Raw genomic sequence first — 144,179 nt, forward strand, 5'->3', positions numbered from 1 at the left:
TATCATCTAGAAACCAGTAAATATTTTGGTTAAACCTAAAAATCCTTTCTATAATTTTATATTCAACATAATCAATCAGGCCTAGGCTCCTCACTTCCATTGAAATCACTGAAGACCAGAGCCTAAATACTTCTGTGGATCTGGGCCCAAGGCTGCCTCTGCTTCTACAACAACTTGAACACATGATTAACTTTGAAATCAGTGGGTTACTCATGTGCACAAAGTTAAGCAAATGTGTGTTTTCAGGAGGAAGGCCTAACAGTTTAGGGTGTCACAAGGAGAAGGAAGAAAACTTGTTCTTCCTGGCCTCTGAGGATAGAACAAGAGCAATAGGCTTAAACTACAGGAAGGGAGGTTTAGGTTTGACATTAGGAAAAAGTTCCTAACTGTCAGGGTGGTTAAACACTGGAATAAATTGCCCAGGGAGGTTGTGGAATCTCCATCTCTGGAGATATTTAAGAGTAGGTTAGATAAATGTCTATCAGGGATGGTCTAGACAGTACTGGGTCCTGCCATGAGGGCAGGGGACTGGACTCAATGATCTCTCAAGGTACCTTCCAGTCCTAGTATTCTATGAATCTATTTAAGGCAGGGGTGGGGAACCTCAGGCCCCAGGGGCTGGATGGGGCTTGCCTGGATCCAGCCCTACCCAGAGACTCAGAATTGGGGAGCCCACGTGGTGCTCCAGCCACCCACCTGCAGAGCTGATGTATACAAAATCTACTAGCCTGCCCCCAGGCCGTGGTGTGTGAGGGGAATTTGGGGAGTATCTTTCTCTCAGTCAGGAACTTTTCATTTTGCTTCTCACTTGTGTGCAGGCCTCCAACTGATTTTCCTGTAGGTCAGAGGCCCCTGACCCAGAAAATGTTCCCCGATTTAAGGTAATGTTAGGAATCTCACCTACCCACATATGCCAATGTCGCTATTGCACTACACACATACGCATACACAATGACAACCTTTTCCAGTACAAACCTGTCATCTGGTCCATGCTCCCTATTTTTTCAAAACCAGCATAGACAACTTTGGTTATCACCATCATATACTTTTTCTAAGTATAGATATTCTGACAATGTAGGATTTCCCAGTTTCTGAAATATATTCATATGCTTAGAACATCTATATAGTTTAATAACCTTTTTTGCATCATTTCACACATTCTCAAGGAACAAATTCTACTTTTGCTTAAAAAAACCACCCAAACATATTTGTGGCCTCTTCAAAACACCATTTACTCTTATCTGTATTTTTTAAAAAACTTGCATTTCTCAAAATCAGATTTACATGCTTCAAGAGCTGAATACTTCAGGTCTGAATTAAGGATGCACATTTAATGTACTTTTAAAAAATCACTGCAAACTGTGCAGAACATACGCTGGAAAATACGGGTTTTATTAAGAAGGCTCTCTTACATTAGCTTTCCTTGACATACATAATTCAAAGTAAAGCTGGGTTAAAAAAAATCAGATATATAGTTTGTTTCCTGAAAAATACAATTTTTACTGACCCAAATTTATTTGTAAATTTGATATGAATTTACCAAATAATTTTGGCAAAACAAGCAAAAAAATTAAAAATACAGCTAGGACTTAAGCACAATTCACAAAATGAGAAGGAGGAGCCTCCCTAATAATCTTTACCCCATTGTTTAGGGAACTCACATGAGATGTGGGAGACCCAGGATCCGTTCTGCCTTGTGTCTGCTGTGAAGCAGGGATTTTAATGGGGAACCTCACACATTGCAAAGAGTACTGTATCCATTACAGTATGGGATACTCGGACATGTACATTGAGGGATGGGAGGAAGGAGGTCTCAATCTTTTCTTGTGAAGATGTTCCACTATGTATACACTGTTATTGACAAAGGGATTTGAACTTGAATCACCTATATTGCCAGAGACCCCTAATCCCTGGGCTATTGTTCTCCTCCTCCCTGCTTTCTCTTGTTGAAGCTGTTCCACTTTATACAAAGGTTCTTAAATAGTCATTGGGCCAGAGTGAGCCTCACCATGACACTATAGCCTAGTGGTTAAGCCACTCAGTAGAGAAGGGCAAGTTTCAAGTTCATGTCTTTATTCCAAGATTTATTTAATTATGTACACACGGTGGAATTGCTTCAGCTGGAGATATGGAGAGAGCCACAGCACATTATCTCAGCACCTATTTAACTCTGTTCAGACGTAGTTTTAAACTTATGCATGGCCTGGCTAACTTTTAAAAGAAGTCTGCAGAGAAAAGACTGACTTAAATAAAAAATAACTGCAGTGTAGAGTCATGGGCACAACTGCAAATTGAGTGATTTTCATTGACTTAGTTATATAAACTGTGTGTGGCTACTGGCACTGTACCAATAACATCACCAGAAAAGAAAGCATTTTACTTCTGAATTATAGATAAGATACAAATGAACAGCTCCCATTTACTCTCCTTGCTTGTTTCTGTTTCTTTGATTAATAACTTCTAAAAATTGTCTTCTACTCCTGGAATAGGTTTCATGGGGCTGTATTGGTTGGAATACCTATATTTGCATGAATGCTCAGGATACAGATGCTTCAGGGGGTAGCCAAGTTAGTCTGTTACAGAAAAAAAAACAGCAAGCAAATGGTCTGGTAGCACTTTATAGACTAATAAAACATGTAGATGGTATCATGAGCTTTCGTGGGCACAGCCCACTTCTTCAGATGATCGGAGTTATGTCTAGAGGATAAGAAAACTCAAAATAAATAGGAGAAGGGAGGGGGAGGTGAGAGAAAGATTCTTTGTCACCCACCCCCCTACCTCTATACATAAAGTATCAGGAGAAAGGGTGCTAAACCTGAGTAGATAAAGATTCAAGTCAGTGGATGGATTGCTAAGGCAGGAAGGAACATGACAAGAGAGAGGACTATGACACACACACAGCATTATACATAAACCAATGCCTTATACTTTTACTATCAAGGGGCATAGATCAGTGTTTAAGTCATGCTCCCCATGAGTACCTGGCCTAGGCCAGGAAAGCTAATGATCCAATCAGTGGACCATATTTGGTGAGGAATCCTGGTTGCATGCCACCTGAGGCACATTGCACATATTCTGAGAAGACTGACTATCACTTTCCCATGTATACTCTGCTGGCTCTAAGGGAGCACTACAGAAGTAATATATTGGAATTTTAGTAAAGCACTGGATACTGTGTGTTTCAAGCACTCCCTTGATATATTAAGACATTTGACTTACATAAGCCCACTCTTGGGGTACAGGAAATTGTTAAATAACCATAAACCAGCGGGCAGGTATCAAGTATGGGAATGGCCAGGGTTAAATTTCATTTCAATTAAGGATGACTGGCAAAGTAGGAAAAAAAATTCTGCACTTTTTTTGCCATCTCTATAACCAATAGAAAAGGTATGAAAGAATTATCAGTCTTTTTAACCTTAAAAAAAAATCAAGTAATCATGAAGTCTTCTGAAATGTATAAGAATCTGAATGAAGTTCAGTCTTATTAAAAATAATTAAATACATTGTTAAAGGGAATATGCAAATATAAGAAAAAAAAACCCCAATTTGTGGCCCTTTTTCTTTGATGAATACAGGATGCTTCCATTGGTTTTTTTTCAAAACAATAAAAGTTCACATTACTGAACTGTATTGTTACAACATCCCAAATACCAAGAAAGATAAACATGATCAAGAGAGAAACTATTTTATACACTCTCGACAAGGAGTCCTGTAGCACCTTATAGACTAACAGATGTATTAGAGCATAAGTTTTCGTGGGCAAAGACCCACTTCATCTCATGCATCTGACGAAGTGGATCTTTGCCCACGAAAGCTTATGCTTCAATACATTTGTTAGTCTAGAAGGTGCTACAGAACTCTTTGTCGCTTTTGCAGATCCAGACTAACCCAGCTACCCCTCTGATACTTTATACAATCTGTTAAAGCTCTGAAGTGTTAGATTTTGTGTTATTTAATTAAAATGTTTCATAGACAGTTGAGAAAAAACATTTGTTAAAGATTCCACAACAATACTCCACTGCTGTGGAACCCTGCTTCTAGCACTGAGCAATTCTGAGCAGCAAATGCATGTAGTAGATAGATGGAATGAGCCAAAGCTATTCCAGACTTTGCAGTATGGGTTGCAGAAGGGAACCAAAACCACAAATCATATCCAGCAGCTATCTTCATCATTTCTTCCTTTCATAAAGTACTTGATCTTGTCAACAGTTATTGAAACAAATGGACCTATTGGTTTTCTTCAGATGTATAAGGTTACTGGCAGATAATAAAGTTTCTGATGTGCAGGACCAATCCCGTTAGTAGCAGAAGTAGTAATAGTAGCAGCAGTTAATGTTTACTTAGGTGTTGTTTCAGTAACAAGGTGACTGGAGTAAGTTTTACAACCAGTATTACACTCCGCTTTCCTGAACCTCAGCTTAATTCTTGTAGGGTTTTGAATACAAAACCCTAAATGCAAGTATTAGTAATGGCTTCAAAGAAAGAACATGACGTAATTGTTTAATTTCCAAATGTTGAATACAAAAATAAAAATTGTAAACTTTATTTAAATGCTTTTGAATAACTTTAAACAAAAGCTGTTAAATAGTTTCTCATGTAAACCTCTACCTCTTTGCTGCTGTTACATATGTTTCATTGTAACATTTCAGTATAACATTTAAACATTGGTAATTTAGCACACATCTTCTTTCTCTTTCACTTTCAGAGATTATTTCTCAGTCTCTAGGAGGCTGTCCTTAAAATGAGAGTTTGCCACTTACACGTCTTCAGATCTTGAGAAGAAATGGATCACGTTTTTCTCTTCCAGACACTTCAGTCTTGTCAGAAAAAATAGTTTTTTTTCCCCATTTAGCAGCATCTTGGGTTAATAGCTTATTGGTCTATTGGTGAGATAGGATAGTTGTAGCCCATATCCACAGTGCTACAGGTATTGAACTCAGCATCTAAAAATATCTATTCCCTAGATCTCTGTAAGTCTGTCACTCTCCCAGGCACCATTCTTCCCCCATGAATCCAGATAGTTTTGAAGATTTTCTAATTTATCACCTCATTGAACTCTGCTGATATTCTGTACTCAAATCTAAAAAAAAATCTAATTAATAGCTAAGTGTAAATTGTGTATCCAAAGAATGACAAATACATGCTTCTCCTTTAGCTCCAGAAAATAGATCACAGTGGCCTATGTGGACTAAAGTCTACTCTGAAGGTTTCCCTAAAAAGTAAATGCTGATTTGATACCCACCTGTAACTAACATAGTACAGATACTGGGATAAACACTGATAGATGCAGGTTGAAGAAATATGTCTGCTATCTGCCAGTGAGTTCACTAGGACCATGTCTATACTAGAGACTTTCCACCACTGAAAGATCTCTTGTGTAGCCACTCTATGCCAACAGGAGAGATCTCTTCCGTCAACATAATTAAACGATCCCTAACAAGCAGCAGTAGCAATTTCAGCAGGAGAAGCTCTATCACTGACATAACCCTATGCGCACAACCATTTATGCTGGCAAAAATTAGTTGCTCAAAATGTAAGTTTTGCCAACATAGGTGATACTGTATACATGACATAAAAACCCTCCTATGTAAAAGCACTGCTCTGATTGGAATATGCAAGACAGCTTGCTTTTAACAAACATTTTCTGTGTAGCATCAGAATTGTTTCTGAGAATGCTTAGTAATTGCCACAACCTGCTTTTGGACAGTTGAATGATTCTAGTTGGGTTGCACTCTTCTACTCTTTTCTAGTGTGCATAAACACAAAAGATACAAATACAAATTCACTGATCTTTTCTACTACTACTTTTCCTGTCTTTGGACCTAAAAAAAAAATCACATGCTGCAGTACAAAGCATGCAAGTTACATTAACTATTCTGGAAAGAAACCACGGGCGAATTCCTAGCCCCACTGAAGTAAATTGCAAAAATCCCATTTCCTCCACTGGTATGGGTGGGGCAGGATGTCTACTTCTCTTTTGGTAACGTTCCAAGCATAACTTTGATGTTATCAATAAATAAATACAATAAGAGGGAACAAGGAAGAGTTCAAAAGAAAATATAAGTAGTTCAGTTTTCAGTATATTTAATTTTAGAACAACAGTACATCCATGGAAGATATGTAAAAATCAGATAGATTGATGACAGATTTATTTTCCTAAAACAAATCAACTCAGTTTTCATTTTTTAAACAACATTCAGATGTTAGTTAATATAGATGCTAAATTGTTCTAAAAGTGCACGATAATAAACAATTTGTTTCATCATCAGGAATTCCACATATTTAATAAATTAAAAAGGGGAAATATCTGTTATAACTAAACAGTATTCAACACGGATAGCAACAGGAAACTAAACCTTTTAGGACCCTATCAAGCTATTCTACACTGATCAAAGGAAACAATTTGCACGGAATGATTAAAGCCGCTCTCAAAGGACAAGTATCTTCTAACAGAAGTGCCTCAGTCTTAGATCAATGTATAGAGGAGCTTTTTCTGTTTCTTCTTCTTGTTTAATATTCATGTTACAGTATCACACAGAGCCCCCCCAATCAGGGATCAGGCTCCCACTGTATTAGTCTATAACAGAAGTGGGCAATAATTTTTTGCCAGGGGCCACTTCAAAAAATGTCGTAAGTGGCCCCAGGCCACACCAGAAGGGGTAGGGCTGGGATACTTCCAGGTTCTCCACCCCTAGACCATGATCAGGCGAAGCCTTCTCCCACCCTGCCAGGAGCTTGTGGTGCTTTTAAGTGCCGTGCGCTGCTCGCAGAGTAGGGACAAAGCAGAGGAAACTTCACGTAATCCACAGGCCCTTATTAGCCTGGGGGTGGGGGAGCGCGCAAAGCCTTGTCCAGCCCTGTCAGGGGCATCTGGCACTCCAAGCGCTGAGTGCTCCTGGCAGGGTGGAGGAAACTTTGCGTGCTCTCCCCTCCCCCAGGTCCTAAATTAGCCTTAGGGTGGGGGAGCGGCAGGGCCTCCACGGGCCAGATCCACCTGCTTGGTGGGCTGGATTTGGCCTGCGGAGGCTCTTTTGCCGACCCCTGGTCTATAAACTAGGGATGTAATAGTGTAGTTGATTAACCGATAAGCAAAAGCTTATAGGTTAATGCTATAGACTACATGCATTCCTCCTGCCACTTGCCAGTAAACTTTTTAGCAGGCTGGCCAGCAGTCCGGCTCAGTCTTGGCTTGAAACGGGTCTGGGATCTACCCCTGCTGCACCTCTGCATTTAAAGTGTGTTAGGCAGCCTGGCTCAGTTCCAGATCGCACTGGTATTATTATTATTATATTATATGTAAGTTTTTTTTTTAAATATACATATAATCCAATAAACTGATGGATGACAAAGATTTCTAACAATGCAAATTAAATAGTCGATACAAATTTATGTTTGCACCTAAATACTCATAAAAACTAACTGAAGTATGTTGTAATTCCATAATCTAGGCATTTAGGCTATGTCTACACTGGCGGGTTCTTGTGCCAGAAATATGCAAATGAGGCTCAGCGTGGAATATCGCTGAGCTTCATTTGCATACCTAATGAACCACTGTTTTTTGCAGAAGAGGCTCTTGCACCAGAAGGAGCATCTACACTGCCCCTTCTTGTGCAAGAAAAACCTTCTTGCGCAATGCCGTTATTCCTGAAAATAATCAGCATAGCGGCATTGCTCAAGAGGGTTTTTCTTGTGCAAGAAGGGGCAGTGCAGACACTCCTTCTGGTGCAAGAACCTCTTCTGCAAAAAATGGTGGCTCATAGGTATGCAAATGAGGCTCAGCGATATTCCACACAGCCTCATTTGCATATTTCTGGCACAAGAACCCGCCAGTGTAGACATAGCCTTAGTGTCCTTGGAGTAGGACAGCAGATTAAAAAGGATCAAAATCAGAAAAAAAATGCTTCTGTTCTGTTTTTAAATAAATTAGTGAGATCCTGGCTATAGGAAGGAAAAGGATTATTTATGCAGAGATACAGTGGTAGTGAATGCTTATCAAGGATTAGAGACACAAGAAAAGGGAAATAAGATTGCTGAATCATGGCCATAGCATAGCTGAAGAAAGAGGACAAACTTAAATAGAAGGAAGGTAGCAATGTCACTGGACTTCTTTCATAGGAGCTCAGGAAAGGGTGAGAGAGGAAATCGGGAGTGCAGATAACAAAGGTGAGGAAAACACTATGTCTAGAATGTGTTGCACTGAAAAGCAACAATAGACTAATAAAGCAATAGGTGAAAGCAAGAAAATGGCTAAGTGTGAAAAGGGCAAGAGACTTATTATGGTGGTGACCCTAGAGACAAGAGTGAAGGGGGACCAGGGAAGGAACAAAGGAGCTGACTGCATCAGACTGATCAATGCAAGTCTTGGAAGGAGCATAGACAATGATGAAGGAGATAGAGGAGAATCACTGTACAAAATCATGGAAATTACTGAAAAGACTATTTTTCTCTCTGGTGGTCAAAATAGGTCCACAGCTGGAGGCCAAAATGGAATTGAGAAACAGGCACTGGGACTGTGTCTACAATACAAGGAAAAGTTGGAAAAAGATACGCAAATTGCGAACTGCAATTTGCGTATCTTTTTCTGCTTTTCTTTCAAAAGAAGCTTTCCCAACATTTGGCTTGTCTACACGGGGCCAAATGTCAGAAAAACACCCTCGTTCAGAACATCCCTTCTCCCCCTCCATCCTTACAGGATCCCAAAGAAATGCATCTGCTTTTCCAAAATTTGTTTTTGGAAAAGCAGACATGTTTCTTGGATGTGGCAGAGCTTTTCCGGTATCCCAGAAAAGCTCTGTAGTCTAGACGTATCCTAGGAGAAAACTGAACGTGATTCCTTCATCTGAAATTTGAAGTCATATAGAGGAATGAGAGAATTAGAGAAAACAAGGCACCACAACCTTACAGGAAAGTGGAACAGAGCTGGATTGGATGCATCTGGAAGGCAGCAAGAAAGACGCAAAATAACCTCCAAATTAGAGTTGGGTGAATAACTGAATATCATTGGGGTAGAGAAAAGAGTGAGACTGATGATAGAGCCTACAAATCAGGGAATACATCCAGTGTGTCATAGAGTTTAAAACCAGAAGGGACCATCAGATCACCTAGTTTGATCTCCGGTGCAATTTCCTACTGCAAAAGCTATTTAATTATTTATACAGCAAACTAAAAGAGTGGCACACCAGAATATCCAAAAGTGCAGTGACTTTTCCATAATACAGGAGACACACATTGACATTTGTTCTCCACAGCTGATAAAGGGGGAGTCTGAACCTGTTTCACATCATGGCAGAATGTCCTTAACCATTGGTCTCTAAAATTTACAAACAGGGCTCCACTTGCAGCTGTTTTGTAATCCCTGCTATTCCACCCCCCAGTAAACATCTTTCAGCAATGCCAAAATGAACTGTTTTATTTTGACATTACTAAAACATTTCAGTTTTCCAGTTCAATCAAAATGAATTGGCAAACGTAGCATGAATTTGTGTATTGTTTGGGGTTGACAAACTGCTTTTTCAGTGAATAAACTGAAAAAAACCCCAACAAACTAAACCAAATAAAAAACAAACACCCAGCTCTACTCCAAACCTTCCATTATAGTGGCCATTTTGATCCCAACATTTCTGAGTTTAGTACTGTTTTGCCTTTGATACAAGCAATTGTCTCGTTAGTTCCACTGTGAGTTAGATGTGCATATCCAGGCAAGAATAGAGCCCAGGGTGAAGATACATGTTTAATAATGGTTTCAGTATCAGATAAGTGACATAAATTATTCCCTTCCTGATGTATGAAATGTTATTTTTTCCATTTGCATGATATCAGATTTATCTAGATTAATTTAATATTTTCATCATTGTTATAACTAAGAGGCTTTAATTAAGTGAACTACTGCTAGCTTGTGCGCCAGACTCTCAACATTTGTTTAAAAACATGTTTAACTCTTCTGGCTGTGAAAAATACCTTGAAATTGTCAACCCAAGTATAAATGCAGTGATGTTTGCAGAGAATTGAAACAATACCCCGACAGGTGTGAACTGCCCCTGCTGACCTGCTTTATGGGCATATCTACACTGACAAACACATACCGCCCCCGTCCTCTCCCCCAAGCCATGTCAGCAAATGCCAGAGCCTGGGATCAACTGACTCGTGCTTGGAGGGCTAACGCTACAGTACTAAATATAGCAGTGTTGACTTCCCTGCTCCAGCTGGAGCCTAGGCTCTGAGATACACTTCTGCCATGTCTCAAAGCTCAAGTTCCAAGCCACGTCAAAACATCTATACTATAAGCTCTGTAGCATAAGCCCCACAGTCCTGAGTCAGTTAATCCAGGCTATGAGGCTCACACTGCAAAAGACACAAAGAAAAACTACAAAGACAGAAAAGGAACAAACAAAAAATACAACAGCATCTGTATTCTATGATATAAGCAATGGCAATTCTCATGATGATTATTTATCAACATTATTAACTATTTCACATCAAAGTGATACCAGTGAAACTCCACTTTGAAGTCCCCAGACTCCATTTTGTATCCCTGGTTTCCATTTTGAATCAGCAGGAGTCATTCATTAGATGGAAGCTGCAGGTCACTAATTATATAACTAACAGGAAAACCAAATTGGTGAGGAAAAAATGGTAATCAACGAGTCAGCATGTCAAATAACAACAAGCCTAAACAGAATTGACCATTAGAAGGAGCAGGTAAACAAGTTGAATGATGCCATGCATCTAAAGTTCTGCAGAAGGGTATGAAAGTCAGCTGGTAGTTGAGAGATGGACAGTTCTCATAGAGGGCAGAGACAATGTAGCGAGAAAGAGATGGCTGAGAGTAGAGACCCAAAGAGAGAAATAGGAACATGAGAAGCTGAGAAGAGAGAGAAGACTGAAAGTGTGAAGAGTAGAGAGAGTGTACATTCAGTGCAGTGTAGTCAATGGAATAAGTCTATGATACTCATTTATAGTACTAGCTATAGTATATAAAAATGTTAGTGTACATGTGTATGTTAATATATATGTGCATGTGTGTTAACTGTGAAAAAGAAGTTATATATGAAAGACCTAAACAACATTTAAGAACTGCTGTCAGTGACCTGTGAAGAACTGGCCATCTGACACAGGGCAAAGCCACTTAGCATCATTTCAAGTTATGAGACAATATGGTTTGGGGTGCTCTTTGACTCTTGCAAGGGATTAGTGTTTTAAATTGTTATTGTGCTCAGGATTTATTTGCACCAATAAAGGGGGCCTTGTTTTGGAATACTGCCCGTGTCCAGTCATTAATTGGAGGGCCGTCTATGTCCACTGGGGATAATAGGTCTGAGCTGTTCTATGGGGTTTCTGAAATTGGAACTCTTGGTAAGCCCAAGATATTCCTTAACCAACCTGGAGAGCCATACCTTAGGAGAGCAGATCGGTGAACAGGTGGACTGTTTTGAGGGAAGTCTTGATAAGCCTGGTAGGGGAAAATGGGTAAACTATTCTGGTGGTACCTAAATTATGTTTTGGGGAGTAACAAAAGGAAGTAAGAAAAGTCAACGTGACTCCTCATTTTGGTACCTCCAGTATGTAGCAAGTGGGAAGGCAACACCATTCTCTTCTCTCCTCTCTCTCCTACCTGTACAGTCAAAAAGCCCAGCAAACATCTGAGCCAAAGGGAACTCAGCAGACTCAATGGCTATGTCTACACTTGCAGCTTCTTGCGCGAGTAATATGCAAATGAGGCTAAGCATGGAATATCCCCGAGCCTCATTTGCATACCTAATGAGCCACCATTTTTTCAGAAGAGGCTCTTGCGCAAGAAGGGGCAGTGTAGACGCTCCTTCTTGCACAAGAGCCTCTTCTGAAAAAAATGGTGGCTCATTAGGTATGCAAATGAAGCTCAGCAATATTCCACACTTAGTCTCATTTGTATATTACTCACGCAAGAAGCTGCGAGTGTAGACATAGCCAATGTGTGTATCTCAATCCTGCTGAGGGTAAGCTAAGATCTTTGTTCCCAAGGAAATCAATGGGACCTGAAGGACACGTTGTCCCTCACAAGATACAACTCCTTATGAATTCTAGGCATCATATGGGACTCATTGAACCAAAACAGATATTTGCTAAATTAAATATAACCTAGATCAGGGCATGTGAGCATATATAGTGTCAGAGTGTATTTAAAGGTGAAAATTCTGGAAAAGGACAATAGAACCCAAGCAAAAATTGGCCTAGTTATAAAATAGAGTAAGGAATATACAATTTCATGCATTATCAGAGTTATGTTTTTGCATGAGAAAATGTGTTGCAGTTTTGTAAAAAACCCCATGGTTTTGTATCAGATTTGATTGGGTCCCTTCATATGACATTTATATTTAGTGGAAAATGCCTGAGACTGACATAAGAATAGCTACAAAGAGGTAGCCCTGTTAGTCTGATAGTGGTAAAACAAACAAAAAAAAGCAGTCATGTAGCACTTTAAAGACTAACAAGATGGTTTATTAGGTGATGAGCTTTCATGGGGCAGATCCACTTGATCTGAAGAAGTGGGTCTGCCCTACAAAAGCTCATCACCTAATAAACCATCTTGTTAGTCTTTAAAGTGCTACATGACCTTTTTTGTTTTGTAAGAATAGCTGTTTTGATATTTTCCAATACTAATGAAAACTGAAAACATTACATCCTGTTATTGAACCGTAATTAAAGGGCAAATCTTTCTCACCCTTTTTACTTAATTGCTGATTCAGCTGTCCATTTTTGCATGTATTCATGGTGCATAACATTGTGCTTTAATACGGCAGAAAATGTCTGTATAGTGTACCATGCTCCCTACATCTTTACCTCCTAAGATGAAGATTTTAAATGCTTATTTTAGAAATAAAGAACAATAAGGAACCTGATGTTTTACAATGATAGTGAAGAACCCAGTACTTTGCAAATGTGTTTTTTAATCAACAAAGGGCACATCCAAAGAATCACAGGAAAAATAATCAAACTGGCCCAATACAAGACTGGGCAAGGGGTTGGACTCCAGCAACCTCCTGAGGTGTCTTCCAACCCTATAATTCTAATACTGAACTTTCATTTATGAATTTGTACGAGCAATTAACATCCCTCTGATTTTACAGTTGCTGTATTTTGCCAGTTCATACTGTTACTCAAACCCAGGTTTCTGCTACAATGTTCCTTTGTTTAAAGAATTACTTTTACTCCCTGTGGCAGCTAGCGCGAAGCATCTTTTGCAACAGATTTTCCTCCCTGTTGTGCTCCTCAGTATCCAGTAGGCACCTCAGCCTCAAACGCTACCATGTTACGAGGCCATGGGAAAGCAACACTGTAGACTCCCTGCCACAGACTGTTACCAAGCCCACCGCCCGGGCGCAGCGCAGCCGGTAAAACAGCAGACTCGTGAATTGCATCAGACCTCTCCACAGCTCCACGTGGCAGGCTGCGCCTTAGGCTTGGCGAGCGCTCCCAGCCGCCCCTCCCGCCTGGCGGGCGGCTGAGTAGAGCTCTACTCCGGCGCGGGCGGGGCGGCGGCGCTGGCCAATGGGGCGGCGCGGCTGCCGCGGGGAGCTGAGGTCAGTTCCGCCGAGCGCTCGCTGGCTGGCGGCTGCCGCTGCTGCACTCGGCGCAGCCGCCGGGCGTGGAGCCGAGCAGGCGCGCGGGGCGCGAGCGCACCCGCGGAGGGTAAGTACCTGGCAGCGGGGATCGCTGCTGGCAGCCCCGCGGCAGGGAGGCGGCGTGTGAGCTGCTGGCCCAGCTGTGCGTGTTCAGGGTCCGCAACGGCCCCCCCCATTGTAACCCGGGGGCCGCCCCTTGACAAGGCCCCACGGGGCCCCCTCCTTGCCCGCCACGTGGGGGAGGCCCTCTCCATCTCGCCCAGCAGCGGGAGCTGGCGCGGCAGCCCCTTGTCCTGCTCTTCCCGCTCCCCCGCTTCCCGGAGCGGTGGGATGGGAGTCCCCCCTCACTGCGCTCCGGGCGGGGGCTGCAGTCTTCTCCCGGGTGGGGAGCGGTAGGGTTTGCAGCGGCCGCACGCCGTGCTGCCCTCCTTAGGTTGGTCGAGGCATTGCCGGGATTTGCCGGTAAAACCTATTCCTCCTACGCTCTTCCTTTTGCAGTTACAGACCGAGAGAAATGTCTCCTTTTCCGGAGGGAGGGATCAGAGACCCTGCTGTGAGCCTGGCAAAGTGCAGGGAGGGAGCAGGCTGTCTGCTGTAGACCGGCGCAGTAACATTGTTACTGGGCTGCATTTCCTTGGGCGCACGGTCCACTTAACTGCAACTTCTGTCTGTTCAGCTGTTTTGTACGGGGATAGGCTTTTACATGGCACGTCAGCCTTTCCATCCACACTTAACTTTGTTGCCCCAAGGTTACAACTGGGTCTTTAGTCCTGGTGTCGAGTAGGAACTTTGGATAGTGGTTTTGCTACTGAATACAGGTTAGCACAAGGTATTAATATACAAACCACCATTAAAATATTGTAGGGGAAGATCTGGAATAGGAAATACTTCATTTAGATAATCTATCTGTAATTTGTTTCAAAAGAAACTTCCCTAAAAATCAGTAAAATAAATATATTTATTCAAAGGATTTAAATACAAATAGTGATGTTTGTTTAATATGCTTTAGAGAATAATTTTGCATTATCTGAAATTTGGATAAACGACTTGCAGTATATTTTCAGTATCCCATGCTGTTACTATCAGTGGGACTACTCCTGATAGTCAGATTAGGCACATGCAATTTTCCAAGATCTGGGTCTAAGAAATATATGCTTTTAAAATTGGATACATTTTGTCATTTGGTGCTATGTTTTCTTCAGTGCTGTGTCTTATTACTGTATTCTTATTAGCCCTAAAATTGTAGAATAGTGTAATACTAAACCCTGCTTAACCAAGTTTAGAATATTGAGGGATTATTTTTAATGGATCTAAGCGTATGCAACAGAAAATTATCTAATTTTAAAGGTTAGCAATTGTACATCTAAGGATAAGCAAGTGTACTTGAGTACTGTTTACAAACATAACTAAAGATGCAGTAATTACGCAATAGGTCTTTTCTGTAGGTTTTCTGTTTTAGTTTGACAGCAGCATTTTATATATAAATAGAGGGCCCCAGTCCTTCACTGAGATATGTGGATAGTTGTCTGTAGTTCTCAGTGCAGATCAGGGCCCTAGAATACCATGTAGTGCATTGCTAATACATACTTGGTTTTCATGGGACAAAATAAATTTGAGTTGTGTGTTAATTTACAGTTTGTTTTTAACCTAATATTTTGTATAATTCACATTATACGAGATGGCAAATTGTTCTAGATATAATTCAAATGGAGATTTTTTTCTAATATGAGGGCCGGATGTGAAATAATATAATTGTATATGTTCTAATAAAGGCAAGCTTTAAAAATCGGTGCATGGTTTTTGCTTTTTAAAAATATGGTGTATTGATATTTCTACTTATTTTTAAAGAGAGAAGAACTTTGAACTCCACAGACTGTAAGTGTTTCATCTACATGACTAGAAGTTCATTTGGAAACAGAATATCTTTCTGAGAAGAAATAATGGTGTAGAAAGTTCCATTGGTATAATTTGGTGTCTCACTTGGTTTTTAATACCGTATAGGGCTTTTTTTCTTCAATTTATAAATACTTTTTTGACATCTATCGAAGATAGCAGTTAGAACTAAAAACAGTATTCCAGGAGATTTATATTATAACATAACATTTTCAGTATTTTCTTCTATTGCATTTTTATACATTTAAATATTTTGTTTGCTATATTGGCTGTGGCACAGATCCAAAATGATACTTTTGGATTTTATAGTGATACATAGTTTTTTCTGTGCTTGTTTGAGTTGTGCTGCACATTAAAGAAACAGTTTTTGTTACCCTTCCTTAGGGTATCTTTGTTAACAGTTTAAAGAATGTAAGTTACAGTGTGTCCAGTTTTTCTACATATTTTGTCATGCTGGTGCAGAGTAACTTGGCAGTGTGTTGCCTCATGAGCCTGTGTGGGTTTGCACAATTCATAGTCACTGTGTTCTGGAATATTCTCACATCTTAGTAAAACATCTATATTTGTTTTTTTTCTCACCTATGCTATCCCATGCAATGATAAAATGGAACCCTTCATAGCATAAAAAAAATCTTCTAGCTCAGACATTCAGCACTTGAGCAACCAGTGGTGAAGAAAATAGGGCATGGCATTAAGTCATCAGATTGTTGTTTAATGTCTCCCCCTCCTCCCAATCTGAATGATTAAATTTCTATTCATTCTCTGGATTCTGATACAAATTTAATTTGATCATTGGATTTTTTCATATGTTGCTGTGCAGTACGCCAGTGGGCGTCAAAGATGATGATTTTTTATATGCTTAAATATAGGATTTCTTATAAATATACGGCCTGATCAGTTAGCAGAGTTCAATAAGGGACTACTATCATCCAAAATATCCCAGTATAGGTTCTGCTGTTTCAAACTTTCTGTTTTTAATCTGGATATCCCAGTTGCATGTTTGATAGCTTAACACTTTCTTAAAATAAGAAACTTGCAAACTTCAAAATCTTTCTTGTGCTCTGCTAAGGCCTGCCTCTTTGATATACATTTGTTCATTATTTCCATGTTTTTTGAAATTTGCCTTACTGATTTTTAATGCATAAGAAGAACATTTGAGTTCTTATTTCTCATTTTTTTGTGATAAAATTATTGGCATCGGAAGCCTTTTGTGTTTTGTATTTGGATGGGTGCAGTTATATTGTGTATGGATGACTGTACACACTTTTAAAAAAAGTTCAGGATTATCAACGAGAACACTTATGTTCATTTCATCCTTCCTTCTGAGATGCAGTTTCCTTAATATCTCAGTTCTTCAACATCAAAACAATTGTGGGAATGAAACACTTAAGTTTTAAGAAAATGTGTTTTAGCTTAATAAAAAGAGCATTATAAACAAGCAAATAAAACTCGGTATCATCATCTTGACCTAAAACACAGCAGTAGGTCTGCCCAAAGGAAATAAAAATGGATGGAAAGTGGATTGCTCATCTTCAACCTGATGAGACAGAGGTGATACTAGTATGCAAAGAGAAGAACCTGGGTGTGATGAATAGGAATTTTCACTTAGTTCTCTGAGAGCATATACATGCCAATTGTCAGGATGGTCAAAGCATTGTAATCATAAAAATTATGCATAGACGTCCCAATGGCTTAACAATAACCTGACTTTGGCTGCATAGAAGTCTGCCATTGCTTCCAGATGTGGATTTAGCTACAGTTATTACCACACGAGACTGGGATTATTACAGTTCGGCTGCATCCATAAATCTGTCAGCAAACTACAGCACATACCAGCTCATCTAAGTGGTATGAACAAATAGAATTACATAACGCAGTCCTAACAATGGCTGCCATTTGATTTTGATAAAAATTGAGATACATCTCCAAACCTTGAATGGACTCAGAACCAAGACATTTTTGAGAATCAATCTCTTTCCATGGCAGTGTTTCCTAAGAACACTAATTGACGGAAGAAGATTCAAGACCATATGAGCTCTCAGCAGTGCATTCACAGGGAAGGTTTCTGGAACCGATTCCTACCAAAGTTCAGACTGACATAAAGACCTACTGTGTAAAAGTGTCCTCTTTCACATGGACATTGCCGTCATGTCACTAAGTAATTCTAGCATTGTGTACTTACCTACCTTTAAGTAAGCAAGGGGGTGGGGGCTGAGAGGGTTGTTCCTGGTGTACATGTTGCTATGCAAAATCATCTAGAAATGTCAGTTCTAGATATGGATTACATAGTGAAATCTACATATATAGAAATGCTTGCACAGGGAAGATGAGAATGGATTTTATATATCACTGCTTGGATAATCATTATACAGAAGGAAGATCTGTATCACTAATCTTTAACTTTTGTGTATGTTTTGAGGACAAAACTTACTATTTGATAACGTCAGTATTTTCACAATCTAGGCAACAGCTGTTGAGGATCAGATTCTGTTTACATGAAACCACAGGAAAATTCCATTGTTCTTTGTTCAAAGAATTTTGAAACTATCAGGCTGTGAAATACATTATGAATAGACTAATAGCTATACACAATGTATTTCACAGAATGATAGTCCCAAAATTCTTTGTTGTCCATCTTCTGTCCCACTCTTCGTTTTTGTGGTTTTTTTTCTTACTTGTTTCATCTTGTATATTCAAATTAGCCTGTAATCTTTTTCAAGGCAGGTATCATATGCCTATGAAGTAACGAGCACAGTGAGGATTTGGTCCTAACTGGGGGTCTTTGTGCACCACTGCAGTACAAATAATAAACATTTTTGTGCTTCACATAAATTGGTTTGTCCTGATCAATAATAGGATTGAAAAACTGTAAGCTACATGCTTTTTATGATTATCCAAATTTATTTTGTTCAGAACCATTGGCAATGTCTATAAGAGAACCTTGCTTTAGTGAGTTTGTATATTTCCAAATAGCTTAAAAATGCTCTTGGCATAGATGATCACATGGTAATAGGAATGTGACCGTAATGAACAACAAATACAAAAACTACTGAGAGAGATTTGAATGAGTAAGGGTAGAGAACTTTAGACCTATATCTCCGAGAATGAACAAGACACAGAGGTATATTCTAGTTTACCTGTGATAATTTGGCATTTGCCCTCAAATGACAGATTTCTCTTCTGCTTCAGTAACCTGTACAATTTCATTCATTTTTAAGTTTTTAAAAAAATACCTAAGGAAAAGAAAATATGACAGAATGCTAATTGTGTGAATTTTACATTCTGCAGCTCACAACTGCTGGATGTATGTGTAACCACCACCAGGTGGATTTGAACCTGGGATCTCTGGAGCTGAGTGTAGGAGCCTCTACCCTCTGAGCTAAAAGCCAGCTGGCTCCTAGCCCATGCTATAGAGGTCTCTTGACCTAAACTGTTGCTGTGGTCTAGGTACCACTTGCATTGCTCGGTAACCACGCTAGGTGTGTGGGTTATATATGCATCTATGAAATAATAAATTGAGTACACAAAAATGGTTATATATATATACAATATAAAAATAATTCAGAAAACAGATTTGCAAGCTGTATTTAAACAATCATCTATTTGTATTATGTCAAATATTTGATTACCGAGTTCCAACAATTTTTTTTCAGTAACTGACCTAGTCTTTCACTTTCATTTTTTTTTTAGTGCTGCAAGTTGAGAGAATCCAGTAGAGACCTGAAAATAGAGTTTTATGGATTCAGAAATTGAAGCAACACCTATTAGAAAGATAAAACACTTATTCTCCAGAGAAGTTGCCTGCATGATAGCTAAGCAACATATTTGAGAGACTTTCATTAAGAAAATTGTTTGTCCATTGCTGATATAGTTGACTAAACAGGCAAAAAGCCACTTGTTTTGAAATGCAGCTAAAGAAAATGAGGGACATCTTACCAAAACTGTATACAAGCCAACTTAATGACATAAATAATTCTTTGACTACATCTCCAAAGCAAACCAATGAGGATAAAGGAAATCAACCAAAAAGGATTGAAAACCAGAATTGTGTCTATCAAGGGACTGAAGGTGAGGATAAGCTGTCATTGGTCCATTGTATAAAGTGCAGAAGTGTGCAAAAACTTCCAGTTCATGCTATACAAAAGGATAGCACGCCCAGGAAGACTGAAGACACAAACTTCATTTGTAGCAGCTGCAATCAAAGTATACTACCAACTTTCCATTTTGTAGCAGACAGTGCCACTTCCATAGATTTAGAAAATCAAGAAAAAACATCTCTAAGTAAAACTCAGAAAACATTTAAGGTAAAAAACTTTCAACCAGACAAATATTACTGTGATAAATGTCGATTTTCAACGAAGGATCCTTTGCAGTATAAAAAGCATGTAGTTCAACATGAGGAGATTAAATTTGTTTGCTCACACTGTAATTATGTATCCTACACCAAAGGAGAATTCCAACGGCATTTGGTGAAACACACTGGAATTTTTCCATATCAGTGTGAATACTGTGATTATGGTGCTGTTAGACATGATTATATAGTAAAGCATACTAGAAGAGTACATGAAACTGTTACTGAGAAGGGACTGTTGAATATGGCTACCATACAAGAGCAAAATAGATCTTGCATGCGTAAGCAAAGCACTTTGTTTTCCAAAAAGCAGAAGTGTGATCAAAAAGTTCCTCCTCAGAATGAGCCTTCAGATTTATCAAGTACAGCTTGTAGCAGAATCGAAGATGAAATGAGCAAAACAGTTTGCTTGTCAGACAATGTAGAAGGTAGCCTAAGCACAGTATCAGTACAAGATAAAACTCTGGTGGAACCGGATGAAGAAAATATATATGAGAACCGAAATGTTGAAGTTGAAGTTTATTCTCCAGAAAAAGAGCCTGTGCAGCCTGGAATGCCACTAACAGTGATCGCCCCTTCAGAACTTGTAGTTCCTTCTAACTGTTTAGCTCAGTTATTGGAGATCAAAATTGTGAATGGCACGCAACAGTTGGTTCTTAAACTTATTCCTCTGAAAGAAAAAAGTAATAAACCTCTAAACAGTGAGGAAGAGGAACTCAGGAATCAAAGTACAGAACAGACAGACAAAGGGAAAGGAATAACTTCTGTTGCTCAAAGTGAATTAACCACAAAAGCAACTGTAGATAAATTATCAAGTGTTAGTAATATGTTTGCTTCCGATCATATATATGACAAGAACTCTGAATGTCTTAATTCTTCTAGTTCTCATACTTCAGACAGTAACTCAAATGTACCAAGTCAGGATAAGTCAAGAATAAATTGTCCTAAATCCTCAAATAAGGAAAAATACACAAACAATGATTTATGCTATTCTGAAGAGACTCTGGACATGTCCACATGTACATATGCTGCTTCCTCTGAAGATAATAGATCCCAGACTGTTTTGTTGCAGGTGACTCAGGAGAGCAACAGTTCCTCTTCATCTTACCTTGGAGAAAAGGATATAGTGTCTTTAAATGGTGATGACAAAGAAACCCGGAGCCAGATTTCTCTAGAAACACATTTATTTGATACCTGTTTGGTTAAAGAATCTTTTAAAACTTCTCTAGGAGTGCAAGAGTTCTCTTTAAATAAAAGTGGATCTTTAGAGGAAGCAAGCATTGGCTTAAATAAATTAAACAGAGAAAACTCTGATTGTCAAAATAATCATTTAGAAATTTTAGAATTGCAGAATGTAGAAAATAAGGACAGCCTTCCTGAGGGGCCTGTCATTTCATCTGTATTTTCCCTTAGCTCTGGTGCTGAAAACATTCCGGAGGGCATCAAGTGGGATAATACTGCACGCAATAAGAAGTCAACAGCAATGTTATGTAGAAAGATTGCTCAGTTGATGTCCATTGCTGAGTGTAATGTGAAATCTACATTGGCAGGTTCATCTATGCCTGCTAGATGCTGTGCTTCTAATAAGATGCCTTTGCCTCAGGGAACTTTAGCAAACTATGAAACAAATGTTCCTGCTACTGAATTGGAACAATCTGCATCTTCTCTTCAAACACCGCACAATGGTGGGATTAGTAATGAACTGTGTAATAAACAACAACCAGAATCACTGTCAGCTACAACAAAAACTAAAAGTAGAATGAGTAAAAACACTCACATGGCTACTCCAGTGTTTATTCCAAAAGGGACAGTGTTGAGAGTCTTGAATGTCACTAAGAGTGAGATCCCAAAAGAAACTGGAGATAAGAATGAAATATCAGGTGCTTCAACCTGTTGCAATGAAATGTTTCTACCGCGACCAGTTCCTTTCAGTATTTCTGAGAAACTAAGTGGTAATTTACCTATGCCAAATGAGAGTGAACTTTTTGAACAGCCTAAATATCAAAATATATCACTTAGGCAGAGACCAAAAAGAGAAGCTAATGCAAAAAGTAATAGCAAACAAAATTGTGTGCTGCTGCATCAAACAAGTGATGAGCCAAGTAAGCAGAGCAAACTTTCTTCAAAGGATCAACTTGTACCTAAAAATAAGATAAAACAATCAAGTTCTAGGGATTGTTTATTATCTAAGAAGAGAACAAAAATTCACTCAGATACCATTGGCGTTTCCGAGGTGACATCTCTTTTGAAAGCAAGACGTCTTAGGCTTGTACCTTTTAGAACACATCAATTGATAAAATGTCCTCGTCGTAACCAGCCTGTAGTTGTATTAAATCATCCTGATGTTGATTCAGCAGAGGTAATTAATGTAATGAAAATTATCAATAAGTATAAAGGCAATGTTGTGAAAGTAGTTTTATCAGAAAGAACAAGTAGTTTTCTTGGTGTGAAACGGCATAATAAACGGCTTACATTTCAAAACTCGGAAACAAGGCAAACGAAAAAGCAGAATTTGTTAAAAATGAAGCTAAAAAAGACCAATAAAAACAACTACCAAGTAGTGGAAACTTCACCAGCTAAAACATTGCAGTGTATGTTTAAGTGTTGGTTTTGTGGAAGGATATACGTAGACCAGGAAGAATGGATAAGTCATGGACAGAGACATTTGATAGAGGCAACCAAGGGCTGGGATGTTCTCTCTCTTCCTCTAGAGAGCCACAAGTGAGAAACTCTTCAGTTTACTGCTGTTAATGTAAAATGAGTGCTATTCATTTGTTTGGAAAAGGAGATCATAGTAAATATTTTACTGGAGAGTTTTTATTTTTAGCAGTCAGGAGAGTGATAATAGAGATTATAGACTGTATGAGAAGCCAATCTTGAGTGCTCAACAGTACATAGCACTCCAATGCCTGAATTAAGTGTTATGACCACCCCTTGTTTTTTTTGAGGAAAAACTTGGAAATGACTTGCTATGAAAATATTCTAGTATAGTTCTCTTCACTAGGACATTATATGCAGTAATGCAACTTTGCTAGGTCAGTAGGGATTAAAATGTCAAACTATATGACCTGCATGAAATTAATTGAATTCAGTCTGATTATACCGCTACAGTTTAGTTAAAGTTCAGGCATAAGTCTAATGGAGTGTATCTTTGACTCCTCCGTGAACAAAATAATGTGCATCTTAAGTTAGTAGTAATTTAAAAATGCTATATTGGGGGGAGGGAGGCAACCCTAGTACTGAAATATTAAATTCCTATTTTTTGGAACAGAAGTAACTCCATTGACTTCAGTGAGCTACACTAGTGTAAATGAGGAATTGGTGAAATTAGACCCACTATGAGGATTGACAGTGAAAGGTTAATTCTGTGTAGTACATATCAAAGGCTAAGTTGTGTCTTGTGCCACACAGATGTGAGAGGGGGAAGAAGACACAAGTGACTACATACATCTCCTTTATGCTGTGCGAGCAAGCAGGAGCTCGGCTTAGAATTTAGAGTTCGGGGGGTGAGGCCTGGTTCCTTTGCTCCTGGCATGACATGATTCTGATGGATTGTACTCTAATTGAACGAGTTAGGACCTGACCACAGCAATGACTTCTGTAGAGTGCAATGATCAGTGCTGTGTGTAATCTCATTAGAATTGTACACTTTCAGGAGAGAGCCTTTGACCAGGACCTCAGCCAATCTGACACTGTAGTGCTTAGCTAGGAAGAAGTAGCTGGAGAAGCAAATTGCTGTTTTGAAAGAGAGAGATTATGCTGTAGACCTCTATGTTGCCAGTACTATCCACATTTTGAGTATAATCTTTTTTTTGACATCCTAAAGTGGAAGAATTTGCATGCTAGAATCTGCATGTGAATACCTCAATTCAGCAAGCTACTTAACAATAATAAGCACAAGCTTAAGCATGTGCATACTTTCATTGATGGATTCCATTTAGTTTAGTAAGATGATTCATGTGCTAAGTGCCTTGCTGAATGAAGGTGACTTTTTAGGGGTAAGGAGGATGGATGACAATGAAGTTTAATAATTGGCCACTGTTTATGTATAGAATTTTCTTGGTTATTTTGTCACAAATTGTAAGCCATTTTTTTTTTTAAATTTCATTTACAGCAAGTGATGAATGAAGCACATATTTGCAGTCACATTTCTACAGGTAAAAAAAATCAATAATTGGATGCTGGAGATAGTATACCTTTGAACTTTGTATAAATGCCTGTAGATCCTAATTGTTTTTCACTGTTAACACATTTTGTTAAAAAAACAAAACAAAACCAACCCCCCTCCCGAAACCACAAAGAACAAAAACCTACTAGTTTGGAAGTATTTTTTGTTCTTTCTATATGTTAGAAAATTAAATATGGTTTTGATAATGTATGCACTATATCTGAATTGAAATATAAATACTTTGAAACTATAAAGCACATTTTATGACTTAGATCTAATGTACAAAAACAGTTATGTGAAACTTTTCTGTCAGATCATTTTGCAATACAATATTAAAATCTTTGAGGTATTTGGTGCTTTCAGAAATGAGATTCTATATTACTTTGCAATTTTTTTGTATTGTAGTGAAAGGCTAAATTGTTCTACAGAGTAAATTTTGTATTATCTCTGTTTTTTCAGTAATTAAATTACAGTTCTTATTTTATATTGAAACAAGAATTTATATTTTTTTAAATAAGTACAGTAGAGATTTTTTCACTTTGTTCTTTGAAGCCAAACATCATAATCTTGTCTCAGTTTTAAATTGTGAAAATAGGTTTCATTTCTAAATTCTTGCATATCAGATTAAAATAAATACCCTGAAACTAACAACATATGAAAAACCACATCTGGCCAAATTTTCTTTTCATGCACATCAACCTAGCTAGATGTTTGTCCACTTTAGTTCTGCAGAAGCTGTTAAGAAAATACTTTTGAATCTTCTACTTGTCTAAGGTATATATCATTGACAAAATGAATATCTTTAATCAACCTTGTAATGTTAAAAATAGTGCTGCACACAGGGTTATAAACAAATTGTAGATGGGTTTTCTAATGTTTTTGTCTCTGCCTATTTTAGTAAACAAGGAAAAGTCTTTGTATCTAAATTGTTTATCTGTGTGTAATTGTTCTCCCTGCATTAAATTTACAAAATAGAAGTGTTCTTTTAACATGATTCTTTTTTAGTGAATTGAATTGTGTGGTGGCTATAAAAATGTGAAGTAAGATTTCATGCCTTTTTCTCTTGCCAAGGACATCCAAACTCTGTCCAGAAGGGTGTATATCTAATTTTTTTTTGATGTATGTGGTTAGGTTTCCTTCTGGAACTTCAATAGTGTGGCTTGAGTTACTGAGTGTGACCCAGAAACACTCCCCTGCTGAGCTTCGTTTAACAGAGTATGCTCAAGTATGCTTATGGGAATTGAACTGTCTGATAGCTGGTTATGTCTTTCTGATTCTCAGAGTAGAGCTCCACCTTGATGAACCCAGTAGAAATTAGTTATTTGGTCTCTCTAACAATTTTTCCTGCATCCTGCCAGACACGATACTGTTTTTTGTTCCTGATTTCTTAAAGGACCCATGACTGATTCTCTTTTCTCGTATATTTTAATCATTTAACCAATCTAGTGGGAAACATGCTTGAGAGAAACACTGATGGTCTGAGGAATAGAAGCAACGTTTGCTCAATACAGTAGAGCTAAATGTAAACTACAGAAACTTTATAAATCTCTAGCAATATTGTTATCTTTCTCTCTTTTTCTGTGTGTGTGTGTGTGTGTGTGTGTGTGTGTGTGTGTGTGTGTGTGTGTGTGTGTGAATCTGTTCAAAAACTTCCACTAAATGGTTAGAGGTAGGGTCACCAAGTTTGGTATGCAGCTTTATCTTCTAACTTAAAGCAAGGTCAGGGTTTGGTTGTCCCAAGACAACTGGAAGCCCTGGGAAAATGACAGTTTTCCATAACATGCAAAGGGAGGGGCTGCTGTTTGGAGGGATCTGATATGAGAGTGGCCACTGGGGACAGAGAGCCCACAGGTTAGAGCTATCCTGCAGTGTGTCCACTGGGGGCAGCCAGAACACCAAGGGAATGGCCAGCAGGGCTGGTGTTTCTCTATCTTGACTGCCAGCACGCCAGGTAAGTAGCCCCTTACTCCAAACCATTTCCCCTCTCCTGGGTCTTGGCCACAGCGCTGGACAGGGAGGAGAAAAAGGGCCCTGGTGGCTGGGGGAGGGGAGATTTGTGGGAGAGAAAAGAGGCCCCAGGCAGGAGGAGGAACTTGGGGAGGGGACAGGAGAAAACATCCCTGGAGGCCGGGAGAGGACTGAGGGGGGAGAAAAGGCCCATGCTAGATGGGACACCCGTCCTGAGCCCCTCTTCAATGCCCTACCTCGCCCTCAGCCTCCTGCACACCCTACACCACCAGCCCCCTGCCTTGAAAGACCCCGAGCAGCGCTGGGTAAGTCTGCTAGTATACTGTGTACTACATTGTACAAACAGGTTTTTTTTAAAAATGTTTGTGTGTATCTGAAAGGAGCCAGAACATTCTCTATTGCCTCTAATAACTATAAAATCTTCTCAGTACCATTGAATTAATATCTCATGCAAACTTAATTGCATGAGTAATCTTGCCTGCATAAAGGAGTGAAGAATTGGGAATGAAATGCAAGACTGTTTTCAAAGAATGATTGCTGTTAATCATTACTAATAGTAGGACTACTGTCATGGAGACCTAAGGTGTGATCCCAGTGATAGTTGAAATGTTTTGAAAGACTCTAAGTGATTTAATGATGTTTGTTTACCCCCCCCCCCCATAGTCTGCACCAATAGTGAAGCTCTTAAATAATAAGTGCCAAGTTAGGTGCAACTTTTCTAATTTAAAATGCAGGATATTTTGTAATGCAATTCTAATATATTACATTGCTTTTGTTTCATGATTTTATTTTGTGTTCCTAGAGATTTTTCAAGAATGAAGAAGTTTTTGTAATAAAAAAAATCACTTCTGAGCAAAACAGGGAAAATATTGCTGAGAAGTTAGCTGCTGTTCATACCTTTTAGTGTAGCTGTACTATGACATTTATTTGCACTTGCAAGAATACCCTTGATTTGAAGTTTTATATTTAGAGGTTACGATTAAATTGTTCTCTTCTGAGCATGATTTAAATTATGTATTTCATAGATGAGAAATCACATTTTATACAAGTTTCCCTAGAATTAGAATTCTTCATTGTGTTCATATTGTACTCAGTCATATTGTACTCAAATGTCTGTACAGATTTTAAATATTAAAGTGTTCTTATTTTCATGTTTATACAGATTGAAATCATTCAGGGTAAGAAGCATCTTCTGTTCCATTTGAAAGGATGTCTTAGGTAGCATTTTTCTCTCTGGATTCCAGACTTATCTTTTCCATCAATAAGTGTAATGGGAGCACGTGTATAGAAGTCAATAATTTCTTGCACAGAATCAAACTTCTGTAAAACATTAAACAATTGAACATGTAAATTCTGAAAGTTCTTAACTTCTGAAATGAAGAATCAAAGCAGTGACCCACATATAAGAAATAACTCCCCTCCCTAGCTCTACTCCACATACTACCATCCATTTCATCCCGTTTGTGCTTCCTGTGGACTGTAGTTTTCTATGCTTCATATTATATTGAGACAAAGTATTTTTTTGGGGGAAGGGGGGAAGAGGAGCAGAGGATTTTAAACTCTTGAAATCAAGGTAAAATCCAGCAAACAGCTGTGTGTGTGTGTGTGTGTGTGTGTGTGTGTGTGTGTGTGTGTGTGTGTGTGTATGTATTTTAAAGTGTGGCATTGCCCATAAGGGATTAAAATAACTTTTAAATGCTGATGTCTCTTTATCTAAAACCTAAAAAAAACAAAACATTCAGGGCAGGCTGCTTGAACTGTTATATAATATGCTTCCTAGTCTTTACTGAAATTCACTTCTTCCAGTGAATATATTGAGCTCCTGGCTTTTTAACAGCATTTTCCTACCAGGTGTTTTGAGGAAAGTAAGATTAAAACATACCTTAAAAAAAAAAAAAACCTAACCAGTTGGGAATATATTTGTGCGGTCATCTCCCACCCTCATTAACTTTAATGAGATTTGAGAGTGCTTAGTAGCTCCCAGAAGATGCTTAGCTCGTTGTATGATCGGGTCCTCAGGGAGTTCAATTTAATATATAAAATATGCATGTAAACCTGTACAGCTGTGCCTTAATTGCCAGCAAAATGTAGCAACATTTATTTTAAATTTGGTGTATTTTTCTCTTACATGTGTTCATTAAGTTATGGCTTTGTACCAGTCTAAATGTCTGAGGTTTTAGACTAATGCTGTTGGTCACCATGCTGCAGATAGAGAGGTAACTATTTTTTAGGATTAATTCAGACTTCAGTTACTACAGTTTTTCTTTTTCATAAAGAGAGTAAGACCTAAATTTGTCCTTGGCTAGATACTTAAGTCAAGCAGTTAATTTTCAGAAAGCTTCCCAAAGAAAAGTATGGAAAAAAAAGATGATAAAATCTACAATCATTAGCCATCTGTTAGGAAAAATAAAAAACCAGAAAAAAGTAGCTGGATTAAACAAATTAAGTTTAAAAAATAGGAAAAAATTAATCCAGAAGTGGAAGTATGCTGCAGAAAATATTTCCATCTTTAAGTAAGTGAAGATAATACATTGGAGAGAGGGTAGCAAAGTACAGGTCTTGAATACATGGACTGTAGCTATATTTTTCTTTGTCTCCTAGATGCAAAGATGAAATTCACCTAATTTTTAAGTGTATTAATCGTTGCTAAATACCTCCTATACTTTTGAAAAGCATTTAAGCAGATAGGGAAATTGCAAACTGCCATTTTACTCTAATTGTTGAAGCCTCATCAATTGTTTACCCTTTGAGACAACCTGAGAAGAGAATAACCGAGAGAGCAGATTTATTCCATCTAACATGCAGAGGCAGCTCTGATGAATGGTACATGGTGCCTGTGATCCTTCACTGTACCTACACCCCTACCCTGTTCAGTGAATCTGTTCTCTAGGTGCTGGTGTGAAAGAAATAAATGCTTCTCTTGGAATTGTCTCTTCTCTGGAGTTTCCCAACACTGCACAGAATCTCTGTTCAGCAGGAGACATTAGCTAATCTCTATTGTTTGATTTCTGTGAAAGTTATTTTCTTACACACACACACACACACACTCACTCACTCATACCGTCAATATTAAAATAATGGAGGATTTAAGCCAGTTCTCGTAGTTGTAGATTTTTCTCAGCTGAAACCAACCAGTATTACAATAAGAACTGAGAGATACAATTAAGATGCTTATTTTTGAAAATAAAACAGCATTGTAATCTGAGTACTTTTGGTGCAGATCTGATGTCTAGGGTGTGAATGTGTCCTTTGGACAAATTAGAACCTACTTACAAATTCTGACTTTTGGGTCCTTCCCATCTGCTGAGATGCAAAGTTGGTGTATCTGCCCTTCTACTATTATCACATCATTGTAAGACACTTTTCCCCCCTCAAAGTTATTTGCATTTATAAGACCATAAAGATCTCCCCTCATCTCTTCCCCCCCCCCCCCAAGTGTGAAATGTCTGAAACTTGGCAGCATTCTGTGCCATTGTATGTGTCCTGAACTGTCAGTTTCATTCCATTTATGAGAGAGTTCTGTCTTCTGTTTTGGAGCCTTTTTTATTTTGACTGACTCCATTAAAACAATCTCAGCTGTGCATCTTGTGAATAGCAAGATGTCATTCACCAGCCTCCACTTCGGTGGTGTTGCTTGGAAGAGAGTCATCCAAAAATGTGATGCTCAGTTTATTGATTTCACTTAAATGTTCACAAGGAGTGACTGTGCATGGTTTTTTTTAAATAAAAGGTTTGGAAACTTAGGCAAAGTCTGGTCACAGTGTCAAGTGAAGACCAGTCCCTTCTCCCTTTTGAGAGAGCAGAGGTAATATGCAAGGAGCCCTTCGTGGCAAGAAGTTCCAAGAAGCCGCAACACTTGAAGAGTCAGACAAGCTTGAATGTATCTCCCTCTCTTAGTGAGATGGAAACAGCATCTCTATTTCTCGATCTTACTGTGATTCCAGGAAAAGGTCTAGCAGGCTCAGAGCTGACAAACAGTATTTCAGAGCATGTCACAGTCAATATTAGTAGACTCCAGCAACAACTTGTGGATGAGCCCTTTGAATCTAAGGGATAGAACATCTGTATTCTTGGTGTAGATGGCCCCTTTAACAGCTGAAGTTAACAGCTGGAATCTACACTGTGATTATTAAATTATTCTAACCACCTACTTCCAAATCTAACTCATTGTACCTGAGCTGGGGACCCTCCCTCATTGCTAAACCTGCCTTCACTGAAGGGAATCTGCCTTCAGAACTTAGGAGTGCTGTCAGGGGCATAAATTAAAAAATGGAAAAAATATTCAAAGAAAATTGTGAGTGTCATTTCAAATCTGTATAGGCCAGAACTGTTCTTACTCAGGCAAAATTCCTGCTAGCTTTAAATGGGAATTTGAGCATGTAAAATGAGGCCTTAAATTATTCCTGTGACTTAGCAATTGCTTGAAATGCTGACATATTTGAAATTAAGATTTTGAAGTGAAACTTTTAATGAAACACCTAACAAGTTAGTCTTTTTTATTCTAGGTGTTTTATAATTAATTCCCTATAGTATTTAGAGCTGTTAAGGGCAACAGGTAAACAATAAAGTAGAATATCAGATGGTATTTCACTCACATTGTCTCCTCTGAGCCCTGTTCCCAATGCATACTGCTGGCTGTCTTCCAGAAAACGTATTTTAATATTGTATATCTTGTTTCCATAATATATGACTAAAACATATGGTTCATCACTTGAATTTGTTGAACAATCTCTGACCAAGAATGTCTCATCCTGCATGACAAATGTATAACATTAGTTATACCTGTACATTCTAGTAATGTATTCACATAAACAGCCCAGAGGTTTTGAGTAAATTTCACAGGATTATTTAACGTGTGAACTATACAATGAATTACTATAATCAAAATATATTTTGTAACATGCTGTATTTGTTAAAGGGTGTCTTCTGACACTTTAACAGACTTATTAATGAAGTTAAGAGATTTAAGTAATGAATTTCATTTAAATATAATTGAATATACAAAATAGTGAGAAATATAAGGCAATGTATATTGTCCAATAGAATGTTTTAACATGGAAGTACCTTTTTCAGATTATGATGTTGAAAAAATTGATGCTAAAAAGAAAATATTGAATGTGAAGAAAGAAGAGTAAGAAGATAGGAGGTGGTAGGAGTATGATATCAAAGGTATTGTATCTAATAATATAGTTTTGGTTCATGCACCTCAGCTGCACCTGAATGTACAGTATAGGAAAGGAATGACATGGACTATCTGTAATAGAATCCATGACACAGCCACATATTCTGTATGTTATATATAGAACCTCTTAATTTATTTGTATGGATGTAGAAAGATGTACATTTCAAAATTTGAATTTTCACATCGAATTACTGTAGCTGCATTTGTAATATCTTTTAAATGTGCAAATATCTACCAGACTTAATTCTAAAAATAGAATTGCGCAGAAAATTATGTAGGCTCCATTTCTACGTATACAAACTTAACACTGCACACTTGTGTTGCCCTTTTTTGTCAAAAGGACTTCATGTGCATAAATGTGAACAAGTGCTTCAGGGACATTAACAGTTCCAGTGAAGTCAAGAAGGTTGTTCACATACATAAAGTGAATCATAAGCCTAAGCGTTTGCAAAATAATGGCCTCAGATTCTTGGGTTTTCAGGGCAGGAGCACTTCCTTTAGTGATTGATTGGAAAGTGCCTGTAACATTTTGTGTTATACTGTCATATAAATAATAGTAGCACTCTATTAAGAATTCACTCAGTTTTGCATTTAATTAGCCATAGGATTACTCACCCTCACAATAAAAGTGGTCTAGCAGGGAAAATAAAGTGCGTCCTTATTGACAACTACCATTTCACATATTTTATTTCTGGAATAGAGCATTAGTCCTGAGTGTGGATTATTTGCAACTTATTTTATGTGTGCAATATTTTTATACTTCACCAAGTGTAGTGACCACACTGAAAGTATGGTAAGAAAAAATATAAATGTATGTTGCTAAGTAGGTACTTATAGTAAGCCTAGATATCACACAATTTGTTTTGAGATACTGCTTGCTTGATCAATTAAGCTAATACCTTTAATAAAATACTTCAGCAATGCCTTAGTATTTGTTAGTCAGACTACATAACAATTATGTGTACCAGGTAACCTGAACTTCATTTTTCCTATTTAAGAAAGGTTATTAATCTTTATGGGTCTTAACCTGCACTTATTGAGGTCAACAGCAAAACTCTCCATGTCCTCTATGGTGCAAGATAAAATGCTTTTTTGGTGTCAAAATTAACCCGAGAGAGAATAAAGAAGTGAAGAAAGAGGGCTCTTTTATTATTGGAGGACATACACTGAAATGGATTTTGAAAATATATCTCTATATTAATGGAAGCTTTCTTTAGCCCTCACCACGAGAACATTAAAAGACAAAACAGGACTCTCTTTTTGTGCTGGAGTCTTAATGTCTTAGGATGAGTATGAGGTGGGATATTTGCAGGTGGCTAAGGGAGTTAGGTGCCCAACCCCTATTTGACTTTCCACTAATAGAAAATCGTGTGTACCTTTCCCTCTCACGACAGCAGGAATAAATACTTTGAATAATGTACTTTTTATATCGAAGACTGAACTATTCCGATAAGTACAATCCACAAATGTAGCTCTTCTTTGCTGAAGTTATCCTTCCCAACAGAAAGAGTAGTTTTGGCTGTGATCCAATTTACAATACTGGAAAGCCATGTTCTGGTGAGATCTCCTGCAGTCTGGTTGTGACTAATGACATGCTTTTGTTATCTGCTTTTCTTTTTCTACCACTCTGCTGTACTCAAACAAAAATCTCTCTTTTTTTTGTTTTGTTTTGTTTTTGTTTTCCAAGCCTACCATTGTGAGGATGGCCAGTACGGTTCAGTGCTGTCAAATATACCAGTGTAAAAGCCGTCAGCTCTTCTAGGCTGCTTCATGCTGATTGAAAGTTCTTTGGGGAAAATTGAGCCCTCTGGGGAAACCAGAATGTCTCCCACTTACCTTGGTTTAAAAATGTGAAAAAAATGACCTGAACAATGTTGTAAATTCCTTAATTTGCTTATTTAACAAGAAACCAATCTGCAATATTTAACTATAAATGAGGCTGATTTTAGGATGTTATTTATTTAGCAAGCAATAGCACAGTATTGATTCTGCTGTGATCTAGCATGGTTGGAGAAAGAAAATGTGAAAGAGGATCTTTTATTTGACCAACTTCTGTTGGTGAGAGACAAATTTTAAATATCCTGGGCTTCATTTGCATATTCCCGGGTGCCGCCATTTTAAAATCCCCTTTAGTCCAAACTCCATGCCCACGGCTACACGCAGCACGGAGTAGGTAGTTCAAATTAAAGATCCTAATTCTTGTGGAATGAGGAGTAATGGTAGTTCGAATTAGGATCTTTAATTCGAACTACCTACTCCATGCCGTGGGTACGGAGTTTGGACTAGGGGATTTTAAAATGGCAGCGCCTGGGAACATGCAAATGAAGCCTGGGATATTTAAATCCCGGGTTTCATTTGCAACTCCGCTTGCCCTAATTACCCTACCTAGCTTGAACTAACGAGCTAGTGTAGACGTACCCTCAGAATTAAACCCATTGGCTATATACACTACAAGGTTTTTGTGCAAAAACCCAGGGAGCGTCCACACCTCAAATGCGCTTTTGTGCAAGGAAATCAAGAGTAAAATGGCAGTACAGAGGTGTGTTTTCCTTTTTTTCCCCCTCCTTTTATGAGGCATAACTCCCTTTTGTGCAAGAGTTCTTGCGCAAAAGGGCAAGTGTGGATGCTCCAGAGAGATTTCTTGAACAAGAAACCCCTATGGGAAAAAGCACAGTTGATCTGATGGCATTCTGTGAATGGCCAGCAGAGCTTTCTTGTGCAAGAGCGTCCATGCAGAGTGGATGCTTTTGTGTAAAAGCACATCGCTTTTGCAATGTGGACGTGCTCTTGCGCAAGAAGTTTTTGCACAAAAACTCTTGTGCACAAGGCTTCTTGTGCAAGAAGCATGTAGTGTAGACATAGCCATTGCTTTAAAGATTAGTGATACTTACAGTGCTCTTCTGTAGCAAAGCCTCTTCTGCTTTCTGACGATCAAATTCTCTGATATACCAGTCATGTTTATTTAAATCCTGAAACGTGAGATGTTATGCTTAGTATATAGAAATGAAGTCATTTGCAGAAGCAAAAGCTAATGAAATAGATACAATTTGCATTTGAAGGACAATTGTATTCACACAAGTGATGATGATAATAATTACCTACTAGTATAATTATATTCAAATAAACCTTTTGTAAAAATCTGTGCTTAAGCAAGGTATGATAAATCCACAATTGGTCTGATTTTCAGAGTTACTGATTGTGACACTGACAAGTCAGATGCCAAAGTCTGCTGTCACAGTTGAGTGCTGACAAATATGTGTCTGGAATTGTTTGGCTCATCTCTGTATTAGTATTGTTAAAATCAGTAGTAAGAATATGTTTAGATCAGTAGTCTCCAACCTTTTAAACCACAAGATCACTTTTTCAATGTAATTGGAATATAAGATCTACCTCAAACCCAAATACCCATTTCCCACTTGCTTCCCTCCCCTTCTTCGAGGGCTTGCACCACCCCTTCTCTGAGGTCTCCCACTTCTCACTGCATTCCCCTTCATCCTTCCATCCTCACTCACTTTCAGTAGGCTGAGGTAGGTGGTAAGGGTGCAGGCTCTGGTCTTGGGCCAAGGGGGTCAGGGTGGGGGATTGGGGTCCAGGACAGGTTTCAGGGTGCAAGCTCTAGGAAGGAGTTAGGGTGCAGGGGGACTCATGTCTGGAGCAGGAGATTGAGTACAGGAGCAGGTTCAGGGATGGGACGGGTACAGGGTACACCATTTAATGGAGATGGCTTCTGGGTGGTGAGGCAGTGGAGTTAAGGCAGGCCTACTACTGCCCTGGTCCTTCACTACTCCTCAGAGCAGCTGGCATGTACAGCAATGGCACCATGTGGTGCCCCTCATCTACAGGCACGGAACCCACAGCTTCTACTGACCATGGTTCCCCATTATCAATCAATGGGAGCTGCAGGAGTGGTGTCTGCAGACAAGGACAGCATATACAGATCCCCTGCTCTGCCTTTTTCAGTGGCTGCAGGGACATACCAGCCATTTCCAGGAACAGCAGTTACCACAGGGATAATTACTCCAGCCATGACTGGTTAGGCATTTTAGAACTCACTACTCAAAGAATTACATTTAAGCGTAAGAGAGAAATGAAAATTATGAAATGAAAATTACACAGACCAGTCAAAACCCAAAACTAATACAATTTGAAAGCAGTAAAAGCAGCAAAAACAAGAACCCACATTTGTGGGTTGGGTTGGGTTGGGAGATGAGAGTGAAGGACAGTGTGTGTTTGTGAGTGACAGGAACACACACGTGTGTGTGTGTGTGTGTGTGTGAGAAAGAGAGAGAGAGATTTGCATTGCCAAACTCCCTCCATTCCCTTCTCTCTGTATGGAGATATGTGGTACAGGAGTGGGGCCAGGGGAAACACCCTGACATCAGTGCCCCCCCGTTTCCCTCCCACGCCCTGCACAGCAAGCAGGAGGCTCCTGGGGGGTAGGGAGGGGTCAGCTCCAAGGCAGAAAGCAGAAGCAGCAGGACAGTGGGAGGAGTGCAACTGAAGTGCTAACACTTGATAGTTTCCTGGCCAAACCAGTCAAGATCACCTGTCATAGGCTCCAAGATCTACCGGTAGATCCTGATCTACTGGTTGGTGATCACTGGTTTAGATTATTAAATGCTTGTGAGTTGCTCCATGAATTAATCTCACTTCTTCAATCTGTAACCTATTTTGTAAGGTAATATTTAAGTGGTTGTATTGTGAACCTCTGTTACTATGTAGATCACCAGGCAGAAAAGAAACCAAAGCAAGCGTGAAGTGCTGATCTTCAACAAAAGGGCTATGTCTACATTGGCATGATCTTGCGGAAGAGTTCTTGTGCAAAAACTTTTCCAGAAGAGAGCATTTACACTGGCATGTGCTTTTGCGCAAGAGCATCCATGCCAGTGTAGACGCTCTCTTGCGCAAGAAAGCTCTGATGGCCATTTTAATCATAGGGCTTTCTTGCTCAAGAAATTCATGTTGCCTGTCTACACTGGCCTCTTGTGCAAGAACAGATGTGCAAGAGGGCTTATTCCTGAGTGGGAGCACCAGAGTTCTTGTGCAAGAAGCACTAATTTCATACATTAGAACTTCAGTGTACTTGTGCAAGAACTCATGGCCAGTGTAGACAGGCAGGAAGTTTTTGCGCAAAGCAGCTGCTTTTGCGCAAGATCGCGTAAATGTAGACACAGCCAAGGTGTTATATCTTGCACAACAGGAAAAATCCATCAACACTTGATGGTCTATTTTGGAATGTTAAAGAGCACAAAGGACTTGCTGTGCCCTCTCCTTCCCTGTGAAGATCTCATGCAAATGGTTTCCTCTCGTCAACTGAGTTTGCAACTCATGAAAAAAAGAGAAAAGGCGATAAAACCCCCTAAGCAGTAACTGTAGCTTTGCACTGCTTAGACTCTGAGGAGAGGGGGCAAGGTTTTTTAGGCATAAGCAAGAGATCCCCAGCTGCTTATCCTGGGTTAGCCCTAAATGACAACACAGAATTGTGGTTCTCAATGGGGCTCTGTGTGCCCTCAACAAGTTTCAGGGGATCTGGGAAACAGGTCTGCCCAGAACCAAAGTCTGAGTCTTGCTGCGCAGGGCCAAAGTTGTAGGCCAAGCTCTGCTGGGCTTACACTGAGGACATGTCTACACTAGTGAGAAGATCAACGCTCTAGAGGTCACTCTTTTAGCATTCAGTTTAGGGAATGATGAGAGCAGCCCCTGCTGGCATCCAGTACTCTTCGTTCTGTGAGGAGTAGGGGAAACTGTGTGCTCCTGTTGGCCTCCTGCTGTGTGGATGCTGCCACAGCTCGGCTTAAGATTCCCTGGAATTGCATACCTTATGTTGACCTGCCTGCTCTAGTGTTGACTAGGCTTGCATAAGTTAAAAAAAATTAGTTTTGAATGTACCTTTCTTTTAGTTTTTTAAATTATACATCTTTGTGTGTTTAACTGTATAGCTATCAAATTAATACAACTTTTAATCTACAAAATATACTGAAAAATCAGTTGTGGCATGGGTGGATCTTGGAATTTTCATAGAATGTTCTGATGACCTCAGAAGGAAAAAGGTTGAAAACTCCTGAAATAGAGCTTGCTTATTATAGAAGTTTCAATTGCCTTTGGAAACTTAGCTATGCAATAAGTTAGTCTTTTATGTTTTCCTGCTGTAATGTTGTAAAAATAACTTATTTCCTTCTGCTATTTAATTGATTTTGATATAGTTTATTATAGGGATGTGAAAGTGTGAACGGTTAACTGAAAAGTCTGGGTTTATTGGTTAACGTTCATGGTTACACGCTAGCTCCTGTCTCATTCCTTGGGAGCCAATGGTAGCAGCACAGGGTGGCATTTATATCAAAGCTAGCTCCCCAGGAGTTGGTGTGTGTCAGGAGCTGGCTTAATAGCCTTCTCCCAGCGTGCACGGGCTCCTGGTAAGCTGGCTGCTGCCCCTCGTTGCTGTATCAGAGGCAGCAGCAGCGGAAACCGGTATGCGCTGGGAGCTGGCTCCCGACATGCACCAGCTGCCACCCTGGGCTGCATGTGTGGTGTGGGTAATCATGTACCCATGATATTTTCAGTAATTAAATGTTTAGCCAATTACTTGCTTTTTAACATCCATAATTTATTATAGGATTGGCTACAAACATTGTTTTTAGTGTGGATTTGTTACTGGTCTGGGGTAAATGACTCATTCTTTGGGACTGAGAGTAACCTGAATATTGCTGCGATTCTTGGTATAAGCCATCTGTTACAAACGCATTTTTAGTACCTGAGAAGATGCTCTGTGACTCTATATTTAGGCTGTTATAACACTTGAGTTTATACTTGATTATTGCTTGGTGAAATCTAAATATAGAATTCACAATCTATTTGTGGTGTATTCCCCGATTCTTAGCAGTCTGCCCTGAGGTTAATAATCATGCTTGAGTCACTATAAGCAGCATTGCCCTAATCACCCACAGTTTCTTGGGTGCCTAAATATATAGAGTTAGTATACAACTGTTGTGGATACACCAGTGTGTTCACATTCAGAATATACAATGATAATATATTAATGATAATATATTTTTGTGTGTTTGTTACAACCATCAGAAGTGCCACTGTCCATAACTGGGATCCATGGTAATACAAATAATATGTACTATTTCTACTACATATCTTCAGTAAGAAATTGATTCTTTAATGTATCTGAGGGTTGTTTACCTTTTCAAAAGGTTTTGTAGGATGTTGTGTTTGCAGATTTACATATATATGTTGTGATCTACATTCAGAAGGATTCTGCTTTTGTGGAGAGGATGATCCTTCAGTTGATCCATTTTTTATGTTTAGTCTGGATCCTATGAACATAAATTAATGAGAGAGAAACCATGTTATTCTGTACTTTGACAATCAACTAATTTTGCCAGTATATGTGCCTTATTGAAAATACCTTTTAAGCGTACTGTTTATTATTTGCAATGGTTACAACTAAAAATAAAGGGGCCCAATTCTAATCTGTGTTATATGGAAATAACTCCACTGATTTCAGACTCAGGCATTTAATTAATTACTGATTTTTTCCAATGATGCTTTTTTTTTTCATTCAAGGTTGATGCACAATAAAAATCACTTGCAAATATTAAATGTATATGGCTTGTTTACAGTTTATTTACAACAGAGTCTCTAAGAACTCCATGATAAAAATATTCAGCAGAAAATATTTATGGTTAGCTCTGTGCTATAAGGGAAACAAAACCTTTCACTGTATTTTATACCATTTAATTTCCATGGATCTATGTTTGTAGGCTTAGCAGTGCCTGGTCTGGGGTACATTAGAGCCACTCACAATCCCACCATTTGGGGATGCCACATATGTCCACCCATTCAGAGGAATCTCTAATTGTTCAAAAGCTCTGTTGCTCTACTAAATGTGGGTCTGCTCAATGAAGTCGATGGACTTTGGCTCAGGCCCTGTAGTCAGAGTTCAGAGAAGTGATATCCACTATTCATCGCTCGGCTGGAGGTGTGGAAAGCAATCATACATATCTACTTTTCTCTACTCAGTCAGCAGCTAATGTGTATATATAATATCAGAGTAAAAGAGGATTATTGGAACTATTTAAAATGTGCCATAAGCATGTCACTTATGTAACAAGATTTTGTTTGTTTTAGAAAAGGTTACAAAAATGGTAATAAGACAGGATATGCAAAATGTGAGTATCTAAATCGTCTATCTTTTCTGTCTGTCACACGGGCCTGCTCTTTTTAGGTAATTGTATTTCATTGTTTTATCTATATGTCTATCTTTTTTTATTGTTCTAACCATATTGCAGGGTATAATAATGAAGATACCCAATCTTGAAAATAAGCTATTTAAAAGAAAAGTAATAGTTTTCAAGTGCTTAGTATTAATGCATCTTTCTGGCACGTATGTACCACATTTCTAGTTTCTAACAGTATTAAATTTATTTTTAAAGACCTTAAACAATGCCCATTGAAATCAGTCAGAAATCTTCTATTGTCTTCACTGGGCGTTGGATCAGTTTCTAAATGAAGGCTCTGAGCCAAATGCTTTAAAGGTCTGGAACTAAGCTTCTAATTTTGTATCTGCAATCAATTTTGTATGTCAAATTCTGGTTATGTCTACACATCTACTTTGTAGCTGCAAATAAAATGCCAAAACTCTGTCATTTGCATCCACAGTTAATTGTAGGTGCAGAAGTAATTGCTGCTTTCTGGGGGAGGAGGGAAAGGCAGCCTTCTAAGCAAGATTTCATATGCTCTACGACAAGTCGGGCATAAAATCAGTGTAAAGTCCCCCGCTTTGTGTGGCACTGTGGTGCAACAGCCTGGAAATGCTGTTGCAGTCATGAGTAATATTTTTTAAAATTGAGATTCTGATTGATTTAAATATAACAATAGAACTAGTATTAAAATATTATTTTCTGAAAACTTTTAGTTTCATTTATTATTTCCCACAAGAAAATTTTGGTTTTTGACCAAAAAATACCTCCCAAAATCCTTGAAAAAAAGTTCTGTGTGACTATGAAGAGACTGCTCTTCACTGATGCAAAATGTGAGTATCTAAATCGTCTGCATTCAGTGCTGGTCATCAGAACCAGAAAGATGCAGACAAAATGAATAGAACTAAACAAACTCTCCTGGGTTTTGGGCCAGCCACACTCTAGACCACTATCCTTCTCATGAATACCCCTCAGGTGACACACCTGACTTTGTGCTACTCATTCAAATGATGCGGCCTCCCTGTTCCCAAGCCATGCTAGCTTGACAGGCACAAATGAGTTTGACCTTTTCCTTTAGAAGCTGGAGAGAGTAGCTGATTAATGACTCAAAACCAGCTTCAAAACAAAACATGATTTGTACTTGGATCCCACAGGTTACAATAAATAAGTTCTGTGTGCACATTTCTCCTTACCTATACTTTAATCTTTCAAATATCTAAAAGGGTGTCACAAGGAGGAAGGAGAAAATTTGTTCCTCTTGGTTTCTGAGGACAGGACAAGGAGTAATGGGCTTAAAGTGCAGCAAGGGAGGTTTAGATTGGACATTAGGAAAAAATTCCTAACTGTCAGGGTGGTCAAATATTGGAATAAATTGCCAAGGGAGGTGGTGGAATCTCCCTCTCTAAAGATATTTAAGAACAGGTTAGATAGACATCTGTCAGGGATGGTGTAGATGGAGCTTGGTCCTGCCTTGAGGGCGGGGGGCTGGACTCGATGACCTCTCAAGGTCCCTTCCAGTCCTATGATTCTATGATTCCCTAAAAGTATCTGTAAATTCCTCTCAGCCCAGCTAATCCATTTGTGACTAGGAGAAGTGGACTGTATTGTTGTCAACAAGCTCTCTCTATCTTTGAGTGTTGCCTTGTATGACTGTCATCTCACTGATGGTCCCTGGACAGCCTCAGTAAGTTTATCTGCATGGCTTCCTTTTGGTAGGCCTGAGCCTAGCCTGGGAAAGAATAAATTATTTTTAACCTACACAGAACTGTGTAAGGGGTATTCCCAAACAAACAGCTTTCCTAATGTTTCCCCAAGAATTCGTATGTCAGTTTTTCCTCTAATAACCCCTTTTGATCTAACTGCATAGCAAGTAACTCATCATAAACAGACACATAGGCACATATTGATCAAAATTAATGCAACTATTTTCCAGTTCATCATAGAAGTGTTTGTGCAGATACATATTGTGACACTAGGACTTATCCATTCCAGTTTTACAGGGAGTTGGTTTTGTGTGGAATCTTAGGATTCTTACCTGAGCCTTGAAAACTTTTAGTACTTGAAATACAAGGAGGGCTAGAAGAAAGTGGTAAATAATGTTAAGTATAAATGCTGAATCTGCTATTAATTATGATAAATGCAAAGAGAAAAATATGAAAAGTGTAAACTCCTTTGAGTTTCATCAGGGATGAATTTGGATCAGAATAACGAAGAGAAGGAAAACGTGGGATGAATGTAGCATGAAAAAAATTCTAGCTTAAGCTCTAATGACCACAGAGGGAAATAGTGTTAAGGGTTGGCTTTTTCCATATCTTTTCTGCACTGTGGCATTCAGAACTGGGGCTAGGAGCAATGAAGGCATGGGCAGGGAGTCTAGGGATACAAGGAGGGCGGGGGGTCGAAGAGGGGATTAAGGGATCAGAAGAGGCAGTGGGGCCAGGGGCAATTGGGAAAGGTGGAGGTCAGGAGAGACCTCAGGAGAGAAGGCAGCAGGGGCCAATGTACCCAAATACAAGTTTGTCCAGGCTGCCATTTTTCCTAAGGTTGACCCTGGCAGGAATGGCCTTAGGAGAGGGTGAAGAGTGTGACCGCTCCTTCTCAGCATCAAGTAGAGCAGAAGAATTAAGTTTTGTGTCTTGCTTACAACACTCTTGGTGATACATCCCAGAATGATGTTTGCTTTTTTGGTTAAAGTGTTACAGTGTTGACTCATACGTAACTTATGATCCACTTTCTGCAGAACTCTTTTAGGCAGTCATTTCCCATTTTGTATGTGTGCAATTGACTGAGTACTTTGCATTTTTTTTTCATATTGAATTTCCTCCTATTTACTTCAGACCATTTCTCTAGTTTGTCCCAATCATTTTTAATTTTGATCGTATCCTCCAAAAACCTGGTAACCCCTCCTAGCTTGATATCATCCTTAAACTTTGCAAGTGTGCTCTTTCTGCCGTTTATTTAAATCACATTTATCTAGACATTGCACAGAACAGGATCCGGGACAATTTCTATGGACTGTCATTCTGTATCTGGTTGACTCAACCACTGAGGATTACCCTCTAGGAATGTTTTTTTAACCAGTTATGTACCCACTTTATATCAGCTCCGTCTAGGTTACATTTCCCTAGTCAGTTTATGAAATGGGGTAAAAAATGTTATTAAAATCAAGATATCATATCTATTACTCGCCTCCCATCAACAAGTCTTGCTACTATGGCAATTAAAGCTATTACACTGGTTTGACATGATTTGTTTATGACAATTATTGTATGCTATGTAGTAGGGTATGTCTACTCTGCACGGTTATTTTGGGATACACAAGCTGCCCGTTATTTCAAAATATTTTCGAACTAACGGGCTTGCTATTTCGCCATTCCAATAAACCTTACTGCACAAGGGATAAAGGATGGCTCAAAATAGTGTGTTATTTTGAAATTTGGTGCCAAATTTCAAAATAAGCTATTTTGAAAGTACGTATCTTATTTCAAGTTTAGAGTGCTGTATAGATGCACCCTGAGAGACAGAGACAGACTGCTCAAAAATAAATGCCAAAAATAAATTCTGAAGCTTCAGAATTATTTAATAAAAAACAAATTAACCAAAGCAATAAAAATTATACTGTAGGGAACAATCCTGCAGTATAATTGGTAGGCAACAGGGCCTCATGCAAAGTCTGTTTAATTGGATCCTTTCCATTGGGTTTGTATCATATTTTAAATTTTGTAATAATATAGCATCATAGAAATGTAGGACTGGAAGGATTTTGCTAGGTCATCTAGATCTGTTCCCTGCACTAAGGCAGAACTAAGTGTTATCTGATCAATGGTTCACTACCTATTTACCATTGTGACCTGCTTTCTATGTGCTATGTGGGCTATATTCACACAAAATATACACTACCTATATGGTCCCAAGGATGTTACATAGGCCTGAGCTGGGTGCTGATTCCATAATCAACTTAGGTAACTTGTTCCAGTGATTAACTATCCTTACAGTAAGGAAGTTTTCTCCCATGTCTAGCCTAAATCTTGCTGGCTACAGTTTAAACCACTTATTAATTGTTTTGTCTTCAGTAGGTAAGAACAGTTTATCATCCTCTTTTCAAAATTTTATGTACTTAAAGACTGTTACCATGTACCACATCACTCTTCTCTTTTCCAGACTAAACAAACCCATATTTTAATCTTTCCTCATAGGCCATGTTTTCAAGTCCTTTAGTCATTTTTGTTGTTTGAGATTTAGAATGGTGAAAAATTATCACTGACCTCAGGGAGGCAGTGGGGAAACTAGAGGCTATTGGGGAGTAACAGTGAGTGATCTAGAGAAGGCCAATAAAGTGTCTGTTCTTATTATTAAAAATAACAAGGGTACAATTACTAAATGATAGTAGAAAATGAGCACTATCATGGCATTGAACTGTGCAGTCTTCCAGGTGCAGGAGTTTTGACTTCTTCTGAAGCACCCAGTATAAGCCCATGCAATTCCTATATTCCTACCTGGATTCAGGATTATATTTTGATTTTTGCTGCCGTGCTTGGAAAGATGATTCCAATTCCTTCCTGAAATCTGGAACTTAATAAATAAGAACATATTATTCCTTTTTACATGTAAATTGCACAGCACTACAGGCAGTCCCCGAGTTACGCGGATCCGACTGATGTCGGATCCGCAGTTACGAACGGGGATTTCTTGCCCCGGAGAACTAGAGCAGCGGGACGCCTGGTCCCGCTGCCCGCCTTCTCCGGGGCGAGAAAAGCTGCTCCCCATCTCCCTGGTCTGCTGGCGGAGCCAGCAGACCAGGGAGACTGGAGCAAAGCGGCGGAGCACCGGGGGCCAGACCCGCGGCCGCTTCCAGATCAGCTGGAAGCAGCGCGGGTCCGGCCGGGTGCTCCGCTGCTCTGCTCAGCGTCTCCCTGGTCTGCAGACCAGGGAGACGCTGAACAAAGCGGCGGAGCACCGGGGGCCGGACCCGCAGCCACTTCCAGATCAGCTGGAAGCGGCGCAGGTCCTGCCGGGTGCTCCGCCGCTTTGTTCAGCGTCTCCCTGGTCTGCAGACCAGGGAGACGCTGAACAAAGCGGCGGAGCACCCGGGGCCGGACCCGCGGCCACTTCCAGATCAGCTGGAAGCGGTGCGGGTCTGGCCGGGTGCTCCGCCGCTCTGCTCAGCGTCTCCCTGGTCTGCAGACCAGGGAGACGCTGAACAAAGCGGCGGAGCACCCGGGGCCGGACTCGCGCCGCTTCCAGCTGATCTGGAAGCGCCACGGTTCGGCCCGGGTCCTCCGCAGCTTTGCTCCACGTCTCCCTGGTCTGCTGGGGGGGGGGGGAAGCAGCTAGTGCCCCCCCAGCAGACCAGGGAGATGTGGAGCAAAGCCGGGGGTCTGTGGTAGAGCAGGTGGGGCACTGCCGGTTGGTCCCGCAGCACCGCTCCTTGGCGCTACTGGACCAACCCGGCAGCACCCCAGCTGCTCTGCCCCAGGCGTCCTGATTCAGCTGCTGATCAGTTTCAGCAGTGGCTGAATCAGGACGCCTGGGGCAGAGCAGCTGGGGTGCTGCTGGGTTGGTCCAGTAGCTCCGAGGAGCGGCCGCGCTACTGGACCAAGCCAGCAGCACCCGAGCTGCTCTGCCCCAGGCGTCCCAAAGTCAGCTGCTGCTGAAACTGACCAGCGGCTGACTACAGGAAGCCCGAGGCAGAGTTGCTCTGCCCTCGGCTTCCTGGAATCAGCTGCTGATCAGTTTCAGCAGCAGCTGACTTGGGGATGCCTGGTGTTCTTACCTTGAATCTGTATGTAAGTGGAACTGGTGTCCAGATTCAGCGGCTGTTGAAACTGATCAGTTTCAGCAGCGGCTGATGCCAGTTCCGACTTACATACAGTTTCAACTTAAGAACAAACCTACAGTCCCTATCTTGTACGTAACCCGGGGACTGCCTATAAATGCAAATAAGAATGTACCTAATCACAGTAATAGAAAGCAGGAAATTAATCTATATTCATGTATATTGCAAAGTGATTCTGTAAAAAAGCTAATGGGCCAAAATCAGACATGACATAAATGGGCTAAACTATCGATGTCAGTGGGAATAATTTATGCCAGATTGAATGTCATGTGGTGTATATTCTACAAGATAACATTTGGCCTCACAAGCTTTCCTGATACTGAACATGGAATAATATAAAACTAAAGCAGAATGCTTTCTAGAAGAATGCAAAAGATCCTTCTTTTCCTTTAATAGATGGGTAGAATTAGTCCTCATGTTAATGGGACCAATATTGTTTTCTATTGTAGTCAATGAGAATTAAGCCATTGACCAAAGTGAACACAATCAGGCCCCCAGAAGTCTGGAGCTTGGTCATATCATGGCGAAAATGGCAGGAAATTAATAATGTTACTTTGTTACTTTGACATATTTATGCTTTTTAGGAAGGAATTTCAAAGCATCCTAAATGAGAGGGAATCCAGATAAGTTTTACAGGCAGTCCCCGGGTTACGTACAAGATAGGGACTGTAGGTTTGTTCTTAAGTTGAATCTGTATGTAAGTTGGAACTGGCGTCCAGATTCAGCCGCTGCTGAAACTGACCGCCAGTTCTGACTTACATACAGAATCAACTTAAGAACCCCAAGCGTCCCCAAGTCAGCTGCTGCTGAAACTGATCAGCAGCTGATTCCAGGAAGCCCGGGGCAGAGCAACTCTGCCTCCGGCTTCCTGTAGTCAGCGCTGGTCAGTTTCAGCAGCGGCTAAATCAGGACGCCTGGGGCAGAGCAGCTGGGGTGCTGCTGGGTTGCTCCAGTAGCGCCGCTCCTCGGCACTACTGGACCAACCCAGCAGCACCCCATCTGCTCTGCCCCAGGCGTCCTGATTCAGCCGCTGCTGAAACTGACCAGCAGCGGCAGAATCAGGACCAGAGCAGCTGGGGTGCTCCTGGGTTGGACCAGTAGCGCCCAGAGCGGCGCTGCGGGACCAACCGGCAGCACCCCAGATACTCTGCCACAGGCGTCCGGAGAAAAGCCCAGTCTGCTGGGGGGGGGGGGGAGTGCTTAATAGCTGCGCCCCCCTACCCCAGCAGACCAGGAAGACACGGGCGGCGGACCGAGACGCACCGCGGTCCCGCCGCCTGGGTCCTCCGCGGCTTTGCTCCTAGTCTCCCTGGTCTGCTGGATACCAGCAGACCAGGGAGACGGAGAGCAAAGCCTCTGAGGACGCCGGCAGCGGGACAGGCGCGGGGCGTCTGGGCTGTCCTGCTGCCGGCTTCCCCCGCGGCTTTGCAAAGTCTCGGGGAAGCTGGCAGTGGAGCAGCCCAGGCGCGCCTGGGGTGCCCCGCTGCCCGAGCCCCCCCGCAGCTTTGCAAAGCCGCGGGGGGGGGGGGGGGCGGCTCGGGCAGCGAGGCAGCCCAGGCGCGCCTGGACTGCTCCACTGCCGGCTTCCCCGCGGCTTTGCAAAGCCGCGGGGGGGGGGGGGGGGGGGGACTCGGGCAGCCCAGGCGCCCCTGGGCTGCCCGAGCCCCTCCGCGGCTTTGCTCTGCGTCTTCCTGGTCTGCAGACCAGGGAGACGCAGAGAAAGCCCCAGAGTACACGGGCGGCAGGACCGTGAGGTCCCGCAGTCCGTGTACTCTGGGGCAGCCCCGTTCGTATCTGCGGATCCGATGTAAGTCGGATCCGCGTAAGTCGGGGACTGCCTGTAGTTGCCTAGGCACATCTGCAAATCCTATTATGTACCCTTCTGCATCTTTAGGCATCTAAGGTCATGTCTACACTAGGAAATTATTTAGAAATAACTAAATTCAAAATAATAATTCCGCAAATAACTATTTCAAAATACACTTATTCCCCTAGGAAAGCAGGAATACAGATTTTGAAATAACCAGCCTGTTATATTGAAATAATGGGCTTGGAAGTGTGGACACTTAGCTTTTTATTTTGAAATAACTCCTTAATGTAGACAAAAGCTAAATGTCTTTGAAAATCTGACCTTTGGCTCCTTCAGAAATCCAATCCTTACATTTGATTTACATGAGAAATAAGTGTGATACTGGTTTTTACACAGATTTAGCCAGTTCTAGTTTAGATTCCTTGTAAAGATAAGCTTTCCATTGCTTAGTAGGTATTCTAAACATCTCTCTTTTCAGCTGTTGCATACATAAAGACTGGAGTTTAATAGTATACTTCTTTTATGTCTCGTCCCCTCTGAAATTTTGGTCATCATTATTCTAAAAGAAGTAATCAGAATATAAGACCAGACCTTTTTCTTCTGGAGCCCAACACTGAATTAAAAAAAGTGATACCAGTTATATTATCTGAAAATTTGGCCCAAAATACTTTGCTCTTATAGTAAGAATATAAAAACAGGGAATCTGCAATGTACTAAGTACTAACCTCCTCCTTTTCCAGGTGCCTGCATAGAATGAGGAAAACAATAGATAGTGAATATTGGAAACTTTCAATGAGAATAATATACTATTTTTATATTTGTTTGCTTGTTACCACAGGATAGATATGATTTAGCAAAAGTGATTTAATACCTTGACTTGGGCCAAATATAATACTTGACGAGTCAGATACATGCATGGTGCAACTGCATTGGAGCCACATCAACCATGAATTTGATCCAATGATCCTCTATTAAATGAAGTGATTGTAGGATTTTGCCATTTCTTCAATGAGAGCAAGATCAGGCACAATATTTCAAATTGACTTAGGTAGGCAGTGATCCAAAGCCCATTGAAATAATGGAAGTCTTCTCACTGACTTCAACAGAGCTGGATTAGGCCCTTAGTATTAGTGACTACACAACCTGAATTTATCCATGTGATGAACTTCGTACTTAGAGATTCATTGATTATAAGGCCATAAAGGACAATTGCAATCATGTAGTGAGTCTGGCCTTTTGCATAACAGAGGCCACAGAACTTCCTGGATTCTTGTTTGAACTAGAGCAGATCTTTTAGAAAAACATATGATCTTGATTTAAACATTGGCAGTGATGGATGTGTGTTTGTGTGTAAACCTGTGTTTATTTTATTTGCTCACCTTCCTGTTGTATATCAGTAGTAGAGGATCGAATAGCAAAATTCTAGACAGGATATTCTCAAGGAATTTTTGTCTTGATTGGAAGTTGAAAATTTCAGCTCTCATACTGAAATTTATATTCTTGATTATTTCTAGCCAAATTTCTATATTTAAACATTATAAAAAGTTGATGATTGAACAATCAAGCCTTGAAATGACATTATTCTTATCTGATAAGGTTAATAAGGAAGTTTATTTTGCAAATTGGGATAATGGGGAATTCCAAGACTCTGTGGGAGGGGGCAATTTTAGAGTAGAAGTCTGCAAATGCTTCCAGGGCAGTATGAGCTGCAATTGTATCTCATTTTCCCCATGTTAAAAAAGATCATTATTAGACAGGTGTCTAGTTAGTTAGTCATAGGACAACTGAATGTTCTGAAAATGAACAACAAATTATATTTAAAATGTATTTTCTTTATGGAAAAACCATATAAATTGTAAGTTCATAGAAATGTAGCAGCATAATGTAGAAATTACTAAATTTTATAGTTTTTACAGTAAAGAATAATAACTTTTCTATATGGATTTGAACCATCCATAGAATTTTATAGAACTGTAGGTATTATATTTTCTATAAGGTAGTTACAAAAACCTTCCCAACTATAGAAAAGTTTTCATTTGCTATTTATTTTTATAACATGTATTAATGCAATTTTCTATTATTTTCAGTTTTATTAGCCCTGTCTTTTCAGTCTTTTGAAATATATGTTGGAAAAAAAGATAAGTTATATATTTTTTTGAAATGTACTGTCAAATCTTCATTGACATTTACAGCAGTTTGCATTTATGAGATGTATTCTTATCTAAGTGCTTGGGAAAGTAGATTATGTGTACAGATCTCATTTAAGTAAGTAACTTTACATTGATGTGTCATTGACAAAGTGGTATGTTGATAATGTATACAAAAATTACTTACTTCATGTAACTCCTTAACAGAGAGATGTCTAAAAAGAAAGAAATAGATGCAAAACATTTCATTATTGTAATATAACTAAGGGATTGTGCCCCCTGCTCACAATACTTGCCAACCCCCCTGTCTGGGGATAGGCAGCTCCGGCTCTCCTCCCAGCCTTTGAGGAGGGCTGGGGCTGCACCAGGCCCAGTCTTTTGCCTCCACCCAGCTGCCAGGGAGGGCTGGGGCCTTGGTCGCATCAGCCTTGGTCTCTCCGCATCCCCAAGCTGCTGGAGAGGGTTGGGGTGGAGGCTGCAGCAGCTACAATTCTCCCCCCAGCCACTGGAGAGGAGAGGGCTGGAACGGGGCTACAGTGTGGCAGCCCCCCTTCTCCACATGGATCCTAGGGAGGGCCAGGGTGGAAGTGGGTGGGCCTTGACTCCTATGGACACAGAGTGACATGATGACTCACTCTATTGTCCTGCAGGGAATTTTGTGTGTATGTGTATGTGTATGTGTATGTGTATGTGTAGAGAGAGAGAGAAAAATATGAATATTCTGACTATTTGAATAGTTTTATGACATTATCAATCCTCAATTAATAGACCATGGTATAGTGAGTTTATCACTACTTTATAAATTCAGAGGCTGAATTTATAAAGACATACATTTGTTGGAGAAAAAAGTTATGGTTTTCCATAAAACTGTAGCATAACTGGAATTAATCCTGGTAAATGAGAAATGTACATATGAGATGTTTAAATTTTGGAAATATGTATGTGTGTGTGGTGGTGGAAATTTGTATAAATATGAGATTTCTTCTCAATTTTTGTAGTATGTAAAAAAAAATCTCAAACTTTGATTACAACTCTAAATGTACGTTCTCTAAAGAATAAAAATCATTTTAAAAATGAAATGCTCAAAGTGGGTGGAATGAACAGTGTAAGGAGGAGAGATACAGAAAATACAAACAGGTATAGCGACGTGGATAATAATCAAGGAGGCCCCAATACAGCAGTGCAGTTAAACCTGATCTTAATTCCCCTTGGCAATGTCCTAGGGAAGTGCTTTGCTGAATAGCGATGGATTTATGCATGAGCTTGTAGTTCAGCCTTTTTGGATCATTGTTCCAGAACTTTAACTGGTGCAAACTGGAATAACTTCAGTGAATGATGTACCATTTGAAGAGCTGACCTATCATGTAGAGTTGGGAGGAGGAGTGAGTATACAAGATTTCTCATTTGAAGTGCATAAAAATTAATGTCATAGTTGGACTAGGTACAAAAACTGAATTGGTTTCCTGCTCTTCTGCTACTGACGAGTTTGTCTGCTTTTGATTACAAATACATTTTTATAAAAGTAAATTTTACAAAAATACCAAAGTAACTTGGCAGCCTAATCCCATTTTAAAAACAGATTTATAGCCATATTTGTAGAGGTACTTATGGACCTAAATATGCAGATAAGAGCCTTGTAAGATTTTCCAAAGCACCTGGTTCTTAACTCCCATTGCAATCATCTAGACATCTAGGCACCATTTACAAAAAGAGGTAAACATGTTCTTAAGCCCATTTTTGTGAAGTAATGCATTTCAGTATGGTCTTAACTTTAGGCACATGATTAAATTCCATTAATTGTAAGCTCAAGTACTATGCTGATGATGGACTATTGGATTGGGGCTGTAGTGACTTTTGTAAAATGAAGTGGCATTCTATGTCGCCTCCAAACTACACTAAAATTGGAAACTTCAGCAAGGATACCAAGAACTAACCGGAACTAGTCTATACACAGTAGGATCCTTAAGGCAAGGACTGTGTCTTTCTTTCTCTGTATTTGCATGCCACTGGGTTCCCAAGTACAATTATTTTTATTTAGAGATGGTTGGAACATTTCCAAATTTCAATGAAAAAATTGGGACAAATTTTATTAAAAAATCCATCTTTTTTAAGGGCTCTATTTTTAGTGTTAGCATTAGATTAAACTAAACACAAAAAACACAAGCTACTCTTTGGTGTGTGTGTGTGTGTGTGTGTGTGTGTGTGTGTGTGTGTGTGTGTGAAAGAGAGAGAGGGGCCGCGTTTTCTGTAATACAGTCAGGGTGCCATGTTTCATATTTTGGTCCATTTCAAACTTTCAGAGCTTTCTTACACAATATATCTGAGAGTCAACATTTTTAATTTGGCAAGGTGAACAGAAAATGAAACAAACATACTTGGTAACCATTACCTGATGTTCTTTGCTGACATTGGAAAGGTGTGAGTCTGACTAAATGTATTCCTTGTGTGTGAGAGCTGGCTGCTTACTTCTGGTTCTGGTGGAAGTGGCTGATATTTCTTTGGAAGTGTCTGAAGAGGCCTAAAGTAAAAAAAAATTGAATTTAAAGAAATATTAGGATGTATACAGGGCACAAAGTAGTCTTGTAATTGCAGGTTTCACACTGAGATTTTATTAGGACTAACTCCTCTTATATATTTGGATACCGCTTTGCTCAGTACGGCTCTGATCTTAGTAATGTCCTATAGATGCAACACTACCATTACATGCACAGGACACAATACAGGGCCTAGGACAGTGAGGTCCCACTCCATGATGGATTCTCAACACTACCACAGCACACACAGTAATAAATATACTCACCTTTAAACAGTTTTGAATGGTGAAATCACTACCTTTCTACAACTTTAACTTTGAGAGTATATAAATTTGTTGTAGTATTTATTGTATTCCCTTTAATTAAGGAAGATTATGAATACTGCAGAAATACAAATTGTTTGCAAACCTATTTTAATGACATTCACTATATGTGTAGTAAAATTAATTGGGTAGTCCTTGTAAAAGTATATTTTATTTATGAGAGTTGTTAATCTTAGATAAAGATAAAAGGATCAACAAGGGAAAGTAACAAGAGAACAAATTGTTTTATATTAGTGGAGTTCTTATGAAAGTAGGTACAAAATTCCCACTGAAGTTTCACGAGAGCAGGATTCAGGTTGGTAGTGGGTAAAGCAAATTAATATAAGGAAAATGTTAATCGTCATTAAAACATGATATTGTTACTAGGGGCATCATCCAGCAATTATGGAAGTCAACAGGAATCTTTCTATTGACTTAAGCTGGAGCTGGATCAGATCCCAGGTTTCCTGAGTAGGGGCCTTATACTGCTCGGGCTCGTCTACACTGGCCCCTTTTCCGGAAGGGGCATGTAAATTTCACCTATCGCCGTAGGGAAATCCGCGGGGGATTTAAATATCCCCCGCGGCATTTAAATAAAAATGTCCGCCGCTTTTTTCCGGCTTTTAAAAAAGCGGAAATAAGTAGGAATAAGAGCCTCCGGAAAAGGGTGCTTTTTCCGGAGGATCGGGGCCAGTGTAGATGCTCTTTTCCGGCTTTTTTAAAAGCCGGAAAAAAGCGGCGGACATTTTTATTTAAATGCCGCGGGGGATATTTAAATCCCCCGCGGATTTCCCTACGACGACTGGTGAAATTTACATGCCCCTTCCGGAAAAGGGGCCAGTGTAGACGAGCCCGAGCAGTATAAGGCCCCTACTCAGGAAACCTGGGATCTGATCCAGCTCCAGCTTAAGTCAATAGAAAGATTCCTGTTGACTTCCATAATTGCTGGATGATGCCCCTAGTAACAATATCATGTTTTAATGACGATTAACATTTTCCTTATATTAATTTGCTTTACCCACTACCAACTTCAAAGTAGGAATAAGAGCCTCCGGAAAAGGGTGCTTTTTCCGGAGGATCGGGGCCAGTGTAGATGCTCTTTTCCTGCTTTTTTAAAAGCCGGAAAAAAGCGGCGGACATTTTTATTTAAATGCCGCGGGGGATATTTAAATCCCCCGCGGATTTCCCTACTACGATAGGTGAAATTTACATGCCCCTTCCGGAAAAGGGGCCAGTGTAGACGAGCCCCTCATGTTGAAGTCAATGGCAAACATCCCATCAATTTCAATGATGCAGTACTGGGCTCTAGATACAAAGCTTCTATGCTTAATTCTTTGTCTGGCCTGGCACCCAATTTAGGTTTAGAATGTAGGACTGGTCAATGGTACCTGTAAATTCACTTCCAAACATCTTATTGACATGATTAATCAGGGTGGACTTGTAGACTGGTTTATTTATCATGCCTTTATTTAACCAACCCCAAATAAGCTATTTAGGAAATGCATGCAAGTTCTCTTAGAGTACACTTACCTTGGAGGGGGCAAAGGGTGCTGAAAGAGATGAAACATAAAACACATGACTTTTTCTTTATAGGAGGAGGAGGATAAATGAATTATGTTTAGGCTTCATAAGCACCAAACTTCACATTCAGTTCTTTAAGTCTTTATTTCTGCATAACACACGGAAAATATCTAGATACTACAAAAAGCCTGATTTTTTTAAAAAGGTTTTGAAGACAGCTTCTATTTTTTGGAATGCAAATATGTAAACCTGCTGTTAATTACTATGATGTCAGACAGTTCAAGCACATGACTAAATGTTTGCAGGTGTGATTTGCAGATGTAGTTGGATTGACAAAGGCATAATCTACAGGTGCAGCAATCATACTTACAGGTGCAGACATCAAAAAAGCAACATTTTTAGATATAATTATTTGTGGTGCACAAAGTGGTGCCTGCAAAAATTGACTCTACTTTTCAAAATCAAGCACCTAATACTGTGAATGTTTTTTCAATGAAAAATAAAGACTTGAAATAAAATTATTATTGAAATTATCCTTACCTGAGATTCAATTACTTTTTCTTTTTCTCCTAAATATAGAGATGATTAAAATAAATGTCAATGGAGTGCTGCCTATGTACTTAAGAAGCAAGCCTGTAGTTTGTTTGTTCAACACTACAAGCAAGAGAGAGAGGCTAGCCTTGGTCTTTGGACACAGTCCTGAAGTTGTAAAATGAGTTACTTCAGGAACAGCCTTGAAGGCATTTAGAACCTCAAGTATAGTTCCTATGCTTGCTTCAGGAGCTTAATGCTGTTGATGCTACAATATTCCTACTCTTATCAATGGATTGCAAGTTTGAGGCAGTAACGGGGAGGCACAGCACCCAAATGCAAGCTGCAGGTAGTACACAAAGGTTTAAGGGGTGGTTCTTATGCCCTGTCTGGACATAAAGGCAAATTCATAATCTACACAGAAGGCTAGACTGTTCAGTATCCTCTCAGGGTATGTCTACACTTGCTCCCTAGTTCAAGCTAGGGATGCAAATGTAGGCAACCGAAATTGCTAATGAAGCGGGGATTTAAATAATCCCCAGGGAGCCAAATCCTGCCCAATCTCAGTCCTGAAGCCCAATTGACAGCTGGGGTGTCTGGCTGCTGTGCTGTGGCCCTAGCCATCCCAGGTAGCCAGAGTACATAGTTTCTGGAAGGCACTGGCTTCCCTTGCCTCCATTACCCACCACCCATGCTTTCACCTTTGCATTGCACTTTGGGGCCAGAAAAGGATCATAGTGCACACTACTATATGGATTTCAAGCGCACCCTATATTTCCATTCTCAATCCTTAATGCTTATCTCCATATAAGAGACCAGCTATATAGAAGCAAATATAGTCAGGGAATTGCCATGCCAATAATTAGAACTGGGACATCATTTCTTTTTGCTGTGGTCTATGCTAGGGAGTTATTTTGAAATAACCTCCCTTATTTCAAAATAATAAATGGAGTGTCCAAACTTCCAAGCCTGTTATTTCAAAATAGTGAATTGGTTATTTCAAAATCTGTATTCCTGCTTTCCTCGAGGAATAAAGCTTATTTAAAAATAGTTATTTCAAAATAGCATTAGTGTGGATGCTCTGCTGCTGCTATTATTTCAAAATAACTAATTCGAAATAAGAGCTCCTCAGTGTTTCCTGGGGCTCTAACTCGAGGTAGCACGTCCACATTAATGGAGCCTGCCTCGGACTAATTTCAAGGCTTCCCCATAGTGGGGACATACTATTTCGATTTTGTTATTTCTGGAGTTATTACATTGATTTTTAGTTATTTCAAAATAGTTTCCTTGTATAGACATGCCCTTTTTGATTGGGTCCAGACCAATTCTCTTTAGCAACACTCACAAACAGCAGTTTATTACATGTACTAACTAAGGAAAAAACATAGTTAAGAAGAGGAAAAACTTTATTTTTTTGTCATCTCACAATTGTTTCATGAAAGTTGGTGTGACATTGGAACTAAAATTTGATTTAACTACACAAGCACTATATAAAATATTTTTTTCACAAAAAATTGGTGTGAGATTGGGACTAAAATGTGATTTAACTACACAGCTTTTATTTAAAATATTTAGCATTAATATTAGCATTTCGAAACCAGTTCATAGATTATATTTTGGTTATAGTCATGAAGTTGTCTGGCATTCATTTTGTGTGAAGTCAAATCCTGACTTCATTATTACAATGTTTTGCCTGTAATACGGTTTTTGCATTTTCTTCATTCTTTAATCAAGTTTTCTTCAAACATTTAAATAACTGTATTTAAATCAATGTTGCAGTTTTATCTCCTTTTAAAAATAAACATAGCATTGTTCCCCATAAAGCTCCATGAACCAAAATAAGTAAACAAAAATGAAACATAATAGATGTTAACTTATCTTGCAAGCAGTGAACCATAAGTTATTCTGAACTAAAGTAATTATAGGTTAAATATTTAACAGTTGTACAATGAAATTGACAAAATAATGGTGCAAGATTTGTGCAGATAAATCCCTTATGCCATCTTGTGGGCCACTGGTTTAATTGCATCAAGCAGAAATATGAATATCGAGAAGACAGTTTCTATAATTGTGCAGATACTATTGTTAATTAAAAATCATAATGTAGTCCTATATATGTGCCATACGTTTAGAAAGTGCTTTACAAATATGTTTTAAGACACCTGCTCTAATCCTAGTCTGTCCACACTAAGGGTACGTCTACACTAGCCCCCTAGATTGATCTAGGGAGGCTAATGAGGGCGACTGAAATTACAAATCAAGCCTGAGATTTAAATATTCTGCACTTGATTTGCATGTTCCTGGCCAGTCGCCATTTTAGAAACTGACTAGCCTGAAGTAACTGCCCACGTCTACACGTGGCAGTGAAACGGGATTCCGATTTAAAGCCCTAAATCGAATTAGCTCGTAAATCTCTTTGCAGGAGGAATACCAGCTAATTTGAATTAAGGCTTTAAATCGGAATCCCATTTCACTGCCGTGTGTAGATGCAGGCAGTTACTTCAGGCTAGTCAATTTCTAAAAATGGCGACCAGATGGGAACATGCAAATCAAGTGTGGGATATTTAAATCCCAGGCTTGATTTGTAATTTCGGTCGCCCTCATTAGCCTCCCTAGATCGATCTAGGGGGCTAGTGTAGACGTACCCTTTCTTATTTTATGTCATCATCACATATCTCATGGAAGCATTAGCTAAATACTTTTCTTGGCAAATGTGGGTTAACATTTTCAAAATACCTAGGAGACTTAGGAGCCTAAACATAATGGAATTTAGAAGGGATATATTTTCGACACTGTTTAGGTTTCTAAAGATGCAGGTAGGCACTCAGAGATCTTTAAAAAATATTTGCACCCACAAAGCCTGGGCTAGGCTCCTAGTTTCCCTATACAAGGAATACAGAGAACTAGGTGCCTTAGAATGTGATTCACAAAAGCCATCATACTAGGTGGGGAGCTGCCCAAGATAGCCAATGGAGATAATGTCAATAAGAGGGGTATATGCTAAGCCTCCCCTCCCCGAGATATGCATCCAAGTCCAGGTTGTAGGAAGGTGTCTCTCTCTGCTAGAGATCCACAACCGAGAATCCCCCCATTTCAGAGTCAGGAGGTGTAGGTGTTTATCTCCACACAAAATGGGCAGAGGAGAAATCCATCTTATATCTTTCCCATCCATATATGAAATATACTTTTTATGTGCACCAAGGCATATGTGAATGTGCACCACCAGTAGAAACAAAAAACTAGTTGTGGGTGCTCTGCTAATCAGCTGGTTGGCATTTGAATCTCAGTGAGTGGCTGCACAAGCGCCCAGCTTATGGGAAACACTGATGGGGAGTCTGTTCCAAAGCTGAGTGAAGTCAATGGGAGTTTCTCTCTCAACTTCAGTAAGTTTTGGATCAGGTCAATAGACAAGTTCCCTGACATAGCATTCATTTGATTTTCATTTGAGCTACATCAGTATTTGCTCTTAAAGGGTAGTTGATTTGTTTATTTTTCTCTTTTGTAAATTTTATTTTGTACACCTCTGGCTTACTTGTGACTTCAGCAGAAAGTACTTTTGGCTTAGTGCTCCGTTTTATAGCAGGACCTAAAAGAGAGAGAATACATTTTGTTTCAGCATTGATGATTTTTTTTCATTGTGTCTCCACTATTGTCTTAAGCTCAGTCTTTATACTTGTCAAGGCTGTTCCACCAGTGCAACAGATGGGGACCCACAAGAGAGCTTAAAAATACCTTGCCTCTATAGAATTCTGCTTAAAAGTTCCCCAAGGTCACAGATTCCCTCGCCTTAGGAGGTAGCTGCCACCACCAAATGAAAAAACCCTTTCTTTTTGAATCCAGGAAGAGGAGAAAAACTGCAATCTCTGATAGCTGACCTCTCAGTCTTAGGCATACATACACAGATCTTCTATTACCTTCCAGGACTTAAGAAATCAAATCATCATTTTGAAAAAGGTGATTTTATTAACAACAAAAAGATATACTTGGTTGCTAGGTGTTTTAAAGCAACTGAGCCAGGTGTTTTTAAATAATTTAAAAACACAGAGAAAATTACATCCCTAGGGGTATGTCTACACTACCCCGCTAGTTCAAACTAGCAGGGTAATGTATGCATACCGAATGTGCAAATGAAGCCCGGGATTTGAATTTCCCGGGCTTCATTTGCATAAGCCGGCCGGCGCCATTTTTAAATGCCGGCTTGTTCGAACCCCGTGCCGCGCGGCTACACGCGGCACGGGCTAGATAGTTCGGAATGGCTTGCTAGTTCGAACTATCTGTTCGGAACGAGACGTACAGATAGTTCGGAATGGCTTGCTAGTTCGAACTATCTAGCCCGTGCCGCGTGTAGCCGCGCGGCACGGGGTTCGAACAAGCCGGCATTTAAAAATGGCGCCGGCCGGCTTATGCAAATGAAGCCCGGGAAATTCAAATCCTGGGCTTCATTTGCACGTTCGGTATGCATACATTACCCCACTAGTTCGAACTAGCGGGGTACTGTAGACATACCCTGGGATACATCTTAAAGTACAGTGTGTGGTGTGGGGGGAGTACATGGACTTAATATGGATAAGTTTAACCAAACAGCAAAACAAAGAAAATAACCTGATCACATCTAAATAAACATTTCCCTATCTACTCACGATCTGTGCTTTAAGGTCCAGTCCATTTCCATTCCCAGTATTCTTTGTAGGCATTGTAATTCTGCCTGGTTAAATTAATCTCCCCCCCCCCAACTTCTGGCTTAAAACTCACACAAAAAACAACAGTAGGCAGGTATATCTTCCAATTCAAATCTCAATACCTTCTCCCATTGGCTCTCCTGGCTCCCTGCCAACATTTCCTAGCTACCTAAGTTTAACCCTTTAGTCACTGAATACTGGGATGTTCAGAAAAGGCCAGCACCCCCCTATTTATCACAATACTTAACAGAGAAAATGATCAAACTAGACTTTATTTTTAGTTCTGAAAGAGCATATTGTAGATAGTGTTTGTGTAATTATCAGCATTTACACAGTTAACAGATTTGTACTTTTTAAAAAAATTAAGGATGATTTAGCTAGAAATATCATTTCATCCTTGAAGAGCTTCAATAAGGTCACAATACTTCATTTGGAAATATTTTTTATTTTAAACAAATTAAATACAAATTTAATACTGTGACAGAGTAAAATTGCAAATTAAAGGCTCTAAGAGCTGGCCATTTCCTTAAATATATGTAAAATGATATAAGTGTCTGGTGATAATAACCTCTTAGGAAAGAAATCATCAGAGGATGCATTTACAAGTGTCTCAGAATTATGAAAATTTGCAATAAGATACAGAAAGTGTTAGTGTTAAACTGAAAGCCATTGAAATTTGTCAAGGATTGCCAGACCATTAGAACCGCTATTATATTCTAAACTGTGGAGATACTCTGATATCATCAGGCAGTAGTGCATGGTAAATATTGACAAATACTTAGTCTTTAATAGCAGCCTCTTCTGGTGACATTACACTTAAAGATCTGTGTATCTAGTAAAATGGATGTTGTTAGCTAGGTAGCCACACAAAGAACCAGATTCTGATCCCACTTGCTCTAGCTGAAATTGGGAGTGACTCCAGTGCACCTGTAATTGCTCAACAGCAGCCCTGCCACTTCTCTCTGTCTCTGAATCACTCTATCTCTCTATAAAATGATATAACAATTCCCCCTTACATTTCTTCTTCATAATTGAAGAGAGAGAATCTGATTTTTACAAAGGGTGGCCTATTCCTGAGGAATGTAGAGCTAAAAGGCATACCATATCCCCTCATGAAAATGATTACTTCAGCATTACTGAGTTGAAGTTGGATTCTCGGTTGTAATAAGGTGAATTTTAAAGTGACTTGATATTTTGAAAAAATATAGTTCTTTTATTTGTTCTTCCTTGATTTATTTTATTCTTTCCCATATTTTCAGAAAGTAAGAAATGGTATTTTTCATAATCTAATTGCAAAACAAGTTTTTTATTGTACCTTTAACATTAGGGACTCTGCTCTCCTCATATCTGCTTTCCTGTAAATAATATAAAATATTTAGCTGTGATATTGGTCAGTAATAATGAATATACAACTGATTAAAGTCTGCTGTTCCTGACACAACAAGATCGCATCTGGCAAGGTGAAGGAAAACCCAGACTAAAATATGGGACTTAACATTGAATCACACTGATTTAAAAATGATGCCCAAGGCTTTAGCTATGCAACTTCCATGGCTTTGTATAGCACTTAGTGGTACAGGAAAAGAGAAGGAAGTATATTTGTGAATGCTCTTTACTTACACCTAAGTCTCGAGGGGAGTGAGAGGACTTTTGCTGGATGGTAACAGAGGATTTAGTGTTTCTAGATATCTGAGTAGTCGCTGAATCTCCTAAATAACGTACATCTGTGAAAAAGGAAAAATACAGAGTACATAAGAGCTGCCATACTGAAATAAACCGTGGACCATGTTGTCCAGTATCCTCTGTCTAAGGGCATGTTTACACTGCACGCTTATTCCGAAATAAGCTATTTTGAAATGTTTATTTTGAAACAGCACATTTACACAACAAATGCCAATCAAAATAGCACTGAGCTATTTTGAAATAGAGCGTCTACACTCATTGGATGCTGATTAGTATTTAAGGCCTCCCAGAAGCACTTCAGGCAGGGCATCAGGACAGCAGTTACTTCCTGGAACTGCTGCCTGAGGCTTGTGCTTAAAGGCACCCCCCCGTACAGTCTTGTTTCAGGCTTTTCTTCTTTGCCTACTTCCTCAAGGGACAGCAAAGCCTTTTCTCTGCCTGCTGTGGATGCCCGTGCAGATACCTCACCTCTCTGGAGCTGGACCTGCTTCCTAACAGTCAACGGCTCTTATTTGTCTTGGTGCACCTCCTGCTGTAGTTTCTGTGGACTGCCTTCCTGGCCCTGCAGGAACAGGACCCCTGCTCCTTGTGGGGCAATTCCTTATCTCTCTCCACAAATTGCTCATACAGATCAACCCTACGTGCCCTCCCCTGCACATCGTGCACTGCCACTTCTAACTGCACACCAGCTCCGACTGGTAGGATTGGATTGTCCTAGAATGGTAGGACAACCAGCAGTGGCTCCAGAATTTCTGTATGTGGAAGAACACCTTTTCTGGAGCTATGTGAGTGGCTCGCCCCTGCCCTCTGGTGATAGAATACCCATATGAGACCTGCCATCCCACTCCAGAAGTGGGTCACCGTCGCTATCTCAAAGCTCGCTATGTTGGATGGCTACTGATCCATTGGGAATCAGTTAGGCATGGGGAGATCAACCGTCAGGACTGTGGTCATGCAGGTATGGTGCTCTCATTCTATTGTCCCAGGAGGTTGGTGAACTGAGCAGCTGGTGTGGGGTTCCCTAAGGATGGTGGTGGTAGCTCCCTCCCAGGGAGTTTTTTCAATCTCACATTCACAAAGCCCTGACAGAGGACGGGGCATGTCGGGGTTGATCCTGGTGTGTGTGTGTGGGGGGGGGGGGGGAAGGGAGGTGGGGCTTGGAAGCCTCCCGAGTGCCCTGGCACCCCTGCAATTCTCTGTCGCTATCTACAGGTGGTGAGGGCCATCAACACCATCCTGCTGCGCAGAGTCATCAACCTTGGTGATGTCGACCCCATAATCGCTGGTTTTGCTGGTATGGGCTTCCCCAACTGCGAGGTTGGGGGCTATTGATGGCACCCACATCCACAATTGGTCCCCCGGCCACCAGGAATCTGAGTACATCAATGGGAAGAGGTATTTTTTGATGGTCCTGCAGGCCCTCCTTGACCACCGTGGCCAGTTCACTGACATCTACGTTGGGTGATTGGTGAATTCGCATGACACACATGTCTGTTCCAGAAGCTGCATGCCAGCACCTTTTTCCCCGACTACCATCAGGGTCAGGGACATGGACATACTGGCTCATGAAACCCTACACCGGATGCCAAGGAAAATTTTAATGCCAAGCTCAACAGGTCCTGTATTGTGGTGGAGGGCACCTTCAGGCATCTCAAGGAGTTGTTCTGCTGCTACCTCACTCGGCTGGACTTCGGTAACCAGAATTTTCCCCAGGTGGCAGTGGCATGCCGTGTCTTCCACAACCTTTGTGAAAAGAAAGGGGAGACTTTCCTGCTAGGGTGGAGGGCCAAGGCTGACTGGATCAGCAGGGCCTATGAGCAGCCATAAATGGCTGCTATCTGGCAGGCCCATCAGGGGGCTGTGCAAATCCATGAGGTTCTTAGGGAGAGTTTCTTACAAGACTCCAGTGACACTCTCCCCTGGGAGGGGACCATGAGGGAGAGGGAAGGGGGAGGAGGCTCAGGACTGGGGCTGGGAGTGGTGCCTGCACCTCGTGTGCGGGGCCCTTGGTGACCATGGGCCCTTGGTTCCTTAAATAAATTTTACCTTGTCTTTCCCTATTTTCACTTCTGCTCCTACCTCATTTTCACTGATATTCATTAAATTAAATATCCAATTGCTACTAAACTTTTTGGTGAAAATTGAAACAAGAGTCAGTAAGCCCTTCTGCCATTTCCACAATTTGCATTATTGTTAATAGAATGGTGAAGCATGATTTCCCCTGATAAAAGTCACTCTGGGTACGTCTACACTTGCTCCGTAGTTCGAGCTACGGATGCAAATGTAGATGACCAAAATTGCTAATGAAGCGGGGATTTAAATATCCTGCGCTTCATTAGCGTGATCTCGCCTGTGTGTTACTTCGCTCAACAGCTGCTTCGTACCAGGAAGTGCGCGCCGGGATGTGTTAGTTCGAACCAAAGCCCTTGGTTTGAACTAATGTTACTCTAAGGGGTTTGGTTCAAAGTAACGTGTCCCGGCACGCACTTCCTGGTTCGAATCAGTTGTTGAGCGGAGTAACGCGCTGGCGAGATCATACTAATGAAGCACGGGATATTTAAATCCCTCCTCCATTAGCAATTTCGGTCACCTACATTTGCATCCCTAGCTCGAACTAGGGAGCAAGTGTAGAGGTACCCACAGACTCTTATCTTATAAATCACATTTGCCTGGCAACTCTATTCTTTACTATAATTTCTACCAGTTTTGCTGGTACTTAAGTTAAGTCCACTGGCTAGTAATTGCCAGGGTTGCTTCTGGAGTCCTTTTTAAAAATCAACACTACATAAGCAATTTAATGTTAGTATGCTTTGATAGGTGGGATAGATTCAGGTCAAGCTTTGTCAAGTCTTATATCCATCTATAGCGTACTACAACCTCATCATTCCAAAACATCACTGGTAATGTACTACCTACAACTGTTAAATAGCATGCGTTTGTTAACTACTTCATGATGGTTGCGTGCCTGGGTATATTTAGCAATATGTCTAAGGCATTTCACTGAATTCAGTGGAACAGTCATTTGAAACATCATTGGAGGACATGAGAGGACAGAAAAATGCTGGTTCAGGATCAATACATGATATGCAAATCCTACAGATTTCTCTGCTCATCTTACTCATGCAATTAGTTCCAACCCTGTCCTCCTATGACATTGGCACATGGAGGTGATCCCCTCAGGAATGGATCTGACTCCTCTTTATTGAAAATGGTGTCAGCTATTTCTACAACTCCCCACCCCACTTTCTAGGACTCTACAGTGTAACAATATGGTTTTTCTGCAGTCATATTGGAAGGCCTGTAGCCATAATGGAAGGCCTAAAGCCTTCCTCTGCAGCCAGACTGAAGAGCAGCAGCCATTAGCTGTAAAGCTTGAAGTCATATATTCACATTCCATCTAAATTGCATGAAAATAGTGTCACACCAGGCTGTTAGAAGGAGATCCTGTCCTAATGGCACCCACTGTCACCAGATAAAGAAATAGATATCAAGATAGGTAGAGAAACTTAGTATAACAGCATTTCATCTGGCAAGAAACTGTTGATCAATGGTTGAGGTTGTGGAATCCTCATTCTATGATTATTGCCCTGGCTTTCCTATTGTGTGTGCGTGTGTAATTTCTGCCTGGTTTGTAACTGTTTCTGTCTGCTGTATAATTAATTTTGCTAAGTGTAAATCAACTAAGGTGGGGTATGATTGGTTAGGTAATTATGTTACAGTATGTTATGATTGGTTAGTAAAATTTTGCTAAAATAATTAGTTAAAGTATTGGTAAGCAGGACTCAAATTTCACTATATAAACTGGGGTCCAAGAAGGAGACCAGAGGGAAGCATAGAGCTGGAAGAGACCTCACGAGGTCATTGAGTCCAGCCCCCTGCCCAAAGTAGGACCAATCCCAACTAAATCATCCCAGCCAGGGCTTTATCAAGCCAAGTCTTTAAAACCTCTAGGCATAGAGATTCTACCACCTCCCTAGGTAACCCATCCAGTGCTTTACCACCCTTCTGGTGAAATGGTTTTTCCTAATATCCAACCTATCCCCCTCCCCACTGTAATATGAGACCATTGCTCCTTGTTTTACCATCTTTCACAACTGAGGACAGTCTCTCTCCATCCTCTTTGGAACCTTGAGGAATCAGGAAGTTGAAAGCTACTATCAAATCCCCCCTCACTCTTCTCTTCTGCAGACTAAATAAGGCCAAAACCCTCTGTCTCTCCTCATAGGTCATGTACTCCAGTCCACTTATCATTTTGGTTGCCCTCCGATGGACCCTCTCCAATGTGTCCACATCCTTTCTGTAGTGGGGGGCCAGAAGTGGATGCAGAACTCCAGATGTGACTTCACCAGTGCAAAATAAAGGGGAATAATCACTTCTCTAGAGCTGCTGGCAATGCTCCTTCTAATGCACCATTAGCCTTCTTGGCTACAAGGGCACACTGTTGACTCATATCCAGCTTCTCATCAACTGTAATCCCCAGATCCTTTTCTGCAGAACTGCTACTTAGCCAGTTGGTCCCCAGCCTGTAACAATGCTTGGGATTCTTCTGTCCCAAGTGCAGGACTCTGCACTTGTCCTTGTTGCACCTCATCAGATTTCATTTGGCCCAATCCTCTAATCTGTCTAGGTCACACTGGACCCTATCCCTGCCTTCCGACATATTTACCTCTCCCCCTAGCTTAGTGTCATCTGCAAATTTGCTGAGGGTGCAATCCATCCCCTCATCCAGGTCATTAATAAAGATGTTGAACAAAACTGACTGCCAATCTGACATCGAGCTGTTGATCACTACCCTTTGGGCCTGACAATCTAGCCAGCTTTCTATTCATCTTACAGTCCATTTATCTAATACATATTTCCTTAACTTTCTGGCAAGAATATTGTGGGAGACCATATCAAAAGCTTTGCTAAAGTCAAGATATATCACATTCACTGACTTTCCCATGTCCACAGAGCCAGTTACCTCATCATAGAAGCTAATTAGATGGGTGAGACATGACTTGCCCTTGGTGAATCCATGTTAACTATTCCTGATCACATTCCCTTCTTCCAAATACTTTAAAATGGATTAGTTGAGGATCCCCTCCATGATTTTTCTGGGGACTGAGGTAAGGGTGACTGGTCTATATTTCCCTGGATTGTTGTTCTTCCCTTTTTTAAAGATGGGCACTACATTTGCCTTTTTCCAATCATCCGGGATCTCTCCCGATCTCCATGAGTTTTCAAAGATAATAGCCAAAGGCTCTGCAATGACATTTGCCAACTCCCTCAGTACCCTCGGATGCATTAAATCCAGACCCATGGATTTGTGTATGTCTAGCTTTTCTGAATAGTTCTTAACCTGTTCTTTCTTCACTGGGGGCTACCCACCTCCTTCCCATACTGCTTTGCCTAGTGCAGTAGTCTGGGAGCTGACCTTGTCTGTGAAGACAGAGGCAAAAAAGCATTGAGTACTTCAGCTTTTCGCACATCATCTGTCACTAGGTTACCTCCCTCATCCAGTAAGAGCCCCACACCCTCTTTGATCACCCTCTTATTGCTAACGTGCCTATAGAAACCTTTCTTGTTACCCTTCTGATCCCTTGCCAGCTGCAATTCCAATTGTGCTTTTGCCTTCCTGATTACTCCCCTGCATTCTCGAGCAATATATTTATACTCCTCCCTAATCATCCATTTCTTGTAAGCTTTCTTTTTGTGTTTAAGCTCACCAAGGATTTTCCCAGTAAACCAATCTGGTCGCCTACCATATTTGCTTTTCTTACTGCGCATTGGGATGGTTTCTTCCTGTGCCTTTTAATAAGGCTTCTTTAAAATACTGCCAGCTCTCCTGGACTCCTTTCCCCTTCATGTTAGCATCCCAGGGATCCTGCTCATCAGTTCTCTGTTTTTCTGAAGTCCAAGGTGTGTATTTTACTGCTCTCGTTTCTTCCTTTTGACAGGATCCTGAACTTGACATCTCATGATCACTGCTTCCCAGGTTGCCACCCACATCTATTTCCCCTATTGGTTCCTCCCTGTTTGTGAGTAGCAGAAAATGGTAAAGAGGAAGGAAAAGAGGAAAGGAAGAAAGGAACAGCAAGAAGACGAAGGAGGGAAGACCTGGAAGAAGAACTCGCATCCAAGACACAGCCTAAGACTAGAGCTGCCAGGACTCCTCTGCATGACCATGACGTGCAACAGCTAGGATTCAGAGAGACAGACTTTGCCTGGCCAACAGGGATGCCTGTCTTTACCAGGATTGGTGAGCATGACACTATGTGCTTAGTATGTGTACTCTGCTTGCTTGGTAATTGTCAATAAATAGAGAATAAGAATATTATTGTGTAAGGCTCTTTCAGTGGCAAAAGATCCTGCAGACCCACAGGAAGTTACAGCCTGAGCCCCAGGAATTGGGAAAGGGTAGGTGTTTAATAGGGTTGCACCTTGAGTCCTAAGAATTGGGTAAAGGTGTGTTTCCCTAAAGTGTGGAAGGGATAAGGAAAATTGTGCGGGTAACAACAAAGGAATTTCCATGGGGCATTATCCAAGTTGGGCGTGGTCAGGGTTGTGAGGGATACACAGGGTTGTGGCTCCCCAAATATTATTGGGGAAAAGTGATAAATTCCCAGACTCTATCGTTCTTGTTGTGAAGCCTCTAAATTAGGGAATTCCCCCTGAAAGTAGGGGTTTCCTGAGCTACATAACAGTGGCCAGCTGAGTCCCTGCAAGCCCAGCTCCACTGCCACAGAGTGAAGTGTGGTGTCTTTCTGGCCCAGAGATGTTACTGTGAGGCTATGTTTACACTGCAGGGTTTTTGTGCAAGAAGCTTTTTGCGGAAGAATTCTTGCACAAAAACTTCTTGGGCAAAACCACATCCACACCGCAAAACTGCATCACAAATGTGATGTGCTTTTGCGTAAGAGCGTCCACACTGCATGGACATTCTTGCGCGAGAAAGCTTTGATGGCCACTCACAGAGCTTTTTCTGATAGGCTCTTTTTGCACAAGAAACCCCTGCAGGGCATCCACACACACGTTTTGCACAGGAGCTGTAGCGCAAAAAGGAGTTATTCCTCATGGGGAAAGGAATAACTCTTATCAGTAAAAGCCCTCTGTCCTGTCGATTTACTGTATTTTTTTTTTTGCACAAAAACGTGTTGTTTTTGTGCAAAAACCTTGTACTGTAGACATAGCCTGAGACAGGGCCGGACTGAGCCATTCCGGCGCCCCAGGCAGACAGTTTAATTGCGCCCTGGGTTGGGGGAGGGCACATGCGCGGCCCCGTCCCCACGCCACCGCGTGGGGGAGGGTGTACGGAGCTGGCGGTGGCAGGAAGCATGTGCCCAGCCTGGCCTGGCCCAGCCCGGCTACTGCTGCTGGCGCACAGCCCGGGGCCGCCTGGGGCGAGCCAAGCCTGGCCGTGCAGGGCTCCGTGGCCGCGGAGGGAAGGGTGCTACTGGCTGGCGCTGTGGGCGTTAATGTGGCCCCCGCCCCAGGCAGCCACTGGAGGGTGGCCTCTGGGAGCTGCTGTAGCCCTCGATCCGGGAGCCGGGTGCATGGCGGATGATGGCAGCGATCAGGGGCACTGAGCGCCCCTTACAACTGCCATTAGGCGCCCCCCATAGGTTGGTGCCCCGGGCAGCTGCCTGGCTAGCCCATGCCTTAATCCGGCCCTGGCCTGAGAAAAAAGCCTCCAAGATAGCCAAAGGCTATCTTGAAAATCCTAAGAGATCTGTGTTTATAGGCCAACTCTTTAGGGAAAAGAGCGCGAGCTCCATCCTATGCCCTATGGGAAGAATTCCCCCATGGTGTCTTTGTCAAGTCCTCCCCACATTCTAACTCAGGATAACAAACTTGACCTATTTTCTTAAAATCCTCTGCAATACAGTAGCAATAAAAGATGGTTAGAAACCTTTCCGTGCCAGACAGTTGTTTTTTGGATATATTCTCCCTAAACTGCTGTCCTTGACAATATCCTCCCACAGCCTATATTCTTGTTTGTTATCATTTATTCAGAGAGTATAACAGGATGCCTTCCCAGAATTTACATTTGATTCTAATTATGCCCTCTGCTGCTTGGGTAAAACATGCCTACATGTTGATACACATCCATGTACACGAGCATGTTTTTCTGAATCAGTTCATTTGCTGAGTCATTAACTTTAAATGTATATTTTAATTGCCTATAAAAGGTTGCAGAATAAGACATGAACACAAAAGTTTATTTCTGAAATGCATTTTCAGGCTCATTTCTGGTAGGTGAAAGCTACAGGTCATAAATGAATAAAAATAGCTGTCCAATTGCTTAACATGCTTTTCTTTGGACCCATCAGTCAAGATTTGCATGGTTTTCCCTAGGCAGTAACTATACTCTAGGGTGCTCTTAGATAAGCACCAGAGGATGCTTACCATAGGGTTCTGAACAGAAATGTCCTCATTGTCAGGCAGTGGGGAAATAAAGTTTTAATTGAGCATTTGAGTGCTGCTATTTCAGGTTTCTAAATAAAGCTTTTTTTAGAACACAGCCTAGTCCATCCCTGAGTTCACACATGCTAAGGAATCTGAGGAAAAATGAGTTCAATAATTTGATTGTGTTCAATCAAAATCCCATTGAAAACAGTGGAAAAACTTTGGTTTCAGTGGGAAATGAATCAGGCCCTTATCTCACACAAACCTCTCTCATTTGCTGTTGTGGATTTTATTTTAGTATTTTTAATTAGATTTAAGATATTTCTGTGTGCGTCTCTCTCTTTTTTGGTGGTGTTAACATCTCTAGATTTTTATTATTAGCGTTGACTATCTTGACCAGTAGGGACAAACTTTCTTTACACCAAATTTGACAGTGGCTTGTTTCAAATAATGCATTACATAGAAGTGCTAAAATAAAATGAAACTTGAATACAACCTCTATAAAACAAATCAGTGGCTTGATTAAAATACAGAATTTCCCTATGAACAACCCATGGGAAATTAAAACAAAATGCCTATTCCTGAAAGGTGCAATAGGTGCCCTTAATATAATGTTACATTTATTGATATGCAAATTGATTATCTTGGAAAATCATACATTTTCTTTCTTTTCTATGTCTTTATTTGGTGGAACACTTGTTCTAAACATTTTTAAAAATAACCAGACTAAGCACAATCTGGTTTCCTCACTTAGCCCAAAGACTCAGTTCTGGTTTAGCACAGAAATAAATTACCTAAATACCCTGATTCTTGTATGGGTTTGGCAGGCGAAATTTTCAAAGAGTGCATGGCCTCCAAGCTGGAAGTCTTTACAGTATCATAGGGATGCTGTTCTTCATCAGATATATAGCACGAATGTTCTGATTCTTCTTCCCTCGTTTTTGCAAAGTCTTTATTCTAGGCAAAATAAAGAAATTCAGGTAATACAGTGCAGAGCTAACTTCAGGGCTGGACAAAGTGAATGCCATTGACTTGAATGATTCTACTGAGTTCTGTGAACAACTGAGTTGGATGGGGTTTGGCCGACTTCTGACATTGCATTCCTGTAAACTGTGAACTGGGAGTTTTGTTCAGCTGTTGAAGGGGTGAAGATGAAAGACTGCACACTGGTGCAGAACAGTTTCTGGCTGTAGTTTAGAATTTAACTTAAATTTGAAAGTTAGTAGGATTCAGACTCCTAACAGGGAGATTTTCAAAGGCAAAAATAGCAGTTAGGAATCTTATTAATCTTACCAATTTTTGTTGAGTACCATTGGTGCCTTGAGAAGTCTCCTCTAGTGCCTAAGTCACTTTGGAAATGGGCAGCTGGTTTCTAAGATACTTAGAGACTTTTGAAAATGTTACACACAGTGTAACTTCACCAGCAAAGCACATTAAAAAAAACCCACCACTGTAATATTTTCAATGTGTCATTTGTGCTAAGCTATTTGGTTATATAACTCATCAAGCTAGAGAATAGAACAAAAATTGTCACAGATGGTATAGCTTAATGGCAGAGCATTTCTAACCTTGGGTTCTGTGAATCTGAACATTACTGATTTATATAATTAACCAGCTCATAACACTGAACATTTTAAAATAATGTCACTTTAAAAGTCCCTTTTGGTTAATAAATATTCAAGTATTTGAGTCCTGAGTGCTTGCATTAGCCAGTCATCTGTGCCCAAGTAAACAAGAAAGGGTGGTGAATATTACTGAATGGTAAAACTGAAATCAGCTTTCAAATTTGAATTAAAGTTTACTGCAATGTTTTTATTTGTCCATTTCTCCTGTTGGCACTACTTGGGTACTCATTATCTAGTTATAGCACATGGTCTTGCAATTATTGTTTTCTCCCAATTTTTATTGACTTCAGAGTGATTTGTCAATCAGAAGTAAAACAGAATCAGGCTGCTGAGAAGTCTGCTCCTGTAACCCAGCTTCAGAAGTTCCTAGCCTAACTGGAAATAACCATTTTCCATGCTGATTTTAATACACAGTTACATACCAGAAAACACATGAGTGTTACATATTTGAAGATTTGATACTGAATGACTGTTCTATATACAATGATGCTGTAGTTCCAACAGAACATAACTATATACAGGAAAATGAATCCTACTCATGGTATTTTCAAAAGCAGTCATTGGACTAATCCTGCTCTCACTGAAGTCAATTTAAAGTTTTCCAGGATTCCAGCAGGAGCAGAGTTACACCAACACCAAGCACTTTTGAAAGTTGCAGTCTACATTTCATGTGCTCAGGCAGAAATGACAGTTTTCATTATAGCAGGTGACAATTTTAAATTTCACTTAAGTGAAAGTAAAACAACATTTTAGAGAGAAAGGAAAAGTACTTACAAAATTATATGTCTTCCCAGGAATATTTCTGCTCTTGTCTTCTAAAAAAAGTGGTAAAAAAGATTACAAGTATTATATATTCTGCATATAAGATTGATATGTTAGGCTGTGTCTAGACTACATGCCTCCGTCGATGGAGGCATGTAGATTAGACAGATAGGCAAAGGGAAATGAAGCGGCTATTTAAATAATCGCCGCTTTATTTAAATTTACATGGCTGCCACGCTGAGCTGACAAACAGCTGATTAGCTGTTTGTCGGCTCAGCGCGCTAGTCTAGATGCTCCCCTGCCGACATCAAAGCCCTTTGTCGGCAGCCCCGTTATTCCTCGTGGGATGAGGTTTACCGGGGCTGCCGACAAAGGTCTTTGATGTCGGCAGGGGAGCGTCCAGACTAGCGTGCTGAGCCGACAAATGAGTGCGGCAGCCATGTAAATTTAAATGAAGCCACGATTATTTTAATCGCCGCTTCATTTCCCTTTTTCGAATACACAAATCTACATGCCTCCGTCGACGGAGGCATGTAGTTTAGACGTACCCTTATTTAGTACATTATTAAAATGAACAGAACTTAGTTACTGTATAATATACAGAAAATATCCACCTAGCTCACATAGGCTACGTCTAGACTACAAGCCTCTTTCGAAAGAGAGTGTCTAGACTACAAGCAGACTTTTTGAAAAAGCGAGCCGCTTTTTCGAAAGAAAGTCTAGATGCTATCTTTCAAAAAAGCACAGTTTGCATTCAATAGTGCCTTTTTTCGAAAGAGTACTTTCAAAAAAAGCCATTATTCCTCGTAGAATGAGGTTTACCACCATCAAAAAAACTGCTGCGTTCTTTCGATTTACTTTTGAAAGAACGCGGCTGCAGTCTAGATGCAGGTAAAGTTTTTTTGAAAAACTACTTTTTCGAAAAACCCTGTAGTCTAGACACACCCATAGTGAAAAATGATGGCTGCCAGGATTAGGTACATTAGTAAGGAAAGGCTCTCATAGACCCTCAAACCCACACTTAATTCATTTGTACAGAGGCTATTAAGGTTAAGATTTTTTTTCAAATGGATGCCTGAAACTGAGTGCCTAAGCAATCCATAAATGACAATATCGTAGGTAGTTTTTTGGTCCCCATCATCACAGCATCTCAGCACCTCACAGAGCTTAGAACATTCTTATACCAGGGATATTTTGGGGAGCTCAAAATTTCTTCCTCTCTCAAATCTGGACAAAAATGTTGAAATCTCAACTGTCCATGAACTTGAAAAAACAAAACAATTTGTTTGGCTCAGGGGCATCAGAAATGTTTCCTTTTGATAATTTTGAAGTATTTCATTTTGTCAACTTTTTTCCTTCATCTTCTTTATACTCTGGCTTAAATTTCTAAAGTAAACATTTCACATCAGAAAAATTGAGTTTTTCTTTTTGAAAATAGCAAGATAAAATGTTTTGACACTTTCAGAACATATATTTTTCAAGTTGGGAATTTCATTAAAAAGTGGTTTCACAACCAGTTTACAAACAAACAAACAAATGGAAAAAATACCAAACCAAACCTTCTCCCCTCCCCCAACCCAGAATTGTTAACATTTTGTTGAAAAATTCCCAACCAGTTCTCCTCACCGTTTTCAGTGTATTTATTTTCACAACACTCTTGTGAAGTAAAGAGGCAGCATAATTCCCATTACTTTGGGCACTGAGCCATAAAGATCCTGACTTGTGCAAGATCACACAGGAAGTCTGGGGAAAAGCAATGAATTAGCATTCCCGAGTCCCTTAACTACTGGAATATCCTTCCTCTCCTATGTGGCTGGATTTTCAAATTTTTGAGCAGCCAGCCCTCCCACAGGAGTCACTGAAAAGGGGCAATATGATCAAAGTAGTAAAAATAATTTTGATTTTTGAATATAGCTTGATACATATGCACACTCTCATTTTAAATGTATTGTGTTATGTACCTCTTTGTGCTCATTCTAGTTAAAACTGACCAAAATATAACATAAAAGAACCCTTTTATGCATAATTTTTCTTCTGTAAGTTAGATGTAGAACATGATCCCAGCAACAAAATATTGCACAGTTTTGTGTGGCCCAGCAGATGGCAATAAATGTTCAGTTGTACGGTATCTGTTATCTCTCTTTATAAGTCATTCACAGGGTAGGGGAAATGGATTGCTGCAAACTATGGGCCTGACTCTCCTCTGACTTACACCAGTTTACTACTATAGCTCCTTTGACCTCATTGCAGTTAGTCCTGATTTACCCCAAAATAAGTTAGAGGTGAACCAGGCTCTACAAACATAATGCTGAAAACAAACCAGTGCTTTAAAGTTTCACTCTTTTGTTTTCTATTTCAAATTATAAAAAAAATTACTTTCTGTTCATTGAGTTCCAAGTTGAACACCCTCTGCATGACAGGAAATGAGTCATGTAGATCCACATTATTGGCCACATTCTCTAGTATAACCAGCTAGAAATCCAGAAATATAATTTATGCTATCGTGCCGAAAGTGTCCGTCTGCTATGTACATTGGACATTGCTATGTACATTGGACAAACTTCTCAGACTTCTTTGCTTTAGATTAGAATAAAATTCTCAACACCTGATGACCTCCCATGGAGGTTGTGTTCTTTTGAGAAACATTGGTGTAGATCAAGGAGCAATGGAATACCATATTGTACATTAGTACAAAGTATCCAAATTGCCTTTTTACTTTAAATGAGAAAGCAGAGACAATTTTGATTCTGTGGTCACACTAATTAAAATAGAGTTCACAGGGTCTGAATTCACATTCATGGACTTCAACACTGGAGCTATGTCTACACTGGTGGCTTCTTGCGCAAGGGTTCTTGTGCAAGAAAACATCCACACTGCCATGTATGAGCTGTGCTTTTGTGCAAGAGCGCCCATGGCCGTGTGGGTGTTCTCTTGCGCAAGAAAGCTCTGATGGCCATTTTAGCCACAGGGCTTTCTTGCGCAAGAAATTCCTGCCAAGCGTCCACACTGCCCTCTTGCGCAAGAGCTCCTGCGCAAGAGGGCTTACACTTGATAAAGAAGAGCATAGCGCTTGCGCAAGAAGCCCTCTCTTACCACGCTGTACTGTAAATTTCCTTGTGCAAGAGCTGGTGGGCAGTGTGGATGCTCTGCAGATTCTTGCGTAAGAACGGCTGTACTTGCGCAAGAAGCCGCAAGTGTAGACATAGGCAAAAAGGTTTTTGAAAAGCCAATGATTTCATTATGGTTCTAATAGTGATCTCAGACAGATGTTGTGTTTTAATGAGCAGCTCAACTTTCAAAGGCTTAGTCTCTCCAAACCCCTTTAATATACAAAATTGGGCTGCCTTTTTTTAAAGGGGATTGTTCTCTTATGCAGTTTGTAGTTTATCTGGAAATTCCATGAAATTGCCTATCTCATGTATCTGGGCACCTCTTAGGGACTAGGGAAAGGAGCAGGAAAATGCCAATACATGCTAGCTGTACTAAGGTTTTGCTGTGATGTGGCCACATGGCTACTTGGAAGTGAATTGAAAGAGAACACATCTCTGAAACCGCCAGACAGGTTGGTTTTATTTTATCTGAGTTGGTTCTTGAACCATTTCCCCCTCTGATGGCTGGTGCTTGTTGGAAGCATCATCTAGTGGTTAGGGGGAGTCACTTCCTCCCTAATACAGTTGCAGGCTGTTAGAGGAGCCCATGCTCTGTGACATTTACCAAGGTTGGGCTCGCAAGAGCACTTTAAGGCTGCCCTTTCTGGGCTACTTCCTCCCCCTTTTCTGTAGTACAAGCTTTGCAAATCTGCAGCAAATGGTAATGAAAAAAATATACTAATTGCATCTTTAACCTGCCTGAGCTCCTGCTTTCCCCAAAGGGACTACTGCTGATGCAACATCCCACCTTAGGAATTTCCAAGGTAGGCCTTTCTCCTTGCCTCATCAGCTCCCTTTGGAGTTGTCTGGATTCCTTATGGCAGATTATCTACAGGTGCAGCTGAACGAGGCCCTTTAGACCTAATATGCCTTGTAAAATCCTCTATCAAAAAAAAAAAAAAAAAAAAAAAGCCTTATGATGCTATTTTAAAGTAAAAAGTAAGGGGATAGTGGATGTTCACATTTTAGCAAACAGTCCTTTATGTGTGAGTGTGCAAGATGTACATGTTGTACAATAAATGTGGGATACTGGCTTTACATCTAGAGCACGTGTTTGGTTAATCGAGCCTTTAAGCCAGCAAAGCACTTGCACACATTCTTTTCATTAAGTATGCTCCTTTAAAGTCATGGGGTGAAATCTGGGGCTTGTGGATTTCAGTGGGAATTTTCCTCACTGATTACAGTGGAGCCAAAATTTTGCCCATAACTCAATGTGTCTTAAGTGCCTACTTAATGTTAAACAGGTGCAAAAAAGCTTTATGGAATAAGTGCTGGAGAGCACCTTATAATTTGGCTCAAGACCTTAAAAATAGGAAATGTTCACTTTTTTTGTAAATGAAAATGGATTTTTTTTTGCAAACTCCCAATTGTTTTAGAAGTGATCAACCATTTTGATAATTGAGGTCAGATCTGATGATACAGACACCTGTGGCCATGAAACTCAGCAGAGGAACACAGACCCATGCTAGGAGATCTGATTATAGGACTGGAGCCTAAATGGGGCAAGATAGATATACATAAAATGGCACTTTAAAAAAAGCTTTATACAGTCTCATTGTTTTTTAGAAGTAACAAGCCATTTGATTAATAATCCAATGTTTGTTGTTTTAAATCTCCATTTTATATGCATCAGGATAACTTATTCCACGTACTGTAGAACTGTTAAACACAAAATCAGTTTTGTTATGTGCAGGTAGCTTTTGACCTCCTTTATTAGTTGATACCTGAGTTGTGTATATTTCTCACAGTATAGCAACACATCTAGGTTCTGATTCTGGTTTTTTTTTGCATATCCCAAACTCTTGCCAAGGGTATTAAGTATGATAAAAAGAAAACAGGATGAAAAATATTATTGAGAAGAAACATGGTAGAAATGGTAACACAGTATTTTACCTCTGGGGTTCACCTTCAGTTCACTTGCTGCATTTACGTTTGGACAAGATCTAGAGAAATAAAAGAGAACAAATGCACTTACCTGAATATGAGCAAGTTTATCAAAACCTCATTTCAGAATTAGCATAACAGGATGTGGGAACTGCTAATCATTTAAGTGAAAAACATTTTTGGTAGCTCTGGGAACCACTAAGATATGAGCAGAGAGGATCCATATGCACGGATCTCCACCATCCACTGTTGGAATGATGATTCTGCCTGTCACCATTTGTTCTTCAAATCTCTTTACCTGTCTCAGTAGTTATATGGCTCTGTACTGTGGTATGTGAGCATCTACCAACTGTTAAAAACAGGAATATAGATGTAGCCAGGATTAGGAATAAATTTATGCACACCCCATCACTTAACATCTAAGCAGCTACCCTAAGAAATACTCAGGGCTAGCAAAATGTCAGCTCCAAGCCTTTGGGCTCCAAACTCCCCGCCCTGTACTTAGAGTTGTCCTATATCTTCTGTTCTTTGTATTATCTCTCAGCAGCTGTCAAAAAAAAATGCAGCTGAGTGGTTTCCTGTTTAGTGAGTTTCCTTCAAACCACACTGAATTCATCTGACCTTTAGCTGGCCAATGCTTGAAGCAGCTATACATCAATATTAAAATTCTTATGATTATTTATCAGCACTTTAAAAATAATAAATTCACTTACCTATTGGTTTGCAAAGTTAGCGTCTTGTTTTTCAGAACAGTTGGTTCTTTTGTTTTGATTTTCCTGTTGACTCTGGTTCAGCAGAAAATAATTAGAAAATAGCAATAAATTGGAAACAAGCTGCAATGGGAGCAAAATTAGGCTTATGCACGTTAGAAGTTTTTCAAATCTGGGACATCATATGTATAAATGAATGACATTTCTTCCACTCAGGTCATTTCCCACTCCCCCATATTGGGAGAATTTGGTTTGCTGCTTTTCATTTTGAACAATTTAGAACCGAATTGTTCCCTGTGCAAAAAGACGGGGGGCAGGGGAGACTCCTGAGTGACAGAAAACTCTGAATTCCAACTCCTGGAAGCATCATTCCATTAGGCACTAGGCATTCCATTAGGCATCTTGTGGAAAGGAAAGGGAATTAAGCTACCAAAACCTATGGCTTCCCAGTCACAAACTCCATGCCAGAATCTGTGACTGGAAAGCAGATGATAGCTCACCCAAAATTGCCCTGTTCTGTTCATTCCCTCTAAAGCAGCTGGCACTGGCCACTATCAAAAGACAGGATACGGGGCAAGATGGACCATTAGTCTCACATGATATGGCTGTTCTTCTTGACAGAGGGACACTTGCTGAACAGTAGGGCATACACATGAAGCTCCTGCCCTCTTAACTGCCTTCCCGGCTCTGCTGTCCTGCTGTGCTCTGTCCACTTGCACTTTCTCCTGAGACCCCAGTAGAGTGAGGTTTCTTCTAGAAGGCAGGGAAACCCAGGTAAAATATTACTGACCTATGACTCAAACCTGCACCCTCATAACAAGCTTGAAGTTACGTATTTGCAGGACAAGTGTCTTACAACTAGTGCACTACATAAACCCCATAGATTTCAAGAGGGCAGTTTTCTGATGAGCTGTTTCCCTTGCTCATTTTCTGGCTTGCTCACACCTGAACTACAGAGTCCAACAACGTAGCTTTTCTATATAAGGTTTTGCTATGGTCTCTGATTCATGTTACAGAAACATTGCTCCCTCCTTTTGGATGATAGAGTTTTCCATACCATTTAGCACCCATTCACCTTTGCTGCAGAAGGAAGTGTGTGGCCTTTAGCTTAACGGTAGCATTTTCCAGCCTTTGCCATCTCACTAGCTAACACATATTCTGAAATCTTAATTTTGTATCTATGAGAGTGCCCTTCATTGACACAAAGTACCATGACACCCATTTGAATTCATGATTCAAGTTACATTATTTATGGCCATCAAAGATATTAAGGAGGAGGAAATGTAGGGTAGCATTAATTTTAAGTGTCCGTTGACTAATGTTTAATTGCTGACAAAATGCAATGAAACACCTACAGAAATGCATTTGACATTTACACTAATGCCAGTTGAATTCAGCATGATGGATTCTGCTATAATAGATGATGATTAATTCATGATGAAATGGATACATAAAAGTTTCTGTTCTAAAATCTGAAATTTGCCAAGAATCATGATACTAAGGGTCATATTCTGGCACACTTATATAAATCCAAAAGTATCTCATTTCACACTGTTCCACTGACTTCAATGGCATTATACTGAGTATACAATGCAATTTACCCTGAGTGAGGTTATTAGAATATGGTTCTAAGCAATAATAGGAACAATGCACAGCCTAAAAAGAGTTAAAGAGATTCATATTCATTTTCTGACCTTTCTCCCAGCTCCTCAGTCTCTATAAATTTGTTTTGCATGTGAACAGTGACTCGAAGGAAAACTGGTATTATCCCACTCAATATTTTCACATCCAACTGCAGCACTTTAAATGAGTCTAGTACTGCACATTTTTTTCATTAGCTTGCTAATTTCCACTGATAATGCAACAATCATTCCTGTCATTAATCTTTATTCTCAAGAGATTGTACATATCACAGTCTGGCCCAAAATGTTCACAAGCACTTTTGGGTTGGTTTACCATTATTATTAAGATTTATAGTACAGAAGGAACAAAGGGATGCAATCACAGACCAAGGCCCCAGTGTGTTGAGCATAAACCTTTAAAAAAGTAATTGCTGTCCAAGGAGTTTACAATCTAAATAAATGATAGGAGAAAACAGACAGGATGAGCACAAGGTAACATGACACAGAAGTAGGTTAGCAAGAAAGGAGTGGAACATGGAAGATATTCAGGTTGTGGGGACTGGTGCATTAGGTAGTTACACGTCCCCCAAAATCAATGGGATTAATCATGGGATGAGAATTATTCATCTGAGTAATGCCTGCAGAATTAAGTCACTTGACAGAAACACTGTCTTGAAACAAACACTGGGACATTATTTCTCCAGGAAGAAGTCTGTTTCAAACTTCACAGCTGAACAACGGTGCTAGATGGCATCAGAGGATCCTGTTTCATATCTCAGTGCCACTTATCCCACTCCTTAACTCAAAATTATGTTCAGCACAAGTATTTACCAGGACAATCATTAACTAATTTCACTATTAAGGGACTAATAAAATAATTAGCTTACTTCCTGAACTGTGGTTAAAAATGTTACGGATGATGCACGCAGCAGAGTGATTAAAAGTTGAACGGTCTTAGAAATCACAAGGTCATTTTTGTTATACTGTGGTTTAGCAAGCATTGTGTTGCTCGTTTCCTTTTCTGATCATATCTTTTTTTCTCAGACACCATAGCTTAGTACTAGCATTCTGGTCAGCAGAAGCATCAGTCACAGGTTTTATGGCCCTGATCAAGCTAACCTGAAATCAGTGGAGCTGAAACCAATGGGACATATTTAAAATTAATCATAGGTAAAACTCTCAAACGCACTTAAATCTCTCTTTCAAAAGTGAGATAGGCTGAACCAGAGCTAAAATTCCCTTTCCCCATGTACATCAGTAATAGGATGCTCAGTGGGAAGAATACACAGAAGACAACATTTTATTTGATGTTGTGAGTAGCAGAGAACACTGAATAAAACTAATGCACAGGTAAACAATAAAATTGCAAATGGTTCCACATGGGCAGATTCCAGCACCCATACAAAACCATGTTTTGTTTTTAACAAAGGGAGCGTTAGTATCAAGACTGATAAACATTAGCAAATTATCTCCTTTTTTAAAATGTGTCTTTAAAAAAAAAAACAAATAAACCAAATACACATTTGGAACAGCTTCTCTCATTAGCACTTACTTAGCAGATTTATGTAACTGATCCTTGGTAAAAATATTTAAATGGTAATTAGTATGTATTTATTTAAATTGTCAGTACTCTACAATAGAAGTGTGTTGGGGTACGTCTACTCTGAGAAAATAACAACAAATATGCTGCTCGGCTGACCCAGGTTCACCCATCTACAGGACTAAATTAGCAGTGTAAAGTGGACATTTGGGCTTTGGCTAGAGCCTGGAATCCAAAACTGACCCCCTCCCCAACACATTATTGTTTAACTGCAGATCAAGCCCAAATGTTTACACTGCTCTTTTTAACCCCACAACACAAGCTCGAGTCAGTTGACATAGAGTTGAGCATCTCTTATTACAGCATAGATGTACCCTGGATGTCCTTGACAACATTTTAAAAGGACTCACATAAATAAACAAACTCATCAGTTATCCCAAAATCAAATCAAATAACCCCACAGGAACATAAATATAACAAAAATCAGTCACCATATTGGTTAAATGAAGATTTCAGAAGTGCCAAATAGGGATATTTCCTTAGAATTTTTCCTGAGAGTACTCTGGTGCTGATTAGCATTGACCAGCTGCAAAAATACAAGCACTATTTTACATGCAAAATACAAAAGATTGGAAGAAATTATAGCTGCTTCTATCACGGAAACAAATCCTCTGTATGTGGTATGAATTCTGCTCCTCTAGTCCTCTGACAATGCAGGTATTCAAAACTGACAATTAAGATACAAACTACATACATATAACTCATATAACTATTATAACCTAAACTTCTGATTTGGAATTGCTGTAGTAAATCCAAGTCTGGCTATTTGGTAATGGATGAAAGAGATTAAGAAAAATCACTATGATTGAAAAAAACACAGAAGTATGACAAGGCCTATTTCAAACATCAAGCATTTTGTCATTATGTAGGGGAGAGAAATATTTTTACTCAGACTTTCTTCTTATTTCTGATAAATGGTTACTGAAACTAGCTCCTATAACCTTCTGCTACTGCTAACCACAGATTATATTATGTTTATTTTTCTGAAAGTGATACAGTGGTGCACTTTGAATTTCTTGGAAGGAATTTGGCAGTGTAAAGAAGGGTTAGCTTCCCTTTGAGACTTCTGTCAGCCCAGATCAAACTTTTTCAGCCAGCAAGGAAGTATTTCTGGCCTGGTGAAGCCAGGCTGTGTACTCTAACCTAGATACATGCAGAATATTGCACAACTTCCTCAGGGAAAGCAGTAGGTGTGATTGAACCTCAGTAGGTGTTCAAGTAGACATTGCATGCTCTGTCATGCCTTTCAGAGAAGCAGTCTGTGCTCTCTCCAGAAGCACCAGGCTGGGTTTGCCTCCTCCTGGCCCAGGCCCATTTGCATAAGATTCAATACACACTGTGAAGGGCGGTGCCAAATTTCTCCATTAATTTTATGCGCTCTACTGGTTTATGCTTAGTAACCTGTCTCACACCCTCAGTCCAAGCCTATGGCTCCCAGAAACCTACACAAATGTACTCAAATATTTGGCATTGTTATTATCAGCAAAATTTGAAGCAGTGGCTTGCTGACTGAACACTTTTTGTGAGGACTAGTGTGTATCTTAGGACCTGAAAATAGCATGTACTGTAGGACCTAAGTAGATACAACTTGGAAAAAAATGCAGGTTGCTAGTTTGTGTAGTTATTACTCCTAGAACTGTGTTTGTGCCACATGTTTTCTTACCTACATTAGTGGTTCTGTTATAGGCACAGCATAGAGAAAGGCGCTCAGGAGAAATATAAATATTATCTGTGATACAAACACTGTCTCTGGAGTGGATCTCTGCTAAACTCACTCTAAGTCATGGATTCTGCAGAAGGATCAGCAGAGGCACATACATACTTTGCAGGTTTTCTGCCCAACTAGCTAGAAGCAAAATATTTGTTTCTGTGTAAGAGAGGGAGCATTAGGAAGGGAATGTGGCTTGTAGATACAACCACAATTAAAAACTGTGGAACAAATTTAGCTCTGCCCACACCTCTGACATCAATGGGAATTGCCTAGTTTCTGTGGCAGGACTGAATTTTATCCAATATTGTTGTTATCCCATTGACCTGATTATAATATCGTTAACACATGTACTCACCATTAGAGTGCTCTCTCATCCAGGGTATGTCTACATTGCCACCCTAGTTTGAACTAGGGTGGCTAATGTAGGCATTCGAAGTTGCAAATGAAGCCCGGGATTTAAATATCCCGGGTTTTATTTGCATCTTTCCGGGCGCCACCATTTTTAAATCCCCGTTAGTGCGGACTCTGTTCCCGTGGCTACAAGCGGCATGGAGTAGGCAGTTCGAATTAGGCTCTCTAATTCGAACTACAGGTCCATGATCTCCGCACTAGTCCAGGAGGGTGCCCACGGTCTCCAGCCTCTGGCTGGCTCCTGGGAGCTGGGCAACTGGGCGGGGGACCACTGGCTGGCTCTGGCTGCCTGGCTCATTGTGCGGCCACTTGATCAGGGGCAGTGACTGCTGGCAGGCCTGGCTCTGGCACGTGTACTGTGGCCAGTCTATCCCTTTAATGGCTCTGGGGCTGGGGGAGAGGAGAGGAGTTTTCCTGAGTGGCCACCAGGGGAAACAGGGAAGGGCTGGAGGCCTCCTATTTCAAAATATGCATCTACACAGCACTTATTTCGAATTTAGTGTTATTCCTCGTAGAATGCAGTTTACCAAATTCGAAATAAGCTCTCTGCTATTTTGAATTTATTTCAAAATAGCTGTTTGTCTGTATAGACGCTATTAAAGTTAATTTGAAATAACGGCTGTTATTTCGAATTAACTATGATGTGTAGACATACCCTAAGGTTTTAGTGAGAGGAAAAAAATGACTACATTCATAAAGGCAAATGGTAAAGGGGATGCAAAGTAACCTGAGCCAACCCAAGATAGTACCAGACTGATTTACTAATTTGAGAAAATAACTGATTTTTAGGGAAATACAATTGATTTAATATAGTTGATTCAGTAAAGACTTTGACACGATACCACATAATTAAATTAGAGGCGATGTAGATCAGCACTATAAAGTGGGTAAGACTTTAGGGCAAGGAGTGTAGACAACAGAAACGAAAACTATTGAAGTGGAGGGAGATATACTAGTGAAGTTCCTCAAGGATCAGTCTTGGACAAATCTTATTTAATAGACCTGGGTTCAAAAAAGTAGTATGAAATTTGCTGATACTATTTGGGAAGAACTATAAATACAAAGGAGAATCAGAACATTAGACAGGAAAATGGGGATGAGCTTGAAGAAGGGAATCACAGAAATGAGATGAAATTTAATAGTGCAAAGTGCACTATCATACACTTAGGATCTAATACAGCTGGTTCCCGAGTTGCGAACGTGATCTGTGCTTACGAACAGTGCAGTCGCGTGTAACTTTATGGGGTCCAACTTATGAACAAACCAAGTTATGACCAATTGCTTGATCTGTAACCGGTTCGTAAGTCGGGAAGAGGCTGTAATAAGAATTTCTGCTACAAGCTGGGAGTTCATTAGCTGGAAGTGACAAAGGAGGAGAAAGATGTGGGCATGTTGATCTGTCATGAGACAATGAGAGAGAAAGAAAGAGAGAGAGAGATTAATAACTTTTTACAAGCACTGCTAAGATCTCACTTGGAATACTGGGTGTCATTCTGGTCATCCACACTTAAGAGAGATGAATTTAAACTGGAACAGGCGCAGAGAAGATGGATGATCAGGGGAATGAAGGGCTGACCTTATGAGAAGAGACTAAAAGAGCATGACTTATTTAGTCTAACAAAAAGAAGACTGATCTAGGCTATGATTGATCACTATAAATACATTGGGACAGGGGGGTAAATACCAGAGAGGGTGAAGAGTTATTTAAGCTAAAGGAGAATGCTGGCACAAGAACAAATAGGTATAAACTGACCATGAACAAATTCAAGCTGGAAATTGGAAGAAGGTTTCTAACTATCAAAGGAATGAGGTGCTTGAAACAGCCTCCCAACCAGAGGCAAACAATTTAATTAGTTGACAGACAAATAGACACATTTTTGAGTGCAGTTGTATAACAGGGATGTTTGTGATGGGGAAGGAGTGCTCAGCAGCCACGGATTCACTTCTGGTTCATGTCATGTGTTTCTAAAGCTTATGCTTCAGCACTTCAGCCAGCTACTATCAGGGGTCATCATAGAATCCTAGAGCTGGAAGAAACCTCAGGAGGTCATTAAGTCCAGCCCCCTGCCCAAGGCAGGACCAATCCCAACTAAATGAACCCAGCCAGGGCTTTGTCAAGCCAAGACTTAAAAACCTCTAGGGATGGAGATTCCACCACCTCCCTAGGTAACCCATTCCAGTTCTTCACCACCCTCCTAGTGAAATAATTTTTCCTAGTATCCAACCGAGATCTCCCCCACTGTAACTTGAGATGATTACTCCTTGTTCTGCAATCCATCACTATTGAGAACAGCCTCTCTCCATCCTCTCTGAAACCTCCCTTCAGGAATTTGAAGGCTGCTATCAAATCCCCCCTCACTCTTCTGTTCTGCAGCTAAACAAACCCAAATCCCTCAACCTTTCTTCATAGGTCATGTGCTCCAGCCCCCTAATCATTTTGGTCATCCTCCACTGGACTCTCTTCAGTGCATCCACATCCTTTCTATTGTGGGGGCCCCGGAACTGGACACAATACTCCAGAGGTGGCCTCACCAAAGCTGAAGAAAGGGAATAATCAATTCTCTAGTTTTGCTGGTAATGCTCCTCCTAATGCAACCTAATATGCAATTAGCCTTTTTGACTACAAGTGCACACTGTTGACTCATATCCAGCTGCTCATCCACTGTAATGCCCAGGTTCTTTTCTGCAGAACTACTACTTAGCCATTCAGTCCCCAGCCTGTAACAATGCTTAGAATCATAGAATCATAGAATCATAGAATAATAGGACTGGAAGGGACCTCAAGAGGTCATCGAGTCCAGCCCCCCGCCCTCAAGGCAGGATCAAGCTCCGTCTACACCATCCCTGACAGATGTCTATCTAACCTGTTCTTAAATATCTCCAGACAGGGAGATTCCACCACCTCCCTTGGCAATTTATTCCAATATTTGACCACCCTGACAGTTAGGAATTTTTTCCTAATGTCCAATCTAAACTTCCCCTGCTGCACTTTAAGCCCATTACTCCTTGTCCTGTCCTCAGAAACCAAGAGGAACAAATTTTCGCCTTCCTCCTTGTGACACCCTTTTAGATATTTGAAAACCGCTATCATGTCCCCCCTTAATCTTCTTTTTTCCAAACTAAACAAGCCCAGTTCATGAAGCCTGGCTTCATAGGTCATGTTCTCTAAACCTTTAATCATTCTTGTCGCTCTTCTCTGTACCCTTTCCAATTTCTCCACATCTTTCTTGAAATGTGGCGCCCAGAACTGGACACAGTACTCCAGCTGAGGCCTAACTAGTGCAGAATAGAGCGGCAGAATGACTTCACGAGTTTTGCTTACAACACACCTGTTGATACAACCTAGAATCATATTTGCTTTTTTTGCAACAGCATCACACTGTTGACTCATATTCAACTTGTGGTCCACTATGACCCCTAGATCCCTTTCCGCCATGCTCCTTCCTAGACAGTCGCTTCCCATCTTGTATGTATGGAACTGATTGTTCCTTCCTAAGTGGAGCACTTTGCATTTCTCTTTATTAAACCTCATCTTGTTTACCTCTCACCATTTCTCTAACTTGCTAAGGTCATTTTGAATTATGTCTCTATCCTCCAAAGAAGTCGCAACCCCACCCAGTTTGGTATCATCTGCAAACTTAATAAGAGTACTCTCTATCCCAATATCTACATCATTGATGAAGATATTGAATAGTACGGGTCCCAAAACAGACCCTTGAGGAACTCCACTTGTTATCCCTTTCCAGCAGGATTTAGAACCGTTAACAACAACTCTCTGACTACGGTTATCCAGCCAATTATGCACCCACCTTATCGTGGCCCTATCTAAGTTATATTTGCCTAGTTTATCAATAAGAATATCATGCGAGACCGTATCAAATGCCTTACTAAAGTCTAGGTATATGACATCCACCGCTTCTCCCTTATCCACAAGGCTCGTTATCTTTTCAAAGAAAGCTATCAGATTAGTTTGGCATGACTTGTTCTTCACAAACCCATGCTGGCTATTCCCTATCACTTTATTACTTTCCAAGTGTTTGCATACTATTTCCTTAATTACCTGCTCCATTATCTTCCCTGGGACAGACGTTAAACTGACCGGTCTATAATTTCCTGGGTTGTTCTTATTCCCCTTTTTATATATTCCGTCCCAAGTGCTCAACCCTTGTCCTTGTTGAACCTCATCAGATTTCTTTTGGCCCAATTCTCTAATCTGTCCAGGTCACTCTGGACTCTATCTCTGCCCTCCAGCATATCTACCTCTTTCCCTAGTTTAGTGTCATCTGCAAACTTGCTGAGGATACAATCCATTCCCTCGTCCAGGTCATTAATAAAGATGTTGAACAAAACCAGCCCTAGTATCGAACCTTGGGGCACTCAGCTAGAAACCGACCACCAACCTGAAATCGAGCTGTTGATCACTACCCGTTGGGCCCAACAGTCTAGCCAGCTTTCTGTCCATCTTACAGTCCATTTATCCAATCCATACTTCCTTAACTTGCTCAAAAGCTTTGCTAACGTCAAGGTATATCACATTCACTGACTTCCCCATGTCCACAGAGCCAGTTACCTCATCATAGAAGCTAATCAGATTGGCCAGGCATGACTTGCCCTTGGTGAATCCATGTTGACTATTCCTGATCACTTCCCCCTCTTCCAAGTGCTTCAAAATGGATTCCTTGAAGATCCCCTCCATGATTTTTCCATTGCCTGAGGTGAAGCTGAATGGTCTATAATTCCCTGGATTGTCCTTCTTCCCTTTTTAAAAGATGGGTACTACATTTGCTTTTTTCCAATCATATGGGATCTCTCCCGATCCCCAGGAGTTTTCAAAGATAATGGCCAAAGGCCATATCTTTACCACATATTCTGGTTAGGTTTTTCTAATCTCCTTCCACTGAAGCATCAGGGATGGCTAGAGGTGGAGCTGGGACATTGGGCAGGGGAGCTACATCATTCAAGTGGCATTGTATATTCTCATATGCTTATTTTTCTGATTCTTGCTCATGTCTCAGGGTTTAACTGATCTGTGAGATTAGGAAGGGATTTTCTCAAATCAGATTGGCAGTGATCTGTTTATTTCATCATCCTTCAGTGTGTGGATGCAGTTCATTTGCCAGAATCATCTGGGTCTTTCTCTCTTACTCATTTCCCTGCCATTAGTGTGAGACAGGGTATCTGTACACCTTAAGCCCTCCTATTCACTGCCTGTGTCTAGTTCCCTCTGGTTTCCTTGCTCTTATTTCAGTTGTTGGGTTAGCATGCAGGTGTTGGTGGTCTGTCTTCTACATCCAGTTAACAAGATGCTCTATAACTCTCTCCTACATCTCTCCCATTCCACTGAATATCCAGCTCTATTTCAAATGTACCACCACAGCTGGGCTCAGTTTCTAATTAAGCCCCATTACAGTCAGGTGATGTCAGTAATTAGTTCTTATGTTCTCAATTCATTGATGGGGTTAAAGGATAGCTGCTAAGTCATGGGTAAGACTGAGGCCACTAGACTTGGAAGGATGGCTTAAGGTATGCAACTTTATTTACAAGTTTGATTCCTATCACAGAGGTATGAATAAAGACATTGGCTGGCTAGTACACTACCATCCACATCCTAATGACTTAGCCAACTAAATAATGGGTACTTAGAGAAGGTGCAAATTGCTCTTATCAGCTTTTTGTAACTTGAACAGTGTAATTCATATCGACACTACATGCTTATTTTGAAATAGGATATTCTGGAATAGTTATTCCAAAATGTCTTATTTCAAAATAGCACATCTGCACTTCAGGGAAACCTCAAAATTAATCTGAGGCAGGCTTCCCTAATGTGAATCTCGATTTAGAGCTGCAGGAGGCACTAGGGAGGAATAACTAAGAATGGCCCTGGGGAGGGGCTATTTCAAAATAGCAGCAGTGGAACATCTACACACACCTTATTTTAAAATGGCTATTTTGGAATGCTCATATTCCTTGTAGAATGAGGTTTACAGATTTTGGAATAAGCCATCCATTATTTCGAAATAATGGAATGGCTGTGTAGACATTGTTATTTCGAAATAATGCTAGTTATCTCGAAATAATGGTGCGGTGCAGACACACCCTAAGACAGAACAGGCCAAAGGAAACTAGAGAGGGAAAAAAACCCAGACAGTCACCAGGCAGTGTCCTGGGGGTTGTTATACCCTTATGCTTAACATCAACAGCTCAAAGAAAAATAATACTGTACTGCAGGGAAAGGTATCCAGCAACTTTATTTTTCATTCTGTATCTGTGTTCGTAGGTAGATGTAAACGCCTGAGCTAAGCATGATTACTGTATCTGTGAAGGCCATCGCAGGAATCTTTGAACACCAAATTAGAGCCAAGCATAGTAATAATTTGAGTAAAAAAAACCTCTTAAACATTCTTTCTAAAAACAATTCTTCCCCCATCATGTATTTTTCCCCTTTTGTTTTAATGTTCAAAAATACATTTCAGTTTTCGTTTCTATTTTTAGTACTTCAGTTTTTACAGAATGTCTAAAATCTCTGAAAAAAATTCCAGAAAACCCAACACTTACAACTACCCTGAGATGAAAAGACTATTTATTGATTCATATGAATGTATTTTGGTAAAATTAAAACACATAAGTTCACAAATTCTTGCACAGAGAGAACATTATACAGAGAGGTGAGTAGTAGAATAGCAGTTACTACAGATGCAGGGCTGGAATGTAATAATCTGCTAATTACTTGCAAATTTCACATGGGGCTTTTGCATTGCAATATAATATCCATACATTTCTTTTTGAAATCTAAGAATGTAAGAAAATTCTCATTTTGAGGAGAGGAAGAGACTTTGTTATGTGTTGAAGTATCTATACATTGCATTTATAAATACATGCACATGTAAAGATCTTGTCATTTAGGGTAGAATCTTGAAACATAGATGCCCATATTTTAGGGGGGAGGGATAGCTCAGTGGTTGGAGCATTGCCCCCCCCCCCCAAACCTAGGTTTGTGAATTCAATCCCTGTGGAGGCTGTTTAGGGATTTGGGGTAAAAATTTGTCAAGGATGATACTTGGTCCTGCTGCAAAGGCAGGGGACTAGACTTGATGACCTTTCAACATCCCTTCCAGTTCTAGGAGATAGGCAATCTCCATTAATTTAATTTTAGCACTTCAATTAACTTTGGGGCCCAGAAGCTGCCAAGTTGAAAATGCTGGTGTTTGTCTAAGAATTACTGTGGATGGCATCATAGTAATAGCTGAGTACCTCCCAACTGTTAAAATAATACTAACAATACCAGTCTCTTTCACTCTCCATCCCATTACTTGTAGAAGTATGAAAAACGAGGAGTCCTGTGGCACCTTATAGACTAATAGATTGATTAGAGCATAAGCTTTCGTGGGAAAAGACCCACTTCGTCAGATCCTTTCAGTGGGTGTTTGCCCACGAAAGCTTATGCTCCAATAAATCTGTTAGTCTATAAGGTGCCACAGGACTTCTCGTTGTTTATGCAGATTCAGACTAACAAGGCTACCCCTCTGATACTTGTCACCGTGTAAGTTTGAAAAGTTAGCAGACTTCTGATATGTCGGTTGTCAGTCTATGGGTACTTTTTAATTTAGCTTTCTTGAGTACCAGACCAGTGAATCTGTGGCAGCACAAAATAACCTCTGATTACCCACGGTTCTACTAGACTGGAATGTCTTTTCCTAAAGCACACACTGCCATGGTTTCACAGCTCCAGTGCCTGATCTAGGGTCTATTAAAGCTAGCTTGAGTACGCTTACATAAGCTGAAATTGCACCTCATGATTGCAGTGTAGTTAGACCTTATGTGAAGAGCTTATTGAGGGAAAGTTAAAATCAAAGAGTCTTGCATTTTGGTATGAAAGTGATGAAGTTGTTCCTATCTCTTGAGGGAATGAATCCCACAGGCTAGATCTAGCCTCTATGACTCCACTTAGCCCCAGAACCACAGGCCAAAAATGGCCAATTCTGAAGGCAACTGAACACTACAAAAGTTCACAGGGAATCAGCACAACTGATTATCTCAAGTGCATCTGTGATTGGTATACGTGGGATGTTCATGGTGTTAAATAGATTTGTCAAATCTTACTTTTATCTGTACAATACTGTGGTCTAGGATTAGTTAACAGTGGGCTAGGAAACAAAACTGGTTAGGAACTGGCTGGCTCCATACCAGCAAGTCACTTTCTTGTGGTTGATCTCTGTGTGTTTCTTTGTTTTTGCAATTACATCTAGCATACAGCAACACTGGCATTTTCCAGACTGCTAGCCAAACAATTGTTCAGAGAGCATAGGAAGTATATACTACAATGTTTAGTAGGCACATAGGAGATAGACTGGTTGGAGGGATGGCCTAGTAGTTTAACTACACATGCCTGCAACTCAGGCTATGTCTACACAGCAGAGCTTTTCTGGGATATTGGAGGTAACCCAGAAAACTTCTGCTGTGTCTAAGGAACAGTTTCTGATAAAGCGAATGTGTTCTTCTGGCATCCCTGCATTTCTCATTGTATGGGTATGTCTACACTACATTCCTCTTTCAAGAGAGGAATGCAAATGCAGCTGAGCAAAATTGCAAATGAAATGCGGATTTGAATTTCCCACACTTCATTTACATAATCGCGTCAGGGCACTATTTTGAAATAACCACATCTAGACTGCTTTTCTTTTTTCGAAATAGGGTATTTCAAAAGAAAACCCTTATTTCGAAATTACCCTTACTCTGAAGTTTAAGGGTAATTTCAAAAGAAGGGTTTTCTTTCAAAATAACTGTGTCTAGACTGCATTTCTTTTTTTGAAATAGGATATTTTGAAATAGCACCCAGATGCAATTATGCAAATGAAGCGTTGGAAATTCAAATCCTTGATTCATTTGCAATTTCGCTCAGCTGCATTTGCATTCCTCTCTCAAAAGAGGAATGCAGTGTAGACATAGCCTCTGAGGAATAAGGAATGCTCCAAAAGAGGAGGTTTTTCTGAAATTTGGCCCCATGTAGATGGGCCAAATTTCAGAAAAGACTCTTCCAAAAAAAAGTGGAAAAAGGTACGCAAATTGCGGTTGGCAATTTGCATATCTTTTTCTGATTTAACTCTGCAGACTAGACATAGCCTCAGTCAGAGTCCCCTCAGCCTCCTAGAAGCATTCTGTTCACATCTAATATGCCCAGAATCTTAACCCAAGTTTTGGCAGAATCAATCACTCTCTCATGCTATAATTACATCGTCTGTCTGCCATGGTCATTCCTAATTTAAGGGATGATCTGAAGCCTACTGAGGTCATCAGACGACTCCCATTGGCTTCAGTGGGCTTTGGAGAAGGTTCCTAGTTGCTGCAGAATACCAAGATTTCTCTTATGCTGCAGTGTTTCACAACAGTGGTTCAAAACACTATAGCTTGCAATAGAATCATTACACTAGAACTATTACTGCAGAATACTGTAATATATATTATAAGGATATGATAATTGCAATTAGGCAGTTAAGCATTATATGCCACATTAAGGACAAAAACATTAATAACAAAGATGAAAATATCTAAATAGCAACATTATTTTTTATCTAAGTGAAACAGAAGGCATAGCACTGCATACATGGGACTAAACCCTGACTTGTCATATAGGAGTAAGGGATGTGGAAAATCTATATCTAAGTAGGTTAGAAATATGCGAAAAGAGAAACAAATACTTGGACAGACAGCCCAGTGATCAAATGCAGAACAATAAAAAAATGGTCAGAGTTCGATTCATGCAAATAAATGTGAATCTGTTAGTTTTACAAGTGAAGCTTTGAAGGTCTCACCTAATAATATGCCCCGATCTAAAAGAAGGCCTTTCGACTGCCTTTTCTTCTTTAACAGAACAGGGGGGAGAGTCGGCATGTGGATATAATGGGCAGACATATTTTTTCCTCTTGATCAGCAATCCAGAGAAGCTAGGCAATGGGCACCATATTCTGGGTCCTAATTTATGTTCCTCTTGCAACTTATACATGATCACTTTTTCAAATGAGATGTTTTCTTTTATCTACACCATCCAGGTTCATGCTGATGGCTTCACATTTGTATTCATGTGCATCAGTAAAACAATTTTTCCTGTCAGAATGCCAATGATAACTGAAGAGATTCCCCCCCCCCCTTTTCTGACAGCAATGGAAGCCTAGAAATAGAATTGTAGAGGCACAGGGCTGCCAAGAGCCTCATACATTTCTCTGATGATGATGTCACTGAATGTAGTTTTTAGACAGTCATATTTTTGAAACACAGCTTCAGCACAGAGCCTACACTTCCCTGCTGATTTCTGGGTTGTAATAAAATGCAAGGACAGGATTATTTTTGGAAGGCAGATCCTGCTCCGAGTGCGTGGCAACACAGCACAAGAGAGAGGCAAACATTGGTACTTGGAACATACTTGTGGAAAGGAAGGGGAGAAGACGAGATTATAACTCTTTTAAAATTCTTTAAATTGAATCCAATGAAAGTACCAAGAGAAATGGCAAATCCTCAGCTGGTGTGAGCTAAAAAAGCTTCACTGACTTTAATGGACCTGTACCAATCCACACACATTGATGATCTGTCCCATTTTTCATATAATTAATTTGCATTAAAAACTGATTGTTAAAAAAGTAATCTGGACAATAGCCAGGGATTGCTGAACCACGGAGAGCCCCACTCACCAGCTGCGCTGTCCAGCGATCTGCGCATGCACAGATCGTTCTGTGCATGTGCAGATCGCCTGAACCCGGCTCTTCCGGCTTGCAATCAACTCGCCATGGGCGAGTAGATTGCATTATTTGTCGAGCCCTGACAATAGCTATAGCCCAAACCTTACTATAGCCTTTGAGCACCTTGCATTCGTTAATGTATTTGTCCTCACAACACCAGTATCACCCCTATTTTATAAAATGGGGACCTAAGGCATGGAGCAGAGATGGGGAACTTTTTTTGGGGCAGGAACCTCTGACCCACTGAAAAATCAGTCAAGGGCCACACACAAAAAACTCTCACTGACATGACTCCTGACTCAGAAGGAGTAAGACATTCCCCACATTCCCCTTGCGCACCCGAGCCTAGGGGGGGCCCAGCCTAGCAGATTTTGTGTGCTCCAGCCCCATGGTGGGGCAGTGGGGGTGGGAGCTAAAGCACTTTCCAATGTAAGGAGGGGCCCTGAGCTTTGAGGGCTGGATTCAGGCAAGCCAGGGGCCACATTGAGCCCCGGGGCCTGAGGTTCCACACCCCTGGTATAGGGAGACACTTTGTCTTATAAGTTGGGGCAATGAGTTTCAGAGCCCAGGTCTACAGCTGGTCTTATGCTGCCTGTGCTAGAAACACCAGCATAGCCATTCTGGCTCAGACTGGAGCTTGACTCTAAAGCCCAGGGACAACAGAGGGCTTAAAGATGAAGCCAAAATGTTTGCCCTACTGTTTTTAGAACTGCGAGTGCAAACCCTGAGAGTCAGAGTCTGTTGACCCAGCTCTGGGACTTGCTTTTAAAATGCAGTGTAGATGTGCCTTTAATGACCCACTGGAGGTCACACAGGGAATTCCTGAGTCCCAGGAAAGTGCCCATAATCATTGGATCAACCTTTCCCTTCAATGAGATAATTTGAGTGAGGAAAAATAAGAGTGGGAGTGAAAGAAGCTACATTTGCTTTTATTGGGAGTTTTTGCATGATCAGCAGAGGTACCTCTACATGTCAAATGGGAAATACTATCTCCAAACCTTCCCTGCTGATTTTGGAAACAGTGTGAACTATGTGAAGTTCTGCACAAGCTGAGACCAGTGTCTCCTTCCATGCTAACGAAGGTATCCCGCTACCAGGGAGGTCCATATAATGTTGGGTGTAATAAAGAGTTAGGGGTTTTAAAGACTTAGTATTTTCAAGCATCAAATACAACTCTTAGGGTGCATCCATATTGCAGGGCTTAACTTGAAATAAGCTATGCAAATTGAGCTACGTCAATTGCGTAGCTTATTTCAAAATAGCATATTTCGAAATAGGGAGCGTCTACACAGCACTTGAAATGGAGCACTCTTCCTCCGACTTTCCTTACTCCTCGTATAATGAGGGTCACAAAAGTCAGTGTAAGAAGTCCTCCATCTTGACAGTATTTTGACACTATTTTGAAATAACTGCCTGCTGTGTAGACATGGACTCAATTATTATGGAATAATGCTAGTTATTTTAAAATAGTGTTGCAGTGTAGTGGTACCCTTAGAAAAAAGTTCCATAAGCTCCATGTTTCATACTAAAAAGCTCACTGTGATCCTTAGTGGCTCTCCATATCTGTTGAAGCTAGGTGGGAGCATAACTCCCCAAAACATCTCCCCTCCTGAGGGACCTGAACCGAAGTCCATTGAAGACAATGAAACGGCTCCCACTGACTTGATCCAGAGCCTGTTCAGGCCCTCAAATCCTTCATTTATAAACTAGCTATTTCTACGCTGTCTAGCCAAGGCCTTTGTAAAGCTAGAGTATGCTGCCATTTCCTTATGACTGCTTACTTATAGTTAGATCCTTTTATGGGTTCCAAAGTTTTATACAATATATCAGTGAGGGTGGAGGGAAGGGGAAAAATGCACTTGTTCTCCATATTACCTAGTACTGATGATTGTATTTTGTGTCTTGATTCACTCGAGTGATTAATTCCATAGTGTGACCTCTTTATATTTTATCACATTTTGTACTTGTAGATTCTCCATGCAATGAAACAAAAATTAGAATAACACTAAGATGGTTAGATAAAGCTTTTTAACAGGTTTTATGCCCCCCCTTTGGGGTCCTATATTTTACTTTATATATATTTGTGTTTTTAAAAAATTTTGTAAGCCGCCTCAAATATTTTAAATAAAGAGGCAGGATAAAAATATTTTAAATAAATAAATAAATAAATAAATAGATAGATAAAATCAATAAATGCATATTTAAATTTAAAAGATCAAGAGCTGATGCTTGTTGTAGCTTTCCTCACCAGAGCTAGAAATCTTACTGAAGTCAATGGTGGTTGTTGAATGCTCAGCACTGTTTAAAATCATGCCATTTACTTAAGTGTTTTTTAATATGGATAGGGGGCCCAGATTACAAAGGGACATAGGGGCCTAAAAGAAAAGCCCCCACAGGCAGGGGTCTGTGTGTAATCCTCAAAACAGGTGGAAATAGGTGTTCTCCCCTCCTAGCCTCCTTGAAGGGCACGTCTACACAGCAGCATTATTTCAAAATAACTCATGTTATTTTGTAATATCAGAGTGAGCATCTACACAGCAAGCCCATTATTTTGATATAATTTTGAAATAACAGACTTCTTACTCTGACTTCTGTAACCCTCATTTTATGAGGAGTAAGGGAAGTCTAAGAATGTTCTTCCTTCAACTTCCTGCAGTGTAGACAGCGCCAAAAGCGGAGTTAAGGTACTTCAACTTCAGCTACGCAATTAACGTAGCTGAGGTTGCATATCCTAATTTGACTTTAGCCACAGTGTAGACGTACCTTTAGAGGGCTTGTTCTAGTATGTGTGCTCTGAACATTCCTTATTCCATACTTAACAATTGGGAGTAGGGATAAGGTAATTTTTTAAAGCCCAGAGCACTCACCTGGACTGCTATGCTCAAATGAATGCCATAACTACTAAGCTATAGAATGTCGAGTGAGCTTTTTGGTCCAATGCATGTTCAATTACCCTTAAAAATGACATGCTTTCCACTAGAGAGCTTGAGATATTCTGATGTGAATTTCCTTCAGTTTCTGTTTTTGAAAGCTTTTCCATTTTGTATAAATAATTAAATATGCATTGGACCAGAGAGAATGTGTGAGAGAGAATAACTATATAGTCTAGTGATCAGAGTGCTGACCTAAGACATAGGAAACCCCTGTTCAAACTCCTTCTCCTTAGCAGGTGAATTGAACCAGAATCTTTAGCAACTGGCTAAAGGTTATAAGGGAGGTATCTTCCTCAGCATCTACTATTGGTTAGCTAAGGCAGCTCCCAAGTGATGATGGTTGCTTTTATGGATCTCGTTTTTAGCCACCTGGCTCTCCTCAAGCATTATTTATTGAGCTTAGGTACCTAACTAGGGCTTCTGAATTTAAAGTTAGGCACTGCAGCATCAAAGCCTGTTTGTGGATCTGGGCTGAGAAGCCTACCTTTAGGGACCTGAGGTTTTTTTCTCTAAATTTTAGTATAAATGTTTAGGGTCCAAAGGGTGCAGTCAAGAAAGGTGTGTGAGCATGCATGCATGTGTGCATGTATATCCAATATACGAGCTGAGAATCTGCCCTTTTAAATTTGTGTCACTCCATTGACCTTAATGGATCTCTGGCAGTTTACAGCAGCAGAGGTTCTGTCACTCAGGTTGTAGAGAAAAACATTATGGAACTATATTTTCACCATTCTTTGCAAGTGGCTGCAAATGTCACACTAGCGTGTACAGGCAGTCCCTGGGTTATGTACAAGATAGGGACTGTAGGTTTGTTCTTAAGTTGAATCTGTATGTAAGTCGGAACTGGCATCCAGATTCAGCCACTGCTGAAACTGATCAGTTTCAACAGCGGCTGAATCTGGACGCCAGTTCTGACTTACATACAGATTCAACTTAAGAACCCCAGGCATCCCCAAGTCAGCTGCTGCTGAAACTGATCAGCGGCTGATTTCAGGAAGCCCGGGGCAGGGCTGAAACTGACCAGCAGTGGCTGAATCAGGACGCCTGAGGCAGAGCAGCTGGGGTGCTGCCGGGTTGGTCCAGTAGCGCCCAGAGCGGCGCTACGGGACCAACCGGCAGCGCCCCAGCTGCTGTACCACAGACGTCCGGAGCAAAGCCGCGGAGCACGGGGGCAGTGGGAAAGCCCAGGCACGCCGTGGCTGTCCTGCTGCCCTCGGGCTCCGCGGCTTTGCTCTGCTTTGCTCCCCCTCTCCCTGGTCTGCAGACCAGGGAGACGGGGAGCAAAGCAGAGCAAAGCCAGGGAGCACGCGGGCAGTGGACAGCCCAGACGTGTCTGGGCTGTCCGCTGCCCGTGTGTTCCACCGCTTTGCTCCCCGTCCCCCTGGTCTGCTGGAGACCAGGGAGATGGCCCCGTTTGTAACTGCGGATCCGACTTAAGTCGGATCCGCGTAACTCGGGGACTGCCTGTATATCAGTTACACCATACAGAGAGTTAGATCAAAATGGATGTCAGATGGGGAAAACAGCCTGTCAATCAGCATTGAAAGCACACGTCAGCCATGTCAAAGTTAAATGAACCTAATGCTTCAGTGTTGGAACATCATCATTTCCCCCTCCTCCAATATTCATCCACTTCCGGGAAAGCCCTGGCAAATGAGTCATGGTGATTGTTTATATTAAAACTTTCAAAATTAACCAAAAATTGGACATATTTTAAATAATAACGTGGAGTGGCTATATTCTCTTGGGCTTCTGCTGCCATTCATAAGCCACTTGAGCTAACTTCACATTCTTAATTGAGCCGCTCAAATTAATTACAGTATATTTACTCCATAGTTCTCTATTATGGCACAAGATACAGTAAGAAAGAGGGTAAGCCGATAATGCTCCCAAAGAGATTATTTTGCCCTTGTGAAAAGGACTGACAGCTTGTAGATGAAATGTTTTATTGCATCATGAAATCAGAGAGACTCTTGAATGTCTGTCAAATGGAGCAACTTAACTGACAGCAATTCCAAGCAACAAAACATAATGTTGGAAACAGATAACTGGTAAGAAGGGCTATTGCTGTGCCACAGGAGACAAGGGGAGGAAATAGGAAATGGAAGGCTAAGTATGAAAGAACAGATTCATAGCGAGTTTGAAACTGTCTTCAGTGCTTCCTTGACAGTAAGTAATAAAATAAAAATAGTCTGCAATAAAGTCCATTTACTGAGAACTGAAGGATGGGCAGGGATCCTGTTGAAAAAGGGGAGTATGGGGTGCGTGTGAAAAATCAGAAAATATTTCATTAAAATAAGACTTTTAAAAAAATCACAAATGTCATTTTTAATAGACTCGGGCCATTTTTGATACAAGCTTTTTCTTTTAAATAAAAAATTGACCAAGTACAGTTCCTAAATAAGAAGGGACTCTTAAGTGTGGAGACATATAATTGGAGAAGAGAAAGCTATCACTGAAGTCCAAGAGAAAATAAAAATAAAATAAACACTTTCTTTGTTTTAAAGGTAAGTCTTGCCTTTCATTCTGTGTCCTAGGGATCCCTGAAAATAACATATCCAGAGCAAGTCTTTCCTGTTTCTTGTGGCTTGCACACTGCATCCTGATCAAATCTAGAGCAAAGGTCACTCAGGTCATGCTTGTTCATCGCTTCTATTTTTTACAGTGTTTCTTACCACTATTTGTCATCTGAACAAGTGGGCTGTACCGACGGAAGCTCATAATATTATTTATATATTTTTGTTAGTCTCTAAGGGTATGTCTAGACTACATGCCTCTGGCGACAGAGGCATGTAGATTAGGCTACCCGGCATAGGAAAATGAAGTGGCGATTTATATAATCGCCACTTCATTTAAATTAAAATAGCTGCTGTGCTGAGCCAACAAACAGCTGATCGGCTTAGTGCGGCAGCCATTTTAATTGAAATGAAGTGACAATTATTTAAAACGCCGCTTCATTTTCCTATGCCAGGTAGCCTAATCTACATGCCTCTGTTGCCAGAGGCATGTAGTCTAGACATACCCTATGGGTATGTCTACACTAGCTCATTAATTCGAGCTAGGTAGGCAAATCAGGCAACCGGAGTTTCAAATGAAGCCTGGGATTTTTTCTGTATGTTCCCGTCCAGCCACCATTTTTAAATCCTCCTTAGTTCGAATGAACTGCTAGATGCGGCAGTTTAAAGTTAATCCGAACTAAGTCCTCAGTTTGAATTAACTGTTACACCTCATTCCACGAGGAATAACAGTTAATCCGAACTAAGGACTTAGTTTGGATTAACTTTAAACTGCCGTGTGTAGCCGCAGACAGTTTGTTCAAACTAAGGGGGATTTAAAAATGGTGGCCAGACGGGAACATGCAAATAAAGCCCGGGATAGTTCAATCCCGGGCTTCATTTGCAACTCCGGTTGCCTGATTTGCCTACCTAGCTTCAATTAATGAGCTAGTATAGACATACCCTAAGGTGCTACAGAACCTAGGAACATAAGTGACTAATCGACTAGTTCTGTGTCAGAGGCAGCAAAGGAGTGGGGAAGCAGGAGCTGGTGCCGGGGAACTGGCTAAAAAGTTGGTTCCCCCCAACATGGTCTCCACAGGGGGTGGGCAAGGAAGGTAAAGGCACAGTAGGGGATCCAGCACAAGCAGGAACTGAGCAGTCCTGGCTCGTGCTGGGTCCTAGACGCTGCACCTCTGCTTTTTAAATGTAGTATGAGCCACCAGGCTGTCCTGGCTTTTGGCTCTTATTACATTTAAAAAGCAGAGGCACAAGTTCTGGGACAGAGCTGCACCAAACCCCCTTATCGACTAATCAAGTAGTCAATGGAAATTCTATTGACTACTCTATTAGCTTATTAACAACTATTTAACATCCATAACAGGACCATTGTTGTTTTTAAAGTTTTCTACTATGTCACCTTAAGTTGTCCCTGAGTGCAATGCCTCTGTAAGCAGCTGTTGGCATGGACTCCATTACACGCTTTTCCTTCAACTACTGGGAGTGGCTGAAAGACACCATCTTGGCCCAACATTCCCCTCCAATTAACAAACTGTAATATGGAAGGTATCTCCGGTCCAAGGTTAGGAAAATACTGCTACATCTCAGATAGCCCTGTTTGCTAAGTGATCATAAGTGCTGACTTCTTTTAGTGACCACAGTACTGAGCACATAGTGGTAGATAACATGCTCCCTAAACATTACAGTGGTTCTAACTAACTGTGCTAGGGAGTTTACAAGTATATTAAGACTATGCCTACAATAGAGCACTTACTGTGGCACAGATGTACCAATGTAGCACCACTGTACATTCTGTCATGTAGCCATTCTTGGGCAACAGAAGAGAGCTCTTGTTGGCTTAATTAAACCACCCCCAATGAGTGGTGTAGCTATGTCAGAAGCGGGGAGGGTGCTATCCCACCGACACTTATGCCAGTGCTTGGAAGGGAGGTGATGGTGGAATAGTCATACCTCTGAGCAACATCATTTATACTGACACCTTGTATAAATGTAAATGCTTTTTTAAAAAGTGTGATGTATTAATTCCCTTAAAATAGTTTTAAAGGTAGCTGTATTTACCACCCAAAACTTGCTTCTAAAATCGCATATGAAAGTTGTAAGTGGTTTCTAATTGATTCAAATATGTACCTTTCTGTAACTGATGTAAAATGGAAGTCTCAGGATCCTAAAATCTCCAATGTGTGCTGAAGCTTGTATTTCCAATTCCAATCTCCAGTCCCAAATGTGGCATCTCTGCCTTTGAAGTACTCACCACAGGGGTGAAAATCCTCTCCGCAGACAGAGAAGCCTGCTGTTTTAAAACACAGGCTCTAAATCTACCAGTAGCTTAGCTGAAAGTCGACTTAAAGCCCATTTTCTCAATCCTGAGAATTACCCCTGTATGTACTTCAAAGATGGGTGATGCTGAAGCACCTTGAGAACATGCTTGATCTCACACCAGTGGGAAATCAGGAGATTTAAAACCCAGGTTATAAAACTGTTCATAGCTAGGTGATAACTAGAATTAAAGATTGTGGCCTAATTCTCAGCTCCTTTCTCAATCAAAACTACCTTTAATTTAATCTGTTATAAATATTTCATCCATCACCATAGTGTGCAAGTGCAGACTCTCATTCATTGTGGCTACTTCTAGACTAGCATGATTTTCCGCAAATGCTTTTAACGGAAAAGTTTTTCCATTAAAAGTATTTGCAGAAAAGAGCGTCTAGATTGGCATGGACGCTTTTTCGCAAAAGCACTTTTTGCAGAAAAGCATCCATGCCAATCTTGATGTGGTTTTGCGCAGGAAAGCCCCGATTGCCATTTTCGCCATTGGGGCTTTTTTGTGCAAAACAGTCCTGAGCTGTCTATACTGGCCCTCTTATGCAAATACATTTGCGCAAGAGGGCTTTTTCCTGAATGGGAGCATCATAGTATTTGCGGAAGAACATTGACAGTCTTCCATCAGATCGTCAGTGTTCTTGCACAAATTCAAGCAGCCAGTGTAGACAGCTGGAAAGTTTTTCCGCAAAAACAACTGCTTTTGCAGAAAAACTTGCCACTCTGGACGCAGACTGTGAGTTTTGCCTGACAAGAAGTGAGAATAGTTCAGGATCAGGGCCTGTATTTTCAAACATCAGGGCTCTCTCTTCTAAGAGGCCCCACCTGTGAGTACTTCAAAAGAAGCCACAGCTGGGGCTGATGCTGAAACAGAAAGTGCTTGTTTTGTCTGACACTAGAGGTTTTAGGCTTCTACTATTTCAAGGGCTCTTTGTTCATTTGTAATGCATTTTCACAAGTAATATTTGTTGGGTGTTGCAGGGACACTGGAAAGATATTGGCTACAAATTCTGAGCTATGTCCCTGTTTTCCCTTGGTCAACTTCATTACAAAATGGAACAGAAAAAAAAAGAAGCAAAATGTGCAGTTGTGGGAACTGTGTATCGACCCTATTTCTACGCGAATGCCATAATGCTGAAAGGTAAATTGCAAAGGTTGGATGGTCTCTTTGATCTCTCTATTGATGTAGAAGAGAAGTCTAAATTTTTTTTAATGTTTTGTTTTTCAATTTTATGTTAGAAATATCAAGAATTGCAGGTACTGCCTTCAATCTTTGTGCTGGAGGACTGCCTCTGACAATGTTTAAAGGGACATCGACAATATCTTTGGTAGAGCGTGGGCAGGAATATTGAATTTTATGCAGTTTAGGCCCTGATTATAAAAGTTATTAAAGCATGGCACCATTCAGCATTGCAAGACCTAAGTGACTGAAAAGCTTAATTCTCATTTTCAAAGCTGACTTAAGTGCTTAAATCTGATTTTATTTATTTATTTATTTATTTAGTTAATAACTAGATGTGGCCCTAGGTTTACACTTAAGAATGGTCATTCTGAGTCAGACCAATGGGGAATCTAACTCGCTATCCTGTCTGTGACTCAGAGGGAGTGAACTTAAGGTATGGTACTTCCGACAATGTAGCTATGCCAACATGGTGAAAGTAATTGATCACTGGAATAATTTACCAAGGGTTGTGTTGGATTCTCCATCATTAACAACTTTTATACCAAGATTGGTTGTTTTTCTAAAAACTATGCTCTAGGAATTATGTTGACGTCTATTGCCTGTGTTACAGAGGAAGTCAGACTAGATTATCACAACAATCCCTTCTAGCTTTGGAATCTAGGAACTGAAACTCCAGTACAGACACTGTTAGGTCAATGGAATGCTTCTCCCATTGACCCAGCTACTGTTGCTTAGAGAGGTGGATTTCCTACAACAACTAAAAAATCCCCTTCTGTCCCTGTAGGAAGCGTCTGTATTAGGGTAGTGTAACTGCAGCACCAGACCTGTGTCACTGTAGTCACCATAGTGCAGACATGGCCTTAGACTCCTAAGTCATTTGGGGGCATAGTTTTGAGAGTATTTAGGCACCTAGTGGGATTTAAAAAAGCATCTATATGGCTAATCCTCACTCAAATCAGTGAGGGTTAGGCCTTGCCTTTGAAAATCCTACTAGGTGCCTATGTAGCTTAGTTCCCAGTTCTACAACTGGCTGCTGGGCATAGAGTCCCACTGATTTGACTGGAGTTTTGCAACACTCTGCCTACAATCTGTTTCATTCAGAGATGGAGACTTAACAATCCCCTCCCACATAACTGAGTATTAGGGAAGATGTAACTTGGGTTTCAGCCTTGTGAGATGACCCATTCCAATCCTTCAAATATTGCACAAGTCCGACATACAGAGAGTGGCCAGAACCTGACCGTTCTAACATGAAACTCAAACAGAAAAAGAAAAAAAAAACCCCTATGTGCATGTTTTTAATGGGGGTCTAATAATCAGTCGAAGGCACAAAGGAGTTTTTATTATTTGTTTCTATTTTTTTGCTTTTATTTACCTCTTTAAGGGAGATGAGTCAGATGAGAGTTATATCTTTTATTGGACCAACTTCTGTTGGTGACAGAGAGAAACTTTCAAGCTACTGAGAGCTCTCTTCAGGCCTGGGAAAAGTACTTTGAGGGCTTGTCTACACGTCCACTTTACTGCTCTATAAATTTCTCATTCAGAGGTGTGAAAAAACACCCTTTCTTGAGCTCAGCGAGTTACAGCACCGTAAAACACCAGTGTAAACAAGCTCCCAGCACTGCTAGCTACTCCCCTTGTGGAGGTGGTTTACCTGTAGTGGTGGGAGAGCTGTCTCCCAGTGCTGGTGCCATGCACACTTTGCAGCATTAAAGCGCTGCTGGGGTTGTGCTTTACACTTAGTAGTGCAGACATAGCCTGAGCATCACAGTTAAATACAAGATCAAACAGTCAGCTCATTTACCATAAGTATTTAGCACATATTCTAATGGACAATTCAAGAGGAAGTGCGGGGGTGGAGGGGATGGAAGGGAGAAGGAGGGTTGCCTTAGTGGGATCTAGATTATTGTAAACCATAAATTTAGTGTCTTTATTAAAACCATGATTTTAGTATTCCAGCAAAATTATACACTTAAGTTCCCAGACTCAACTTGTGAAAGTGTACAGGATGAGGGCAGATATAGACTAACCACTCTGTGAAAAGTATTTTCACCCACAAGTGATGTGTGGTCTTCTATATCTTTTTCTGTGCGAATTCATGTCAGAACATAATTTTACTGGAGCATTTAGTGTAATGCATGAGGTATGCCACATATTGTGATCAGCATGTGTAGGAGACATGGATCTTAAAAGCTGTGTTGTGGTGGGTGTCTATTATTGTAGCAGTGGAGATATGTTTGCAGGTTTTGCCTGTGATGTTCTGGCAGGGTCTGGTGCCACTTTGGGTAGTCCTGGTCTCTGGTGGGGGGTGGAGTTGTTTGAAGCTCAGAAGAGGGGAGATGGAAGATTATCAAAGACAAAAGGAGCAGCCACACACTCATTGAAAGTCAGTTTGAATTTGGTGCCTAACTCCCATTTGTGCCTCTTGAGATCTTTGCCTTAAATATTATCACAACGATGAAGTTTTCTTTAACTTCCATACTATCATGTGAGTAAAATCAAACAGGAAAACTATTGCTTGATCAAAGAAGCTAATTCTCAATAGACTGTGGTCAGATCCACTTTAGACAGAATAGCTCAAAGGGTTTTATTACTCTAATTGCACATGGGTGTGACAAGAAAGACCCATCAGTTATCTAGTTTTGCACTATTTCACCACTTATCCTGCTCCTGCATACATTGGATAACTTTATGCACATGAGCAATTTTCAAGGGAGTACTCTGTTGAGTAAAGTTACCTGCATAGTTAATAATTGCCAGGGTGGGATCTACAGTATTTCATGTAACAATCACTGAATTTCTCTAGTAATAAAAACTGGCATCTGTGTGCATAATTGCCCACATTAATATTTGGGTGCAGAAATATTCAGAAAAGGGATTTTTTTTTTACTGAAACACAAATTTAAAAAAAATACAAAGTGTAGGATCAGCCAGAGAACTAGTTAAACAGAACTGAAATTTTATCGAATGCACACAGACTGATAGCTCCCTAGTGTGTACACCTCGTAACTAGTCTTGGGAGAATTAGATTTTTTTAATCAATAAATGTTGATTTCACAGTACATGCACATACCGTCAAAAATATTTCCATCGATGATCAAATAACCAATAGACAAAGTAAGAAAAATGTTTCTTGAGATCTTGATTTAAGGATATTTACTTTGTATATTTTGACAGGTGATGTTCACAATTCGTGTTTTAATGGTTCTAAAGTTTTAACTTTTCAAATCTTAGTGTCAACTGACACTACTTGTGAGATTATGGAGATATCGGACTACTGTGAACATTGAATATAAAGATAGATAAAATGCTTAACCATAATTTTGAAAAAATGTTACAACTTAAATTGACAAACAAAAAAACCCCATTAGAATTAAACATAAATATTACTCATGGAAACTACTTAAAGAAGAAAAAAAGAATTTTGCCAAACCTAGCTATACTCTAGCATAGGTCTGGAAGACTTTTTATAACTTCATGACATCACATTCTCCCCTCCCTGTGCCTCTAGTTACTGTGACCTGAGCTGATCTCACTGTCTAGAGTAGAGATTTTATTTCTGCAACTGCTCAGAAAATGACTATTTTCTATCCTTTTGATTAAACTTGGATTATACCATGAGAATAGGGATTATTTCTGTCCCCCACATAGACTCTCCACAAGCAGTATCAGTAGTAAAGAGTGTCACTTTTCAGACCGAATTGACCAGTAAACGGCTATCATTAATCATTTTCTCATGTACTACAGAATTCAATGAAAATTCAGAGGTACCTCCTGGCATCCATGTTTCTGCTAGTTTATTATTTTAGTGTTTTTGTGTGCATGTGTGCACACACAAACATGCACATGCAATCTATGGGACATCTGATATGAATTTTGCTGTGTGTCCTTGTACCATTTTAATTTTCAAGTGCTAAGCAAAAATTAAAATAAAAATGTGCAAGTTTACATTAATAAATAACAAAAATTACACAATGCAAATGTTGTAGGAAGAGTAATTCATTCAAATTAAATAGAAACTAACTTGAAACAGACGCTGAAAATCAAATCCATTTGCATGGAATCTTTGGTTAAGAAATTCAATAGGCTTGTGAACTTTTAGTCCATGTTTACAAAACTATGAGAGGCACTAGTCCCACTATAGAACAAATGATTGCAATCTTGACTGACATAGTGTAGTTTGGATCAGATAATTCCAAAGCAGAGTGGGGGTGACTTTTTATTTTACTTTTGATTATTTCTTTCCTCCTGGAAAAATGTTCTACCCCTCTCACTTAAGATTCAGACAATTTGCCAAATTTGGGTCAATTTTGCTAAATGATGTCAGGTGGGTAATAGAAATGTTAAGAGTAAAAAGGTTTCATTTTGACTTTCATTTAGAAACATTTTGTTTAAACTTTTAAATTCTACATGGTATTTTAATACTAAATTTTACCTTTATTTAAGTAAATTTAAATACATAATGGGCAAAATCACCCAAAACAGCTGAATTAAAATGAAAAACTTAGTGTGAAATAAATTTTTTCCCATAACTTGCATAAATTTTGGTTAACGTGAAACAATTTTTTTCCAATTTCTTAAATTTGACAACAATTTGCAAAACATGTGTTATGGCTCATCAAATTGGACTATTTTTTAATTTAATTTTCTGTTTGGCACCTGACCAGAAAGCTCTACTATTTCCTCAGTTCTGCTCCAAAACAAAAAGCATCATCTGATACGGCTTGAACTAAAAACAGAGTTCCCTAACTGGAGCAGTTACAGGTTCACTTTCTCTATGCATCACAGTAACATGCCTACCAGTGGGCTGCACAGATAATGAACAGAGACAACCCTGTCCTGAAAGATTTTACTTCCTTCATTGCCCCAATTAATACCAGAGCAACCAGGATCCATTCATTTAATAAGTGGGAGTTTGGTGATTCCTGGGTAGGAAGAGATGGGTAAACTCAAATCTGAAGTTTAACTCAAATCTTTAAGCAAATTAGCAGAAGCTTGATTGCTGTTGCTACCAACTGCTGTAAATCAAATTCAGTGTGTGAATCGATGTCCACACATGCAGTATCAGAGTAGGTTTTGTGTAGAGATGTGTCAAGGCTCCTTTATACTTCCAGAGGGGCCTGAAAGGGCCTCAGTTAAAAGAATTAGGCCCTACACCAGTGTTTCTCAAAAGGTCAGTGGATCGACTCTGAGAAACCTGCTAACAGGCAGCTCTGGTTTGTTTATTTACTGACTCTGCAGCCACGGAGACTTGCAGCTTCCATTGGCTCTGGTTCACTGTTTGCAGCCAAGGAGAGCTGCGGGAAGTGGCGTGGGCTGGGGCTGCTGTTTCCCGCAGCTCCACTTGGCTGTGTAGTCCCTGTACTAAAGGTGCCTCTGCTTATTTTCTCGGAAGATCCTGAGTGCTGCAATCCAGCCTTGCAGACTACAATTCCCATGAGCGCTTGGGAAAAACAGGAGGGAATGACTCTTGTGTGGGAGATCTGAGTCTCTCCATGTGCATGAGAAGAAAGGCCTAGCAGTCTGGGACTCTGCTCTTGGATTTTAGAACAGAAGGGGAGCCAGGCTGCTTTGGAGGAGTTTGATCCAGTCCAGGGGCTGTTAGAGTGCAGCTACAGACTGGGACTAGATGCCTTTGGAACTGGGATCTAGCAGGCTGCTTCTGATTGCCCTAGAGGGGAGGCCCTTTGGCTGTACTTGTGGCTAGAAGCTACTCTGCATCCAGCACACAGAAGGAGACTGAGAGTCACTGGGTGTCTTTGGAGAAATGTTACCTGGGACAGACCTCAGAGATACAGACTAACTCTGGGTTCAAGAGAGGCAGAAAGGCCAACCCAGTGAACCAAAGCTGCTGCATAGCTGGGACCCACATACACCCTGCCTACGGAGAATCTCCATTACAGCTGAAGTTCTTCAAGCACGCTCACGCAAGCAAGAGTCTGGGACTCTGAGTCCAGGGGTGTGCACACTGGGGTGGTATAAATATTGGCAGCTAGATGATTCCTTTTACTTCTGTGTACTTTAATTGATGTTATTCACTGTTACTTTGTTAAAGCCTGTTTCTTTAAGTTAAGTAAAGGTTGTTCATTCTAATGCAATCTGTTAGATGTGTATATATATTATTTATGATTTTTAATTGTTGTTCTGGAGTTAGATCCAGTTTATTGCTGGAATAAGTTTATTCCTGGAGGCTTCCAAGGCACACCAGTGTGTATAGGGCCAGCCTTAAGCTTTTGAATGTTTTTCAGTATATTCTGTGTACCCATAGAATATACTGAAAAACATTCAAAAGCTTAAGGCAGCATTTATGGGCTCACAGTAGCAGAAGTTTTTCTTTCTAACACAGTAACAGTATGCGTAATGGTAGGCTTGTCTATGTGTCTGTAATGCTCCCACTCTATTGATGCACCAGGGGAGAAGGAAAGTCCCAGGCTTCATGGGAAGTATGAACAGAGGGCTGAAGGGAAAAGTGGGAGAAGGAAGCAAAGGGAGGGGAAGATACACAGGGAGTGTTTGATTTTATTAAAAGTGGAAGACCAGTTATTTTCAGTCTTGGGGGACTTCCTCATTTTAGTATTCAGGGCTCACTGAGTCCCATTCCTTAGTGAGGGTTATGAATGAAAATAAATGCATTGCTTTTGGGGCATCTTGTTATTTTACCAAACTGACAAGTGAATATTTAGAACTACAGTTCTGGACAGTTTCTCCTTGCTGAGTCCTGATGCAGACTGAGGTGGTTTAACCTGTGAATACAAATAAATTGAGCTAAGAGTGCACACAGAAAATGGGCAAGGGATCACTCAGGACACTGAATGGTCAGTGACTTTGATACTTGATCATAAACTGCAGGCTTAGAGATGCAATACTGATATGAGTGAGGTAGTGTGAGGCTAAGTTTGGCGGGCTCGGTCTGTAATCACTAATCACTGTGACTAGAACAGCAGACTCTCTCTACAGTAGAAATAGAGAGGGGCCAGCTTGTTAGGGATCTGCCTGGTCTTTGGCAAGATTCAAGAACAAACACGAAAATAAAACTACCCATGTGCCACTGAAAATAATGAACTTCTAAAATAGCAATGGGCAATCTATGCTAGTGAGTGGCCATCCTTCATCTCGGTGGGCTGCAAGGTTGTTGTAACCAAGACAATCTCTCAGGATAGGGTACTTTTACTAGCTGCAGTTGCATTCTAAGAATTTGTGGGGTGTGCCGATTGAACTGTAGCAGCATTTTGATGGGATGCAGAGAGAGTGCACAGTAATCAACACACACCATGCCCTTGCTTCATGTGCATTTCCCTTTAGTAATACCGATAGGGAAAAAACTCTGTAGATGGAAACCAGAGGAATCTGACAACCCTGCATTGAGTAATGGTAAACAAAAAGGCTCCTGGCCACACACTGAACCTCAGTGGGCCGCATATGGCCCAGATGCTGTAGGCTGCCCACCACTGTTCTAAAAAGTAGCATAAAAGCCAAGAGGATGGCATTGAAATCATGGCCCTATTGAAATTGATGGGAGTGTTGTCAATGGTCACAAGGAGGCCAGGATTTCTCCCAATATCTTTTGACAGGGCTAGAGAAGACTCCAAGACAGGGCTGGGCAAAATACGACTCAGAGGCCAGATATGGCCCACCAAGTCACTGGATCTGGCTCATAGACTACCCTGCCAGGGCCCTCTGGCACGCAGCTTCCATGGTTTAAAACAGAGTCCCTGAGGCTCTTTGCTCTGCAGGGAGGGGGAGAATTTGTGCAATCTCCCCATCCCCAGCCCAATCCTCTGCTCCTATTGGCCAGAAACAACCTGCTAATAAGAACTGACCTCAGTCAATCGCTCAGCTTCTATTGGCTGGAAACAGCCAGCCAATCAGAGCTGAGAGATTGGTCTGAGAGACTGGGGCAGTGCAAGCCTCTGCCCCTATCTGAAGTTGAGAGCCACGTGGAGGCAGCAGCCTGTATTTCAAGCAGGCTGGGGCTGCAGACTGCTGGCCAGGAGACACTTAGGTAAACTCCTCCCAACCAGCACCTGCCTCTGGCACCCTAACCTCTCCTGTACCCCAGCTCCTCCCTCAGGCCACCATCCAAATCCTATGTACCCCCTACCCCAGGTAACAACTCCCTCCCAGACCCTTTTCCAACTACCCCACCCCCCCAGGCCAGAATCCTCTCCTTCAGCCAGGTCACAATCCCCTTCTCCACTCAAACACCCTCTCAGACCCCACACTGTCTCTTGCATCCCAGTTCCTTACCCTGTGTACCCTTTTGCACCCAACCTCCAATCTAGACCCTGCAACCCCTCCATGGAAAAGTACGGCCCTTGACCACTTTCTGAAACCTTGGAGTGGCTCCCCACCAAAAATTATTGCCTACCCCTGCTCCAGGGGTCTCTTGCATCTTGTCACCTCTACTTGAATAAATGAATAAACAAAAATAGCAGAGGAAAGAAAGAGGGCTCCAAACTACTTTACTGTCTGTGGTTGCAAGTGAAGAGATTTTTCCCTCTGGCATTGAGCAAGACAATGTGGGTATGGTAATATCCTTTATTGGTCAGAGATGCAAGCTTTTGAGTAACACAGAGCTCTTCTTTAGGTCTCTGTTCAGGACTAGAAGTGCCACAGCAAAATGCAAGATGGAGCAGATTGTTTAACATAAGTATAAAGGAGGAGTCTGGTGGCACCTTAGAGACTAATAGATTTATTAGGACATGGATGTGGAAGTTATAGAGTCAGGGTTATAAATATATTGTGTTAATGAAGTTAATCAAGTCAGGTTTGAAGTGGTTCATTCACATTTGGTGTTTAGATGTAAATATCAAAAGAGGGGAAATTGTCTTTGTTGTGTGTTTAGCCAGTTAAGATCCTTATCCTAATATAATCAATTTAAGATTGAATAAGGATTTTAATTGGCTAACTCACTACAAAGGCAATGTCCCCTCTTTTGATAATCATATCTCCACAGCTGCGAATGAGCCACTTCCGCCCTGACTTGATTAGCTTCATTAACAAAATATATGAAGTAGGTTTTATCCACAAAAGCTTATGACCTAATAAATCTGTTTTGTTTCTGAGGCTAGGTCTATACTGCAATGTTAAATCGAAAACAGAAAAGCAATTTGCCGTATGCAAATTGCATATCTTTTTCTGATTTACTTTTGAAAGAGGCTTTTCTGAAATTTGGGGTGTCTACACAGTGCCAGATTTTGGAAAAAAGTGCCCTTTTGACACATCCTTTATGCCTCATAGAACGAGGTAAAAGGGATGGAAAAAGAGTGCGTCCACTTTATCGAATTTTGTTTAGAAAAAGCGGACACATTCCTTGGACATGGCATTTCTTTTCCGGGATACCTCTGGTATCCCGGAAAAGCAATGCAGTCTAGACGCAGCCTAAGTTGCTACAGGAATCCTTACTGTTTTTGCAGCTACGGACTAACAGAGTTTCACCTCTGAGACTTTAGTCTAAGTAGGGGGAGGGATAGCTCAGTGGTTTGAGCATTGACCTGCTAAATCTAGGGTTGAGAGTTCAATCCTTATAAGGGCCATTTAGGGATCTGGGGCAAATTTGTCAGGGATGGTACTTGGTCCTGCTGTGAGGGCAGGGGACTGGACTTGATGACCTCTCAAGGTCCCTTCCAGCTCTATGAGATGGTATATCTCCATATATTAGTTAACACATATTGTAAGGGTGAGTGGTCCACTAACACTTCTGCAACCACAGGACAAAAAAAGAGTGTTAGTGGGTGACAGATTGTTTCATAATAAACCACAAATCCAGTAGCTTTGGGGGGTAGCTAAGTTAGTCTGTAAAGGATCAACAACGACAAATGGTCTGGTAGCACTTTATGGACTAACAAAACATGTAAATGGTATCATGAGCTCTCATGGGCACAGCCAAGGATGTGGGCTGTGACAACTAAAGCTATTTCTCATATTTCCAGATTATCTGCTAATTTTAGTTGTTCTAATTAAGCCACCTCCGTTAATGAGAAGTGTACTTAGGACTGCTGAAAACCAGGTCCAGGGGTGTCAGATGAGAAACAGAGACTGTTTATAATATTTTTTTAAAGTTAACTGGTGCTTAGTTCAGATTTTATACATAAACATATATATAAACATAAAGCAGTGAATCAGAGACCAGGGAGTTTTGCGAACAGGGGAAGCAAACAGGGAGTTTTGAGAGGGAGTTTTTCAGGTAAAGGAGGAGCAAATACGGGATCTTTGAGGTTAAGTGGCTGGCTGTAGTATGTGTTTGGGGGTTACTTGCTGTGTGCTGAGCTTGTGTTTATCTGTTTGTTTTGTTTGTTTGTTTGAAGGAGCGTGTGTTGTGGCCAGCAGCTGGAAGCTGTGAGTTTGTAAAGGTTTGATATCTAGAAGCCTCTGTTAATTGGCTGAATTTTAGTCAGAGGGCAGGGCTTTATAAAGCAGTGAGTCAGCGACAAGGGAGCTTTGCGAAACCAGGGCAGCAAACAGGGTGTTTTGAGAGGGAGTTTGGAAGGGGAGTGGGAAGAGGCCAAGATACACTTGCCATTTTTTACAGTTTAGTTTAAAGGTTTTAATCAAAACATTCTGATTGAACTAGAAACCCTTTCAATAACCTAGGTAGCTGTAGGAGAGAATGCAGGCAGAAGCCCAGCAGCAGAGGGCTATCCTGTTTATTGCACTCAGTGTAGCATGTATGATTACCTGCCCTATGGGCCGGTGGTGTGTGTGTGCATTCGTTGCAAGGGGCTCCTGGTCCTCAGAGACCGGGTACAGGCTTTGGAGGCCAGGGTGGCTGAACTGGAGGAGGCAGAGACATATGTAGATGAGGCTTTCTAGGACACTGTAGAATTGTCCAACCTCCGGTCAGACAGCCCCTGTGCTGTTAAGGAGGATGAAAGACTCAGGGAAGGGGAGCAGTCAATGGGAGCAGAGAGAAACCTTCCCATAGTTGGGACTCTCCTTCCAGATGTTGGGGTATCCTCTCGCACTGAGGTTACCTCTCCGGGAGAGGGAAATCCAGTCAATAGGAAAAGGCAGCTGTTAGTAATGGGAGATTCGATCATTAGAAATGTAGATAGCTTAGTTTGCGATGACCGGGTGAACCGTATGGTGACTTGCCTGCCTGGTGCGAAGGTTGCGGGTCTCTTGAGGCATCTAGATAGACTTATGTGTAGTGCTGGGGAGGAGCTAGTGGCCACGATGCATGTAGGTACCAATGACATAAGGAAGGGTAGCAGAGATGTCCTGGAGGCCAAATTTAGGCTGCTAGGAAAGAGACTGAAATCCAGGACCTCTATGGTGGAATTCTCAGAAATGCTTCCAGTTCCACGCGCAGGCCAGGTAGGCAGGCAGAGCTTCAGTCTCAATGTGTGGAGGAGACAATGGTGTAGGGAGGAGGGGTTTAAGATTTATAAGGAATTGGGGAAACTTTTGGGATAGGGGGAGCTTATTCAGGAAGGATGGGCTCCACCTAAACCAGAGTGGATCCAGACTGTTGGCACTTAACATTAAAAAGGTCACAGAGCACTTTTTAAACTAAGAGATGGGGGAAAGTTGATTGGTGCAGAGGAGCACGTGGATTAGACAGAGATGTCTCTTAGATGAGAATCTATTGATAGAGATTCTCTAGGTTGTAGTCAGGAGGAAAGGATGGAAGAGGATAAAGTATTGACCAGATCAGATGAAAAACATTCACATAAAGAATCTGATACATCAGAAAAGGGCAGACAAATAAACAGTGACAAGTTTTTAAAGTGCTTGTACACATATGCCAGAAGACTAAAAAATAAAATGGGTGAACTAGAGTGCCTTGCGTTAAAGGAGGATACTGATATAATAGGCATCACAGAAACCTGGTGGAGCGAGGACAATCAATGGGACACAATCATTCCAGGGTACAAAATATATCAGAAGGATAGAACAGGTCATGCGGTTGGGGGAGTAACATTATATGTGCTAGAAAATTTAGAATCAAATGAAGTAAAAATCTTAAATGAATCAACATGTTCCACAGAATCGCTATGGATAGTAATTCCCTGCTCTAATAAGAATATAACAGTAGGGATCTATTATCGACTATCTGACCAAGTCAGTAGCAGTGACTATGAAATGCTAAGAGAGCTTAGAGAGGCTATCAAAATAAAGAATTCAATAATAGTGGGGGATTTCAACTATCCCCATATTGATTGGGTACGTCACCTCAGGACAAGATGCAGAGACAAAATTTCTTGATACCTTAAACAACTGCTTTTTGGAGCAGCTAGTACAGGAACCCACAAGGGGAGAGGCAATTCTTGATTTAGTCCTGAGTGGCGTGCAGGATCTGGTCCAAGAAGTAACTATAGCAGAACCGCTTGGAAATAGTGACCATAATATAATAACATTTAACATTCCTGTTGTGGGAAGAATACCTCAGTGGCCCAACACTGTGGCATTTAATTTCAAAATGGGGAACTATTCAAAAGTGAGGAGGTTAGTTAAACAGAAATTAAAAGGTACATTGGCTAAAATAAAATCCCTGCAAGCTGCATGGATACTTTTCAAAGACACCATAATAGAGGCCCAACTTAATTGTATACCCCAAATTAAAAAACATAGTAGAAGAAGTAAAAAATAGCCACTGTGGCCTAACAACCACATAAAAGAAGCAGTGAGAGATAAAAAGGCATCTTTTAAAAAGTGGAAGTCAAATCCTAGTGAGGTAAATAGAAAGGAGCATAAACACTGCCAAATTAAGTGTAAAAATGTAATAAGAAAAGCCAGAAAGGAGTTTGAAGAACAGCTATCAAAAAACTCAAAAGGTAATAATAAAATGTTTTTTAAGTACATCAGAAGCAGGAAGCCTGCTAAACAACCATTGGGGCCCCTGGATGATCGAGATACAAAAGGAGCACTTAAAGACGATAAAGTCATTGTGGAGAAACTAAATGAATTCTTTGCTTCAGTCTTCACGGCTGAGGATGTTAGGGAGATTCCCAAACCTGACCCATCCTTTGTAGGTGACAAATCTGAGGACTTGTCACAGTTTGAAGTGTCTTTAGAGGAGGTTTTGGATTAATTGATAAACTTAACAGTAATAAGTCACTAGGACCAGATGGCATTCACCCAAGAGTTCTGAAAACTCAAATGTGAAATTGTGGAACTATTAACTATGGTTTGTAACCTAACCTTTAAATCAGCTTCTGTACCCAATGACTGGAAGATAGCTAATGTAACGCCAATATTTAAAAAGGGCTCTAGAGGTGATCCCAGCAATTACAGAAGTATAACGTCAGTACCGGGCAAATTAGTTGAAACAATAGTAAAGAATAAAATTGTCAGACACATAGAAGAACATAATTTGTTGGGCAAAAGTCAGCATGGTTTCTGTAAAGGGAAATCACGTCTTACTAATCTATTAGAGTTCTTTTGAAGGGGTCAACAAACATATGGGCTGTGTCTAGACTTGGCAAGATTTTGCGCAAATACTTTTAACGGAAAAGTTTTTCCATTAAAAGTATTTGCACAAGAGAGCATTTACACTGGCACAGATGCTTTTGTGCAAAAGACATCTTTTGCGCAAAAGCATCTGTGCCAGTGTAGACGCTCTCTTGCACAAGAAAGCTCTGATGGCCATTTTAGCCATCGAGCTTTCTTGCGCAAGAAATTAACTCGGATGTCTACACTGGCCCTCTTACGCAAGAGTACTTGCGCACGAGGGCTTATCCCTGAGCGGGAGCATCAGAGTATTTGTGCAAGAAGCACTGATTTTGTACAGTACAAAGTCAGTGTTCTTGTGCAAATACTCGCGGCCAGTGTAGACAGGCAGCAAAATCTTGCCAGTCTAGATGCAGCCATGGAGAAGGGGGATCCAGTAGATATAGTGTACTTAGATTTCCAGAAAACCTTTGACAAGGTCCCTCACCAAAGGCTCTTACATAAATTAAGATGTCATGGGATAAGAGGGAAGATCCTTTCATGGACTGAGAACTGGTTAAAAGACAGGAAACAAAGGGTAGGAATAAATGGTAAATTTTTAGAATGGAGAGGGGTAACTAGAGGTGTTCCCCAGTGGTCAGTCCTTGGACCAATCCTATTCAATATATTCATAAATGATCTGGAGAAAGGGGTAAACAGTGAGGTGGCAAAGTTTGCAGACGATTCTAATCTTCTCAAGGTAGTTAAGACCAAAGCAGACTGTGAAGAACTTCAAAAAGATCTCACCAAACTAAGTGACGGGGCAACAAAATGACAAATGAAATTTAATGTGGATAAATGTAAAGTAATGCGCATTGGAAAAATAACCCCAACTACACATATTATATAAGGGGGGATAATTTGGCTACAACTAATCAGGAAAGAGATCTTGGAGTCATCGTGGATAGTTCTCTGAAGACGTCTATGCAGTGTGCAGCGGCAGTCAAAAACGCAAACAGGATGTTAGGAATCATTAAAAAAGGGATAGAAAATAAGACAGAGAATATCTTATTGCCCTTATATAAATCCATGCTACGCCCACATCTTGAATACTGCGTACAGATGTGGTCTCCTCATCTCAAAAAAAATATACTGGCATTAGAAAAGGTTCAGAGAAGGGCAACTAAAATGATTAGGGGTTTGGAATGGGTCCCATATGAGGAGAGATTAAAGAAACTAGGACTTTTCAGCTTGGAAAAGAGGAGACTAAGGGGGGATATGATAGAGGTATATAACATTATGAGTGATGTAGAGAAAGTGAATAAGGAAAAAATATTTACTTGTTCCCATAATATAAGAACTAAGGGCCACCAAATAAAACTAATGGGCAGCAGGTTTAAAACAAATAAAAGGAAGTTGTTCTTCACACAGTGCATAGTCAATCTGTGGAACTCCTTGCCTGAGGAGGTTGTGAAGGCTAGGACTATAACAGGGTTTAAAAAAGAACTAGATAAATTCATGGAGGTTAAGTCCATTTATGGCTGTTAGCCATTATGGGTAAGGAATGGTGTCCCTAGCCTCTGTTTGTCAGAGGGTGAAGATGGATGGCAGGAGAGAGATCGCTTGATCATTACCTGTTCAGTTCACTCCCTCTGGGACACCTGGCATTGGTTACTGATGACAGACAGGGTACTGAGCTGGATGGACCTTTGGACTGACCTAGTATGGCCGTTCTTATGTTCTTATATACTTACATAATGTGAACCAGTGCGTTGTTGGTGCTCCTAATGCATAATAAAAATTATCTCTAAGAATGTTTAACCATCATTCCCAAATTAAAAATGGGTGCAAGAGGCTTTTTGGATCCGTAGATTAGCACTTGGGAGACTTGATTTCTGTCTCTGGCTCTGCCACTGATGTACTCTATGACTTCGGGCAAATCATTCTTGTCTCTGACTTTCATTCTTTGTTTATCTTGTATATTTAGATAGTAATCTGTTTAGGAAAGATTGTAGGAAAGATGTATGTGCGCAATGCCTTGCATAATGGCTCATGACCTTGGTTGGGGCCTCTACACGCTACCATAATACAAATAAACACTATTACTAACAAATATTCAGTCCAAAATCTTTTTTCTAAGCAGAAACATCCCTTAATTATAAACTTTTATCATGTCAAATTTCAGTTGCTTTTAGCTAACGTATTATTTGTTTAAAGTGTTCAGATTATAGCTGTCTTCCTCTTTGTGTCATGCTCATCACCATGGTACCTGAGTACCTGATAAGAATTATATAAAGTCAACAATTCAACACCACTATTCAACATCACAGAGTGGCACAATAAGACCAGGAAATCTGCTGGATAAATAGAAGGAATTACAGGCAGTCCCCGACTTACGTGGATCCGACTTACGTCGGATCCCTAGATACGAACGGGGTGAGGCAACTCCCGCACATACGCAGCAGCATTCTCGGGGCTCGCTCACCTGGGTCCTAGGATCCTCCTCCTCCTCGGGCCGGCTCCGACTGGGGTCCCGCAGAGCTGCCGGGCAGAGGAAAAGTGCCTCCCCACGCCCGCTGCCAGCAACAGGCTGCCCCCTCCCCTGAGCAACAGGCTGCCGAACAGACAAAAGCAGCCTCTCTGCCCCTCCTCCCCTCTATACATGCCGGGCTCCCGGAGCGCAGCAGCGTCCCCGGGGCTCGCTCACCTGGGTCCTAGAATCCACCTCCTCCTCCTCTTCGGCCGGATCCAACTGGCCTCTGCCTGCAGCAGCTGGCCACAGGGACAGGGATCCCGCAGAGCTGCCGGGCAGAGGAAAAGTGCCTCCCCACGCCCGCTGCCCCCCCCCCGCGGCCTCGCATCCTGCACGCCCCCCCCCTCCCCCCCGTGCCAGCAACAGGCTGCCGAACAGCAGACAAAAGCAGCCTCTCCGCCCCTCCTCCCCCTATACATGCTGGGCTCCCTGGGCAAACAAAGACTCCACCAAACAAACAAAGTGCTGGCCTCATTGTGTTAGCAAAAAAAGGACCCTCCTCCTAGAACCCTGGGTGGTGTGTGGAAATAAAGCTATTAGCTCAAAGCATGGTGCAGAGCTGTTTGGTATTTGATGAGTTACTCCTTTAGTCCTGAGTTTGTCACAGGGACAGAAATAGATGTGAAATCTTCTGAACAGGGGAACAGACAGCAAAACAAACATTAGAGGGGAGTTAACCTTTCTCTATGGTATCCAAAACTAAAAAAAATGTTTGGCTAGAGTTTCCCCTACAATATGTACCAGTTCCGACTTACATACAAATTCAACTAAGAACAAACCTACAGTCCCTATCTTGTACGTAACCCGGGGACTGCCTGTATATGAACAACACCTTTTTCTGAGAAGGTGCAAGTTTTGTCATCAATAGCAATGGACACTAGTTCAGGCCAAAAATATTTCATATAATTAGCATTTCATGCATTGTGTGTAGTGGTTTAGAAATCCTATGGCAAACTTTACTTTGGTCTTGAGAGGCCAGTAGCCATCCACTCAGTAAATAAAAGCTGGGGTGGTTGTAAAGAGAATTTCTTGCTCACAAAGACCCCCCCGCTGAAATGAATGAGAGCTTGGGGGTGAACAGGGAATGTAGGACCACCCAGAGTGCTAAATCTTTAGAGGAGATTTTACTTTTTAAAAAGTTCATCAGGGAATAAAGCTCACCAAAAAAATGCAACATCCCAACAACATAATGAGACACAATTAATTACCTCACAAGCTTTGGTTACCAAAACAACCCATTTCTTCCAGAAAAGGGTAGTAGTGAGACTGATATACAACCACCTTATCATCTTGTATGTGGAATAAAGACAACACAAAGATTAGGATGAGAGATTTCAGGGGCAGGAAGAATGGAATGGAGGGTATATATTTCTGGAGGAGGCAGAGAGAAAGTAGCAGTGACTGCAAGAGCAATCCAGGCCAGACTCACTCCATCCATTTCCCACTTGATTGGCTCTAGGTCTCCAGTGACCTCCAGTCCCCGAATCATGTGAGAGTGGAGAGTTACCCTCCACATGCCCAAGTGGTAGGCAGTGTGAAAGCAGCAGTGGACAGATAAGTAAGCTTTTCTTTTAAGTGTTTTTCCTGCAAATACTTCTCCCTTACACACACTTCATCTCCTATAGATGGAACACTCTTCCTCAGATAATCCATGAAGATGTTGCTTTCTATGTCAATTACCACCAAAAAGAGTCAAAAATATTTATGATTTATACATCTTATTTCATTTTTATTTAAAAAATTCTTGTCACATGTGCCTTTGTTGAATAGTCATATAATCTTGCTGCTGTCACCACAACTTCTCCCTTCCTCCAACTATACTCTACTGCTTTGTGTCCTTAAGGTTTAGTCCTGTAAACCATGCTCTCCTGAGGACATTTAGGACATGTCTACACAGCAGCGTTATTTCAGAATAACATCAATTATTCCAAAATAAGGTAGTGCATGTGTATACAGCAAGCCCGTTATTTCAAAATTAATTCAAAATACCAAGCTTCTCACTCCGACTTCTGTAAACCTTGTTGCATGTGGAGTAAGGCAAGTCAGGAGAAGAGTGCTCTGATTTGAAATAAGTGCTGTGTAGATGTGCCTAAAGTCAAAATAAGCTATTTCGACTTAAGCTACGCATTTGATGTAGCTGATGTAGCTCATGTTGCGTGGCTTATTTTGAGTTTAGCCCTGCTATGTAGACATGCCCTTACTCAAGAGCTTAAGGGTTTGCAGGAAGGGAGCCTTTGATGGCAGGCTCTGCTTGGGAGATTCCATATCTCCTTCCTTCTACAGTAACAATACTGTGAAATAACTAATGAATGCAATGACAATGGCAAGATGATAAATGTCATATTACAGTACTTACTCTCTATTCATGATTCTTGGCACACGGTTAATACGAAATCTTCAGGTCAGCCTGCAAAGAGAGAGTCAGGTGTGAACATGAGAAAACGATTTATTTAGGTCTTTAAAAATAACATTCTAGCTGACCTGTTACTATTGCATATTGCTTCAGCTCAACCAAGGCACCAATCCAACAGGTCTCTTGTGAGCAGAAGTCCCATTGAGTTCAGTATAAGCAAGGGCTGCAGCATTGGACCCTAAATGATGCTAGAATAAAGCTTTTCATTAAACTAGACAAGGACTTAATTAAAAATGCTATTTTTAAAACAGAACGGATTGTTTTGTTTTTCAGTGAGCATCTGTTTCTGGAGTGTTTTGATTATTACTGTGGGGAGCAGCAGGTGGACAATGAGGGCCATGTTTTCAAAGATGGCCTTAATAAGTTTTCCATTTGTGCTTTTGCAGCTTAGTGCCACAGCACTAGCATTGCCATCTGTGTGCACACATGATGGGGATCACATGTACGATTCCTCATGAGTCCACGTGGATTTATGGTAAGGGTAGAGGATGTGTAAATCTTATCAAATGTGTCTGAAGTTTAAAAGTATCTTTCAAAATTGCAGAGAGATAAATGCTCCTAAAGAACATGTGCAGATAGGTTCATGAGTCTATGTAGTTGCTCATTCATAAAGGGGAGACTCCTTTTTTATTTTTGAACATTTGGCTCAAAATCCTTGCTGTTTTTTGGTTGTTAAACATGCTGATTCTAAAAACCACTTGCAGTTTGACTGACAATTTTCAATTGCCTTTATGTTGCTGGTTCAGTGTAGGTTTGCATCCCTCTCATCCTTCCTGGTTCCCTGATATTTCCTCATGGATGCGTCACTATTTCCTTAATCTATACATAGTGAAACAACGAACTTCTAAACTTTCCATTTCACCGTCTGTCAGCTTCACAACCTGGTATTGTCTGTGACTCCATTTTTCTTTCTCTTCATGGCTTTTGTCAAACTGTTGCTTCTCTCTCTGTAACATTCTAAAGCTCATTTTATCTCTTTTGCAACTATCTCAAAACTAGGTCACACCACAATTCTCTCACACACACTCAGTTTAAATTAATTTCTTCTTCAAACAAATCAGCAGTGAACTCATGAAATAACCTTTACCTGCCGCTCTGAGCATGCCAACAGGCTCCTCTACCTTTCAACAATAACTTTAAGGCTCTGAAGAGCTCTTCCCTTACCAGTTCTCATCTCCAGGTCTGCACTACACTCTGTCCTCCTCCACTCATCTCCTTCATGGTTTTCTTTACTTTTCTCTATGATGGATTGAAGATTGTGTTGAAATTGCAAGCATTTGGTTTCCTGATCTTACTGGCATGTTAAGCAGCTTTGGGTATGTCTACACTATGGAGGTTTTTTTTTTGGAAAAATGGCAATTTTTCCGAAAAACTTCAATTACGTCCACACTGCAATTGCATTCATTTGAAAGAAAATCAAAAGAACAGAAGGGTTTTTCCAACACTGGTAAGCTTCTTACTTTGAGGAAGAAGCCTTTTCCCGAAAGAGCTCTTCACAAGAAGAAGAAAGAGGAAAAAGCACAGGTGCCCTGGTGGCCATTCTGCCCATAGCAATCACAGCTTACATGTGAGATAGCATCCATTCAGTCTGGATGCTTTTTCAATGCACTTTGGCAGTCTGGATGCTCTCTTCCGGAAAAGCTTCTTCTGAAAGAAGCCTGCAGTCTAGACATAGCCTTCGTAAGGGGGTATGCAGAGTCATTCTGGAAAAAAGCCTATGGTAAGGTGGAGTGGGTTTTGCCTCTTGTGTTAGGCAGGAGCCTGTTTTGTGTCTCTGTTTTGGGAGTTCTTACATGTTATCATTCTGAATTCTAAGAAGCAGTGTTATGTTAAAACTTTTCACGGAGAGTATTTGTTTATATCTTACTTCTCTGTATGTATGTCATGAACATAATTTTGTCCTAATGCCTAGAATGATATTCCTCTTCCTATTGCAAAGCATCCCCATTCTCTTCAAATTCCCTCCTCAAGGCACATTTGTTTTCTATCCTAGACTTTCACTCTCTATGTAACATGAGACAGTTTACTTTTTGGATTATGACCACCAGGAATGAAGCCTGGCAGCTGTGCCTGCACAGTGATCAGCTAGCCAAGGAGCACAACTGAGCTGTAACAGGGTGGCCCAATTGGCCAAGAAAGTCAGCAAGCTGGCTCTGTGTGTGCATATGATGGGACTCTGGCTGCTCAGTGCACACATCTATACATATAATCTTCCCAGGGCCTGGCCTGCCCAGTCTGCTCCAGCCCTGCTTTCCTACTGGCTTCCACACCAACCATTACACCTGATTACCTGTATCCCAGGCTGTCACAATGATAAGGCCACTGACTTACCTACGTGGATGGATGGCGGTATTGGCTATTGCTATTTAGCAGAAAAGGAGTTTCATTTCCCATTGCAATGTTCCCTCTACTATGTTCTATCCACGTGTGGATTTTTTCCATGCACATGTGGAATAAATTTTACATGTACTGAGGTGTGTGCCAATGTACCCCACCAGTACACTCAAAAAAACCTAGCTATAGGCACTCTACTAATCAGTTGGGCAGTATTTGAATCTCTCCTGAGCGCACGTACTCAGATTATAGGAAACACTGCCTATGTGCTTGCTAGTTTTTAATCTTTGTTTTAATGCCTTTGAAACTGATTGGATGAATAATCTTAAATTACAGAAGAGGCCTGAGGTAAACATTTTAAACAGCTCATTTTGCTAATTTTATCCTTTATTCTTTGCTGAGGAAATCACTCTCTTGCCATTCCAGTACACAGCAGAGCCAAATCCTTAACTAGTCCTTATTCAGACAAACTCTTGGTGAACTCACTAAAAAAGTCTTCCCAAGGCCAGACTGAAGAATTGATTCCTCATTTGCAGGCCCAGCCAAAGGGTTTGCCGGCCCAAGGCAGGACACTGGGGCTGTGTCCAGACTCCATGCCTCCGTCGACGGAGGCATGTAGATTAGCCAGATCGGAAGAGGGAAATGAAGCCGCGATTAAAATAATCGCGGCTTCATTTAAATTTAAATGGCTGCCCCGATCTGCCGATCAGCTGTTTGTCGGCAGATCGGGAGAGTCTGGACGCGATGCCCCGACAAAGCCTTTCTTCATCGACACAGGTAAGCCTCGTGAAACCAGGTTTACCTGTGTCGATGAAGAAAGGCTTCTTTGTCGGGGCATCGCGTCCAGACTCTCCCGATCTGCCGACAAACAGCTGATCGGCAGATCGGGGCAGCCATTTAAATTTAAATGAAGCCGCGATTATTTTAATCGCGGCTTCATTTCCCTCTTCCGATCTGGCTAATCTACATGCCTCCGTCGACGGAGGCATGGAGTCTGGACACAGCCTGGGAGTGGGTATGTCTACACTACCCTGCTAATTCGAACTAGCGGGGTAATGTAGGCATACCGCACTTGCAAATGAAGCCTGGGATTTGAATTTCCCGGGCTTCATTTGCAGAAGCCAGGCGCTGCCATTTTTAAATTTCCGGCTAGTTCGAACCCCGTACCGCGCGGCTACACGCGGCACGGAGTAGCTAGTTCAGATTAGGCTTCCTAATTCAAACTAGCTGTACGCCTCATTCCACGAGGAGTACAGCTAGTTCGGATTAGAAGCCTAATCTGAACTAGCTACTCCGTGCCGCGTGTAGCCGCGTGGCACGGGGTTCAAACTAGCCGGGATTTAAAAATGGCGGCGCCCGGCTTTGCAAATGAAGCCCGGGAAATTCAAATCCCAGGCTTCATTTGCAAGTGCGGTATGCCTACATTACCCTCCTAGTTCGAATTAGGAGGGTAGTGTAGACATACCCAGTGGGGCCCCAAGCCTGGCCAGTTGATGGTGAATACTCAGCAGCACGGGGCCCTGAGAGTGCAGGGACCAACACATTTGTCTTGCTTCTCTTGCCCTAGGGCTAGGCCCGGAGGTTCCCAGACCTGGCACCTCTGGGCAAGCCTGGCCAAGGAGTTTGCGGGGCCCAAGGCGGCATGTTGTGGTTGGCTGCACTGCGTGGCCGGGAGGCTCCCAGCAGGGCAGTGAGCGATCAGCTAGGCGGGTGGGTACCAGGTAGCGCAGGGCCCTAAAGATGCGGGGCCCAAGGCAACCGCCTTGCTCACCTTGCCCAAAGGCTAGGCCTGCTCAGTTGTCTTCAAATAACTAACTTGAATCATGAGCCCATGGTAACAAACTAAAATAATATATCAAAGCAGCCAGGCTATGAATTAGAGATCAAAAGGCAGAGCCAATGGGTAGAATTTTATATGGACCCGTGCTGCTTCATTGCCTGGCATATACATTGTGTGTGTGTGTGTGTGTGTGTGTGTGTGTGTGTGTGTATAGTTACATTTTAATGGAAGGAGTTTGGAGTTGTAGTGAGGAGTATTAGATGTCTGACACAGAAAATCAATCACGGGCCATGGCTTGACTTAAGGTACATGGTATCTCACTTTTATATCTTATATAGACAAGTTCTACAGGTTGGACCTCCTTGGTCTGGCACCCTCAGGACTTGCCCTGCCCTGGTTGAGGGATTTTGCCAGACCAGGGAAGGTCATTTCTGTGTCCACCCCTATCACTGGCCCCCCTCCAGCCATGGTCTCGTTGCCAGCCTCCCAGCTGGCTTCCCCCCTGAAGCCAGCCCCTCTGCATGCAGGGCTACCAAATTCTCCTCTCACTAATTCACCGCAATATGTGAGAGGAGATTTTGGTAGCCCTGCTGCCTGCATGCTCAGCCCCACTGCTGGGTTTCATCTCTGTGGGGCAGTCCCACTTCTGGAGTCCAGTTGCACCACCAGGCGACAAACCCCACTTGGCCTTCAGCCTCACTGGGCAGCCTTGCTGCGCCCCGGCCTCACCAGGCAGCTTTGCTGGGTGGTAGTGGGGCTGCTGGGCTTTTTGCTGTGCCTCTGGGTAGCCCTACTCCCAGGTTCCTGACCCCGCCACCAGGCAGCCCAGCAGTCAGACTCTGGCCCCACGGGGCAGCCGTGCTGCCCTCCAGTCCCTCTGGGAATTTGAGCTACTTAGCAATAGTGGGGCTGCTGGGCTCCGGGTAGTGCTGCCTGACGGCCTTGTTGCCTCCCGGTCTTGTGGGGCAGTTTTGCTGCTTAGCTCCAGCCCTGCTGCCTCCCGTACTTGACCTCTGGAGTGTCAGCACCAGCCCTACTGCTGGACTCCTAGCCATGAGCTCTCTACAAGGACTCTGGTCTTGGGACATCCTTGGTCCTCCTGGACCAAGGGTATTGCCGGACCAGAGAAATCTGGTTAAAAGAGGTTCAACCTGTACCATATGTTACAGATTGTAGTAGGTAGATTACTTTTTAGATAGTGGGAAAATATATTTTACCAATTGCCATAGGGTTTACAAATTTCTTCTCATAACAGAAAATAGTTACCTACAGGAGACACAAGCTGTAGAACTTATTTTTCTGATTGAAATGAACCCAGTCTGTTTCTAATTTGTTTGTGGTATAATTAGCACATTGCTCAATTTATTTTAGTATCATTCATTTGATATCCCACTTGCTAGCAATGCAACCAGAAGCAACATATTAACAATATGAATATATTAGTATGTAACTAATAGGAGCCTCCCACCAGCATTTTTAAGTAAAGCCATGTTATTGATTTAGTAAAATCCTTATGTAGGCTAACTCAATTTAACTTTACAATACAGTCCTCTTTTTGCTTTGCAAATAAATATAATTTAGCAATCAAACAACATTCAGAGAACTCAACAAAAAGGTCTAATACTTCAACTGTTTGGAAGTGGTTATATTGATTTTCAAGTTGGAGAAGGGACTGAAAGATTTTAAAATGCTGGAGCTTGGAGGGTTTTGGCTGCAGGGGCTGCAGCTGTCTTGCGTATGGTAGACTAAACACAGCCAGCATTTACACACCTATAATCTTTTCGCCTCCAGTAGCATGAGAAGTTTCATAAATCATTCCCATGTTTAAAACTCCTGTTTGGAGTAGAAGTCTGTTCAAAAGCAAAAGAGTTTAGGCAGAAGCAAGAGCTATTCATGCAGGTTTACCTTAAGATGTGTGTGTGATCTGAGGCCGCAAAGCACTGCGATGCTGTTTCCTATGAAGCAAATTCTGTGCACCATTGCTAGGCGCTTTACAGAGCTGAATGGGTTTCAATGTTTTTTCTTCAGTATAAGCAATACTAAGAAATCTCTTTGGAGAATGTTGTCTGATTTCCTGTAAAGTGCTGCCACAGGCCCAGCCACCAATCAGCAGTATGAGCTTTGACCAGTGAATACCCATTATTTCCCTTTTCTGAGTCTCTCTTGAATGAAGAGAAAAATAAGCACTGCTCTTACCTCTTTTGTGCTATGTTTAACAATTCTACCTCAGAATCTGCTGTTCAAAGAGCGTTACAAGTCTTAGTATGAAAGGATGAACTTCTTTTGCCAGATATTTCTTTCAGTTTAAAAAAACCCCAATATTATCCCTGAACTTCAGCTTTCCCCCCCACCCTGCTTTGCCTGATCAAAGGGTTTATAGAAATGTTTTAAGATGCGGCTAGATATTGTAATCACTTTGTTTTCAAAAGAAATGGATATGTTGGGGGGGGAGGTGATTAATAATTCTGCTCTCAAGTGACATGGGACCTCAACAGATTTTTGTAGCAATATGTGAGAGGAGAATTGGGCTGAATGTTCTTAACTAGGAAATATTTTGCGTTTATCTTTGCAGATGTTTTAAAACCAAAATAGGAGGGGGAAACAGTTATTGTTTCTACCTAGAGCTGGTTTGGAGGAAAAATTTCCAAATAAAATTTGGACTTTTTTGGGGGGGGGGAATTAATCATGAGAGTCCATGGCCACAGTACCACATGGAAGATATGCAGTCTAGCTTGGAAACCCACTACATTGCCTTCTCTAATATAAATAACAGCAACAGGCATAGCAATAAACAAACAAAACCCTCCCAAGACAAAACTCTCCACATGCCTCTGTGGGGAGAATGAGAGAACAGATAACGTATGATAGATTGTGTAGTCTTATTATGGGAAGGCAGTCAGATACTGTACTAAAATCTACATCAAGTAGAATAGAGGAGAATGGTGGTACATGACACTTTGACTGCATTTCTAAATTGAAATATTTATGGTTTTGGCCAACAAACCTGAAGTTTTTGGTTTTGGGATAGTCATTTCTTTTATGAAAAAAATCAAAATTGTCTTTGGTTAGCAGACACTTTGCAAAAATTAATTTAACAAAACCATAATTGTCAGGCAGCTCAGTGTATGGCTCTCTCAAACAGGTGCTTTATGGTATTTTGGGTAAATAGTTGAAAGTCGTATTACACATAGAAAATCATGCTTGTCTCAACAGAATGGTAATTACATACACACAGACACAAAACCTTTAAAATAAAAATTGAGGCCTGAAGCAAAGTTCATTGAAGTTTGTGGGAGTTTTGTCATTAACTTCAATGGGTGTGTGTTAGGTGTCCAAAGCATGAAGACTGTACAGGTTGTACCTCCTAAATCCGGAACTCTTTGGTCTAGCAGCATCCATGTTCTGGCAGGACCAAGAATGTTGCTGGGCAAGAGAGCCTCGCCCCCCAGGAGTGCAAGTTAGTCAGGAGTCTAGTGGCAGGAAGCCCCATCATTGGGATCAGTGAGCCCAGTCTCCAGGGAACCCTGGCCAGATGAGGCAGCAGCAGGGCAGCCAGAGAGCTCCGTCCCTGGGAAGTCGCAGCTGGGCATGGCAGCAGCAGGGCAGCCATGGAGCCCAGTCCATGAGGAGTTTTGGCTGAGTGGGGAAGACACGGGGCCATGACAGCTGGGGAGCTTAGTCCCCAGAGAGCTCCAGCCAACTGGGGGCCGCTGCTGGAGCCCAAGCCCTTTAGCAGCGGGGCTAGAGCCCAGTGAAAATGGGGCTGGAGCAGAGCCAGCCAGAAGGAGGAGCAGTGTCCTCGGAGGCCAGTGGCAGGGACCTCTCCTGGTCCAGCAAATTTCCTCCATTGGGATGGGTCAAGTCCTGAATGAGCTGGACCAGGAAGGTCCAACTTGTACTTTCTTCCTTGCAAGTAAATAGATACACTTGAACCGCTTTAATCTGGCAACCCTGGGAAACAGGGTATGCCAGATAATTTTTTTTTTGCCAGGCCAGGGAGGGCACTATGGCTTTTGAGCATGAGGGAGATGGGGGGCAGACATGGCTTTGTGTCCCACGGTACATCCAGGCACTGCCTCCACTGCTATGGGAGTAGTGGGGAAAAGCTTCAGAGAAGCACATTACTGCACTCCCGTTTCCCTAGCTAGGAAGGAAGAGAAGAGGCAGTACACAGAGCAGCTTCCTCCTCTGCCTGCCAGGGTCCATACCAGGGGTGTTCCTGGATTAGGGACACTCAGAGTATGGAGGTTCATTTCTACTGATTTTCTTCTTCCTTTTCTCCATTCTCCTCCTTTGTCCCACCTTGTTATCCTACTCATGGGAAGCTGTGGAAATGCTAACATAAAGAGATGGGACTCAAAATTTGTTCCAAAAGTTGCCAGATGTGTGGGCATTCAAACATTTTGCAGAAAAGGGTTCCATAGCAGTGAGGTTGCTGCTGAGAAGTCGTATGTACTTGTGATCAGCTCTGGTTTTCCTGAAGGAGGCAACTGTTGTGCTAGGTCAAATTCCTGGAGAGAGTGATGGTTTCTGAGATAGTGACACAGCTCAATTCTGAACTATTATTCAAGTTGTTTACTTTCCCTCCTTGGCTTGTGTAAAGTTTGCACATTTCAGCCCACATGCTTTGAATATTAAGATTAGGACCTTAAATTGGATCTTGCATTGGACTAAGGGGCCAGTGAAGTGAGAAATGCTAAGTGATTACCCTTGTTAGTGAAATGGCAAGGTCCTGCATCTTGTACGATCTTCGGAGAAGTGAAAAAACAGATTGACAGAGCCAAAAACGTACCCAGACATGAACTACTTCAAGACAGGCCAAAAAGTGAAAACAACAGAATTCCACTTGTCATCACCTACAGTCCGCAACTTAAATCCTTCCAAAGCATTATCAACAATCTACAACCTATCCTGGAAAATGACCCCTCACTTTCAGAGGCCTTGGGGGAAAAGACAATCCTCGTTTACAGACAATTCTCTAACCTCAAACAAATTCTTTCCAATAACCATGCAACACACCTCCATTATAATCATCTAGCACCGGTGCCTGCAGTCAGCACCAATGCCAGCTTTCCCCACACATCTACACAAGCGATTTCATCACTGGACCAAAACACATCGGCCACCAAATCAGAGGCTCATTTAACTGCACATCCACTAATGTGATCTATGCCATCAAATGCCCCCAATGGCCTACTGCCATGTATATTGGTCAAACTGGACAGTCTCTACAGGAAAGAATTAATGGACACAAAATCAAATATCTGAAAAGGCAATATAGAAAAACCTGTTGGAGAACTCTTTAATCTACCTGGACACTCATTAATGGATCCGCAAGTCACCGTTTTGTTTCAGGCCAATTCCACAAGCCAAATACAGAGAAGGATTGGAACTTAACTTCATTTACAAGTTTAATTCTTATGCAAATAGTATGAACAAGGACATTGGCTAGCTTGCACACTATCTTCCACATCCTAATGACTTAACCAACCAACTAAATAATGGAGGTGCTAATTGTTTTTATAACTATTTGAACCATCTACTCACTGTCTCTTTTTATTTTTTTTCCTTTTCCCTCCCTCCTTTTTTCTCTTTCCCCATCCCCTTTCCTTATTTATTCTTGGATCTGGATTTCTAATACTCCAGTCATCTGAAGTGGGTTGTGCCCACGAAAGCTCATGATACCATCTACATGTTTTGCTAGTCCTTAAGGTACTACTAGTCTATTTGTTGTTTTTTAAGTTTTTCCTGTTAGGGTACGTCTAGACTACAAGCCTCTTTCGAAAGAGGCTTTTTCAAAAGAATCTTTCAAAAAAAGCCTCTTTTGAAAGACAGCATCTAGACTGCAACCACTTCTTCTGAAAAAGCGAGCCGCTTTTTTGAAAGAGAGCTCCCAGGCAGTCTGGATGCTCTCTTTCGAAAAAGCCCTGTTTGCATTCAAGAACGCCTTTTTTCGAAAAAGCACGTTCGAAAAAAGGCGTTCTTCCTCATAAAATGAGGTTTACTGCAGTCGATATAATTTAGAAAGAATGTGGTGGCAGTCTAGATGCAGGGGAAGCTTTTTTGCAAAAAGGCCACTTTTTTTCGAAAAAACAAAATAAAACAAAAAACACCCTGAAGTCTTGACACACCCCTATAGACTAACTCGGCTACCCCTCTATAGCATTCTCAGACAGGTATAAAGCGTTCCTGTCATTTATTCTTGAGGTGATGCCCTTGGGGCCATATCTGAATTAAAATGGAAGAGATGAAGCCTCCTGCCTTGCCAAAGATGGTTGTATTTTTGGCTACTAGAACCATTTGATGATCCAAAAGCAATAAAGAGCCTAGAGGGTCCCAAGACTGTGATCAGATAATAGATGCCTTTGAATGAAAATGATGTGGTATGGATCATTTTTTCAAAACAGTTGTCCCACTTTGCAACATTATCTCCATCTTGCCTAAATGTAGTTTCGGCTAGCTGCTGATTTCAGTGGGGCACTGAGAAAGCTGTGAAACAGTGCTCTCTCTGTTCAGTGAGAAGGTGGTGTAGAGCTGGGCATTTGCTGAGTATAGCATTTGAGACTAGTAGACGTCTAGTAGAAATGTTGACAAGGAGGGGGAATCCTTGATGGACTCCACAAAAGAGTGCTCCTGTGGCAGAAAAAGCATTAATTCCTCTGTGACTTTCTGAGAGGAAGTGTTAGAATCACCTACGTCAGTCTGTCTACTCCTGCTAGGGCTCAACTGAACCATTAACCCCTCAGGTTCAGCTGTGTCAAAAACTTCTGACAGATCTAATGGTAGGAGCACAGATATTTATCTCCTGGCTAAAGCTAAAGGGAACCTCCTATTCAAAGGGTCAGCTTCCTGTGTTGATGTGAAAATATGCACTGAATGCTAAATAACTATTGCCAAGTTTCTCTTTATTTTGTATAAAGAACCTTATTAGGGTGTTGGTCTGGCCACTGATCATTAAAAAAATCATTTTTCTTCTGCATAGTAAAGTTTAAAAAATGTATTAAGTAAATGTCCAGTTGTAAACTTTTGAGAGAACAGCCGTTGTATTTTATTCAGCATTACCAATATTTCAGTTACAAACAAGCTCCATTCCACAGGATTTCATAATTCTGAGGTTCAAATGTACATTCAACATTTGTATAAATTGGTGTATTAAAAAAATTCTTTTAAGCAGCCTGCATCTCAGAGCAAGGCATATTGACTATACGGCTTGATATTGCAACATGCTATGCTCTCACTTAAATCAACAGGAATTGTAAGTGCTCAGTTTTTCACAAGAATTGTTCAACATCTTGCAGGACTCAGCTCTGAATATCTCCAAAGTACATCTGAAGAAGAAAATGTCTTTGCAACATTGGGACATGTATACTTGGATTTCATTAAACATATCAGTACTGCCTTAAAATTTAAGCTATTTAACAGAATGGTATGGCATCTCAACAGGGACCCAATGTTACTCACTGCCAGCCAGGAGAATTTTAAGGCTTCACAACTAAATCTCGAGAGAGTGAGAGAGAGCAAGAGAGAGAGAATGTCATTTAACACTGAGTCCTTGCAGCACTTTTAATTATTCTCTTTAACTTGGGGATAAAGAGCTACAGCTCCTGTATTCAAATGTATTTTTTATTAAGCTTTTATTTCCATACCTCTAATCTATTTTGTAATGATTAGTTCACTTACTAACCATGATAACACACACAAAAATTATTCATGTTTCCTACTACTCCAGGTATCCAGCAGCACTGAATGAAGTACCAAAATCACAAATCCAAATTTCCACTCCAGTTCATCAGATGAAGTAGGTTTTACTCACAAAAACTCATGATACTATTTATTTGTGCTAGTCTCTAAAGTGCTACAGGACTATTTGTTGTTTTAGTATGTGAGTACTAAATAAAATGGATGGGACGTTAAATATGACTAGACAGTTTTTCTAACACAGTCCAATATGGAGTGGAGATAAACTTGACTATAGAATACAATTAACCTTATCTGGCAAATGGAGGGAAATCCTGGCCTCCCTTTCCAGAGCTGTGAAACGGCCAAAATAGATTGACCTATATGAAGGTAGAAGCAGGAAAATACATCTCCTGTCTGTTGTACATCTGATTCCTAGCTCCATGTTGGCCAGCTCTGTGGTAGTGCAAAGGGGTGAGTGGAATGAGGAAAAGGCCTTTTCAATGTATTTGTAAATGTCATGTGCTACAGGCTATATGTACCTCCTGCTCAGATCTCTAGTCCGTGTTATACTCTGGGCTGTGAAAACTAATCCATTCACTATCCCCTGCATTGTTAGTATTCAGGTTTTGTATGGTGTACATGTTTTACTAACCTTTCCAGTTGACAGTAAAGGGAATTATCCATCTACATTATCTGTCCATTGAGTGAATTGTCAAGAATTACAGTATTACATTTAGAAGGTTTTCTTTTTATGAAGGGTCTTTCCATGTATAGCTTGACCATTTATATTTTTTTCACTCTATGATTTGTAATACTCCCTGGGAACCTAAAAAAGCATTTATTTCCCTGTGTTGACAAGCATCAACCCTAATGACCTCTGGAATCTGTTTGTTTCCCCTGTTTGGTTTTTTTATTTGTTCTGTTGACCAGCGTCCATTATGAGGTTAACACAGCTCTGACAATTATTATTCATGAAGTATTTCTATAGAACTAGCATTGGTAGCACAAGGGCAAACCATGTTTTCGTGAAGTTCCCACAAAGTCTATCCAACAGAATGACGGAATTTTTGTAAAAAAAGGATAGTTAGGGTCAAATCCTGCTGCCTGATATACTGATGTCAGTACTAATTATCACCAGTGCTTGCGAGATTAGAATTTGACCCAATCCAGAGGTACTCTCTGTTAGATAATACATATTAAGTTATTTCTATCCAAAGGCCACAGTGAGAGTCTTTGATGCTTAATTTCAGGTTCGTGAGGCTACAACACACTATCCTTAATTTATGTAATGGTTACAGAAATTCCGGGATATATTTCATTATTATTATGAACACACAAAGCATTGTATTTAAAATACATACTTGACATTAGAGTTGTCACACACAAAAGTGTTCAAAACCGTGAGATACAAAAATCTACTCAAACACAAAAGACATAATTTTAATAGCTTACCAACATCCCACTGATGTCAGTCCAATTAACTCAACAATGGGCTTCTCAGAGAGGCAGCATTTGCAATCTACACAATTGGCTGCCAGGAAGTCTGACTTGAATCAAATGAGAGTTTCTAACACCAATTAAGAAATGAAATCTTAGATCAGGGCAGACAACAACAATAACAATGCAATATTATTTTAATTCAATTCAGCCAGCTCTAGAAAATGTTTGAAAATATGACCCAGATGTTTGTGAATTGAGAATAACAAACAGAATATACTTAGAAAGGAACATTTTTCTCATGCAGATTGTTAGGTATGAGATACCACAGCATAAGTCATTTATGGATTAAGCCCTTGTATGTTATATGATGATGCCTACCAAGCTAATGCCAATAGAAAGTACAGATGCCATGCACAGGTGGACTATGTATTTGTGCATTGACAGTTTTTTGCAGTTAGGCAATGTCCATTGAATGTAATGGAAACTCACATTCACATGAGGTAAGTTTGGTTTAGTCTCATAGATTGTACTACTCATACCACTAACTCACCTGTTAATGATGAAAAGTGCCATCTTTGCTCAGACGAGGATAATCAAACCACACTTAACTTATTTCAGTATACAGGCAGTAGAACAACAACTTAGTTATTGGGGAAAATAGAAATTGTAAAAGTTTAATGATCATTTCAAGTACATGCAGAGTGATCCTAGAGTGAAGCATTGAGCAATTAATTGCTCATTAGCCCTGGGCTTTCTCTCTGAAGCAGGTGGGGTCTTGCAGGGTAGTATTCTGTCACACTCCTGCTCAGTGCAGAGCAGACCATTGCCTTTACTCTGCTGATAAAAACTAGGTCCGTATTTCTGCCTTTTCCTATCCAGTTCATTTGGTAAGACAATTTATCCAATGTCTAAGAAGACTAGGGCATGGACGAGGATACGCTGGATAAACATTGTACAGGTAAAACTAAGAAAATGGGAAAACAAAAGGAAGAAATGACAGAAATTATATCAGCAATTTCAAGTCCTTTCTTTCCTTTAAGGCTTAACATTAATATTATGTAGTACAAATAACTGATTTCTTTTCAGAAGTTTTAATCTTCGAGTTTTAATATCTTACAAAATATAAGCAGATCAACCATATTTGCTAATTTAACTTGTGGCAATTTAACCAGAAACAAGAGTGGCAATTCAAAGTGGTTATAGTCTTGACCAGTTTCACAGGATTAATCAAAAGCAAAGGTAAAATATCCCAGTTTTTAAAAATATTATACTATAGAAGTAGATATACATATGTTACATACCTGTGACCATAGGGACACCAATATTCTATGCTTGCATGCATGGATTCTAATTTAAGCTTCATAGCTGTGGTTGGTCATACTTCCTGCAACACATCTAAAAAAAACTTTTGGTTACTGAAACTGCCTGTTGAATGGTCAGTCAGGTAAAGAGTCTTGTTCCTTGGTCATGATTTACCAAAACAATATATAAAGATACATGACGCTTCCCATACCTTTTAAAGGAACATGCTTTACGTTGCAAAGTCAAACACTCACAAGTTAGGACATCGTAGAATTAAGGTTGCCTATGTAACATAATGCATATGCATTATGATCTAGTTCTCAATTACATTATCATGTTATTTTTCCACAAACCACCTGTTTTATTCAGTGCACAAGATGAATAGTGCTCACATAATGAACAGTGTATTTTCTCCTTATTGTTCAACATATGGGGTACGTTTACACTGCATAGCTATTTTGGGATGCCAGAGGTATCCCAAAATAGCTACCTCTCATCTTAAGAAACTGCCTGTTATTTCAAAATATTTTTTTAAATAATGAACATGCTATTTTGGCATCCCTGGATGTCTCAAAATAATGCATTGTTTTGAAATTTGCTGCTGTGTAAACATGCCAGATTTCAAAATAAGCTATTTCAAAATAGAATCAAAATAAGATACACAGTTTGCACTATGCAAATTGTGTATCTTATTTTGAGCTTAGGGTGCTGTGTAGACACACCCTAAGAGGCATAACCCTCTTAACAGAATTAATTTTCCTCAGGGTTTTATTAAGGGGCACATAATAGTCACTGAGTGCTGCACAATTAATTCTTTGAACTTCAGATCACCCACCCACTTCGGGAGAGCATGGTATAATCGTATTACACAAGGGAAACTTGATTGTGGCATTTCCTAACTTTTGAGTTCTTGATTCCACAACCTTAATTATGTTATTTTCAATGTAGTTTTGTGTGCTTATTTTAGAAAACTGGGAAGTTGCACAAAGTGAGAAAAACAAATTCCATCACGTGCCAGCATACTGACATTCACGTGGTTCATCAGTATGGTTTAAATTTTATATCTATCACACAGACTTCCGCCTTCTGTGCTTATGGAGTAACTGATAGCAGTAGTAGGTTATTGTCCTCTGTGTAACTAGCACTGAAGAGAAATGAGACATGCTTTGCCGGTGGGGTACACAGATATTTGTTAATAGCAAAGGAATAGTGAGATTCAGGAATTACACACCATTTTTTGATTGTGTGTTGTGTATGCACAGCCACACACCTCTGTAAAAAGCACCATGTATGGTGTGTAGCTGTAAGTGTTAGTGAAAGGCTCTGGCAGAGACCAGGCAGTGGTGAAAGCTTCAGCAGCTCTCCACTGCTACAGCCTTTCACTGCCATAAGGCTGAGCTTTTCCTGCTGTCAGAGCCTTTCCTGGTGGCAGGCTTCTGCCAACCTTTCCCTTTTCCTGGGGGGGGGGGGGGGGGAGGGTCTTTCCTTTCAGCAGAGAAATGACAAAGCCTTTCTCCACCATCAGATTTTTTCCTGATAAAAATAGCAGCATATACAGGGAGGCACCATTTGAATGAGTAGAGAGCCCTGTAGGTTATATGCTAGAGTACATACCCACAGTCTTCTGATGTGTCTTTATCAGCTAAGCAGTCTCACTGTCTCCATTGCTGTTTATACCTGTATGGGGGAGGGGAGGGGAAGGTTATGCCGGTACATACACTACTTCCCACCAAAAGAAGAATACAGTGTAAATGCATCCTGCTTCCAATCTAGACTCTGAAACAGGGTGTATTGTAATGGGAACAATAATTTCTGCCTTTCTCCCACCTCCAGATTGACCCCTTCTGTTCTGTGCTCCCAATCAGTCCCTGATATTTTTCCCTACCTAAGGCTCCTTGGCCCAACCCTTTTCTCCTAGCCTATTCAATCCAACCCTTTATTTCCTGGCATCCAGTCCCAGTCTCCTTTCCCAGGCAATCCCAGTTCCCTCTCCAAATGCTTTTCCTCAGTGTTCTTCCAATTTCCCTTTCTAGCATCCTTGTCAGGTTTATCTCTTCCTGCCTCATCCCCACAACCTAACAGCTTCCAGTCTGTGTCTTCTTCCCAGGTCTTTTCATCCAGTATCAGTTTCCTCCCCAACAACCTTCCCACTCTCTTTTCCCAGTCAGTCCCAGTACTCCTCTTTGTATGATCCCACTCCCGGCTTTCAAGCCCAGTCTCTTTATCCAAACAATTCTAGCCTTCCTCTCTCTGCATCTGTCGTAAGTCCCAGTCTCTTTTCTTAGTCAGTCATAGTTTCTCTCTCATCCCACCATCCAGTCTCAGTCTCTCCAGACTTCTTGTCTCCATCTCCTGCACTGGCATTTGTTCCCTCTGCATTTGAATAGATTACTTCTGCCTCCAACCTGCTAGCAACGGGATCTTTGACTGTACAGGGGAGACAGGCTTCCTGCTCTCATTTCTGGTTCCTGGCCCCAAGAGCAAGTATTATAGGGCAAGTCCAACCTCATCCTTTTAGCAGTGGGCTGGAGGGAACATGAACATTCCAATCACACATGAGTCGAGGGGATGGATCATGGTCAGTTGCTTGGTGGAACTGGTGCAAGACTAGTCATCATGAGGAACTGTGAGAGGATGGATCATGCTCTAGGAGGATGGAATCTACTGAGATTTTAGCTGCTAAAATTGAAAAAGCATCTACTGACTTACAGTTTAGCTGTAATCAGTCATGGTGAATTAGGGTGACCAGATAGCAAGTGTGAAAAATCAGGATGGGGGTGAGAGAGTAATGGGCACTTATATAAGAAAAAGTCTTGAATACTGGGAATCTGATCATTCTGTGATGGACAGGAGGCCTCACATTGTAATGTGAGTTCCCACCACTGGAGGGTGTGGGGATCCATCAGATCTTGATTATAGAAAGTGGAGATTTGCTTCTATGGCCTCATTCTCCTTTTCTGCCAACCTCACTGACACACTTTTCCGAGGGACTCTGTGGATATGTGAAAAGGAACCCAGTTGAGGAAGGTTGGGAGTGTGCCAGTGTAACTGCCACCAGGCAGATTTGAATCTGGGACCTCTGGAGCTTAGAAAGCCAGCTGGCTCTCAGGCTATAGAGCTCCCTTGTTCTTAACTTTCACCGTAAGTGGTCTAAGTGTCACTGCATGGGACAGTGAACCACACTGTGTGTGTGGGTGACACCGGTATCACCTCTTACTTGCTCCATGGAACTTCAGGAGAGTAAGTTAACACTGACCTGTTCAATATTAGCATACCTACCTTTCTTATCCATGCAGTTCAAGCCTTCTGCTTAAAGGGGCTACCAGATGCTGTGACTGGTGGAGGGGTGAGTGGGACTGAGATACTAAAGGTGGCACTGGCTTCCAGTGATATCTGTATGGATTCCCCTGTTTGGTGAGATGCAGTTCTCCTATTTCAGTTTATAAGCACCTATCTGTGGATCCAAGCAAATTTCAATTCCCTAATTCAATCTCTCATCCAAAACACATTAAATCTTGATGTGTACAGAGCTTTTTGTTATCAGGTGATTATTGATGTCAGCTCTAATCAAAATGTTGTGTTCAGAAATAGCATCTCTTTAGAGGGTCCAAAACTCCCAGAGATCTCAATGAGCTTAGAAGTTTGACCAAAACAAATAATTCAGGTAAAAGTTGTTTTGGAAACTTTTAAAGAACTGAACAAAGTTAACATGGCTTCCCACGAAAACTGTAAGGAGGCTTCCCAGCAGCTAACCTTCTTTAGTTTTCTTTTTTTTCAGCTAATTAAATCCCATACTGCAGAGTAACCACATGGTGCTTGTTTCTACTCACTGTGACACCTTCACCTGCACCCTGCTGGGGCTGGAATAAGCATGGAATTTGACCAGTATTATTTTCTTGTGCTCCTCCATCTGTCTGCATTCACATTTTGTCTCTTGTTTTAAATTTAGATTGTAAGCTTTCAGGGGCTACCACAATAGAAATAAATTATAAAGCACAAATAGCCCGTCAATAGCATGTGTAAAAATCCGCTTACATTTCATACCATTAGAAAGAAAAAAATCAAAAGACTCAATTTTATTTAGGTCTCTTAGCATATTTACTAATTTCCTTCTGTTCAAAATCACATTAGCAAATTAGCAAAGTCCTTCAGTCCTCACTCAGATAAGTGCCCCATTGAGATCAATAGGAATCTTGAACATAATCTTGTGAGGTGCTAAGCACCACACTTAAGTCCTATAGACTTTCTGGGTCCCAAGTAAGATCTGCAATATTGTAAAATATGACCTCCTCTAAATGTAGGTATTTGTCACTTCTCCTCCTGCTAGTTCCTCATGATGATTTCAGATTTATACAGACAACAATGAAGATGAAAATTAAATCTAACAGGTAATAGTAGTGTTTGAGAAGAACAGAAGGACCCAGAGGTAGATGAAGTAGATGGGCACCTTTATTGAAACTACTCCTTCCACCTCAAACCCCAAATATTCAGGTTAGTAATAAATTAACCACAGGCACACTCTTTTATCCAACTTAGTCTGTAAATACACACTTCTATTTCAACTGCTCCTAAACCCATGTTTAATAATAGGAATGCCCATACAATGAATAGTAATAGTCATACAATGAATATAATTACACCCATCCTTGTTGACTGTTTTCAGCACTTTTAGCTTAAGCTTTTACAGCACACAGTCCCTACATCAGCAATTTAGAGAGAGAAAGAGAAGGAGTCATGACTCTGATCACATTTTATGTGTCTGGGGAGGGAGGGAAGATAACACTACTTTTTCACAGAGTATTTATTAGAAAATTACATTCCTTTTACAACAGCACACTCTTATCTAGCCTAACAAGCAGGAAGGAAAAGGGTAGGAAACTTTGTCTATCAAGCGGAAGAAATAGTGTTGTCTTTGCCATTATTCCTCCTACCATGGTAATAGTTACCCAGGTCATTACATACCCATTATAAACCCCAACAAATAGTCTAAATATACACTGCTAATATGTGTGTGAGATGAGGTCAAATTTCTGAAGATATGCAGGCTTGAAATGGCTGCCTAAACAAAAGCACTCAACAAAACAGCTGAAGCCAAGCTCTTCAACGGTAAAACCCAACATGGTAATTCAGGTCAGCATCTTGTGTGGGGGACACTGTAGTGGTTTGAACTTTATATTTTATATTCTGTTAACAGTAGGGTGATTTTTCTTTTTAAAATGTTGTGAGCAAACTTAGAGCTCATGAAATCAAGGGATTTTTTAACTTAGTTTGGTGAAATGCTCTGAATTTAACAGAACACTGCAGGTAGGCCTCATTCCTAGGTGTCTCAAAGGAGTAGAATATCATCACGCTTCATTTGCATAATTAATTAGGGTCAATTTTTGTGCAAAAAGGAACCATCTACACAGCTCCTTATTGCGCAAAAGCCTCTTGTGCAAAAATTGACCCTAATTAATTATGAAAATAAAGCGCAGCGATATTCTACTCTGTGCTTCATTTGCATAAGCTTTTGCGGAAAAAGGATGCAATATAGACATAGCCAAAGGGAGGAATTGTCTGCTTTCAATTCTTGTAACCTCCCTCTGCTGTACTTTCTGCCATGAGGAACCTATGTTTCGATTATCATGAGGGTTATAATGTGAAAACACCTCTTCCTAACAGTGGCAGATGCCACCAGAAGAGAGGAAAAAAGTAAGACAAATCTGTGTTGGGATAGCAAACTATGAGCTTTCTTTCTTTATGGATCCATCAGGCCTGCGGAGCATGGAGGCTGCATCAGATGATTCCTCCTTTGTCCTCTAAGATGTCCTCTTTTAATGGAAAGGTTTGTTTTTCTCCAGGAGGTTTTACATAGTGCTATTTAGCATGTGATGGCTGACAAACCAGAGACCAAAGAGTGTATGTGTGTGTGTGTGGGGCGCGGGGGGAGTGTGGGGGGAGGGAATTCCGCAGCTAAAGGCATAAACTAAAGCTCTTTTACTAGTGCTATAAGGAAGTCATATCCTCTGTGGCACAGACACCAAGGAGGGGACCTGTGACACATGCTAACCATTAGCCTGCGACACCAATATGTGTAATGCAATCCATTATTTCAAACCTTGGCTTTCCCAATGTAATCCATGGAACCAGTCCTGCTGGCCATAGAATGAAGTTGTTGGAGAGCTAAACAAGTGAAGGATTGGAGTGATTAAAGGAAGATGACTTAGTGAGAAGATGTCTCTTTCAAGAAGTACCCTGATACAGTGAATAATGTTACTGGGAGGAGATTGATCATTGCCCAAATACAAAAAAATAATTCATTTAACTAAATTGCATATGTGCACACAGTGAATGTGGATAACACCAATTTCCTTAATATGTATTTCAAAAAATTATTAGAGATTCTGGGCATGCTTAGCTATAGTAATTGGTCCTTTCTTGGATGGTTAGAACTGCAAAGAGAACAAACAAAAGTGATTTCAAACATCACAAGAAACTTTTCTGAAATTCTGATTAAGAATCTTACCCAAAGCCCATTTAAGTAACTGGAAAGACTCTTTTTGACTCATATGATTTTTGATCAGATCCCATGTGATGGCTGCTATTCAGTATACCGGAGTATAATGTCAATCACTTTTTCTACCACTTCTCCCTTGGAGGAATGGAGAAAAAATTTGTATTATGAAATTTTACTCACCTTACTTTTGTGTAGCCTTGAGGGATCACATTGTTAGATACTAAGGGTACGTCTAGACTGCAGAGTTTTTCCGGGATACCAGAGGTATCCCGGAAAAACACTGCTGCATCCAAGGAATGTGTCTGCTTTTCTGATTTTTTTTTCCCCCAAAAGAGCAGATGTGTTTTTTCAACATCCCTGTAAACCTTGTTTTATGAGGAAGAAGGGATGTTCTGAAAAAGGGTTTTTTCCCCCCACATTTGGCCCAGTGTAGACTCCGAAAAAAGAAGAGGAATCGCAATTTGCATACTTTTTCCGGAAGAACTGTGTAGTCTAGACACAACCTAAGATAAAATTATAAATTGACAGACCTGTAGGTAGATAGAGTACATTTATCTTCAAACATCTCAGAAGTTCTGTAGGTCTGTATTACAAATGACAAGACATTATTGTTTTAAACTGTAATAGTGTAACAGCTTGTGAATATGACAAGAAGCATATATTAGAATCCCACATTCCTTTATTTATTAATATTCACCTTAAATGTTTTTTTTTAAAAAAAGAATCCCCTAAAGCTTCTAAAATGTTCCCTGTCTGGGAATAGGCCGAGGAAGATGATGATTTCAGTTGCTGTATGCCCTGGGCCAGAAATGAAAAACATTGTGCTTTCAGGTGTATATGGATTTTTTTTTCTCATCCTCTAGTTTTTTTGTTTTTCCTGTTTCCTGTGACTGTGGTTGAGTCATAATTGTTAAAAAAAAGCCCACCGTCACCACCGACAACAAAACAACCAACCAACCCAAACCAGATTAAAATTATTTCAAAATGTAGAAAAATAAACCTGCTACTTTAGGAATGGTTGAGGTTTGGAAGTAGGAGCTGGAGGAATTGGGTAATTTGCAATTACAGTTGGCTCTGTATTTTTACATGCAACCTACTTCACACCCTGTTTTCTAAACAACAGTATCTAAGGAATTTTAGAAAAATAATGAGGTATTGTTGAGCCAACCATGGAAGTGAGCTCAGTGTTCCTGGGGCTGAAACTTCTGTTTGTAATTCTGCCTGGAATAATTTCTCAGTGGGTAGTTGAATTGAGAATATCTAATAGAAGAGAAAAATAAAGGAAGAAAGTTCATGGAATTGTAAACACGAAATAGCAGTAGTTGTAAATACTGTGGTACAGAGAATTTATTGGTACTGAAATGTTACTTATACACACATGAAGTAAATAATAGTGATGGAAATAATCTGTTCCCTGAAAAAATGAGACACAGAAAATTTTTTTTGGGGGGGGAGGTGGGCAGGAAGGGGAGAGATTAGAAATAAGAATGATGTGGTATAAAAGTTTAATATTTTTATCTGAATTTGCATAGGAACCACAATGTCCTAGCGACTCATAGTCCCTATCCCAAAAGGCTTACTATCAAAGGTCCTAGTCCTGAAATCAGCTCTGCTTGGGCCGACCCATCTGACTTAATAGGTCTTCATGCAGTGGCATAAGTGTTCACTGTTTAGCATATGAAACAGTTGTCATTGTACAAGGCAGTTAATAATTTATTGTCTAATCTGATAGGTTGCAATTCAATTAGGCAGTAAAGATATTCTTAAGTCAATGAGCATTAAGTATATTCTTAAGGTCAAAAAGGTACTGCAATGGTTTGCAAGGGTGGGATACAGAGCTGAATCAAGGCCCTAAAAGTAGAGTCTTTTGATGAAACTCTAATATTTGGGTGCATTTTTTGATGGTTCACGTAGAAAATTTATTAAATGTTTGACCTGCAGAGCTACTAAAACCTTGCCTTTTCTCAGTGAAACTGAGGATAATTATTTCACTGTTCCAGAAAATATACTGCTGGCTAGATACAATAAAGACTTTGTGCCGCAGCTTGCAAAGGACATAACTTTGCCAAACTTCTGTCTCCTCTTCGCTAGTTTGTTCCTAAACTCTTGGAAGAAGCAAATGTGGTAGTGTTTATACTGTGCCTGAAGTCTGTGTGGCCTCTGGGCAGTTTAAAGTCTGTTTTCTTTTCTCTGAAATCATAAAAAATAATACCATAATAGCCAACAGTTTCCCTGGTGATTTAGTTTGCTGGCAGAATTTTGTGCATACATACAGTCATAGGTTGTCTGGGGAAACAAGTGCCATTTGTTTTTGTCATAAAAAATTGAATATTAGTTTTAAGGCTGGTTGAAAAACAGGAAAATATATTAGCAAAAAATACTCCACCCCTTTTTTATTTTTGTCAACATCTGGAAAATTTTAGCCCTCTACCTTATTTTCAACCTCATTGATAGACTCTAAATGTTTTCTACTAGTTGAGCATTGATTTCTTTATTGTAATTTTTGTCTATTTTTCTGGTAAAATCAATTTTCTTTTGTGATTCATTTTCAAATACCAATTTACCCATATTATTCCTTGCAGAGCAGATCCTACAGTAGTTTATTCAGCCTGTAGAAAGCAACCTTAAATCTACCTCTAGTTTTAATATTCTGTAACAAGGATACACTCAGTATATTAACCCAACAAGCTTGGTGATAGTTGGGGCATAGAGCTGAAATGTACATTCCCATATTATTTTTGGAAGGACAGAAATGGTATTACAGTATAACAGAGTATGTCAGGAAACAGTACAGGGTATAAGGGTTTTTTTCTATTTGTGAGGGCTGTAGTAACAAATCAGGCAGTCTGCAGGATGAGGGAAATATGTTCTAGAGACGAG

At 40.7% G+C, this 144,179-nt stretch overlaps 2 protein-coding genes and 1 long non-coding RNA gene across 6 annotated transcripts; 1 reads left to right on the top strand and 2 right to left on the bottom strand.

Annotated features, from left to right (window-relative positions):
• Positions 1–13,474: 13,474 nt before the first annotated feature.
• Positions 13,475–34,736, top strand: ZNF518B (zinc finger protein 518B). 4 transcript variants are annotated; one of them, XM_089777812.1, is made up of 5 exons: positions 13,475–13,665; positions 19,182–22,201; positions 23,957–23,999; positions 31,052–31,147; positions 32,848–34,727. In XM_089777812.1, exons 2-4 carry the CDS (start codon positions 19,397–19,399, stop codon positions 31,111–31,113), a joined length of 2,910 nt encoding a protein of 969 aa, XP_089633938.1. In that variant the 5' UTR covers positions 13,475–13,665; positions 19,182–19,396; the 3' UTR covers positions 31,114–31,147; positions 32,848–34,727. The 4 variants fall into 4 exon arrangements, with proteins under 4 accessions (XP_089633938.1, XP_089633937.1, XP_006128239.2 ...); XM_089777811.1 differs by having other exon boundaries at positions 31,052–34,736; XM_006128177.5 differs by lacking the exons at positions 31,052–31,147; positions 32,848–34,727 and having other exon boundaries at positions 13,480–13,665; positions 19,182–22,563; positions 23,957–27,135.
• On the bottom strand, positions 34,051–41,445 carry LOC142829499 (uncharacterized). Its single transcript, XR_016349395.1, has 3 exons — positions 41,400–41,445; positions 38,346–38,479; positions 34,051–34,129 (listed from the first exon to the last, which is right to left on the bottom strand). It is a non-coding gene; the product is annotated as an uncharacterized LOC142829499 (long non-coding RNA).
• A 9,837-nt stretch (positions 41,446–51,282) lies between these two features.
• Positions 51,283–77,002, bottom strand: CLNK (cytokine dependent hematopoietic cell linker; the record flags this gene model as incomplete). Its single annotated transcript, XM_006128176.4, has 10 exons — positions 51,283–51,675; positions 53,524–53,543; positions 54,055–54,083; positions 57,578–57,631; positions 60,040–60,079; positions 60,345–60,448; positions 69,590–69,752; positions 71,195–71,235; positions 76,225–76,274; positions 76,929–77,002. Coding segments are annotated over 10 exons (708 nt in total), but the record flags the coding sequence as incomplete, so codon positions are not given.
• Positions 77,003–144,179: the final 67,177 nt, after the last annotated feature.

This window comes from Pelodiscus sinensis, chromosome 4, assembly GCF_052426305.1.
Source record: "Pelodiscus sinensis isolate ZL-2025 chromosome 4, ASM5242630v1, whole genome shotgun sequence".
NCBI lineage: Eukaryota > Metazoa > Chordata > Testudines > Trionychidae > Pelodiscus > Pelodiscus sinensis.

Coding starts and splice junctions, on each gene's coding strand:
- ZNF518B (XM_006128177.5), top strand. CDS start 19,397: ATGCAGCTAAAGAAAATGAGGGACATCTTACCAAAACTGTATACAAGC.